Raw genomic sequence first — 144179 nt, forward strand, 5'->3', positions numbered from 1 at the left:
TGAAGAGGCTTACAGCATCTGTTTTTACAAGAATGAAGTTCAACATAAGCATATATTATTTAAATACCAATGTTGTGGGGTATACGTTTTTTATCCATTTTATTTTGATGAAGATGACACAATATAACATCGCGACTACATGAAAAGAGCTTTAACTGTTATAAAAATACAGATTTGTGAGCATTTGTGGAACTGAGGGCGTGAAAATACACACGAAACACACATGATTGTTGTCATGTGGTGAATCCGAACAATCTTGAAACAGCTGTGTCGTCATTACAGCCCGTGCAGCTCCTCTTCGCGAACTGCGCTGGCTAACTCAGGCGGCTGATCTCGAATCGCTCTCGCGGTACTTAAAAACCACATGACACTGTAACTGTTAGTAACTGCAGGCACGTGACTAAGTTACTAACCGGAATGCACTGCTTCAAGTCAGCCGCCGATTGGTCTGCGCAGCGCCGCATGAAGTCGAACACACCTTTTTACTTCAGTACATATTTTCGATGAGTTTAATACTTTTACTCCGATAAATTTTTTATGTGCTGTATCGTTACTCGTTACACTTAAATGTTACAAATCATTCTAAACCACATTATCACTGCAAGAGCAGTGATACACATTAGAAACACACACACACACACACACACACACACACACACACACACACACACACACACACACACACACACATCGTGGTCTAAACCAATCAAAGATAGTGAAGGGCGGACCCCTCCCTCCCTCTCACTCACAAATATGAGCCGCGCTTGTAAACAAATGTGAAGCGAAGAGAGAGCCAAAGTGCGCAACAGAGAAAAAAAAAAGGGTTAAAGAGGCCATTCCATTACATCGACTAATATTTCATTTATACTGAATTCTCTATTGTCATATCAGTTAAATTAATCTAAATTAATCCGAACATTCCTGTCCTTGTATTGCTGCTTCAGCCAAAGGAATTGTGAGTGTCCTTTAGCTTAAATATATGAAGTAATATAAACAATATTATATTCAAACTTTTGACTGTTTTCTTTAATAACTACATTACACAATACTAGCATATTTTAAAATAAACTACTTGCAGTACTTAAGTACAAAACATGTTTAATACTTTATTACTTCCACTTAAGTGCTGTGCTTAAAGAGCACTTAAACTTCTACTCAAGTCACTTTTTTGATAAAGCACTTGTACTTTTACTCAAGTCTGGGTCCCTAGTACTTTATACATGTCTGCTGCTGTTTGAGCATGTCACTGGTTCAGTTTAAACAAACAGTATGTCTGTTCAAGTGCCACACACAAGTACAGCTGGTGTGCAATGTTTTGCTACGGTTTCTGGGTTAAACGACATGTTTCCTCGAAACCGTGTGCACCGATGTGCAACAGGGTTTGAGATACTTTTTCTCTTGTTTTGTGGGTGCCTCCGAACTGCAATCCAATCAGCAGCAACATGTAAATAAACCACGTGGTACTTAAGAGACAGCTCGCACATTAGGTTCAAGTGTGAATGTTGCCTTTCATTCTGGACGACAAGGGCAGTGACTGTAGCATTGAGCGTATTTAACAGTATTGAACACGTTTTTATAACCGGCTCCGTAAACATTTAAAAAGGACCCAAAGAATGGCCTTCTCAGCTACCGTAGTTGCAACTCTTGCGTCACAGAACAGTGTGTTCAACGCATCACTGTTTCTTTTAAAAAAAAACCTGTTGTGCACCGTTTTGTCTGGGCTGAACGCAGCCCAAGTGTACTTGTGGCATATATACACTGTAAAGTTATACACTGTAAAGTTAGGATTGTAAATTTAGAATCATTTTTAGAATCAATAGTTGTGTTGTGCACTGTTTGAAACTATTCATTTTCGAGTGAAAATATTGTAAATTGTATGAATTTGTTTAGCATTTTAGTTATGATACGTCACAATAATATTGTGTTTCATAAGAATTGGAAGAAACTCACAGTTTACTTGCTCAGTACTTTTTATTGGTAATTAAATATTTTGTTTATATTTACAAATTGCACTGTAGATCTACAAAACTGAATTATATTTTTTTATTTTTAGATTGTAACATGTTTTAAAATGCATTTGTTGGGACTTTAAACTTTGTCATCTAAAAATAAATAATTATTTTACAAATGTTAGACGCAGCTTTTTTTAAATGAGAAAATTTGAGCATATTGTTTTGTATCTTGACGTCACCCACCTATCGGTTTTTTTTGTGCCACTGCGGCGCTGCGCAGACCGATCGGCGGCTGACTTAAAGCAGTGCATTCCGGTTAGTAATTTTGTCCGACTTCAGCTGGCGCTGCAGGCACGTGACTGTGTCATATGGTTTTTAAGTACCGCGAGAGCGATTCGAGAGTAGCCGGATAGCTCAGCCGGTGCAGCTTCTCCAGAGCGGCTGCACGGAGTTGTGATGACGTACCAGCTTAACGTGATTGGCTGCCTCACTGATGACAACGATCACGATCAAGTTTAATCCAACCTTTAGTTCCACTAATAAACATTATAAATTCATGTTTTAAAACAGGAAAAAACACTTTAATATGCTTAAATATGTTATATTGTGTCGTGTAATAAAATAAAAATGAAAATTCCAAACTCTATTGGTATTTTAATAATATAGACTTGTTTCCCGTTATTTTCGGGTAAACAGTATAAGCAGCAATTAAAATAATCGATATAAAATGTTTCTGGTTGCAACTTTTTATTAAAAGGTTTGTTTTTATCAAATTCAGCATCTAATTCACTTCATTTGCGATTAAAAACAAGGAAACACGGCGCACACGTCACTACGGCAAGCAGCAGTTGTCCGGCTTGACGGCTCCGTCTTCAGTTCCTCCCTCGACTGCAAGCGGCAAACCTCGCCGATCGGTCTGCGCAGCGCCGGATGATCTCGAACACACCTAATGTCTTTTATTTTGCTTGGTATGCCTGTCATGTGAGGGGTCACATGATATGGAAATTTGTATAAAAAGAAGAAGCAGGAGCACATGGTTAGCTGATGCTCTAGCTAAAACAAGCAGTTGCTGGTCTGTGGAGTTTGTGTATTTGGTCTTACAAAGATTTTAATCCCACAGTCAAATCTGACCCCATTGAAATAGTTAATAATAATAAAAATAATAATTCCTTACATTTATATAGCGCTTTTCTCAGTACTCAAAGCGCTTTACATATGAACGGGGGAATCTCCTCAACCACCACCAATGTGCAGCATCCACCTGGATGATGCGACGGCAGCCATATTGCGCCAGAACGCTCACCACACACCAGCTTATTAGTGGAGAGGAGACAGAGTGATATAGCCAATTAGTATGAGGGATGATTAGTAGGACAATGGGCAAGTTTTGGGCAGGATGCCAGGGCACACCCCTACTCTTTTTCGAAGGACATTCTGGGATTTTTAATGACCACAGAGAGTCAGGTCCTCGATTTAACATCTCATCTGAAGGACGGTGCTTTTTTGACAGTATAGTGTCCCCATCACTATACTGGGGTGTTAGGACCCACACAGACCACAGGGCGAGCACCCCCTGCTGGTCTCACTAACACCACTACCAGCAGCAACCTGGTTTTTCCCAAGTGGTCTCCCATCCAAGTACTGACCAGGCTCAGCCCTGCTTAGCTTCAGTGGGCAAGTTGTAACTCAACCGTTAAGGCTGACTGTTACAACTTTATTTTAACAGTGATTTGAATGTTTACAGAAAATAACTAACCAATCAAATGCTGTAGGGAAAACCACAATAAATTATATAATAAAAATATTTAATCTCTGGTTAGTTACTTGTCAATGACAGCCAGTAAATTACTTTGGAAAAGATTCACCGTAGTTAACTGCCCGTCATTGACAAGTAATTTAATGTGGAAAAGAAATCACAGTAGTTAACTGGTAGCCATTGACTAGTAACTTATGCCGAGTTCAGACTCCACGATTACTTTCTTACCTAGTGTTTTTGTCTTGTTTACAGTAAAATATCAAAAAATTCTTAAATTAAGATGTATTTTCTTGATGAGCAAAATGACCTAATCTGCCAATGGGATAAGAAAATTTTTTTTTTATTAAACACTTAATTCAAGAAAAATTTTCTTATTCCATTGGCAGATTTTTTGCTTGTTTTAAGCAGAAATTTGCTTACATTTTGTAATTTTTGTCTAAAAACTACACTTATTTTCCTAGGTCATTTTGCCCATAGAGACAATACATCTTATTTTAAGAATTTTTAGATTTTTTTTACTGAAAATAAGACAAAAACACTAATTAAGAAAGTCATTTTTTGCAGTGTGGTAGCACGTCAGGGGTGCTCCTATCGCAAAAAAAAAAAAAATGTGTGTGGATTTCCTTTGGTTTCCTGCTCTGCCCTGGTCTCTTGTTCCAGCTGAATCTCAGAGAGATTTTCCTGATTAAATAAAGGTCAAATAAAACCATTATAAATAACAATAGCATTTTAATAAAGTTCTATTCTCATAAATACTATAGTTGTGTGTGATGTTGTTGTTGTTGTTATTATTTATTAACTAAAGGGGGCACCACCGTAAAAGTCCACTTACGGCACCCATTTGGCCAGCTTCAAATGCCCTGATGACATTTTTTACGTCCCCACCAATGTCAAAATCAAAACTATGCCCTTGATCCTGGCCTTAGGTCAGTGTCTGACAAAAAATGCTTAGTTACATAAAAACATTTCCGATGTACTTATAGGGTTTTACATCTAAGCTCTTCATATAAAGCTTTATACATTCATTTTTTTTCTGGACAGTATCACAGTAATAAACTGTAAAAAGGTCAATGATTTACATGTCATCAAATACAGTATAAGAGAATTTGAAGAATTCTGCTGTAACAGCTCTGCACAGGACAATTTTATTCACCTTAAGTAAGTGCAGTGTTGATTCAGAACATGCACAGTTTTATGCCATTATTCTACAACCATGAAAATTTTACTTCAAATAACAATTTGTGTTACAAAGTAAATTTAATGTAAACTTTTTATTTTAATTTGAGTACTTACCTTCTATTTTCAACACATTCAGGAAGGAAATTGCAGCAGCATATTACCACTCCTTTTGCAGCATACCTCAGGAGCTACATGGCATTTGCTGTCTCCTCTTCCACTTGATATAGTTGTCTCGTAGGGATTTCCATCTTATTCTGCACAAATTTTCTGCAAAGAAGGAAATACTAATATTAATATTTGGCCACAGGAAACTTACTCAGAACAATAGGCCCTTTTCACATGACGTCACTCACCCGCCATCTTGAATCAAAGCAGGGTATTTCTACTTCCGGCAGCAGCCCGCCTGTACAGTGGAACGCTATGATGGAGTTTACTCAGTCCCTATTACATCTGCCAAAAATACGTTTGGATGATGTGCAGCGACTTGCAGACATATTTTCACTTACGACACGTTCTAAACTTGATAAAGGATACAAATTCTTTATTGAGCAGTACCTGTTTGATTATGAAGGTAAGCATTTTTGTATTGTCCATCCTGGCTTACGTTAGCGGAGGCTAACGTTAGCTTTGTCTTATTAGTTGTACGTCCCGTAAACTATTGTTGCTCTCGTGTTTACATTACACTGATGTTAGTTAAAGATTGTTAATTGTTAAGTAAACGTCAGTAACTTGCTCCTGGTTAATGTTGTGCGCTTTCAAATAACATTGCATTGGAATAGTTTCGAATGTAGTTGTTGATGAGGTGACAGTGAGAGGACGTGGGATTTTTATGTTGTTTTATTAATCAGTATGTCATGTTATGATTGATATGTGCTATAATGCTTTCTGTGCTGAGATATGTGAGTAAATGTATGTGTGTAAAGTTGAAAGGCTGTTTCAGTTGGGGGTAGGAACAAAGCCCTGAAGAGAAAACACGCAGAACAGATGGTTTCAATAAACAAGTTGTTTGCTTTATAACTATGTTATATTTAGAGAAAGTGAAAATTAGTATGTTTAACTAATGAATGCATTTAACCAATTCATGAACAATGGAGTACTGTTGTGTTGTTGAATAATTATGTTTTACATATTTACTGCCTACATTTCATGCTGATTGCTAAAAGTGTTAAAGTTACAAAGATGTCCAAATAAGGACTGTGGAAATTGATTTTGTTCCATTTTTATATTTCTTTAATTGATCATTTTATTCTATAAACATTGTGTGTTTCATATATGCACTGAGCTATTATGTAGAAATGAGGTGTTTGTGTTTGAGAGTGGAGAGTTACCAGTTTTTGTGTGTGTGCTGTAAGGAGAAGCAGCATATGCTGAGGAATTTACGACTGGTATCGATCAAGATAAGAGAGAGGCCTGAGGGGGAAAGCAAACAGGCGACTATGTCATTAACTAATGCCTTAATGTTCACAGGATAAAATATGCAATGTATTTCTTACTTAATCAGTATTAATCATTGAATAATTGATGTAATAAATATAAGATGTTGTCTTTGATAAATTTGTATTAACCAATGAAATGAAGGTTGCATACAGAATAACTTAATGGGGGCAGGGCAGCTCAACCTTGAAGAACAGAATCTCCTGTATGTATGTATGTATGTATGTGTGTGTGTGTGTGTGTGTGTGTGTGTGTGTATGTGTGTGTGTGTGTGTGTTTTCTTTCCTAAACAGATGGTTTTTAATAATGATTAAAGTGTTTGCTTAGAAGTAGTATTGCAGTAAAAGATTTAATATGTGTTTATCTATCTAAAGAAGTTAATGTGTGCCTTATTCATATAACCAATTTTACAAATAATAAAATGATGTCATGATATTGAAATATGTTTTACATAATAATCACTTTCATCTTACAGCTTATGTTTTTTATAAATGAATGTTTTATTAATGATTTGTTTCTAAGAAAGCATTATAACATGCTATTCAAAGTGGAGGAGTACTGGAGAGGAACTGCAGGGCTCCCAGGGATGAGAGGAGAACAGTTTGTTTTTCTTTGTCTATGTGTGTCCATCTTTGCCTACAGGCTAAAATTGGGTGTGGTGATGGAGTCAGATGGACGAGGGGAACGGCCTTTGTGGGTGGAGATTTTCTGAAGAAACATCGACGTCACATATTTTATAAATAAGCATGTTACTTCCTGAGCTGGTTGTTCGCTACTTGAGAGGACCCAGCGCTGTTAAACTTTTTCAATCTGATCAATAAATATTTGAACTTAGATATTTGTATCTTGTGCCTTTCCTCTAAATTATGAACATGCAAATGGACGCCTTAAAGTCCAACAATTGGTGACCACCGACGTTTTGTGGAGGGAAAGGAGAGAGTGAGAGGAAGGAGGGTTTCACATTGAAGAAACCAGAGTAAGGGAGGGCTCCATTTCAACACAAAGAGCGCTCTAATAAACAAGGTAAGCAGAAACCTGTTGTATCGAATTCTGCTATTTGGATATATCAAATTAATTGTGTTGATAAGGAGCTCCGAACTGAAATTGATTATTTAAACAATAAGAATTGATCAGAGTGAAAAACTTTTTGAAATTTTTGAATTTTTTTTTTTTTTTTTTTTTTGTTAAATAAAAGGTTGAGGATTCCTTTAACGCATTAGGCGTTATAAAATACCGACTCGGTTGTAGCCGTAAGGAGTGAAAGGCTCTTGGATGAAAGGTCCATAGATACTGTTAATGGCGGTGTAAGTTAACAGAATTAAATATAAGGTTGAGGATTCCTTTAATACATTAGGTGTTATAAAATACCGACTCGGTTGTAGCCGTAGGGGGTGTACAGCAGCCCGTGAGGTGTAAGGCCTACGAATACTGGAAAAGAAAATTGACGTCTTACTGTTATTGTTGTGGTTTTGTCTGAGAAATTGTATTGTAATAGTATTTGTACCGTGTATTGTACGTTGATATATATTATGGCTGAATTTCAGAAAGAGTGTGATGAATATGTGTGTTCACCGGTGTATGTGCCATGGCAAAAAATATTTCAATTCATGATGGCCCAAACTGATCCTAAAGATGTTAAGAAAAGACAGAAAGAGGTTGCATTAGTTAGGGGAAGTTGACAGTGGTGCAGCTGCAAAGCCAAAGGAAGTTAAACAAGGAAACAGTCAGCCAGACTCAAGTATGACACCTACGGCTCCTCCTGCAGCTCCACCCCCAGTGAAATTGATCTACCCCTCCTTGCACACACCTAATCCTTATGAGAAAGCCAAAGCCCAAATGAAACAGCCTGTTTTTCAAATCAATAGTGGTAAATTAAATGTAGATGCAGATTTTATTTGTGTGAAAATGTAGTGTGTCTGTGATATAATGAGTCTGTTAAAACCATAAATGGGATTAAGCAAAACCTAGCAGAACGACAGAAGCGAAGCTTTGAAAGAAAAAACAACAGATTAGACAAAAAGAGTAGAGACCAAGTTATTAAATGTGGAAATAAAGATGAACAATTGAAATAGGACAGAAAATTGTTAAAAGGTGAATGATACAGATAAATTATACAAAAAAAGATTTAACAAAATGAAGAGGAGTCTTCATCTGATGGTGGAAGGTGGTCACAAGATAAATTTTATTTTAAATTGAAAGGCAATATTTTGCAATGGGTTAAGTTAAACCTTGAAAGGCTGAAAGCTCTCATCCTTTGACATTCAAGAAAGTGAATAAAAGCTGGCAAGAAACAGACAATGAAAAACTGTGTGTGACATCAAAGTGTTGGAGTTGCAAAGAGAGGAGTAACTCATAAACTGGACTGAGAGCACATTCTATTTGAATGGGACTATACTTGAACTCAAGCAGTGAAGGGGGCACTGCATATGGTCAGAGACATTTACAAGGATGAAACACCAAAAAGACTGAGTGGAATCCAGAAAGAGACTCACAAAGACAATATTGTTCTTGGAGGCAAGAGAAACTGGACAATATTTCACTGGACACTGAACTTTTTCATCTTCATACGAGCCTTTGAGTGAAAAAGGGGAAAGAGTAAACAGCCGTTCAATGTTTAGTAAAGACCTTGTTATTATAGGGACACAGACAATCTTTATGAGAAAATCAGCTAGACAAATTTAAAGGCTGATTAAGAACTTTGTTGTTAGGTGTGACTACCTGTTCTGAAATCAAATCAGACTCCTATTAATCTGACAGGAAGAAATGCATAATTGAATTTGTTATCTAAAGAGGAAGTCAGAACTCCAATGATGGTATTAAGCTAAAAAGCAAATATAGAACAGCTATGGCAGAAAGGAAATTAAAATAGATAAAAGAAATAAATTGAAAAAGAAAAAAGAACACCATAGAACACTATAAAAGGTAAACAAGAAAAGCTGTGAGTATAGAAAATAACTGATTATTGTGACCAACTTTGTATTTAAGGAAATCGCCAGCCCAGACATCATATATGTGCATGAAGGTGTTCACATGGCAGATCTAATCACTGAGGGTGAGCCGCAGGATTGGATACCATTGACTGATATACAAATTATTCTTATTGTAATTAATTATAATTGTTATACCATTGACTGAAAAAGCAAATAAATTGAGAGATGGTTTGTTCGCGGTACCACTGACAACTACCCCACCGTTAATCACACTGTTTACAGATGGTTGTTGTTTCAGAGCAGCAAATGACACATTGAAGGCAGGCTTGGCTGTGGTTGAGCAAGTTGTGGGTGATTTTGTAACACGACTGAGTGGTAGATTGAAAGGTAAACGGTCAGCACAGAGAGCTCAAATGACAGCTGTTATCAAAGCCTTGCACTACACTGGTGAAGAGAGGGTGATTGTTTATAGTGAATCTGCATATGTGATTGGTGCAGTATATATGGAACTGCCATATGGCAAATAGGTGGGTTTGAAACCAGGAAAGGCCGGCCTATAGTAAATGCTAGCAAAGCCTGACACATACTACAGGCTGTGAAGGTACCTAATGAAGTGGCTGTTGTCAACTGCCTAACACACCACTTATATACCCAACCATGGTTTCCCAAGACAAAGTTAGATCTGACAAAACTGACAAACACGCAATGGAATTGACATATAGTTTCGGGGCTGCTTATCACCCCAATGTTAGAGCAAAGATGAAATAATGAACCTGACTTTGACATTAAAACTTGACTTGACAAACTATGTGCACAGACAAAAATAACATGGCTTGAGGCATTACCAATTGCATTAATGTCTATTCGCTCTTCTGTTAACAGGATCACTGGTTTCACAACCTTTGAATTGCTTACAGGTCGACAGTTTCCAGGTCCAAGGCATGACGTGGTGCAGGATCCCATCCTGCCTATAACACATGACGTTTCATCTGACAAACTAACTGCTATGATTGAACATTTTTCTTGCCAGGCTACCAAACAACGAAATTGTGAGAACGACCCAGCTGTTAAAACTGATGATTGGGTTTCTAACAGACACAGGTGTGGACCTGAGGACTCAGGTCCAAGAGAGGGAGAGTGTTGAAAGTGAAAGTGAATCAGCTGGAATACAGAGAGAACAAACAGGAAGTGAAACATCAGTGGTAACACTCACACAACACCAACAACAAAGTCAACAAACACTCTGTAAAATTGTGCATAAAAAAGGTGACATTTTTTCCAGCCCAGTAACAGAACCCCTAGCACACTATGTGAGCACAGATTGTGCCTACGGAGCAGGTATAGCCGTACAGTTCAAAGCAAAGTACGGTACACAAAAGGTTGTAAGTCAAAACAAACACACAGGTGAATGTGCAGTTACCCATGAGGACGACGGCAGATTGATTTTTCATTTAATAATAAAACAAAATTGTACTGATTTACCAACATATGAGAATTTTACCTACAGCCTCAGATGTATGAGAGAGTGGTGTGAGAAAGAAAACATAACAAGTGTATGCACTCCCCGGCTGGGGTGTGGCTTAGATAAATTGGATTTCCACAAAGTGCTGGAAATCCTGACAGAAGGGTTTAGAGACCTGAATATCACAATTACCATATATTCATTATAACCTACATACCATATTGACCTTTGAATTTTGATCTTTGAATTTCTTAAGTTTCTTATACAATTCTACAGTATTAATTTCATATTTCATTTTTTCTTTTCCTTTTTGAATTTACGATTGTTATTTGAGTATTAGCCAATAGGCATAAGTGTATTTTTTCCACAGAGATGAAGCTATATGGAAATTGGAAGGTTCTTTGGGCCCTAGGAGGTATAACTGCAATTATAGTCACCATAATATTTGGCATAAACAATGGAGATCCCTGTGTAACAGACTGATAGTGTCTGCAATAGAGAAAAAAGAAAATCCACCCAAATACAACATGCCGCTATTAGGCCTACAGAACCTGGAGGATGATGAGGAGAAAATGTGTGACCTCTTTCAGAGGTCAAGAGAGGGAATTGTGGGATTTTTATGTTGTTTTATTAATCAGTATGTCATGTTATGATTGATATGTGCTATAATGCTTTCTGTGCTGAGATATGTGAGTAAATGTATGTGTGTAAAGTTGAAAGGCTGTTTCAGTTGGGGGTAGGAACAAAGCCCTGAAGAGAAAACACGCAGAACAGATGGTTTCAATAAACAAGTTGTTTGCTTTATAACTATGTTATATTTAGAGAAAGTGAAAATTAGTATGTTTAACTAATGAATGCATTTAACCAATTCATGAACAATGGAGTACTGTTGTGTTGTTGAATAATTATGTTTTACATATTTACTGCCTACATTTCATGCTGATTGCTAAAAGTGTTAAAGTTACAAAGATGTCCAAATAAGGACTGTGGAAATTGATTTTGTTCCATTTTTATATTTCTTTAATTGATCATTTTATTCTATAAACATTGTGTGTTTCATATATGCACTGAGCTATTATGTAGAAATGAGGTGTTTGTGTTTGAGAGTGGAGAGTTACCAGTTTTTGTGTGTGTGCTGTAAGGAGAAGCAGCATATGCTGAGGAATTTACGACTGGTATCGATCAAGATAAGAGAGAGGCCTGAGGGGGAAAGCAAACAGGCGACTATGTCATTAACTAATGCCTTAATGTTCACAGGATAAAATATGCAATGTATTTCTTACTTAATCAGTATTAATCATTGAATAATTGATGTAATAAATATAAGATGTTGTCTTTGATAAATTTGTATTAACCAATGAAATGAAGGTTGCATACAGAATAACTTAATGGGGGCAGGGCAGCTCAACCTTGAAGAACAGAATCTCCTGTATGTATGTATGTATGTATGTGTGTGTGTGTGTGTGTGTGTGTGTGTGTATGTGTGTGTGTGTGTTTTCTTTCCTAAACAGATGGTTTTTAATAATGATTAAAGTGTTTGCTTAGAAGTAGTATTGCAGTAAAAGATTTAATATGTGTTTATCTATCTAAAGAAGTTAATGTGTGCCTTATTCATATAACCAATTTTACAAATAATAAAATGATGTCATGATATTGAAATATGTTTTACATAATAATCACTTTCATCTTACAGCTTATGTTTTTTATAAATGAATGTTTTATTAATGATTTGTTTCTAAGAAAGCATTATAACATGCTATTCAAAGTGGAGGAGTACTGGAGAGGAACTGCAGGGCTCCCAGGGATGAGAGGAGAACAGTTTGTTTTTCTTTGTCTATGTGTGTCCATCTTTGCCTACAGGCTAAAATTGGGTGTGGTGATGGAGTCAGATGGACGAGGGGAACGGCCTTTGTGGGTGGAGATTTTCTGAAGAAACATCGACGTCACATATTTTATAAATAAGCATGTTACTTCCTGAGCTGGTTGTTCGCTACTTGAGAGGACCCAGCGCTGTTAAACTTTTTCAATCTGATCAATAAATATTTGAACTTAGATATTTGTATCTTGTGCCTTTCCTCTAAATTATGAACATGCAAATGGACGCCTTAAAGTCCAACAGTCCATGAGGAAAAATGAGGAGGCTCATCACCTTCAGGTTTTTCTGATGTTCATGTTGTGCTGCGGTTGCAGAGCCTTTTGCAGTATTCCACAACGTTCCATTGTGGTGTGTTTTTCAGTCTGATGTCAATAACTTTGTAGCTCCATAAGAAACAGAATAGGGTTGTTTGAGGAAAGTAAATACAGAAATACTTTGTGTGATAAGTCAAAAGAAAGTTTGTGTTCAAAGCTTATCCACTTACTTTAATCCTTCAGTTTGTTCAATTATTACAATGAAATGTAAAATTGTGTGCAGCAAAAACTTATTTCATGTTTCTATAATCAGGTTACATTTCACGCTAGAGAGGTTCCTGTGGTACTGAACGGCATGTCATGTACCTGTTGTGCTGGGAAAGCACTGTGCAACCACATCGTAGCACTACTGTTTCAAAGTGCTCATTACAGTACCATGGGGTTCAAGACAGTGCCATTGCCACTGTCATGCACTAGCTCACTGCAGACATGGCACCGTCCTAGGACACAGGTAAATCATTAATATTCATTACATGTAATGAATGATGTTGGTCTAGCAGCTTGTAATGACTTTTATCAGTTAATAGTTAATCATCAGTATATTATTACAGGGAATTGCACCTGAGTCAACAAACTGCATGGTAGTGTGTAAACCAGTACCAAAATCCCAGGATCGTGCCCGAACTGGTGTGAAATGTACACTGTACAGAGCATATAGTGGTAAGTCTGAATAAACACCTGTCCAAATACTTTAATGTATAATTAGTAACAAAGCAATCATTAGTATATTTACTTTTTATGCAAGCCTTTAGTTGATGTATTCTACAAATTGTAAAAATTAATATAAAGGTTTGCAGAAGCTTAAAACGCTTTAATGTGTATTTACAGAGAGGTGACAAGTATTGGTGTCTGCTAAAAAATGAAAGGATGGTTGACATAAGTAAATTAAACTTGACATATCTCACCTTTTTATCAGGACCTCTTCCAGATCCTAACATCATGGCCAGTGTTGAGAAGCTGCAAGAAAAACGCCCACAACCAGGCATTTGCAAAATACTGCATGGACTTCAGGGGCCGTATTCACAAAGAATTTTAAGGCTAAAAGTAGCTCCTAACTGGCGAATTTAGGAGCAACTCCTAAAAATAATGGGCGTGTCACTCCTAAATTTAGGACTCCTAAATTTTTTCACTAAGAGCAATTCACAAAGCATTTTAGCCCTAAAAGTAGCACCTAAGTCTGGGACAGCTTAAAAGAAGTCGAGAGGACTCCTAACTCACTAAGACCTATTCACAAAAGATCTTAAAATGCCTTAGGTGCTGATCCTACTTTACATGGACAGTTTCACCAACTCAAAAGCATTGCAAGTACTTAAAAGCACACTTTAATGTAAGCATATTGTTTATGACATTTGTTTCATAATTCATTACATTCATGACAAGCAGGAAGTTTTTTAGAATTACATGAAACAATAATGATATTAAATATTTAATATTATAGGCATACCTGTTGCCATGCTAGTCTGTTTAAAGGCTGCAATCTCAACCCTCTACTGCGATTGTAATGCATATACCACCGCCTCTCACATTCGTCCGGGGTCCGCGACATAAGTGGGAATGTTGCATTGATCTGCAACAAATCCTCTCCCATCAGTAATGCGCGGGTTGATCCGAAATGAGCGGATGCATGCGGTCACCCGCGGTTACGAGTCATCCAAAAATATTTTTAATGATATTCGGGTCGCGTTCGGTCGGGTCGTTTGAAATAAAGATGGCAATTAACTATTAAACAATTACTACTTTAAAAAAATGCTGGCCAGGGAGCGGGTCGGGTACACTATTTATTTTTTATTTTTTGCGGTCCGAGTTGCGGGCGGGTTAGTTGAAAACGTTGGTCGGGTGCCAGTTGTTTTGTACATTGACCCGCGCATCACTTTCTCGCATGTCTCACGCTTAGTTTTGCTTGATATCTCAGTGCCAAATTTCCCTTTTATTAGCCTACGTTTCTTTTTTCCAGCACCAACTGGGCCAGCAGCAGTAACTGATCCTGCATCCATTTGGGCTTTCTTTTTCGTTTTGGCGAGTTCCACCATCATTTATTTATTACATTAGGCAGGCTTCTTTAATATGGGCAACATTTCCTTGCTTTAAGTAGTCTATTTAGGCTAATAGGATGTACATTAATTAAGCAAGTGTTAATGCAATGTCGTTTTTTATTATTAGGCAATTGGCGGTTTTCATTTGTATTAGGCTTGATTTAATTTAATTTAATTCACGACTTTTCTTTAATATATGCATTTCGATGGCATTACTATTATTATTATTTTGTATAGGACACAGACATATTTCGATATTGTAATTCCATGATTTGGTGCGTCTGTGTTATGTTCCGCATGACAGCCCTGTCATCTAACAACCAATCACCGTGGTCATTGCGAGGCAGCTCGTGCATGAGAATTGACGTCATCCGTAGCAACGAAGACTCACTCTTAGTTTAGGAGTTATCATTTTTCCTTACTAAAAGTAGGTCTGAAAGGCGTTGTGAATAACTTTTAAGAGAAAACTCCTAGCTAAAATCTTTTAGTGCGATTTAGGAGTACTCTTAGTGATAAGATAAAATGCTTTGTGAATACGGCCCCAGGACCTTAATCTTGTGGACTCTAAGTTTGGCCCTGTGCCATTTGGGTCTGTGCTCTCCTACCAGTGCCCTCTTGAAATCAGTAGAGACATTATAAAACATGCTCCTGCCCCTGAATTTCCTCAACTGCCTGTTGAAGGTTACAATTTTAAATTTCATTACAATTTTCAGTCCAACTATAAGCAACAATGCCACTTAGAAAGCCTTAAGGTGTCGAGGGAAATCTCTGCTGCTATTGAGGCAGAAACCCGAAAGCAGTCTGAATGCCAGTTGTGGACCAAGGTCCGGAAACCCCGACTGACAGCCAGTAGATTTGGTGAAATCTACCATGTCCGCGGGGAGTCTACTGCCAAATCCTTAGCTGCTCGCATTCTTAGAGGAAGTCCCCAAACAGCTGCTATGAAAAGAGGGCTGGACTTGGAACCTGAAATACTGAGGCAATACTCAGATTATTGTAATATCTCTGTGATGCAGTGTGGAATAATCATCCACCCAGATGCACCTCACCTTGCAGCTAGCCCTGATGCTAAAGTCTTCGACCCAAGAGAAACAATGCCATTTGGATTGGCAGAGGTAAAGAGTTGCGATGTTGACAATGTTTCTCAAGTAAAACACCTCTTCAAAGTTCACGGCCAGGCCTGCCTTAAGAAAAATCATAAGTACTACTATCAGGTTCAAGGCCAGCTGGCATTAAGTGGACTAATGTGGTGTGATTTCATAACAGATACCAACACTGATTTTACAGTTGAAAGAATCTTTAGAGATGAGGAGGTTATAAACTCATTGCGAAATAAACTGGATTATTTTTATTACAGCATCTACATGGATGTATTATTACGTTGAGGCATAATTTTAAAAAGTAAGTAGTTTGTAAAAAATATGTAAATAGTGTGTGTAAATAATGTAAATAGATGTAAACATCTGTGATTCCTGTTGTAAAGACTTTTTCAATTTGCAATTTTGCATTTTAGGTAAATATAAATAGGGACCACTGACAAAAAAGCCTATATGCTTCTCTTATGTTCCATGGTTGCATAAAACAACTGTAACCTTGTTGTTGTTTGTATATTGTGTTTGTATATTAGCTGCTGTGTAAGCTTTTGATTTGTTTCTTTACCTCACTTATAGACTATTACCAAATGTCTAAATTAAAGTCAAGTTTCAAAAATATTCTTGTTCTTTTAATGTGTAAGGGGAAAAGCATTTTACTCAGGATAAACTTTTTACATAATGTCTCACAACATTGTTTATTAGAAAACACTGAAACATTCAACAAATATTCTGAGGACTAACGTAATACAAAATTAACAAATGTAAAAATATTATACACAGCCCTTGTATATACAGTTCATCTGCACAGTGTGAAATACTAACTCTTTAAAGCAGTGTTCTTCACATCTAACCCTGGAGAGCTGGTGCTCTGCAAAGTTTAGCTCCAACCTTAATCAAGCTAAACTCTGCAGGGCAACAGCTCCCCAGGGTTGGATGTGAAGAACACTGCTTTAAAGCGATAGTTCTGTCATTTACTCACGCTCATGTTGTTGCAAACCTCTATTCTTTGTTCTGATGAACACAAAGATATTTTCAGAAATGTTTGTAATCAAACCGTTTATAGACCCCATTTACTTCCATAGTAGGAAAAAGAATGCTATGGAAAAAAATGGGGTCCACAAATAGTTTGGTTACAAACATTTCTCTAAAATATCTCCCTTTGTGTTCATCAGAACAAAGAAATTTATACAGGTTTGTAACAACATGAGAGTGAATAAATGACAAAATTTTAATTTCTGGCCAATTCTGGGTGAACCATCCCTTTAGAAAAGGAACCTTTTCAGATGGGTTTGTCCCCTTTGATATCAAGAGGTCCCTGATAGTTGCACAACATGCAACAGATGGCCCACAGCTGATTGACTGAGCCTACCATAGAAAGAGGAACATGTCCATCCCAAATATGATACTCCTTCACCCTACGTATGGCCCTCTCAACTAAAATTCTAAGACGGGCAATAGCCTGGGTCTTCTGGGTATCCTCCATGCTGAGCTGGTTAGATTTCTTCAGTGGAGGGATGATTAGTGTTGCCCCCACCTCTGACAGCATCTTCTCAATTTGGAACCCCTTGTCAGCCATTACTCCATCTCCTGGTTGAAGTAACTGTAAGATCTGTGACTGCCGAGTTATTTCTATATCCGAGATGGAGCCTGTGTACAATTTTGATATAAATGTGATAACCCCACATGGTGCAATGCCAATTAGACCTTTAAAGGTGGTGTGATTTTTGTAGTTGGAAAAAGTTTCTGACTGTAGCAAAAGAGAAGATGCTGTTTCACAACGAATCTCGGTGCAGTCGATTATCACTCTCACCTGAGGGCAGTAGAGCTTGAACTTGTCAGGCATTGTGGCCTGCACTTGCTCTCTTGTCATCCACAATGGTAGCGAGCCAAGAACCTGGTAAAGGTAGCTTGCCCATGTTAAGATGATGCGGCTAACTGTAGACAAGCTGACCTCGAAGATGGACGACAAGGTTTTCTCCTGAAGCCCGGCTGCAACACGACAGAGAAACATGAACAGTTCATCAATGAGCTGAAGTTTTCGCTGAGGGCTAGGTGTCTCTTGTGCTGTTCGTTGTGCCTTGGACCAGTTCAAAAGGCGTGAAGCAGAGGGGTAAACTGACTCCCAAAACACAGTGAAAACCTCCTTTGAGCTGAACCTAGTGTAGTAACGAAAGTCTTCATCTGTGACGCAGAACTTGAAAATCAGAGGCTGCTGCTTCTTAACGGTCAGCTGCTGGATTTCAAGCTCTAGTGACAAAACCTGAAGCTCCAACTCTTGGATTCTCTGTGCAGCGCCATCCAGTTTACCTTAAAAGAAAGCAAAAGTTTACAATGTAATATCTGTAGTCGTTCTCAATCATCATCATATATTGGGGTTCTGTTCAGAGTAATTGAGCTTCCAGTAATACTTGAGGTTTTCATAAATAAGCATCAAAACTTTTAACATTAAGCACAGCTGCTCTGAATCCTACAAACCCTATAGTTAAAAAAATTATTGCCACAAAGAAAAACCTGTTACTCTGTTTTTTTGTAGTACTAACCAGGAGAAGGATGGTAGGCATAGTCATGATCTTTTGTCACTCCACCCACAGGCAGGGCCTCTTCTGTGATGTCTCCTGGAACAAGCATCTCCTGAGATTCATCAAGGACAGCAGGCCTTAAACGTTTCCTTGCTCTCTGGTAAACTGACTGCCGAGCTTGTGACCCTTTTCCTGAAGATGTGAAAGATAGACACACATGAATGTCATTCTTAATATATGGTAATCAATTATCAGAACCTCAAAGAGTAAACAAAATGTATAATACCACCACAAATGCAATAATAATTTGCAATGTGAATGGCAACAGGATGATGTATTATTTCTTTTTCAACCTGATCTCACGAATTTCCGTGGCATAGTCACGGAATTTTGTGCTCATTTTTCCGTGGCATTCTCACGGATCTCCGCATTTTTCCGTGGCCCTGCTACGGACTGTCTTTTTCCGTGGCATTCTCACGGATTGGTTACTCAACTGTTTTGTCCTATTTTCTTACCATTTTCGCTTCGGTTTAGGGTTAGATTTACATGAAATGACATCCCTACCCAAACCCAACTCTAACCCCAACACCAGGCGACAATTGTTTAAAGTTTAGAAAATATAAAAGAATAAATCAGAAAAAATTATATAAACCAATAGTTAAAGTGACATACTAATGCAAACACCAAATCTAACCCTAAACCGAAGCGAAAATGGTTTGAAAATAGGAAAAAGCAGTTGAGTAACCAATCCGTGAGAATGCCACGGAAAAAGACAGTCCGTAGCAGGGCCACGGAAAAATGCGGAGATCCGTGAGAATGCCACGGAAAAATGAGCACAAAATTCCGTGACTATCCCACGGAACTTTGTGAGATCATGTTGTTCTTTTTATATGGACTAATAAGCTGTAAAACAGGTTCAGTACTATTATCATGTATTTTATTTATACAAGCATAATTAACTGTAAAGCATGGCAATTTTACATTGTAATAACTTATGATTTTTTGTTAATGTACTACCAAACTTAATACTGTCATACCTTTACCCCAGTCATTCCAGGGAAATCTAGATGGCACTGCTCCCTTTTTTATCCTGGTTCGTCCACTGCTGGGTGTTGTGTATGTATCCTCTGGGGCAAAGTGTTGGCTACATACATAGGTGCTCCCTCGAAGTATTTTAAAACCAAGTCCCTCATCTCTTCTTATCGCCCTAACCCAACGGGAACGTATTTCTTCGTCCACTGGAAAGTCGTGGAAACTCTGTAATGGAAATTTATTCTTTATGCATTTATATTATTTTTGTATTCTTCAGTGTATGATTTATGTCAGTCATGACATTTTAATCTGCGTGGGGTGAAGTCTAGGACAGGAAGTCTAGCTCGATAGAGCTCGGGATAGGAAGTATGGCATGGTGCAAGTGTGGTTTTTGTTTGTGTGATGATGTGCTTAAAGAACCTATGTATCGTCTGCCTGGATACAAGTAGAGTAAATATAACCACCCAGAAGTGTCTAAACTACACCTAATAAGGAGTTGTTTTGATCGAATAGCATGGGGGGGTGGTACAAACTCAATGTCAGTATATAATGAAGGAAGGATTTGAGATTCTTCACTTCTTCACATATCGTTTCACTGTCGTTATGTGTTGAGTCCTTGTACAAGTAAATAAATCATCTCTGATGGACAGATCCTACGTATTAGTATTATTTTTCCACGACAACTCAGATAAGGAAACTTCTTTTTGTTGTTTGAACAACAGGGAACACTACAATAACATTTACATGATGACTGTGCCATGCGTGTTATGATACTGTTGAAAGATGGAGACAGGAAGAAAGTAATGATGAATCACATCTGCTGAAATGGTCATTAACATTATTAAAAGAATCAATTTAACCTGTAAATACGTAAATATTATTATTTTAAACTTTACGATTTCACGTTCATAGTTAACATGTTTTCCGCCTTTTCCTTTAGCATGCAACCCAGGTAATTTTAACTTCTGTCAAATTCAAATTTTACCTTATTTTAATCTTTTAATATAAAGACATAATATTTACACAATGAACATAGCATCTAAGGAACACTACGACAGCATCTTAATGACTAGGACATGCGTGTGTACTGCTGCTGTTTACAGATGGACACAGAAAGGTAAGGGCAATAGCATCAATATATAACTTAGAATTGTTGTAGCACTTTAAGTGACTGAATCTATCAAGCTATTATAAACAACATTATTTAAAAAAGAAAGTAATCACATTTCAATATAAAAGGCAACGAGTTAAGTAATGTTAAGACGTTACGATGCATTCATATAACTTTTCCGTGTTGCTTGTTATTGCAAACGTTACCCATTTACCTACTTTTCCAACTGTTAAACGTAGTTATGTATTGATAACTTACAAAATAACTTATACAGTTACCACAAGAACACGATAATAAATACATAAGGATGAATAAACGTACCTTTTTTGTCGATATTTCGAGCTGTTAGTAGACTCTCCCCCAATGTCGTCTAACACGGAAGTTACATTACCCGGCTGCGCTGAAAAGCGGAAGTTAAGTGACGGTAGTTGTGAAAAGGGCCTATTGCCCTCAACTATTGTATGAGGGAGACTACAGTGGCTAACCCCATCAAGGACACGTGTAGGATACGCTCAGGCATAGGATAGGCACTTCATGCTAAAAAGTTAAATGTGCCAGATGATCAGCCACTACCAGGAGCACAACATCTAGGGAACATGCCATTCACCATTGAAAACCTACCTGATGCAGGAAAACCCTGGCCGGGATTTATCTACAGAACATTGCATATTCAACTACAGGTTGTCTCATGCACGCAATGTGGTGGAGAATGTGTTTGGCGTTTCATCATATCGCTGGAGGATCCGGCATAGCAGGATCAACCTACACCCTGACAAAATAAACAGCCTTATTATGTCAACATGTATTCCACTATTGATTTAAACCTATGAAAGCAGAGAGGTGGCTGGACACCAGTGCTTCAAAAGGATAGGATGGAGAGACGAATCGGGAGCATCTCTACAGATGGTGTAAATCGTGCTGCAAGGGGTCTGAGAGAAATTCTGCTCTTTGCAACTCTGAAAGACGTGTATTTTGACAAGATGATATGGTGTAACAGTAACCATTTCCTCTAATTATTTTCAATTTTTAAAGCTGCCATAACAAACACTGTTTCTGCATTTCTGGTGTTAATCTGGAGTATCTATAGAGTAGTATAACATCCTTTATATCTCCGAAGAGTCTTCAATTTAATCAGATTTATAAAAGACAGATTAGCTTTACCGATTCTTTCCAATAAACAAACAGACACGCAAAACTGCTGCTGCCCCGGATAAACGGCCAATTATTACAATTGGTGTACAGGTGCTGGCCATACAATTAGAATATCATCAAAAAATTATTTATTTTACTAATTCCATTTAAAAAGTTAATCTTGTATATTATAATCATTCATTACACATAGACTGATAATATTTCAAATGTTTATTTCTTTTAATTTTGATGATTATAACTGACAACTAAGGAGAAACCCAAATTCAGTATCTCAGAAAATTAGAATATTGTGAAAAGGTTAAACATTAAAGACACCTGGTGCCACACTCTAACCTTCCAAGACAGGCTTCACTGGTCTTCACATAGGCTGTTTTGGTCTGTTCCTGCATAGTGTTGATATTGTCTGTTTTTGGGTCTGCATGATTCAACATATCTGCTAATGCCTGGAATCTGTTCTTTAGTTGTAGCACAAAATAACCTTTGACCTTGGTGTCGTAGCTTTCTGACATCGAACGGTTTTCTGGCTGATTTTCTGCTTCCTGTGTTCATAAGCTTTATTCTCAGCACAGCTGTGACTAGGTGGTGATTCGCTACCAACATCTGCTCCTAGTTTGACCTTAACATCAAGTAGAGAGCTTCTCCATGTGCCATGTCACATGAGATGATCTATTTGATTTTGATCCTTTTCATTTGAAGAGTGCCATGTTAGTTTGTGGATGACCCTGTGTTCGAACAAGGTTCCCCCAATGACGAGGTCATGCATGGTGCAAAACTCTGTTAACCTCTCCCCATTCTCATTCATGACACCGCAACCTTCCCATCACCCTGTCGTGTTCTGTGTTGTTTTTTCCCATCTTGGCATTTAGGTCCCCCATCACTATCTTCATGTCGTGTCTGAATGTAGTTTCCAGTACAGCCTGCAGTTATTCATAAAATTCATTCTTCCAGGTGTCATCGCTGTCATTTGTTGGAGCATAGCACTGGATGATAGTTGTGTTGATTTGCTTCCCCCTCAGCCTAATCTTCATGAGCCTAGTGTTGACAGGTTTCCACTCTATCAAGCTTTTCTTTACTCCTTTCTTCAGAATGATGGCTACTCCTTCCCCATGTTGGTGGTCATCTCTTCCTGAGTACAGCACAGTTTCACCTGTGCTTGTTGTGAGTTTCCCTTCTCCTGTCCATCTGCTTTCACTTACTCTGAGTATATCTATCGACATTGATAGCATATGAATTATTAGCTTTTTATGATTACATCATTGTTCATGGTGTTCAATTGTGGTATGGTTAACCATGATTTTTGTTAGTAATTATGTTTTTGTGTGACATATTGATTACTGTTGGCAAAACCATAGTACAGCTAGACAAACATGATGTTATTAAACTATGTTGTGCTATGTGGCATGGCAGGAATTCTATTTTTTAGATACATGGCGTGATACGGTGCTTCTTGTCCAGTGTGCAACCACCTTTAGAATGATAATTTGTTTCTGAGGAATGTCAAGCAAGAGAATCAAAATCCGAAAATCCAAAGGGGCTTTACTGCCAAGTGTACTTACAAAATGATTTTTTACTTTTTTTATTTCCAGCTTCCAGTGTAGACATTCTAGTACAATAGCAAGCACATACATGCACGCACACACACACACACACACACACACACACGCACGCGCGCGCGCGCACACACACACACGCACAAACACACACAGATTCTGTTTTCCATGTTTTGTAAGGACATTCCATAGGCATAATGGTTTTTCTACTGTACAAACTGTTTATACTATTCCCTTCCCCAAACCCCAACCATTACAGAAAACTTTCTGATACTTTACATTTTCAATAAACATCATTCTGTTTGATTTATAAGCTTGTTTCCTCATGGGGACCTCAAAATGTCCCCACAAGGTCACAAAAATTACTGGTATTCCTATATTCCCACAACGTGATAATTACCAGGTACACACACACACACACACACACACACACACACACACACACACACACACACACATTCTGGTTTCCATGTTTTGTGGGGACAATCTATAAACGTAATGCATTTTATACTGTTCAAACTGTATATTCTATTCCCTTCCCAGTACCCAAACCCCAACCATCACAGAAAACTTAGACCTTAAAAATGTCCCCACAAGGTCACAAAAATACTGTTATTCCTATCTTTGTGGGGACAATTGGTCCCCACAACTGATAATTACCAGGTACACACACATAAATATAATACATTTAATGCTGCAACCATAAAGAGTTTTCCACCCCATTTACTTACCCACCTAATCTACAATCCCATGCCACTCTGACATGCCACTGTAATGTAACTCTGACAGTTGCATCATAACAAATCTTTTTGTCTTAGTCCCAGCCCGCCTTACCACCCCATTAACCTCTCCTGCAGTCTACCAGCTGTCCCTCAATGTTGTGATTGGGGCAAGACATGTGGTAGCATAAAAGTGAAGGACGGTGTTTGGGTGTCTGTGTTCATACTGTATGGTCACTGTAGGGAGAGAGGAATAAGGGTGTGTCATCTAAAGTCAATGTTATAATGACAGTAGGAGATGGCGTGGGTGAGTAATGTTTTCATATAACACACATATAAAGTATATAATCACATGCTCGCCTAGACACAAACCAAAATGCCTCACTTCTCCATGTGGCTCCCTGGGTGGGGCCGGTACATGTCATGGCCTTGCTCAACTATGGTAGAAAGCATGTGGGCCAGGACTTCCTCTGATGTAGCCTGGGAGGGGAGGAACAGCCAGCTAATTACACCCTCTGTTTGAGTGAAAGGCATTTCTGAGGTCTGGAATCAGTGCCACTACACTCCACCCCAACCCACCTCCATCCAGGGCTCACCACCCATACCCTCCCCCACCTCGATCAGCTCCCCACCAACCCCCACGCCCCATCCCTGAGATGGCCACTAATTGGCATATTCTCCTGCCAGTGTGGGAATGTCAGTTTGCCACATGTCCCTGTTGCAGGAAGCAGGTGAAAATTTCTGCTTTTTGTTGCTGAGAAGGGCTTGTCCGCAGCAGATATGGTTTCCTGAACACTGCTTCACCCTCCCACCCTAACGAAATAGAGAGAATCGCATCTCGAGAAGACAATGACATGCTAATTCATCAAAGGCTGCTGCTGCTGGTGCTATTTCTACAGGGAAATGAATTCATTTATACATGTATAATATCATATGCAGAACATCTCAATAGTGTGAGCCACGTGAATTTACATCAAAGCTCAATGACATAGATATAACCCGTAATTTAAATTTGACCTGAATTACAGTACTAACGGTGCAATCTACTTACATTCCATGCATGATCAGCTACAGTAATGTTTCTTTTCAGCTCTGAACTATTTTATTAATACAATCTTGGCTTGGTTACCAGTGCCACAATATAAATACAATTCTACAGTAATGTAAAAATGTCTCCATCCACCAATAACTTTATATTGAGGAAGAATACATTTAAGCCTTGCGGGCTTAAATTGTACACCCGTGTCTGCTTGTCAGACAGATAAATAACTGCCTTGTTAAAGTTTTTCTGCTCAGTTTTTTATGATGGTGAGTTTTATGTTTGATGTCATTTTATGGGTCTTTTGTCCCCTTTTTATGAACTGCTCTTGCCATCTGGAAAGTTCCAGCTGTGAACTTCCATGTCTCATTTATGGCCTTTTGTGTTAATCTCAAGAGCCAGTACTTGTCAGACTACTGCCCTCAACAGGAATACACAAGGATAACGTACATATGGAGGGAGAGAATGGAGTGACGTGTGCCATGCTTCAGTGAGAATTATGTATTTTTTACATGATTGCTACTTTGATACTAATCTCCATTAGACATGCAGTCCTCATAGAATAAACCAATTTTTTTTGTTAAGAAGCAATACACTGTAAAAAGTGTTAAAAGTTGAATCAACTTAAAAAAATAGTTCAATTGGTAATACCTAAAAATATGGGGTTTTTTCTACTTTAAATTTCCATTTAAAGTGTTATTATCCTATAGTATCCTATAGTATCCTATCTGAAAAGGAACCACGAGAATAACTTAAAAATACTGTTTTCATTTAGTTGAACAAATGGTAAGTTTTCCTTACAAAAAACCTTTAGTACAGTAACATTTATAGCGATGAGTATAGATAGCACTTCAAAGTTTTTACAACTTTCAACAGCTTTAAAAAGCAGCCCACCTCAGAAATATATCCCTCTGTGCGCAAGATGTAGAGAATTTGCTTTACAGTCTGTCTGAAAAGAAAGATAAATGTTTTTATATAATTTGTCATTAATTTACTAATTAATTTAATCTACCTAAACTTATGTGCAAAACCTGCAACAAAATGAACATATTGTATGATACTTATTAGGGCCCGAGCACACCAGGGTGTGAGGACCCTATTGTTTTTGCTCCGTTTATTATTAGGGCTCGAGCACCGAGGAGAAGGCCAGAATGGCCTGCACAGTAGGTGCGAAGCCCTATTGTTTTTGCTCGGATTATTATTAGGGCTCGAGCACCGAGGAGCAGGCCAGAATGGCCTGCACCGAAAGGTGCGAAGCCCTATTGGTTTTGCTAGAATTATTATTTTTATTTTTTTTATTTTTTTTATTTTTTTCAACACTTTTGGACATTTTGGGTGCCTTAACATTCTCGAAAACTCTTGAAATTTGGCACAGACGTCAGAGTCATCCGTGATCGCAGAAAACCAAAGACTGGAACACGGGCGTGGCAAGGGGGCTCTGTAGCGCCCCCTGTAATGCAAAAACAAACAGGAGTGCGCAGATCGGGCAAACATGTACGCACATGTACGAGAGTTGGTACGCATATAGATCTCATCGACCCGAACAACTTTCGCCCTCTAACATTTTAGCTCCGCCCAACAGGAAGTCGGCCATTTTGGATTGTTTAAAAAATGCATGCGGTGAACTTTTTAATACTCCTCCTAGAGGATTCATGCGATTGACACCAAACGTGGTGAACATGATGTCGAGACATTGTACTTGCTAAATTGCGAAGGGATTTTTGATATCTCGAACGGTTCTGACATGGTGAGGCGACAAAGTTGTGGCGAAATCAGAGAAACAGGAAGTGTCTAATATCTAAGGTAAAAAATGTCTTATTGTAATGCCATGCGGGGCGTTTGTTCGTCTGAAGATTCCGATCGCATCAATGTGCCTATTGTGACTCCCGGGTATAGCGCCACCACCAGGCGCCAGGAAGTGTGTCAGTCATGAACTTTTAAATACTTCTCCTAGGGAATTCATACGATTGACACCAAACGTGGTGAACATGATGCTGAGACATTGGACTTGCTAAATTGCGAAGGGATTTTTGATATTTCAAACGGTGTTGCCATGACGAGGCGACAAATTTATGGCAAATTCAATGAAACAGGAAGTGTCTAATATCTAAAGCAAAAAATTTCTTATTGGGATGAAGCGCAGTGTGTATGTTCGGCCAAGGATTCCGATCGCATCGATGTGCCTATTTTGAGTCTCGGGTATAGCGCCACCAACAGGCACCAGGAAGTGTGGCAGTCACAAAAGGTGGATTTCTTGACAGTTGCATATGGTGAACTTTTAAATACTCCTCCTAGGATTTTCATGCGATTGACACCAAAAGCGGTCAACACGATGCTGAGACATTGTAGATGATAAATTGCGAAGGGATTTTTGATATCTCGAACGCTGTTCCCATGGCAACACGTCAAACTTTACTTTCATTTTCAGGCATATTTAAACTCTTGGCGTGCGCTTTGGGTGCCTTAACATGCTCGAAAACAACGGAAATTTGGCACAGATGTCAAAGTCACGTGCCACTAGGCTCATGCAAAGGCTGGAATATGGGCGTGGCAAGGGAGCTCTGTAGCGCCCCCTGTAATGCAAAAAAATAACATTGATGCACAGATCGGGCAAAAATGTACGCACATGTACGGGAGTTGGTATGCATATAGATCTCATCGACCCGAACAACTTTCCCACTCAAACATTTTAGCTCCGCCCAACAGGAAGTCGGCTATTTTGGATTGTTTAAAAAATGAATGTGTTGAACTTTTAAATACTCCTCCTAGTGGATTCATGGGATTGACACCAAACGTGGTGAACATGATGTCGAGACATTGGACTTGCTAAATTGCGAAGGGATTTTTGATATCTCGAACGGTTCTGCCATGGCGATGCAACAAATTTGTGGCGAAATCAGAGAAACAGGAAGTGTCTAATATCTAAGGCAAAAAAATTCTTATTGTGATGCCAAGCGGGGTGTTTGTTCGCCTGAAGATTCCGATCGCAACGATGTGCCTATTGTGAGTCTCGGGTATAGCGCCACCACCAGGCGCCAGGAAGTCTGTCAGTCACAAAGGTGGATTTTTTTGACAGTTCCATCCGATTTTCTTTTAAATACTCCTTCTAGAATATTCATGAGATTGACACCAGAAGTGGTCATCATGATGCCGAGACATAGTAGATGATAAATTGCGAAGGGATTTTTGATATCTCGAACGCTGTTCCCATGGCAACGCGTCAAACTTTACTTTCATTTTAAAGGCTTATTTAAGCCTTTAAGTTGACGCCGATGTTCTTTTAAATACTCCTTCTAGAATATTCATGAGATTGACACCAGAAGTGGTCAACATAATGTCGAGACATTGTAGATGAGAAATTGTGAAGGGATTTTTTATATCTTGAACGCTGTTCCCATGGCAACGCCCCAAACTTTACTTTTATTTCAGGCATATTTAGGACTCTTGGCGTGCGTAGATTAACCTTAAAGTTGGCACACACATCAGAGTTGTCGGCTGTTCAGAGTGGACAAATAGGTCAGACAAAGGCGTGTCTCTTTAGTGGCTCACTAGCGCCCCCGTTTGTCTAAAATGTGAGGTTTTTCTTTTACCTACAGTCCCCAAATGGCTCAGTAACAACATTAAATAGCCCACTGATGTTTACCCAATTGATGCCCTTGCCCACCGTGCATCGTTTTCTCGGACGCATCGTGTAGCGGTAAAAAAACGTGCGAGGGCCCGCCATTGCTGCTTGCAGCTATATTTAGGGCTCGAGCACCGAGGAGCAGGCCAGAATGGCCTGCACCGAAAGGTGCGAAGCCCTATTGTTTTTGCTCGGATTTATTATTATTATTTTTTTTTTTTTTTTTTTTTTTTTACGTTTCAGGGCAATTTGGGGGCCTTAACATACTCAAAAACTCTTGAAAATTGGCAGAGATGTCAGAGTCGTCGGCCATTAGGACCCGGCAAAGGCTGGAATTCGGGCGTGGTAAGGGAGCTCTGTAGCGCCCCCTGTAATGCAAAAACAAACATTGGGGCACAGATCGGGCAAAAATTTACGCACATGTACGAGACTTGGTACGCATATAGATCTCATCGACCCGAACAACTTTCACCCTCTAACATTTAAGCTCCGCCCAACAGGAAGTCGGCTATTTTGGATTGTTTAAAAAATGCATGCATTGAACTTTTAAATACTCCTCCTAGAGGAGGCATGCGATTGACACCAAACGTGGTAAACATGATGCTGAGACATTGTACTTGCTAAATTGCGAAGGGATTTTTGATATCTCGAACGGTTCTGCCATGGCGAGGCGACGAATTTATGGCGAATTCAGAGAAACAGGAAGTGTCTAATATCTAAGGCAAAAAATATCTTATTGTGATGCCATGCAGGGTGTTTGTTCGTCTGAAGATTCCGATCGCATCGATGTGCCTAATGTGACTCCCGGGTATAGCGCCACCACCAGGCGCCAGGAAGTGTGTCAGTCACAAAGCTGGATTTTTTTGACAGTTCCATGCGATGTTCTTTTAAATACTCCTTCTAGGATTTTCATGCGATTGACACAAGAAGTGGTCAACATGATGCCGAGACATTGTAGATGATAAATTGCGAAGGGATTTTTGATATCTCGAACGTTGTTTCTATGGCAACGCGTCAAATTTTACTTTCATTTTAAAGGCTTATTTAAACCTGACAGTTGCATGCGATGTTCTTTTATATACTCCTTCTAGGGAAATAATGTGATTCACCCCAGAAGTGGTCAACATGATGCCGAGATATTGTAGATGATAAATTGCGAAGGGATTTTTGATATCTCAGACGCTGTTCCCATGGCAACGCGTCAAACTTTACTTTCATTTTAAAGGCATATTTAAGCCTTTCTGTTGACGCCGATGCTCTTTTAAATACTCCTCCTAGGATTTTCATGCGATTGACACAAGAAGTGGTCAACATGATGCCGAGACATTGTAGATGATAAATTGCGAAGGGATTTTTGATATCTCGAACGCTGTTCCCATGGTAACCTGTCAAACTTTACTTTCATTTTAAAGGCATATTTAAGCCTTACAGTTCCATGCGATGTTCTTTTAAATACTCCTTCTAGGATTTTCATGCGATTGACTCCAGAAGTTGTCAACATGATGCTGAGACATTGTAGATGATAAATTGTGAAGGGATTTTTGATATCTCAAACGTTGTTCCCATGGCAATGCGTCAGACTTTACTTTCATTTTAAAGGCATATTTAAGCCTTTCAGTTGACGCCGATGTTCTTTTAAATACTCCTTCCAGAATATTCATGCGATTGACTCCAGAAGTGGTCAACATGATGCCGAGACATTGTAGATGATAAATTGCGAAGGGATTTTTTATATCTCAAACGCTGTTCCCATGGCAACGCATCAAACTTTGCTTTCATTTTAAAGGCTTATTTAAGCCTTTAAGTTGACGCCGATGTTCTTTTAAATACTCCTTTTAGAATATTCATGAGATTGACACCAAAAGTGGTCAACATAATGCCGAGACATAGTAGATGATAAATTGCGAAGGGATTTTTGATATCTCGAACGGTTCTGCCATGGCGAGGCGACAAATTTATGGCGAAATCAGAGAAACAGGAAGTGTCTAATATCTAAGGCAAAAAAATTCTTATTGCGATGCCAAGCGGGGTGTTTGTTCGCCTGAAGATTCCGATCGCATCGATGTGCCTATTGTGAGTCTCAGGTATAGTGCCACCACGAGGCGCCAGGAAGTTGTCAGTCACAAAGGTGGATTTTTTTGACAGTTCCATCCGATGTTCTTTTAAATACTCCTTCTAGGATATTCATGCGATTGACACCAAAAGTGGTCAACATGATGCTGAGACATGGTAGATGATAAATTGCGAAGGGATTTTTGATATCTCGAACGTTGTTCCTATGGCAACGCGTCAAAGTTTACTTTCATTTTAAAGGCTTATTTAATCCTGACAGTTGCATCCGATGTTCTTTTAAATACTCCTTCTAGGATATTGATGCGATTGACACCAAAAGTGGTCAACATGATGCCGAGACATTGTAGATGATAAATTGCGAAGGGATTTTTCATATCTCGAACGCTGTTCCCATGGCAACGCCGCAAACTTTACTTTTATTTCAGGCATATTTAAGGCTCTTGGCGTGCTTAGATTAACCTTAAAGTTGGCACACACATCAGAGTTGTCGGCTGTTAAGTGTGCACAAACAGGTCACACATAGGCGTGTCTCTTAAGTGGCTCACTAGCGCCCCTGTTTGTCTAAAATGTGGGGTTTCTTTTACCTACAGTCCCCAAATGGCTCAGTAACAACATTAAATTACCCACTGATATTTACCCACTTGATGCCCTTGCCCACCGTGCATCGTTTTCTCGGACGCACCGTGTAGCGGTAAAAAAACGTGCGAGGGCCCGCCATTGCTGCTTGCAGCTATATTTTTAGGGCTCGAGCACCGAGGAGCAGGCCAGAATGGCCTGCACCGAAAGGTGCGAAGCCCCAATTGGTTTTGTTAGAATTTATTTTTTTATTAGGGCTCGAGCACCGAGGAGCAGGCCAGAATGGCCTGCACCGAAAGGTGCGAAGCCCTATTGTTTTTGCTCGGATTTATTATTTTTATTTTATTTTTTATTTTTTTTATTTTTTTTTACGTTTCAGGGCAATTTGGGGGCCTTAACATACTCAAAAACTCTTGAAAATTGGCAGAGATGTCAGAGTCGTCGGCCATTAGGATCCGGCAAAGGCTGTAATTCGGGCGTGGTAAGGGAGCTCTGTAGCGCCCCCTGTAATGCAAAAACAAACATTGGGGCACAGATCGGGCAAAAATGTATGCACATGTACGAGAGTTGGTACGCATATAGATCTCATCGACCCGAACAACTTTCGCCCTCTAACATTTAAGCTCCGCCCAACAGGAAGTCGGCTATTTTGGATTGTTTAAAAAATGCATGCATTGAACTTTTAAATACTCCTCCTAGAGGATGCATGCGATTGACACCAAACGTGGTGAACATGATGTCGAGACATTGGACTTGCTAAATTGCGAAGGGATTTTTGATATCTCGAACGGTGTTGCCATGGCGAGGCGACAAATTTATGGCGAATTCAGAGAAACAGGAAGTGTCTAATATCTAAGGCAAAAAATGTCTTATTGTGATGACACGCGGGGTGTTTGTTCGTCTGAAGATTCCGATCGCATCAATGTGCCTATTGTGACTCCCGGGTATAGCGCCACCACCAGGCGCCAGGAAGTGTGTCAGTCATAAAGCTGGATTTTTTTGACAGTTCCATGCGATGTTCTTTTAAATACTCCTCCTAGGATTTTCATGCGATTGACACGAGAATTGGTCAACATGATGCCAAGACATTGTAGATGATAAATTGCGAAGGGATTTTTGATATCTCAAACGCTGTTCCCATGGCAACCTGTCAAACTTTACTTTCATTTTGAAGGCATATTTAAACCTTACATCTGCGTGTGGTAAACTTTTAAATACTCCTCCTGAGGAAATAATGTGATTGACTCCAGAAGTGGTCAACATAATGCCGAGACATAGTAGATGATAAATTGCGAAGGGATTTTTGATATCTCGAACGGTTCTGCCAAGGCGAGCTGACAAATTTATGGCGAAATCAGAGAAACAGGAAGTGTCTAATATCTAAGGCAAAAAATATCTTATTGTGATGCCATGCGGGGTGTTTGTTCGTCTGAAGATTCCGATCGCATCGATGTGCCTATTGTGACGCCCGGGTATAGCGCCACCACCAGGCGCCAGGAAGTGTGTCAGTCACAAAGCTGGATTTTTTTGACAGTTCCATGCAATGTTCTTTTAAATACTCCTTCTAGGATTTTCATGCGATTGACACAAGAAGTGGTCAACATGATGGAGAGACATTGTAGATGATAAATTGCGAAGGGATTTTTGATATCTCGAATGCTGTTCCCATGGCAACCTGTCAAACTTTACTTTCATTTTAAAGGCATATTTAAGCCTTACAGTTCCATGCGATGCTCTTTTAAATACTCCTTCTAGGATTTTCATGCAATTGACTCCAGAAGTTGTCAACATGATGGTGAGACATTGTAGATGATAAATTGCGAAGGGATTTTTGATATCTCAAACGCTGTTCCCATGGCAACCTGTCAAACTTTACTTTCATTTTGAAGGCATATTTAAACCTTACATCTGCGTGTGGTAAACTTTTAAATACTCCTCCTGAGGAAATAATGTGATTGACTCCAGAAGTGGTCAACATAATGCGGAGACATTGTAGATGATGAATTGTGAAGGGATTTTTGATATCTCAAACGCTGTTCCCATGGCAATGCGTCAAACTTTACTTTCATTTTAAAGGCATATTTAAGCCTTTCAGTTGATGCCGATGTTCTTTTAAATACTCCTTCTAGAATAATCATGCAATTGACACCAAAAGTGGTCAACATAATGCCGAGACATAGTAGATGATAAATTGCGAAGGGATTTTTGATATCTCGAACGGTTCTGCCAAGGCGAGCTGACAAATTTATGGCGAAATCAGAGAAACAGGAAGTGTCTAATATCTAAGGCAAAAAATATCTTATTGTGATGCCATGCGGGGTGTTTGTTCGTCTGAAGATTCCGATCGCATCGATGTGCCTATTGTGACTCCCGGGTATAGCGCCACCACCAGGCGCCAGGAAGTGTGTCAGTCACAAAGCTGGATTTTTTTGACAGTTCCATGCAATGTTCTTTTAAATACTCCTTCTAGGATTTTCATGCGATTGACACAAGAAGTGGTCAACATGATGCAGAGACATTGTAGATGATAAATTGCGAAAGGATTTTTGATATCTCGAACGCTGTTCCCATGGCAACCTGTCAAACTTTACTTTCATTTTAAAGGCATATTTAAGCCTTACAGTTCCATGCGATGCTCTTTTAAATACTCCTTCTAGGATTTTCATGCAATTGACTCCAGAAGTTGTCAACATGATGCTGAGACATTGAAGATGTTAAATTGCAAAGGAATTTTTGACACATCGAACGCTGTTCCCATGGCAACGCGTCAAACTTACTTTTATTTCAGGCTCTTGGCAGCGTAGATTAAGTTTAAATTTGGCACACACATCTGATTTGTCGGCTGTTAAGTGTTGACAAAAACGTCAGATAAAGGCGTGTCTATTTAGTGACTGACTAGCGCCCCCGTTTGCTTAAAAATTGGTTTTTTTTTTTAACCTACTGTACCTAAATGGGTCAGTAGCAACATGAAATAGTACACTGATATATACCCACTTGATGCCCTTTCCCACCGTGCATCGTTTTCTCGGACGCACCGTGTAGCGGTAAAAAAACGTGCGAGGGCCCGCCATTGCTGCTTGTTTTTATTATTTTTTTTTTATTTTTTTTTTTTTTTATTTTTTTTTTTAACACTTTTGGACTTTTTGGGTGCCTTAACATACTCGAAAACTCTTGAAAATTGGCACAGACATCAGAGTCGTCCGTCATCGCAGAAATCCAAAGGCTGGAACACGGGCGTGCCAAGGGGGCTCTATAGCGCCCCCTGTAATGCAAAAAAAAAAAATTGATGCACAGATCGGGGAAAAATGTACGCACATGTACGAGAGTTGGTACGCATATAGATCTCATCGACCCGAACAACTTTCGCACTCTAAACATTAAGCTCCGCCCAACAGGAAGTTGGCTATTTTGGATTGTTTAAAAAATGAATGCGTTGAACTTTTAAATACTCCTCCTAGTGGATTCATGGGATTGACACCAAACGTGGTAAACATGATGTCGAGACATTGTACTTGTTAAATTGCGAAGGGATTTTTGATATCTCGAACGGTTCTGCCATGGCGAGGCGACGAATTTATGGCGAAATCAGAGAAACAGGAAGTGTCTAATATCTAAGGCAAAAAATGTCTTATTGTGAAGCCACGCGGGGTGTTTGTTCGTCTGAAGATTCCGATCGCATCGATGTGCCTTTTGTGACTACCGGGTATAGCGCCACCACCAGGCGCCAGGAAGTGTGTCAATCACAAAGGTGGATTTTTTTTGACAGTTCCATGCTATGTTCTTTTAAATACTCCTTCTAGGATTTTCATGCGATTGACACAAGAAGTGGTCCACATGATGCCGAGACATTGTAGATGATAAATTGCGAAGGGATTTTTGATATCTCGAACGCTGTTCCCATGGCAACGCGTCAAACTTTACTTTCATTTTAAAGGCATATTTAAGCCTTACAGTTCCATGCTATGTTCTTTTAAATACTCCTTCTAGGATTTTCATGCGATTGACACAAGAAGTGGTCAACATGATGCTGAGACATTGTAGATGATAAATTGCGAAGGGATTTTTGATATCTCAAACGTTCCCATGGCAACGAGTCAAACTTTGCTTTCATTTTCCAGCATATTTAAGGCTGACAGTTACATGCTGTGAACTTTTGAATACTCCTCGTATGGGATTCATGCGATTGACACCAGAAGTGGTCAACATGATGTTGAGACATTGAAGACGTTAAATTGCAAAGGAATTTTTGACACATCGAAAGCTGTTCCCATGGCAACGCGTCAAACTTACTTTTATTTCAGGCATATTTCAGGCTCTTGGCAGCGTAGATTAAGTTTAAATTTGGCACACACATCTGATTTGTCGGCTGTTAAGTGTTGACAAAAACGTCAGATAAAGGCGTGTCTATTTAGTGACTGACTAGCGCCCCCGTTTGTCTAAAATATGGGGTTTCTTTTACCTACTGTACCTAAATGGGTCAGTAGCAACATGAAATAGTACACTGATATATACCCACTTGATGCACATGCCCACCGTGCATCGTTTTCTCGGAGGCAACGTGTAGCGGTAAACAAACGTGCGAGGGCCCGCCATCGCTGCTTGCAGCTATATTTTTTTTTTATTTTTATTTTTTTTATTTTTTTTAACACTTTTGGACTTTTTGGGGGCCTTAACATACTCGAAAACTCTTGAAATTTGGCACAGACGTCAGAGTCGTCCGTCATCGCAGAAATCCAAAGGCTGGAACACGGGCGTGGCACGGGGGCTCTGTAGCGCCCCCTGTAATGCAAAAAAAAACATTGATGCACAGATCGGGCAAAAATGTACGCACATGTACGAGAATTGGTACGCTTATAGATCTCATCGACCCGAACAACTTTCGCCCTCTAACATTTAAGCTCCGCCCAACAGGAAGTCGGCTATTTTGGACTGTTTAAAAAATGCATGCGTTGAACTTTTAAATACTCCTCCTAGGGGATTCATGCGAATGACACCAAATGTGGTGATCATGATGTCGAGACATTGTACTTGCTAAATTGCGAAGGGATTTTTGATATCTCGAACGGTTCTGCCATGGCGAGGCGACAAAGTTGTGTCGAAATCAGAGAAACAGGAAGTGTTTAATATCTAAGGTAAAAAATGTCTTATTGTGATGCCATGCGAGGTGTTTGTTCGTCTGAAGATTCCGATCGCATCGATGTGCCTATTGTGACTCCCGGGTATAGCGCCACCACCAGGCGCCAGGAAGTGTGTCAGTCATGAACTTTTAAATACTTCTCCTAGGGCATTCATACGATTGACACCAAACGTGGTGAACATGATACTGAGACATTGGACTTGCTAAATTGCGAAAGGATTTTTGATATCTCAAACGGTGTTGCCATGACGAGGCGACAAATTTATGGCGAATTCAATGAAACAGGAAGTGTCTAATATCTAAAGCAAAAAATGTCTTATTGGGATGAAATGCAGTGTGTATGTTCGGCCAAGGATTCCGATCGCATCGATGTGCCTATTTTGAGTCTCGGGTATAGCGCCACCAACAGGCACCAGGAAGTGTGGCAGTCACAAAAGGTGGATTTCTTGAAAGTTGCATATGGTGAACTTTTAAATACTCCTCCTAGGATTTTCATGCGATTGACACCAAAAGCGGTCAACACGATGCTGAGACATTGTAGATGATAAATTGCGAAGGGATTTTTGATATCTCGAACGCTGTTCCCATGGCAACACGTCAAACTTTACTTTCATTTTCAGGCATATTTAAGCTCTTGGCGTGCACTTTGGGTGCCTTAACATGCTCGAAAACAACGGAAATTTGGCACAGATGTCAAAGTCACGTGCCACTAGGCTCATGCAAAGGCTGGAATATGGGCGTGGCAAGGGAGCTCTGTAGCGCCCCCTGTAATGCAAAAAAATAACATTGATGCACAGATCGGGCAAAATGTACGCACATGTACGGGAGTTGGTACGCATATAGATCTCATCGACCCGAACAACTTTCGCACTCTAAGATTTAAGCTCCGCCCAACAGGAAGTCGGCTATTTTGGATTTTTTTTAAAAATGAATGCGTTTAACTTTTAAATACTCCTCCTAGTGGATTCATGGGATTGACACCAAACGTGGTGAACATGAGGTCGAGACATTGTACTTGCTAAATTGCGAAGGGATTTTTGATATCTCGAACGGTTCTGCCATGGCGAGGCAACAAATTTATGGCGAAATCAGAGAAACAGGAAGTGTCTAATATCTAAGGCAAAAAATTTCTTATTGTGATGCCAAGCGGGGTGTTTGTTCGCTTGAAGATTCCGATCGCATCGATGTGCCTATTGTGAGTCTCGGGTATAGCGCCACCACGAGGCGCCAGGAAGTTTGTCAGTCACAAAGGTGGATTTTTTTGACAGTTCCATCCGATGTTCTTTTAAATACTCCTTCTAGGATATTCATGCGATTGACACCAAAAGTGGTCAACATGATGCTGAGACATTGTTGATGATAAATTGCGAAGGGATTTTTGATATCTCGAACGTTGTTCCTATGGCAACGCGTCAAATTTTACTTTCATTTTAAAGGCTTATTTAATCCTGACAGTTGCATGCGATGTTCTTTTAAATACTCCTTCTAGGGAAATAATATGATTAACACCAGAAGTGGTCAACATGATGCCGAGACATTGTAGATGATAAATTGTGAAGGAATTTTTGATATCTCAAACGCTGTTCCCATGGCAATGCGTCAGACTTTACTTTCAATTTAAAGGCTTATTTAAGCCTGACAGTTGCATGCAATGTTCTTTTAAATACTCCTTCTAGGGAAATAATGCGATTCACACCAGAAGTTGTCAACATGATGCAGAGACATTGTAGATGATAAATTGCAAAGGAATTTTTGATATCTCAAACGCTGTTCCCATGGCAACGCGTCAAACTTTACTTTCATTTTAAAGGCATATTTAAGCCTTTCAGTTGACGCCGATGTTCTTTTAAATACTCCTTCTAGAATAATCATGCAATTGACACCAAAAGTGGTCAACATGATGCCAAGACATTGTAGATGAGAAATTGTGAAGGGATTTTTTATATCTTGAACGCTGTTCCCATGGCAACGCCCCAAACTTTACTTTTATTTCAGGCATATTTAGGAATTCTTGGCGTGCTTAGATTAACCTAAACATTGGCACACACATCAGAGTTGTCGGCTGTTCAGAGTGGACAAATAGGTCAGACAAAGGCGTGTCTCTTTAGTGGCTCACTAGCGCCCCCGTTTGTCTAAAATGTGGGGTTTGTCTTTTACCTACAGTCCCCAAATGGCTCAGTAACAACATTAAATAGCCCACTGATGTTTACCCACTTGATGCCCTTGCCCACCGTGCATCGTTTTCTCGGACGCATCGTGTAGCGGTAAAAAAACGTGCGAGGGCCTGCCATTGCTGCTTGCAGCTATATTTAGGGCTCGAGCACCGAGGAGCAGGCCAGAATGGCCTGCACCGAAAGGTGCGAAGCCCTATTGTTTTTGCTCGGATTATTATTTTTATTATTATTATTTTTTTTTTATTTTTTTTTTTTATTTTTTTTAACACTTTTGGACTTTTTGGGGGCCTTAACATACTCGAAAACTCTTGAAAATTGGCACAGACGTCAGAGTCGTCCGTCATCGCAGAAATCCAAAGGCTGGAACACGGGCGTGGCACAGGGGCTCTGTAGCGCCCCCTGTAATGCAAAAAAAAACATTGATGCACAGATCGGGCAAAAATGTACGCACATGTACGGGACTTGGTACGCTTATAGATCTCATCGACCCGAACAACTTTCGCCCTCTAACATTTAAGCTCCGCCCAACAGGAAGTCGGCTATTTTGGATTGTTTAAAAAATGCATGCGTTGAACTTTTATATACTCCTCCCAGGGGATTCATGCGATTGACACCAAACGTGGTGAACATGATGTCGAGACATTGGACTTGCTAAATTGCGAAGGGATTTTTGATATCTCGAACGGTTCTGCCATGGCGAGGCGACAAAGTTGTGGCGAAATCAGAGAAACAGGAAGTGTCTAATATCTAGGGCAAAAAATGTCTTATTGTGATGACACACGGGGTGTTTGTTCGTCTGAAGATTCTGATCGCATCGATGTGCCTATTGTGACTCCCGGGTATAGCGCCACCAACAGGCGCCAGGAAGTGTGTCAGTCACAAAGCTGGATTTTTTTGACAGTTCCATGCAATGTTCTTTTAAATACTCCTTCTAGGATTTTCATGAGATTGACACCAGAAGTGGTCAACATGATGCCGAGACATTGTAGATGATAAATTGCGAAGGGATTTTTGATATCTCAAACGCTGTTCCCATGGCAACGCGTCAAACTTTACTTTCATTTTAAAGGCATATTTAAGCCTTTCTGTTGCATGCAGGAAACTTTTAAATACTCCTTCTAGGATTTTCATGAGATTGACACCAGAAGTGGTCAACATGATGCCAAGACATTGTAGATGATAAATTGCGAAGGGATTTTTGATATCTCGAACGCTGTTCCCATGGCAACGCGTCAAACTTTACTTTCATTTTAAAGGCATATTTAAGCCTTTCAGTTGACGCCAATGTATTTTTAAATACTCCTTCTAGAATATTAATGAGATTGACACCAAAAGCGGTCAACATGATGCCGAGACATAGTAGATGATAAATTGCGAAGGGATTTTTGATATCTCGAACGCTGTTCCCATGGCAACGCCCCAAACTTTACATTTATTTCAGGCATATTTAGGACTCTTGGCGTGCTTAGATTAACCTAAAAGTCGGCACAAACATCAGAGTTGTCGGCTGTTCAGAGTGCACAAATAGGTCAGACATAGGCGTGTCTCTTTAGTGGCTCACTAGCGCCCCCGTTTGTCTAAAATGTGGGGTTTTTCTTTTACCTACAGTCCCCAAATGGCTCAGTAACAACATTAAATAGCCCACTGATGTTTACCCACTTGATGCCCTTGCCCGCCGTGCATCGTTTTCTCGGACGCATCGTGTAGCGGTAAAAAAACGTGCGAGGGCCCGCCATTGCTGCTTGCAGCTATATTTTATTATTATTTTTTTTATTTTTATTTTTTTTAACACTTTTGGACTTTTTGGGGGCCTTAACATACTCGAAAACTCTTGAAAATTGGCACAGACGTCAGAGTCGTCCGTCATCGCAGAAATCCAAAGGCTGGAACACGGGCGTGGCACGGGGGCTCTGTAGCGCCCCCTGTAATGCAAAAAAAAACATTGATGCACAGATCGGGCAAAAATGTACGCACATGTACGAGACTTGGTACGCTTATAGATCTCATCGACCCGAACAACTTTCGCCCTCTAACATTTAAGCTCCGCCCAACAGGAAGTCGGCTATTTTGGATTGTTTAAAAAATGCATGCGTTGAACTTTTATATACTCCTCCCAGGGGATTCATGCGATTGACACCAAACGTGGTGAACATGTTGTCGAGACATTGGACTTGCTAAATTGCGAAGGGATTTTTGATATCTCGAACGGTTCTGCCATGGCGAGGCGACAAAGTTGTGGCGAAATCAGAGAAACAGGAAGTGTCTAATATCTAGGGCAAAAAATGTCTTATTGTGATGACACGCGGGGTGTTTGTTCGTCTGAAGATTCCGATCGCATCGATGTGCCTATTGTGACTCCCGGGTATAGCGCCACCACCAGGCGCCAGGAAGTGTGTCAGTCACAAAGCTGGATTTTTTTGACAGTTCCATGCAATGTTCTTTTAAATACTCCTTCTAGGATTTTCATGAGATTGACACCAGAAGTGGTCAACATGATGCCGAGACATTGTAGATGATAAATTGCGAAGGGATTTTTGATATCTCAAACGCTGTTCCCATGGCAACGCGTCAAACTTTACTTTCATTTTAAAGGCATATTTAAGCCTTTCTGTTGCATGCAGGAAACTTTTAAATACTCCTTTTAGGATTTTCATGAGATTGACACCAGAAGTGGTCAACATGATGCCAAGACATTGTAGATGATAAATTGCGAAGGGATTTTTGATATCTCGAACGCTGTTCCCATGGCAACGCGTCAGATTTTACTTTCATTTTAAAGGCATATTTAAGCCTTTCAGTTGACGCCAATGTTCTTTTAAATACTCCTTCTAGAATATTCATGCGATTGACACCAAAAGTGGTCAACATGATGTTGAGACATTGTAGATGATAAATTGTGAAGGGATTTTTGATATCTCAAACGCTGTTCCCATGGCAACGTGTCAAACTTTACTTTCATTTTAAAGGCATATTTAAGCCTTACAGTTGCATGCAGTGAACTTTTATATACTCCTTCTAGGATTTTTATGCGATTGACATGAGAAGTGGTCAACATGATGCCGAGACATTGTAGATGATAAATTGCAAAGGGATTTTTGATATCTCAAACGCTGTTCCCATGGCAACGTGTCAAACTTTTTACTTTCATTTTGAAGCCATATTTAAGCCTTTCAGTTGATGCCGATGTTCTTTAAAATACTCCTTCTATGATATTCATGCGATTGACACCAAACGTGGCGATTATGATTCCAAGACATTGTAGATGATAAATTGCGAAGGGATTTTTGATATCTCAAACGCTGTTCCCATGGCAACGCGTCAAACTTTACTTTCATTTTAAAGGCATTTTTAAGCCTTTCAGTTGATGCCGATGTTCTTTTAAAGACTCCTTCTAGGATTTTCATGCGATTGACACCAAAAGTGGTCAACATGAAGCCGAGAGATTGTAGATGATAAATTGCGGAGGGATTTTTGATATCTCAAACGCTGTTCCCATGGCAACGCGTCAAAGTTTACTTTCATTTTAAAGGCATATTTAAGCCTTTCAGTTGACACCGATGTTCTTTTAAATACTCCTTCTAGGATATTCATGCGGTTAACACCAGAAGTGGTCAACATGATGCTCAGACATTGTAGATGATAAATTGCGAAGGGATTTTCGATATCTCAAACGCTGTTTCCATGGCAATGCGTCAAACTTTACTTTCATTTTGAAGGCATATTTAAGCCTTACAGTTGTATGCAGTTAACTTTTAAATACTCCTTCTAGAATAATCATGCAATTGACACCAAAAGTGGTCAACATGATGCCGAGACATTGTAACTGATAAATTGCGAAGGGATTTTTGATATCTCAAACGCTGTTCCCATGGCAATACCGCAAACTTTAATTTAATTTCTGGCATATTTAAGGCTCTTGACGTGCTTAGATTAACCTAAAAGTTGGCACACACATCAGAGTTGTCGGCTGTTAAGTGTGCACAAACAGGTCACACATAGGCGTGTCTCTTAAGTGGCTCACTAGTGCCCCCGTTTGTTTAAAATGTGGGGTTTCTTTTACCTACAGTCCCCAAATGGGTCAGTAACAACATTAAATAGCCCACTGATATTTACCCACTTGATGCCCTTGCCCACCGTGCATCGTTTTCTCGGACGCACCGTGTAGCGGTAAAAAAACGTGCGAGGGCCCGCCATTGCTGCTTGCAGCTATATTTAGGGCCCGAGCACCGAGGAGCAGGCCAGAATGGCCTGCACCGTGGGTGCAAAGCCCTATTGTTTTTGCTTCGTTTATTATTATTATTATTATTTTCCGAAATGAATCGCATTTTTGAAGGCCTAAACATTCTCAAAAACTCATGAAATTTTGCACACGCGTCAGAAGTGGTGAAAATTTACATGTGGTATAGGCGTCAGAAGTGGGCGTGTAGAAATGGCTCGATAGCGCCACCTGCAAAATTTCAAAAGAACAGCCCCCCCACTACGAAAAACGTACAGATACGAAATTTTGTAGGATCATCTATCACCCCAAGACCTACAAAAAAGTCTCTTGGAGCGAAGCTCTTAACCCCACAGGAAGTCAGCCATTTTGAATTTTCTCTGTTATTTTTTGACATTTCCAAGCGTCGTACTTTAACGAACTCCTCCTAGCGATTTAATCCGATCATTATCATATTTGGTCAGTCTCATCTAAAGGCCTTTGCGATGCTAAATTGCGGAGATCTTGACTTTTCGTGGGAGGGTGTGTCCGTGGCGGCCTGACAAAATTCGACATTTTCGCCATGAAACAGGAAGTTGTTATAACTCAGGCATACAATGTCCAATCTGCTCCACACTTCACATGTTTGATAAGGGTCCAGGCCTGAACACATTTTAATGCCAATATTCAGCTTCAGTCATAGCGCCACCTAGAGGTAGCAGGAAATGCCATGTTTTACGCTGTGATTTACTGCTCTTAGAGATTTAATCAAATCGTCATCATATCTGGTCAGACTGATGTTAAGCCCTTTGCCATGATAAGTTGTGAAGATCTTGACTTTTCGTTGAAGGGCGTGTCCGTGGCAGCCTGGCAAAGTGTGATATTTCGCCATGAAACAGGAAGCTGTTGTAATTCAGGCATACATTATCTGATCTGCCCCCGACTTCACAAGTTTGATAAGGGTCCCGGCCTGAACACGTCAATATAACAATAATCAGGTACAGTCATAGCGCCACCTGCTGCACACAGGCGGTGTGGCACATTTTTTGTTCTTTGAATATCCACCTATATTTACCCACTTTAATTCATATCGCCCTGGTTCACTGCTTAACTAATGCCATAGGGTGGCGGTGCACATGCGTGCGAGGGCCCTTCCATCGCTGCTTGCAGCTTTAATTATTATTCTTATTCTTCTTCTCCGAAATGAATCGCATTTTTGAGGGGCTAAACATACTCGAAAACTCATGAAAATTTGCACACGCGTCAAAAGTGGCGAAAATTTACATGTAGTATAGGCGTCAGAAGTGGGCGTCTAAAAATGGCTCGATAGCGCCACCTGCAAAATTTCAAGAGAACAGCCCCCCCACTACGAAAAACATACAGATACGAAATTTGGTAGGATCATCTATCACCCCAAAACTTACAAAAAAGTCTCTTGAAGCTAAGCTCTAAACCCCACAGGAAGTCGGCCATTTTGAATTTTTGCTGTGATTTCTGTGCAAATTTTGTCATTTCCAGGCTTCGTACTTTAACGAACTCCTCCTACAGATTTTATCAGATCGTCATCATATTTTGTCAATCTCATCTAAAGGCCTTTGCGATGTTAAATTGCGGAGCTTTTGACTTTTCGTTGGAGCGTGTGTCCGTGGCGGCCTGACAAAGTTCAGCATTTTCGCCATGAAACAGGAAGTTGTCATAACTAAGGCATACTATGTCCAATCTGCCCCACACTTCACATGTTTGATAAGAGTCTTGGCCTGAACACATTTCAATGCCAATATTCAGCTTCAGCCATAGCGCCACCTAGAGGTAGCAGGAAATGCCTTGTTTTACGCTGTGATTTACTGCTCTTAGAGATTTAATGAAATCATCATCATATCTGGTCAGACTGATCTTAAGCCCTTTGCGATGATAATTAGCGAAGATCTTGACTTTTCGTGTAAGGGCGTGTCCGTGGCAGCCTGGCAAAGTGTGATGTTTCGCCATGAAACAGGAAGCTGTTGTAATTCAGGCATACATTGTTCGATCTGCCCCAGACTTCACACGTTTGTTAGGGGTCCCGGCCGGAACATGTCAATATAACAATAAACAGGTACATTCATAGCGCCACCTACTGCACACAGGCGTTGTGGCACATAAATTTTCCTTTGAATATCCACCTATATTTACCCACTTTAATTCTTATCCCCCTGGTTCACTGCTTTACTAATGCCATAGGGTAGCGGTGCACATGCGTGCGAGGGCCCTTCCATCGCTGCTTGCAGCTTTAATTCTTCTTCTTCTTCTTCTTCTTCTTCTTCTTCTTCTTCTCCGAAATGGATCGCATTTTTGAGGGCCTAAACATACCCGAAAACTCATGAAAATTTGCACACGCGTCAGAAGTGGCGAAAATTTACATGTAGTATAGGCGTCAGAAGTGGGCGTGTAAAAATGGCTCGATAGCGCCACCTGCAAAATTTCAAGAGAACAGCCCCCCCACTACGAAAAACTTACAGATACGAAATTTGGTAGGATCATCTATTACTCCAAGACCTACAAAAAAGTATCTTGGAGCTAAGCTCTAAACCCCACAGGAAGTCAGCCATTTTGAATTTTCTCTGTCATTTTTTGACATTTCCAAGCGTCGTACTTTAACGAACTCCTCCTAGAGATTTAATCCGATCATCATCATATTTGGTCAGTATCATCTAAAGGCCTTTGCGATGCTAAATTGCGGAGCTTTTGACTTTTCATTGGAGGGCGTGTCCGTGGCGGCCTGGCAAAGTGTAATGTTTCACCATGAAACAGGAAGCTGATGTAATTCAGGCATACATTGTCCGATCTGCCCCTGACTTCACACGTTTGATAAGGGTCCAGGCCTGAACACATCAACATGGCATAATTCAGTAACACTCATAGCGCCACCTAGAGGCAGCAGGAAATACCATGTTTGATGCTGTGACTTACTGCTCCTAGGTATTTAACCATATCAACATCATATTTCACCAGTGTAATCTCAAGACCTTGTGTGATGATAAAAAGCAATGACCTTGACTTTTCATTTAAGGGCGTGTCCGTGGCGGCCTGGCAAAGTATCGCTAATTGAATCGCATTTTGACAGGCTAAACAACCTCAAAAAGTCATAAAACGTTGCACACACGTCAGAAGTGGCAAAAATGTACATGTGGCATAGGCGCCAGAAGAGGGCGTGCAGAAATGGCTCGATAGCGCCACCTGCAAAATTTCAAGAGAACAGCCCCGCCGCTACGAAAATCCTACAGAAACGAAATTTGGTAGGGTCATATATCACCCCAAGACCTCCAAAAAAGTCTCTTGGAGTGAAGCTCTAAACCTCACAGGAAGTCAGCCATTTTGAATTTTTGCTGTGATTTCTGTGCAAATTTTGTCATTTCCAGGCTTCGTACTTTAACGAACTCCTCCTAGAGATTTTGTTAGATCGTCATCATATTTGGTCAATCTCATCTAAAGGCCTTTGCGATGTTAAATTGCGGAGCTTTTGACTTTTCGTTGGAAGGTGTGTCCGTGGCGGCCTGACAAAGTTCAGCGTTTTCGCCATGAAACAGGAAGTTGTTATAACTAAGGCATACAATGTCCAAACTGCCCCACACTTCACATGTTTGATAAGAGTCTTGGCCTGAACACATTTCAATGCCAATATTCAGATTCAGTCCTAGCGCCACCTAGAGGTAGCAGTAAATGCCTTGTTTTACGCTGTGATTCACTGTTCTCAGAGATTTAATCGAATCATTATCATATCAGGTGAGACTGATCTTAAGCCCTTTGCGATGATAAATTGCGAAGATCTTGACTTTTCGTTGAAGGGCGTGTCCGTGGCGGCCTCGCAAAGAGTGATGTTTCTCCATGAGAAAGCTGTTGTAACTCAGGCATGCAATGTCCGACCTGTCACAGACATCATACGTTTGACAAGGGTCCTGGCCTCAACACATCAATGTTACAACAATCAAATACAATCATAGCGCCACCTGCTGCACAAAGGAGGTGTGGCACTTCAAAGTTCCTTTGAATATCCGCTTATATTTACCCACTGAAATTTCAATCCCCCTGGTTCATTGCTTTACTAAGGCCATAGAGTGGCGGTGCACATGCGTGCGAGGGCCCTTCCATCACTGCTTGCAGTTTTAATTTTCATTTATTATTATGCATAAATGCAGATTTATTCATTTTAAAATAAATATAGCAGTTCTAAAAATGTATTATAAAATAGGCTATATACACCGATCAGCCATAAAATTATGACCACCTGCTTTTATAAAGTGTAGGTCACCCTTTTGCCACCCACACAACTCTGTCCCGTCGAGGCATGAACTCCACTAGACCTTTCTATTGGAACCAGCATTCACTTTTTGAACAATTTTAGCTACAGTAGCTCATCAATTGGATCAAACCACGTGCATCGGTGAGCCTTGGCTGCCCATGAGCCAGTTTACAATTTTTACTTTCTTAGACCACTTTTGATAGGTACTGACTGCCCCACAATAGCAGCAGTTTTGGAGATGCTTTGACCCAGTTGTGTAGCCATCACAGTTCGGCCTTGTCAGAGTTGCTCAGATCCTTACGCTTGCCATTTTTCCTGCTTTCAACATATCAACTACACTTGTCCTCAAATATTAGGCAGGTGGTCATGATGTTATAGTTGATCTGTGTATTTGTGTGTGCATGTATGTATGTACCCAGCAAACAATGACCTGGCGGTCCGCCGGCGGTTTTTGGGTGGCACGAAGTCAGCGGCTTGACGCGGTCGGACCACCGTCGAGGCACCTTCGGCAAACCGACCAATGTAAAAAAGCTGTCGGTCTGCCGGCGTTTCTTGGGTGGCAAGCCACCAGCGGCTTGCCGCTGCTGGACCACCGTTGGTACACCAGTGGCAAGCCGCTAGGTTTCTGAAACTAAGAATTATAATAATCTTTAGAAAATAAATGAAAAACAATATTTGACTGCATACAGGGCTTATTTAACGAAATACATACATATTTTTTAATATTTCAGTTTAAAAGAATTTTAAAGTGCCCATCTTATGACTGCTTTTCCACAAGTTATATAGGTGTATGAGTTCCATAAAGCATGTTTCAAAAGTTGTTTGCTCGAAATAGCTTGTAGGAAAAGATTGTTACCCATCTCTAGTAGCCTCTTTTTCAGGGCAGTTCAGATTGTGCCATTTTGAGCTAGTCTTACATATTTATGAGCTGCTGCTCCTTTGATCACGCCCCACTACTAACGTCATGTGCCCGTGCGCATGCTCAGTGGTATCGTGAGCAGTACAGACCATACTGTGTTATTATTTTATATATTATTATTATTATTAACGGTTTATGTTGCCAACAGACAAATCATGCAGAAAAGTTTCACTAATAAGTACAATACAGGAGAAGAAACTCATGACACACAATGATTCCAGAGTAAATTGTGATGTTACGTTAGCAGTCACAACAATAAACTCGTTTTCCCAGGACAATGCTAACATATTCCCATTATAAAACATTTTCAAACGCATTATTTTTGCAAATTACAGAAATTAAGACCCGGCGGGGGATGTATACTGCTTGTGGACTAGAGGCTGACATTTTTCCGGGAATCCCGCGGGTCCCACGGGATTCCCGTGGGATCGGGAACAAAATCACTATTAATCACGGGATTGGGACGGGACAGGAAAAAATGTCAGCGGGAGTGGACGGGACCGGGATCGTAATAAAACTATGATACCCAACTTTATACACAAATATGTAGTTTCTATAAATAAACTTAGTTAATATATTGTGTGCGTGCGTGCCTGTGTGTGTGTGTTTGCATGTGTAAGAAAGGTTGCATGAATGTTCACGAATGCGTCTCCCTGGTGCATAAGCGCTCCAACGCAGCCTGAGCGCTTATGAGAAAAGGGAACAGCAGCAAAGAATATAGCGGCTCTGATCAAACGGAGAGATAAGTGTGTGACAAGAGTTGTGTTGCGAAGAGATTTCCTGCTGTTTGGATAGTTTCTGTGCTTTATTGTGTGCGTCAATGCCGAAGAGTTAGTTTTTTCTAGTTGTCTTTAAATTAGCAGCAAGATTACCGCGTCTTTTATGTTATATTGTCAGTTATCATTCATAATGTAAATGAAGCTGTTAGATAGCGCGAATCTTCTCATTAATAGTCATGGTACCCAGTTTATATTTGTGTTAGTTTATCTTGTACATATTTATTCAGTATTATTTCCTTATATTGGAGATTGTATAGTTCTAATACTTATACAGTTATTTAACAATTCTAACAAATATAGTTATTTACTGTATGTGTTATCTGATACATGTGCTAGTCACATTTTAGAACATATGACACCATTTCGCGGTATCTTGTATATTTTTGCATATTTTGAACTTAATTACAGCTGTTAATGCTGGTTATTTAAACAAATGTATATTAATGTTCTTTCATAAGGCTTTTATTCTTGTTTATTATTTGTTGTTGCAGAACCACACAAACACAGATACTTAAGTGCATATTAATGGAAGGTTTTATGCCCATACTGCAACTGTGAATTAAACACCCATAATCCAATTATTCGTCTGGTTCTTGTGTTCTGGACTCCAGACCTTGGAGTTATTAAACTATTGTAGACATGGAGTGAACTATGTATTGTTTTTCCTTTATTTGCTGTATTCCATTTTCTGGAGAAAATCTAGAAACCGGCTCAGCAGCTGGTCCAAAACAGGATGGAGAGCAGATTAAATCAAATTCTTTGTATGAACTTAACACTAGTTGAAGAAAAAAATATATGGGAGCGATACAGGAGCGGGAGTCAGTTTAAACAGGAGCGGGATGGGAGTGGGAGTCAATTTACCAGGAGCGGGATGGGATGGGATTATTTTTTAAACTTTGGTTTGGGAGTGGGACGGGACAAGATTTATTTCTATGGGAGTGGGACGGGACAGGAGTGAAAATCCACTCCCGTGTCATCCTCTATTGTGGACCGCGTGCTAATTGCTAGAAGCTAGCGGGAGGTCCGGACCGTTCGGGGGTTAGCCTCGTCAGAAAAGCCGGGGCGGTAAGGCCCGGTCTCGGTGTGTCAAACTCATCATGACACAAAAAGATTCCAGCGTAAATTGTGATGTAGCAGTCTGAACAATACACTTGTTTTTCCTTGACAATACTAACATATTCCCGTTATAAACATTTTCAAGCGCATTATTTTCGCAAATTACAGAAAATAAGACCCGGCGGGGGATGTATACTGCTTGTGGACCGCGTGCTAATTGCTAGAAGCTAGCGGTAGGTCCGGACCGTGTAACTTATATATCTATGCGGACCGTAAAGTTATTGGAGGCTCGCCTCGTCAGAAAAGCCGGGGCGTACGGTCTCGGTTAGTTTGACAAAAAGCTTTTAGCTCTAGCATCATAAATGTAGTATTTTGTGACAGAAGATGACAACATGCAAAAGACAACGTGACTTCTTACCTGTGATGAAACAACGCGATCGCGAATCGAATCCAGTCTGTTTCAGATGTGTGAATGATCCATGAAAGTCCAATAAAATACATCCAATTACCATTTTTGTCCACAAATGCTTATAATCCGTGAAATATAGATACATAGTCTGTTGTTTACATCAGATTTCGCATGAAGGTCTTATCGCCTACAATCTGAGGACTGTTTGCGTCGTAACACACTGTATATAAGATTACTCCGGGTTCCAATAACCACGAGTTAAAACTTTGTTTTTAAAAGTAGGCGGGAGTATAATCCATAATATCCAAATAGCGCTGTTATTTCCGTGAGAGATGATAACAGCACAGAGGGTCTCATTTAAGTGACTGCTCTATGCTCTCTAGCTACCTGGTGGGTGGAGACCTGCGAGTGGGGTGGTGGGCGGGAAAATTCAAACTGAATGTGACGAAACTTTTTGTTACGTCACAACGGAGCTGAGTTTTAACTGGCGCAATCTGAGACTCAAGGCAGAGGACATTCAGAAACCTGTATCTCACTCAAAACAGCATGGATGGATTTTTTTCCAAGTTTGTATGCGTGTGGGAGCATCAGAGACACAAAATAACACCCCAAAACCCAGAAAAAGTGAGTTTTTCATAATACGGGCACTTTAAGGATAGAATAAAAAATGACAGAAATTAAGCGCACTATAAGTGTTTAATACAATATAGTCCACATGCAGGCGTGGTAGTTTGGACATATATGAATTAAGACAACAAAACGAGTTTGTGATTTCATTATCATTTGAGGAGTTTTAATTGTTGTAGTGATTATGTCAATGTGTGACTTTGCCATGGCGCGTGAGCTGTGCGCGCTGAACACGTGCCCTTTTTAAAACACTAGAGGTGTGTTCGACTTCATGCGGCGCTGCAAAAACCGACAGCCGGAATGACGTCAAAGTACCGCGAGAACGATTAGAGAAATCAGACGAAGTGTAATTTCGTCTCGCTCTCGCGGCACTTTAACGTCATCCGCCTGTCAGTTCTATCGGGGCAGCAGGAACAGCCCACTTTCTCAAGCACGGATTACCATGAGGCAGGGCAAACAACGAAGCTCTTCTCTCACGGGTTTCTTTACTGTTTTCAGGTAAGTTTAGTCCCTCAAAATACACAAATAATACACACAACTGTTATTGACACGTAACAGAAACGCTTTTGTTGAATATTTACCTTATAGAAATGGTTTGTGTCTTCGAGAAAAGTTTGTAAGCATGTGGACGCTTTTCAAAAGTGATAATGTTAGGCTAACTAAAGCTTTTGCATTGTTTATTAAGTTTTGGCTTTTTAAAAAGCTACTTCATGTGTTGATGAGATGATTTGATAGCTTTGTTCAGGTTGTCAATGCATTATTGGAAGTAAGCTAATTAATTTAGCTTAAATATGCAATGTAATGCACAGGTAAACAGTGAAAATAACTTTCATATAACGTGAATAAACTAGTACAAACACGTTTTATCTTAAACATATATAGACAAAAAGTTGTTCTTTTATTTTAGGAGTGACAAAATAACCTCTATAATAGAAGAAAAGTTGAAGATTTCAACATTTTCTGAAGGGTGCTACAGACAGAGATGTAAACTCAGGCAAGTTGAGAGCATATTAACTCACTTTATATGCACTTTTTTCACAACATATTACCATGCATCTTGTCATTTTTCTGCGTTTATTGCAGTTATTCTAGGAAGGTTTTAACATCCAAACGTGAGTGGCACCATGTGAGCAATATTAAATGAACCAGTAAACCTAAAAACATAGACTCTGTTATATTTTGTATACTACAATTTTCTTTTCAGTGTTTCACATCCTTTTAATCAATATTGATTGCTTTGTGACAAATTGCATGTTATGTTTGTAGATTTTCCATGCTGATATCTGTGCAGCAGAGTTGAAGCAGACCTGTCAGAAAACATCTCTAAGGTGCTATGAATCTCATAACTAGTAAGTACAACCTCAAACTAATACATACAACGTTATTTTGTGTATTTGGTATAATACAAATACAATGTGTGTTTGCATGGTGTATGGTTAAAAACACATACATTTTTATAGCTTTGGATTTCCTCCCTTCCTCAAACGCTTTGATTTTGTACAGAACTCATCGATCTGAAATGCGCTGGTTCCCTGATTGGCCAGCTAATCTGTACGTTGTGATTGGCCTGAATGCCTCTGACGTCAGCCGGAAATGTGACGCTCCTGTTTGAAAGATTTGGTCACAATGCAATGCTGACAGGAGTTAATGTGAAGGCTGTGAGTAAAAGCAGGAGGAATTATAGAGACAGTGCATTATTTGAAAACCACGCCCACCGGAAGAAAAACAATCCAATCTTCTCCATTGACTTTATATTGCATTTCTGGCTTATAACAAAAACACATAAAAATGCCTAAAAGCTGCTGCGTGACAGAGTCTACAGCTAACAAGCTGAAAAACCCAGAAATAAGTTTTTACCACCAAGCCACAAAATTCAGCCTTTAAGGAGACATAAGTGGATCGCTGATTACGTTTCCCTCCAGTGGGCAACTGGGCATAGTTCTAATTAAAGTAGTACTATGACAAGTTGCCTGTATTGTCATGTGTGGGAAGACAGAACCCAAGTGCAGACAGCTCTCAACCAAAAGACTTTTATTATATAACAAAAACACCCTCGAGGGGGTAAAACAAAGACAATAATCCAAATGACTAACATAACACTAAACAGGGCAGGATGAGACAAACAAGAACACACAACATCATCATAGATGAACACAAACACTTTATTAAGATAAACAGAAAACAAAGGCCCACGAGGGAGCAAAACAACATAAACAGGACAACTAACATGACAGAATAAACACTTAACGGGAAACAAGACTAGACTAAGACACTAAACTGGAAAACTTCACAATAAACTGACAGAACACTTAATCTACAAAACACTGGATATGACTAGACTTACTTAGAGTATACACAGGCATGAAGCAACAATGAACAAGCACAGGACAACAAACACAAGGACCTTAAATAGGGGAGAACTAATGATGACAACAGGTGACATGGGTTAAACAATAAGGATGGCAAGGGAGCGGGGTAAAAGAGACAAGACACAGGGAACACGTGGTCTAGTAAAACCAATACTAAGACCACGTGAACCCACACAAAACATGGGTCTGTCATGATTCTGCCACAAGACTAGATTAAACAAAGGACAAGATGGCAGAACCATGACATGTATCCAGTTGTGTGTCTTTGAAACGCTCATTTTTTGGGGTCAACAGCTTATAAAATCTTATTTCTGGGTTTTTGGCTTGTTAGCTCTAGCCCGGTCCAACCAGACTCTCGTACATTCATTTCATTTGTACAGAGAGTCTGTCCACGCTCCATTGCAAAGCGTTACTTCTGTTAAGGAGGGTTCTCTGTTAAAGTTTAAAACTATTGGATCTGCCCAGAGTCACTCAGGATCTACCATAGGCAATCGCTAACGTGTGGTCGTGGCGTTTATTTATCATGCGCCAAAACCGGCCGGAAACAACAAGTCCGAATGTTCAGACCAACAAAACTTAGCAAACATTGTTCTTGCTCCGGCTTTAACTTCTGTATATTCGGCAGTTTTGCAACAACGGACCGAATGGCTTTTCTCACGTCTTTCTCTGCTGCCATTACTGAACTACAACTCAGACTGACGCACGACCTCAACGTCATCATTCTTAGCCCCCCCCCCTCTGTTCGCTGATTGGACCTGCAGATCTTTGCAGGAGAAAATCCTGCAAAACATTGTTCTGGTATTTCTTATAAGCCAGAAATGACATGGAGGCAGCCTCACGCAATACAAAGTCAATGGAGATTTTCCCCCGGTAAGCGTCGTTTTCAAATTATGACCTTGCGCTCTGTCTCTATGATAATGTCGGTCTTGTCTACGTAAACAAGCCCAGACAGTAAACTGTTGCTTACGATCCGTGTGTGTGATGTAGTCCAAGAAGAAAGATTTACATTGGAAACGATAACTCTTTGTTTACTCATTGTTTACGCATATCGTTAACATGTACTAACTAGTACACACTTACACACCAAAGGAAATGTAAAATCGTGAGCCAGACCATAATTGCTCTTTAACAAAAATACAATAAAAAGGCGAGGCTTTTTCACATTTCAAACTCTCTCAGTCTAAGTAAAAAAAACCTTCTTCTAAGACAAGCATTCACATACACCAAAACATCTTATGACCTTGTTCTCCAGTAATGAAATAATAAAAAGTGCAAATGAGCTTTTGCTGGAAATAATATAAACAGCAGCAATTCTAATCCTTCTCATTTTTCTTTTCTGTTTTTGTCCATCAGGATACACATCATAAGATAACTAGAGCTTACGGCTCTGTTTGGATCCAGTCTCACTTTTGAAGACTTCAGATGACGTTAACACTCACAAGGACATTATATGATGGCATCTATAGATGGACATACACAACTGGCAAATGTAATATATTGTAATTACTGCACCAAAGCGCAACTCTGCAGATTTTCAACTCGCTTAATATTGTCACAAATACAATAGATGTTTATATTTAAAAGTGCCCATCTTATGACTGCTTTTCCACAAGTTATATAGGTGTATGAGTTCCATAAAGCATGTTTCAAAAGTTGTTTGCTCGAAATAGCTTGTAGGAAAAGATTGTTACCCATCTCTAGTAGCCTCTGTTTCAGGGCAGTTCAGATTGTGCCGTTTTGAGCTAGTCTTACATATTTATGAGCTGCTGCTCCTTTGATCACGCCCCACTACTAACGTCATGTCCCCGTGCGCGTGCTCAGTGGTATCGTGAGCAGTACAGACCATACGGTGTTATTATTTTATATATTATTATTATTATTAACGGTTTATGTTGCCAACAGACAAATCATGCAGAAAAGTATCACTAATAAGTACACTACAGGTGAAGAAACTCATGACACACAATGAGTAAATTGTGATGTTACGTTAGCAGTCACAACAATAAACTCGTTTTCCCTGGACAATGCTAACATATTCCCATTATAAAACATTTTCAAGCGCATTATTTTCGCAAATTACAGAAATTAAGACCCGGCGATGTATACTGCTTGTGGGCCACGTGCTAATTGCTAGAAGCTAGCGGGAGGTCCGGACCGTAAAGTTATAAGAGGCTCGGGGGTTAGCATCGTCCCCGGTCTCGGTGTGTCAAACTCATCATGACACAAAGATTCCAGCGTAAATTGTGATGTAGCAGTCTGAACAATACACTCGTTTTCCCTGGACAATACTAACATATTCCCGTTATAAACATTTTCAAACGTATTATTTTCGCAAATTACAGAAATTAAAACCCGGCGGGGGATGTATACTGCTTGTGGACCGCGTGCTAATTGCTAGAAGACCGTGTATATATCTATGCGGACCATAAAGTTATTAGAGGCTCGCCTCGTCAGAAAAGCCGGGGCGTACGGTCTCGGTTAGTTTGGCAAAAAGCTTTTAGCTCTAGCATCATAAATGTAGTATTTTGTGACAGAAGATGACAACATGCAAAATATAACGTGACTTCTTACCTTTGTGATGAAACAACGCGATCGCGAATCGAATCCAGTCTGTTTCAGATGTGTGAATGATCCATGAAAGTCCAATAAAATACATCCAATTACCATTTTTGTCCACAAATGCTTATAATCCGTGAAATATAGATACATAGTCTGTTGTTTACATCAGATTTCGCATGAAGGTCTTATCGCCTACAATTTGAGGACTGTTTGCGTCGTAACACACTGTATATAAGATTACTCCGGGTTCCAATAACCACGCGTTAAAACTTTGTTTTTAAAAGTAGGTGGGAGTATAATCCATAATATCCAAATAGCACTGTTATTTCCGTGAGACATGATAACAGCACAGAGGGTCTCATTCAAGTGACTGCTCTATGCTCTTTAGCTACCTGGTGGATGGAGACCTGCGAGTGGGGTGGTGGGCGGGAAAATTCAAACTGAATGTGACGAAACTTTTTGTTACGTCACAACGGAGCTGAGTTTTAACTCGCGCAATCTGAGACTCAAGGCAGAGGACATTCAGAAACCTGTATCTCACTCAAAACAGCATGGATGGATTTTTTTCCAAGTTTGTATGCGTGTGGGAGCATCAGAGACACAAATGAACACCCCAAAACCCAGAAAAAGTGAGTTTTTCATAATACGGGCACTTTAAAAAACATTTTTTTACTCTTTATTCTTTAGATAATTTAAGTGATTTATTTCCATTTATTTGTCCACAATACTCTGCCAAAATGATTTTTTGCATCATCCAAATATTGTTAATTGCATGGGTACAGAAAAGTGTAAAGTGGTTGTTTTAAGTCACGTTGGTTTTAATGCTTCTGATAAATGTATATGCATTTGGATATTTATTATGTTTACTGACTAATAAATTTGCAGTTGCTGATGTAAATTGTTTATTATTCTGTTGAAATACATTTGGTTAGCGTGATTAAACGATTATAAACCACGGACCGACCATGGGCAGCTAGCAAACATAACCGGTATAAACCAGCGGACCTCTGCGGCTGCCGCTGGTGGTCCGCTGGAAAAACGATGGGTAAAACTCCGGTGAGCCGCTGGCGGCATCCGCCGGTGGACCGCCGCTGGTCCGCTGGCCTTATGTTAGCTGGGCCAGCGGTCCGACAGCGGACCTCTGTCGAAAAAGTAGCGGCAGCCGCTGGTGGTCCGCTGGAAAAACGATGGGCAAAACTCCGGCAAGCCGCTGGCGGCTTCCGCCGGTGGACCGCCAACTTTGCCACCGGTGGTCCGCCGTTGGCCCGCTGGTCTTATGTTTGCTGGGTAAGTATGTTTGTATATATAATACACACACACACATACACACACACACACGCATATATTATATGAAGAATACATCCAGAAAATACAGGAAATGTGTATAGTATTAAAAACTGTATACACATGTAAACTTCCACTTGAGCAATAGCAGGAAACTGCAGGATCTCATAAACTTAAATAAAATAAAATTCTAATTTCTTATTTTAATTTCACTTTTTTTTTAATAAAATATGCTCATGTTCCAGCTACCCTAGAATTAAACAAAGAGTTTTGATATTTTTCTTATTTTAAACTTGACTCTTCTTTAGTTACATCATGTACTAAGACTGACTGAAAATTAAAAGTTGAGATTTTCTAGGCAGATATGGCTAGGGACTATACTCTCATTCCAGCATAATAATCAAGGACTTTGCTGCTGTAACATCATTGCGCCTGCTGCAGCCATTACGCAGTGCCCGAAAATAGTCCCCTTCTATTGAAAGTAACCAAGGGGACTATTTTCATCTGCCTTAGTACATGATGTAACTACAGAAGAGTCAAGTTATAAATAAAGTATGGATGGACATTAAAACTTCTAAAACCTAAGAATAAGACTTGGCCTAAGACTTTTGCACTGTACTGTGTGCTGATATATATATATATATATATATATATATATATATATATATATATATATATATATATATATGTATCCAATGAGACATCCTCTGTTTAGTGACAGCTTTCCCTTTCTGCTGACCACCGGAACAGAGAAAGAGCTGTTCTGAGGTCCGAAAGCTTTGAGTGCGATCCACATACACACTTAGTGCACGAACAGGACATAACAAAGCCATGGCTGGGTCTGCCTCCTCCGAAGCGCTCTGAAGGGAGTGGTGGGAACTTTAGGCACGTAGCCCAGCCGGGGTCTCAGTGTAACGCTGGATTCAGCCGGTCCGAACTGAACGCACGAATCGTTGACCGAAAATGCATGAAGATCCCCTATCCTTTTAATAGAAGCCAATGCAAGGAGCGTCAAAGTTTTCATAATGAGAAACTTGAGGCTCACCGTCCGCAGAGGCTCGAAAGGGCAGTCCTGAAGGGCTTTCAACACCATGGACAAGTCCCAAGGAGGAATAGAGGGAGGGCGCGAAGGATTCAGCCTCTGCGCACCTCTTAAAAACCTAATGACCAGATCGTGCTGACCCACAGATCTACCGTCTATGGGTGCGTGCTGCGCGGGTATTGCCGCGATATCTACCTTAATAGTAGATGGTGACAGCCTCTTCTCCAAGCAGTGCTGGAGATATGAAAGCACAATACTGATCGAGCATTCTCAGGAGTCCTCTCGTTGAGAGGTACACCATACAACAAACAGGTTCCATTTCAGCGTATACGCCTGTCTCGTAGACGGCGCTCGCGCTGCAGCGATGGTGTTAGATACCGCCTGGGGTACATCACCTAGAACCTCCGCTCCCCGTCCAGAGACCACACATGGAGGTTCCACAGATCGGGATGGGGGTGCCATAATGTGCCCCCTTCTTGAGACAGAAGGTCCCTCCTCAGGGGAATCCTCCAGGGAGGGGCTGTCGCGAGGAGAGTAAGCTCTGGAAACCAACTCCTGGTAGCCCAATATGGAGCAACTAAAAGAATTTTCTCCTCGTCCTCCCTGACTTTGCACAATGTCTGTGCAATGAGGCTCACTGGGGGAAATGCGTATTTGCGAAGACCTCTCGGCCAGCTGTGTGCCAATGCATCCACACCGAGTGTTCCCTCGTTCAGTGAATAAAATAGGCGACAGTGGGTTGTTTCTGGAGATGCAAACAGATCTATCTGCGCTCTGCCGAAATGTCTCCAAATCAGCTGGACCGACTGAGGGTGGAGTCGCCATTCGCCGCTAAGTTGAGCGACCCCGGGATGTGAATGGTATGAAGAGACCTCAGATTCTTCTGACTCCAAAAGAGGAGATGGCAGGCGAGATGCGACATGTGACGAGAGCGCACTCCGCCTTGGCGATTGATATACGCAACAGTCGCAATGTTGTCTGTGCGATCTAATACATCTTTGCCTCTCAACTCACTGCTGAAGCGGACGAGCGCAAGATATACAGCCCACAGTTCTCGGCAATTTATGTGCCAATGCAGCTGAGGTGATGTCCACACTCCTAAAGCTGGAAGCTCGTCGTACGTGGCTCCCCACCCCATGTTGGAGGCATCTGTGCATACTTTTGCATGTCTGGAGACCTATCTCAGAGGCACCCCCGCCCTGAGAAACGCTGGGTCTGACCACGGGGTGAAAGTGAGACAGCATTTCGGTGTGATCGTGACATGGTGAAAGCCGGTGAGCCACGCTCTCCTCGGGACTCGGTCGTGAAGCCAATGCTGAAGCGGTCTCATATGCAGCAAACCGAGCGGTGTCACAGCCGCGGCTGCTGCCATATGCCCCAGTAGTTTCTGAAATTGTTTCAGAGGGGCCGCAGTCTTGCCCGAGAATGTATTCAAGCAAGCCAGAATCGACTTAACGCGCGCCTCCGTGAGACGTGCTGTAAGATTGACCGAATCCAATTCCATGCCGAGAAAAGAGATCTGTGTAGGGTACAATTTGCTCTTCTCTCGGTTGACCTGAAGACTGAGACGGGTGAGGTGTTTGAGCACCCGATCTAGATGAGTGCAAAGCATTTGACGCGACTGTGCTATAATGAGCCAATCGTCGAGATATGCCAAGATGCGAACACCGCTCTCTCTGAGGGGCTTTAAAGCCCCCTCTGCGACTTTCGTGAAGACGCGGGGAGAGAAAGAGAGCCCGAACGGTAAGACTTTGTACTGATATGCTCGACCCTCGAACGCAAAGCGGAGAAACGGCCTGTGTCGGGGAAGTATTGAGACATGAAAGTACGCGTCCTTCAGGTCGATGGCTGCAAACCAATCCTGTGGGCAAATGCATTGAAATATGCTTTTCTGCGTAAGCATTTTGAATGGCATCTTGTGAAGTACTCAATTCAGAATGCGCAGATCCAGGATCGGTCGCAACCCGCCGCTTTTCTTGGGTACGATAAAGTAAGGGCTGTAAAACCTGACCTCATCTGTGCTGGAGGAACCGGCTCGATCGCGTCTTTCGTCAATAAGACAGCAATCTCTGCACGTAGTACGTGCGTATCGGCGGGTTTCACTATAGTGAAACGAATGCTTGTAAATTTGGGAGGTCGCCGGGCAAATTGTATCGCATAGCCGAGACGGATCGTGCGTAAGCCAGCGCGACGGACTGGGAAGTTGCTGCCAAGGTTCAAGATACCGGGCGAGGGGAATTAACGGCACAATCTTAGTACCCGCGGCGAGCGGAACAGGTGCACTCTCTTGGACTGCGTTGACATGTGTATTGTGTGAATGAGCACTCACCTGAGTCCGCTGATGGATGGCTGCGCGGGGAAGACTCTGATGAAGATGTCTCGGTGCGCTCGACACATCCGCTGGCGAGAGAGGAGAGGGAGGACGTAGGGTTATGAGCCCATCCGTCACACCCGACTGCCTCTGAAGACCTGGAGGAGGAGGAGGAATTCGCTCTTTTTGTGGTTTTGTGGGTGCCGGCTGAAAAGCCGGCGGAACGGAAATTAACGAAAACCAAGGATTCCCCACCCGGTCCTCCTCAGGCTCCGACGTCGACGGGGCAGGTGTTGGTCTCTTTCGACGTGGCATGATGTTGGCAAGAGCCTCAGTCTGCTTCTGGGTGGCAGAGACCTGTTGTGCGAAGTCCTCCACCGCCTCGCCGAACAGGCCGGCCTGGGACACCGGGGCGTTTAGAAGCCGGGATTTGTCGGCATCCCGCATGTCCGCAAGGCACAGCCAGAGGTGGCACTCCTGGACCACCAAGGTGGACATAGCACGACCGACGGCCTGTGCGGTGGTCTTGGTCGCACGTAGCGCCAGATCTGTAGCCGCACGCAGGTCTTTAAAGACCGCCAAATCGTGACCTCCCTCGTGCAGGTCCTTCTTAGCCTTAGCCTGATGAACCTGCAACAAAGCCATGGCATGTAAGGCTGAGGCCGCCTCCCCACAAGCCCAGTACGCAGACTCCGTCAGAGCTGACGAATGTCTGCAGGCCTGTGAGGGAAGAGTAGGATGGTCCTTCCAGTAGGAAACGCCGGCAGGACACAACTGCATCGCTACAGAGCGCTCCACTGTCGGGATACCGGCATACCCTTTAGCGGCCCCGCCATCGAGGGAGGTGAGGGGTGATGGCTGATACAGACCGTTCCGGGAGGAAAACAGGGTTTTCCACGTCCGGGTCAGCTCATCATGCACCTCGGGAAAGAAAGGTACTGGTGGGGAAGACTGTGAAGCCTGTGCAGCCCCAAAGTACCAATCATCTAGGCGGGACGGTATGGGAGGGGGAGGAGCTCTCCACCCCAACCCGACCGCCTCCGCAGCCCGAGCGAGCATGGCCGTCATCTCCAGGTCGAGATCAGGAACCGCAACCCTTCCCGAAGGAGGGAGAGGATCCGGATCAACGTCCGAAAATGACGGCCCCCCCTCCGATGTTACAACCGATACCGAATCCTCGGGAGGCCCGACAGAGGTAGAAAGCGACGCAGAACCAGCTTGCCGATTCAGCACCGTGAGGCGGAGGTCGTCCCTCCGTAGCTTCACAGCCACCTTCTTAGGGGCGATCAGCAACGGAGGGCGGGATTCCCGGAGAAATGCCACACGAGCCTGCAGATCCGCAAGAGTCAGGCTCTCGCAAGCCGAGCATGTCCCTCCCACGAAAGCCGCCTCAGCATGCTGGAGACCCAGACACGAGAGACAACGATCATGTCCATCACGAGGACCCATGTATTTGCCGCATCCAGGAGTCGAACACGGACGAAAAGACATCTTTAAAAAGACGCTTAAAAGCCCGTGAGCAGTGAACGGCTGTCTTTAAAAAGAAGCGGGTTCAACTGCAGCTCTTTTAGGGGAAATCACTCTTTTAGCTGTGTAGTTGATGAAGCACACAGGGAGGAGAACCGCACACACTCAACTAAAAGAGAGTGAAAAAAGGCGATCACAGAGATCAAAGGGTGGAAACACTCGCGAGCAGGCACGTGCACAGATAGGGCTCAACCTGTGCAGAACACATGCCCTTTTTGTCCTTACACTCCGAAGTGCCCTTTTTTGGAGGTGTTTTATTATTATTATTTTATATATATAAATTAATGCTATTGTTAAACATTTACCTCTGTCTGTGTGTTTTACAAATATATTTATCAAATAAAATTATTAAAAAACTAAATATTTTTGGATCCGCTCAAACTGTCTGTCAAACATCTTAACTCCGCCCCCTGAGTGCAGCGAGCTGAAGTTCCACAGCAGTCAGAGGCAGCTGAACGTCTTGCAACGGTAAATAAGTATCTTGTTGTTTGAGTACAATGCTGTCTCATTACGAAAGAAACACTAGTATGTATATAACGGCGCATGTTTTATAAATTTGAGCAGAGCAGAATTATCCATAGACGGGATTGGTCGAGTGGGCAATCAGGGGGCACTAAGAGCTCCAAACTGCGACCAAATTGAGTTTTTGACAAAGCGCGAGCGGTTTTTAAACAAGTGTTCACCCATGTGAAGGGCACCCGTGACAACAATACGGAATGCACGGTCGGGTTTTTACCGCTTTTTTTGCATGACGCGTCTCAATCGTTAAACTAAAGTCAACACATCTCACGCGAGAAGACGCGCCCGCGCGGGTAAATGTCTAGCCTACATTAACACCAAAAACATATCAGATTAAAAAGGTCTTAGACATCAGATGCCCAGTTGGGAAAACTGGATAGAGACGAAAAACGTGTAAAGGATACAAGTATGTACATTATATTGCCCTGTCACTCATTACAGTATGCAATTTGGATATAATTTATTGTATATGCATGTATCTTATGCATTGAATTAGTCAAGGGAGTTGTATGATTGTTGTATGATTATTTGGTTCATAACTTTTTATTCTGAAATCAACTGCATAGAGTTAGAGTCTACTTAGTATTTAGTATATTTTTTAGTAATGCAGTTATTTGCACCTTCAAAAGACCAAGGTTCCTGGTCCTCGGCACAGTTTTTGCCAGGTAGGCAGAGATACATGTTGAATATGCTAATGGTATGGCTATAGTATTAGTATAATCTCCTATTTTGATCTTTAATCTCCTATTTCCCCTCTTCTCAATCACATATCAATCACACAAACATGTTAACCAAATAATAAAAATTAGCTTATAAAACAAACAGAAGACCTTTTTTTCTTCAAACATATTTTAATGTAACTTTATGTAAGCAGAGGAAGAAATTAAAATTAATATATTCTACAATTAAATAAGAGCGAGTTCACAAGAGCACTTCACAAACACATGACTACAAATAGGCCTAATACAGACAAACACCCAGGATGTAAATTGTTAAAGCCAACTTAAAAGGGCAGATATCCTTTGCACTGTATAATGCCAAGCTATCATAAAATGTCATGGTTCCCAATTCGAAGTGACCGACTGAAAGGGAACCATCAGCCATAGTTTTATATATGATTTTTCCTTTAGAAGACATTGTTCTTTTTTTCCATTTCTGTTTGCTGCTGCATCATTTGTGACCTGTGCTGGCAAATTGAGTTGGGATGAGCACATTTTCAAAAATGTGTTATTTATATTTTAAAGGAACACGCCCAGATTTTGGGAATTTAACTTATTCACCGTATCCCCCAGAGTTAGATAAGTCCATACATACCTTTCTCATCTCCGTGCGTGCTGTAACTCTGTCTGACGCAGCCCCCGCTAGCTACACATCTCAGAAAACATAAAAATGAAGATAATTTTAGATGTTTAATTAGAGCATTGGAATTGCTAGATGAGAGCTTAATGTTCTTATTTTTATGAAAACCTCCGACTCATCTAGACAGCGCGGGTCACTCGCTGCATCTCAATTCATCCAGCTGTGGGCTAGACCAAGGGTCAAACAGAAATCGCGTGTTAATAAAACTAGTGGCGTTAAAATGAATTTGCACGTTAATTTTGACAGCCCTAAAAACCTAAAAACAGATCTTATTAATTTTTTCATTGTTTACCCACAGTAAGGAATTGTAAGCAATGGAGTGCCCATATGAAGGTATATTTGGTGCAAAACAACTGCACACCTGTGACAGTGGAATTTGTATTTGTAGAGATTATCCACACATGTGTATCAGTAAACTTGAAGTCGCAGAGGACGAGATGCAAACTTGTAGATTTTTTTTCTTTCCCTCAAATACAACACAACAGTTACACATTCACAAATCCTTCAGTGCAGCTGCACAAATCCCATTTTACAAATCACAGATTAAGAAACTCACAAGTTCACATTTTTTGCTACAATTGATGCAGTAAATATGGTGCATAACCTACTTGAACGCCTGCATCAAATAATGTGAAGTCACACACAATTTTTGTACATTCGCAAAATCAGTTTGTGCATCTGTGCGATGAGACTTGCATGTGTGTACAATTTATTTTTCACAAATATTTTTTTATTTTTTTAATATTTTCTTGCCCAAACACAAGTACATAAATACAACTGCTTGAATCTGCTGCTACGAGTTTCAAACACTCTTTTTCATGTGCTCTCTCTCTTCTGCACCAAATATCTCGAGATAAATGGTGCGAAAGTGATATGTATACCTGTAGCCTTTGGCGAGCACTGTTCAGCACTGCCCACCAGGTGGTGCCCCAGACACTCACTGAAGCAGAGTTTATTAATTACCACCAATGTTTCAGCAAAGTAAATCGCCTTTATCAAGGTATTATTTTCACCAAGTGGAGAACAATATAAATAGGAGTGCTAATTATACACACATAAAGGTAATTACATACAATATTCCAATGATTCATTAGTAAACAAAATATAAGTTCCATAAATTTCAAACCATCAATATAAGTAGATTAAAAAATACAAGCAGCAAATACACACATTTTAACTTTAAATAAAATGATGTAAGTCCCATTCATTTTTAATATCATAATACCTATAAAAACAACCCAAATCAAAATCTACTTTTAAACCATGTGTGCCAATGTTCACATTTAATATACCTAAAAGGCCTCCTGTCTAAGTAAAAATTGGTCAAACTCACCTCACCTTCTAGATGGAAATCCCCTCTCAATTCCTATATACAATAATGAAGTAATAGGATGATTAAGTTCAACAAAATCGAGTGCTAATGGCAGGTTCATATTTCTGCATATTATTGCACTCTGATGTTTTGCGATGTGTGTTTTATACTCTCTATTTGTTTTTCCTACATATGATTTACCACAGTGACATGTTATCAAATAAATAAGCTTGTATTTGTTTGGGGTTGAATCCCAAAGATATTTCCATATCATTAAGATTCTTAATAAAATCATTTGGTCCCTTATATATTATTTTTAGACTTTATATATTACATTTGACCTTAAGGAAGACTTTTCTTCAATGTTAACGGATGATAACTGTCACAGGAAGGCAAGACATGGCAAGATGAGTGGATCCAAATGCAGTTTTTAAGTGTATTAAATCCAAAAAAGGTACAGGAGCACAGGCAAGAACACGAACAGTAACACATGGCAGGAAAGGGTAATTAAACGTGACAAGAACCAATGATAGAACAGAAACAATTAATTACTATGGAAACAGATGGGCAGTGGGTGGAGTATGAATTAATGTCCATGGCAACAAAAAAGGGGGCGGGGCAACAAAGGAACAAGAGGGAAATAGGGCAGACCCAGACAGGACTCATGACCTTGGCTGAACCCACCATTGAGGTCCGGACTGTTTTAGTGAGTATCATAGTAAACTACTGATTATGTCTTAATATGTCTTCCGAATGTAAACATTTTATTACATTCTGTCTAAAAGTCTAAAAAACAGTACCTGTTGAAGTCATTAAAGTTCCTTAAATAACAAAAGAAGAGAAAATCACTCACTGGTCCTGACTGTAACTTCGTAAAAAAAGATTAATTCTTATATAATTTTAAATAAATATCTTCTTTTTGCCAACAATCCTTAATGTTGAGCTCTGCTCTTTGAAGTAAGTTGGTTTATTATTGGTTTATTATACAAGTTCAGCCTTGTATTATGTTTGTATCTTACAGTTAGTATAATGCATGTAATGAATTCAGGGCAAGAAGAATATTTATCTAATATGGGGTAATGTGAAGTATTATAATAATTACATATCGTTTTCTTTCATGGGATATGGACCCCCTAATGTAGCCTTGGCCACCCCATTTATAAAATTCTAGTTCTGCCACTGCATTACTGATGTTGTATTTCAGCATATTAAGTGTATAATAGGCCTAAGTGTGTGCATATTTGCGAATGCATTTAATAAACAAATTTCTTGATAGCCTTTGGTTAATTCACTAAACTGATCCTATATTCAGTTAGCCTATGTTTACTTAACTGACAGTGCCCAGGATGGTAACATAATTATTTCAATGTCTTACTAATAAACAACACTAATAAAGTCTTGCGCATACTGACATGGTTTGAAATCTATAGTTATTCGATTCTTTGGTTTTCTGATGTGTTATAATTCATATATGTAGAGCAGAGAAATAAGATTTTTTTTCCTGGCGTGCATGCCCTAAAAAAATACATATGGACCTCGGTATTTATAAAATCCTGCGTACGGCCCTGCTCACGACAATAAGAATCCACTCTCAATAGTTTATTACGAGCTGTAGGTTTTTTAATCGGATCCCTATATAAACAATTACGAGCTATCCACAAGTCTAAAAAGCTGATTTGATTTGGGTTAGCATCCAAAGTAAATGTTAAGAAATCAGAACAACTGTTTATATAATAATAAAATGAATTTAGTTGTTCAGTAATCCGATTCAAAAAGACAGAAATAATCATCCAAATTAGTATATTAGAACAGGCCAGCTGACAGTCTTGCCTGGGCCCGGGACAAGATAATCTTGGAGGGCCCCTCGGCCCCCCTACTTTTTACTGGTAACAAGACATTTGGCATTATCAGATTCATGACCCACGAATATTGCATTATTATACATTGTATTCAACATTTATATAGTAAATAAATGTAGTACTGACACTATATACTGACACAAAATAACAACTTTTTATACAATTATTTATACAACGTCAACCCGCTCTTTTGAAAACCTCTATTTTCTTCTTCTCTTTTCTTTTCTTTTCTTTTCTTTTCTTTTCTTTTCTTTTCTTTTCTTTTCTTTTCTGAGCACCGGACTTGTGCTGAGTCTGACCAGATATTTTGAGCGTACTGAACTTCAAATCAAATGACATCCTAAAATTTTGATCAGTGGCCAAACCATTTTTGTGTTGGGCGGGGGGTTTCTTGACCACTATTTCAAGTATAGGAAGAAAACAAATAAAACGTTTTTTTTTTTTTTTTATGTATCTCAAATACAGTCACCTCCATAAATATTGGAACAGAAGCACATTTTGTGTTATTTTAGCTGTTTACCAAAATGTATTTCAGTTACAGTCATATTATGAATATTGGCTTACAGTGCACACTCTCAGCTTTATTTTGAGGGTATTCACATCCATAATGGCTGAAGGATTTAGGAATTACAGCCATTTAATATGTACCTCCCCCTTTTCAAAAGTAATGGGACAGTTGACTTAAAAACTTTTATGGACAGGTATTGTCTATTTGTTAAATAATTTCCTCATGAATGACAGATGTTAAAGGTCTGGAGTTGATTTTAAGTGTGGTATTTGCATTTGGAAGCTGTGGCTGTGAACCCAAATCATTCTGTTCAGGGACATCTCCATGCAAGTGATACAGACCATTTCAAAAACACAACAAATCCATCAGAGAGATGGCAGGAACATTAAGAGTGGCCTCATCAACAATTTGACACATCCAGATAAAAAAACAACACAGTGGTGAGCTTAGCAACATTAAAATCCTGTATGTCTAAATGGGATAACAGTGGTGGATGATCGCATTATCCTCTCCATTATAAAGAAAAACCATCATAACTGTAACTGGAATACATTTTGGTAAACAGCTAAAATAACACAAAATGTGCTTCTGTTCCAATATTTATTGAGGTGACTGTATTAGATTTGTTTCCACAAATATGCCTATTTTCTTTATTTTTTAACAATTTCAGTGTTTCCCACAGGATTTTGAGAGACTGTGGCGGCGATGACGTCACACGCCGATTAGCATATACGTGGCGTCATTGCGTCGTGTTTTACTCTTTGATCCGTCACATTATATTGCATTTTAACATAACTGATTTCTATTTTTACATATTATTTGTTCTGGTGTCTATAAAATAGTGACTAAACAGGACCCAGTAACGACCCAGTGACTCATTGTTAATGTATGTTAATGTCAATGTAAATCAGCTCTTTCTTTAAAGCATTGGTTCATAACATGGTTAAATACTTTTCCCCCTCAGGCCTCTCTCTTATCTTGACGTCATCAATTTCCAGACGTAAATTCCTCAGCATATGCTGCTTCTCCCCCACCTGAAACCACAGCCTCTCAACTTTACACACAGACATTTACTCACATATCTCAGCACGAGATCATAATGGCACATATCAATTATAACATAACATACTGATTAATAAAACAACATAAAAATCCCACAATTCCCTCTCTTGACCTCTGAAAGAGGTCACACATTTTCTTCTTCCTCCTCATCCAGGTTCTGTAGGCCTAATAGGGGCATGCTATATGGGGGTGGACTATTCTCTTTTTTCTCTATTGCAGACACTATCAGTCTGTTACACAGGGATCTCCATTGTTTATGCCAAATATTATGGTGATTATAATTGCAGTTATAACTCCTATTGCCCACAGAACCTTCCAATTTCCATATAGCTTCATCTCTGTGGAAAAAATACACTTATGCCTATTGGCTAATACTCAAATAACAATCGTAAATTCAAAAAGGAAAAGAAAAATGAAATATGAAATTAATACTGTAGAATTGTGTAAGAAACTTAAGAAATTCAAAGGTCAAAATTCAAAGGTCAATATGGTATGTAGTTACCCAGGTTATAATGAATATATGGTAATTGTGATATTCAGGTCCCTAAACACTTCTGTCAGGATTTCCAGCACTTTGTGGAAATCCAATTTATCCAGGCCACACCCCAGGCGGGGAGTGGATACACTTGTTATGTTTTCTTTCTCACACCACTCTCTCATACATCTGAGGCTGTAGGTAAAATTCTCATATGTTGGTAAATCAGTACAATTTTGTTTTATTATTAAATGAAAAATCAATCTGCCGTCGTCCTCATGGGTAACTGCACATTCACCTGTGTGTTTGTTTTGTCTTACAACCTTTTGTGTACCGTACTTCACTTTGAATTGTACGGCTATACCTGCTTCGTAGGCACAATCTCTGCTCACACAGTGTGCTAGGGGTTCTGTTACTGGGCTGGAAAAAATGTCACCTTTTTTATGCACAATTTTACAGAGTGTTTGTTGACTTTGTTGTTGGTGTTGTGTGAGTGTTACCACTGATGTGTTACCACTTCCTGTTTGTCCTCTCTGTATTCCAGCTGATTCACTTTCACTTTCAACACTTTCCCTCTCTTGGACCTGAGTCCTCAGGTCCACACCTGTGTCTGTTAGAAACCCAATCATCATTTGTAACAGCTGGGTTGTTCTCACAATTTCGTTGTGTGGTAGCCTGGCAGGAAAAATTTTAATCATAGCAGTTAGTTTGTAGAAATAAACATCATTAGTTAGTGGCAGGATTGGATCCTACACCAAGGCGTTCCTCGGACCCGGAAACTGACGACCTGTAAGCAATTCAAAGGTTGTAAAACCAGAAATCCTGTTAACAGAAAAGTGAATAGACATTAATGCAATTGGTAATGCGTCAAGCCATGTTATTTTTGTCTGTGCACATAGTTTGTCAAGTCAAGTTTTAATGTCAAAGTCAGGTTCATTATTTCAGCTTTGCTCTAACATTGGGGTGATAAGCAGCCCCGAAACTATATGTCAATTCCAGTCCGTTTTTGTCAATTTTTTCAGATCTAACTTTGTCTTGGGAAACCATGGTTGGGGATATAAGTGGTGTGTTAGGTAGTTGACAACAGCCACTTCATTAGGTACCCTCACAGCCTGTAGTATGTGTCAGGCTTTGCTAGCATTTACTATAGGCCGGCCTTTCCTGGTTTCAAACCCACCTATCTGCCATATGGCAGTTCCATATATACTGCACCAATCACATATGCAGAGTCACTATAAATAATCACCCTCTCTTCACCAGTGTAGTGCAAGGCTTTGATAACAGCTGTCATTTCAGCTCTCTGTGCTGACCGTTTACCCTTCAATCTACCACTCAGTCGTGTTACAAAATCACCCACAACTTGCTCAACCACAGCAAAGCCTGCCTTCAATTTGTCATCTGCTGCTCTGAAACAACAACCATCTGTAAACAGTGTGATTAACGGTGGGGTAGTTGTCAGTGGTACCGCGAACAAACCATCTCTCAATTTATTTGCTTTTTCAGTCAATGGTATAACAATTATAATTAATTACAATAATAATTTTTATATCAGTCAATGGTATCCAATCATTTGGCTCACCCTCAGTGATTAGATCTGCCATGTGAACACCTTCATGCACATATATGATGTCTTGGCTGGCGATTTCCTTAAATACAAAGTTTGTTACAATAATCAGTTATATTTCTATTCTCACAGCTTTTCTTGTTTACCTTTTATAGTGTTCTATGGTGTTCTTTTTTTCTTTTTCAATTTATTTCTTTTATCTATTTTAATTTCCTTTCTGCCATAGCTGTTCTATGCCATATATATTTGCTTTTTAGCTTAATACCATCATTGGAGTTCTGACTTCCTCTGTAGATACCAAATTCAATTATGCATTTCTTCCTGTCAGATTAATAGGAGTCTGATTTGATTTCAGAACAGGTAGTCACACCTAACAACAAAGTTCTTGATCAGCCTTTAAATGTGTCTAGCTGATTTTCTCATAAAGATTGTCTGTGTCCCTGTAGTAACAAGGTCTTTACTAAACATTGAACGGCTGTTTACTCTTTCCCCTTTTTCACTCAAAGGCTCGTATGAAGATGAAAAAGTTCAGTGTCCAGTGAAGTATTGTCCAGTTTCTCTTGCCTCCAAGAACATTATTGTCTTTGTTAGTCTCTTTCTGGATTCCACTCAGTCTTTTTGGTGTTTCATCCTTGTAATTGTCTCTGACCATATGCAGTGCCCCCTTCACTGCTTGAGTTCAAGTACAGTCCCATTCAAATAGAATGTGTTCTCAGTCCAGTTTATGAGTTACTCCTCTCTTTGCAACTCCAACACTTTGATGTCACACACAGTTTTTCATTGTCTGTTTCTTGCCAGCTTTTATTCACTTTCTTGAATGTCAAAGGATGAGAGCTTTCAGCCTTTCAAGGTTTACTTAACCCATTGCAAAATATTGCCTTTCAATTTAAAATAAAATTTATTTTGTGACCACCTTCCATCATCAGATGAAGACTCCTCTTCATTTTGTAATAATTTATCTTTGTATAATTTATCTATGTCATTCACCTTTTAATAAGTTTTTTGTCCTTTTTTATTTTTTATCTTTATATCCACCTTTAATAACTTGGTTTCTACTCTTTTCTGTAACTTGTTGTTTTTCTTTCAAAGCTTCGCCTCTGTCTTTCTGCTAAATTTAGCTTAATCCCATTTATGGTTTTAACAGACTCAATATATCACAGACACACTACATTTTCACACAAATAAAATCTACATCTGCATTCAATTCACCGCTATTGATTTGAAAAACAGGCTGTTGCATTGGGGCTTTGGCTTTCTCATAAGGAGGAGGTGTGTGCAAGGAGGGGTAGATCGATTTCACTGGGGGTGGAACTGGAGGAGGAGCCGTAGGTGTCACACTTGAGTCTGGCTGACTGTTTCCTTGTTTAAATTCCTTTGGCTTTGCAGCTGCACCACTGTCAACTTCCCCTAACTAATGCAACCTCTTTCTGTCTTTTCTTAACATCTTTAGGATCAGTTTGGGCCATCATTAATTGAACTATTTTTTGCCATGGCACATACACCGGTGAACACACATATTCATCACACTCTTTCTGAAATTCAGCCACAATATATATCAACGTACAATACACGGTACAAATACTATTACAATTTCTCAGACAAAACCACAACAATAACAGTAAGACGTCAATTTTCTTTTCCAGTATTCGTAGGCCTTACACCTCACGGGCTGCTGTACACCCCCTACGGCTACAACCGAGTCGGTATTTTATAACACCTAATGTATTAAAGGAATCCTCAACCTTATATTTAATTCTGTTAACTTACACCGCCATTAACAGTATTCGTAGGAATTTCACCTAACGGGCCTTTCACCCAAATTGGTACTTTATAGCGCCTAATGCACTAATGGCCTCCAACCATAAATTACAATATATAACCCTTAAATTTAATACTGTACTCAATTAGATGGTTCCTGGGCCCTCCACCCATTGGTTTCTCAACCCCCTACGGGCTTCAACCCGAGTTGGTATTTTATAACGCCTAATGCGTTAAAGGAATCCTCAACCTTTTATTTAATAAAAAAAATTCAAAGATTTCAAAAAGTTTTTCACTCTGATCAATTCTTATTGTGTAAATAATTAATTTCAGTTCGGAGCTCCTTATCAACACAATTAATTTGGTATATCCAAATAGCAGAATTCGATACAACAGGTTTCTGCTTACCTTGTTATAGTAGAGCGCTCTTTTTGTGTTGAAATGGAGCCCTCCCTTACTCTGGTTTCTTCAATGTGAAACCCTCCTTCCTCTCACTCTCTCCTTTCCCTCCACAAAACGTCGGCGGTCACCAATTGTTGGACTTTAAGGCGTCTATTGCATGTTCATAATTTAGAGGAAAGGCAAAAGATACAAATATCTAAGTTCAAATATTTATTGATCAGATTGAAAAAGTTTAACAGCGCTGGGTCCTCTCAAGTAGCGAACAACCAGCTCAGGAAGTAACATGCTTATTTATAAAATATGTGACGTCGATCTTTCTTCAGAAAATCTCCACCCACAAAGGCTGCTCTTCCTCGTGAATCTGACTCCCTTACCACACCCAATTTCAGCCTGTAGGCAAAGATGGACACACATAGACAAAGAAAAAACAATCTGTTCTCCTCTCATCCCTGGGAGCCCTGCAGTTCTTCTCTAGTACTCCTCCACTTGACATAGCATGTTATAATGCTTTCTTAAAAACAAATCATTAATAAAACATTCATTTATAAAAAACATAAGCTGTAAGATGAAAGTGATTATTATGTAAAACATATTTCAATATCATGACATCATTTCATTATTTGTAAAATTGGTTATATGAATAAGGCACACATTAACTTCTTTAGATAGATAAACACATATTAAATCTTTTACTGCAATACTACTTCTAAGCAAACACTTTAATCATTATTAAAAACCATCTGTTAGGAAAGAAAACACACACACACACACACACACACACACACACACACACACACACACACACACACACACACACACACACACACACACACACACACACACACACACACACACAGGAGATTCTGTTTCTTCAAGGTTGAGCTGCCCTGCCCCCATTAAGTTATTCTGTATGCAACCTTCATTTCATTGGTTAATACAAATTTATCAAAGACAACATCTTATATTTATTACATCAATTATTCAATGATTAATACTGATTAAGTAAGAAATATATGGCATATTTTTTCCTGTGAATATTAAAGCATTGGTTCATAACATGGTTAAATACTTTTCCCCCTCAGGCCTCTCTCTTATCTTGATCAATTTCCAGACGTAAATTCCTCAGCATATGCTGCTTCTCCCCCACCTGAAACCACAGCCTCTCAACTTTACACACAGACATTTACTCACATATCTCAGCACGAGATCATAATGGCACATATCAATTATAACATAACATACTGATTAATAAAACAACATAAAAATCCCACAGCCCCCCCTCATCCTGGGCCCGGGACAACAGACCCGTTTGTCCCCCCCTGTCGGCGGGCGTGTATTAGAAGAAAAAGCATGATTTAAATACACATATTTTTCTTCAAAAAAAGGTTATTTTGCAAAAGAAATCACAAACGTTCTTTCCATGGCCCGACCTCCTGTTTGAATTAAAAATTAGTCTGAAAAATAAAATAATTTGATTTATGATATTAACCCTCTGGGGTCTAAGGGGTTTTTAGGGGCCTGGGGAAGTTTTGACATGCACTGACATTTGTGCTTTTTTCAGTTGCTTAAAAACATATTAATGGCAAAAGTCTCATAACACTGTGTTCATCACAAACTGGGCTACGATATCATATAATCAACATGTATGTACATGTTTGTATTTTTGAGAGAAAAATGTTTATGCGTGGTTTTTGAAAAAGCAAAATTTTTAAGTCACTGATATAACTCCACAAAACTCATTCTAAACATGTTTTCCCAAGACTTTCCAAACTGGATCTAGTAGTCTAGAGTTTTTTCTTCAAAATGATGTGAAAATCATATGGCCTACTCAATCACATAAAGCAAGATATTGATTTACAATTTCTAAGACACTTTTGCTTGGGAAAGGCTGTATGCGTGGAGGCGGGAAAGCTCCTGAATAATCAGTGATTGACAGCTGAGAGACAAAAGAGTTGAATAATGAGCCACATAATGAGCCTTGTGGGGATGTTCAACAGGAATGTAACTTTATCTGTAGTAAAACCATGATAAGGTTTACTTTTCAATATAATGTAAATACACACACACATTATATATATATATATATTTATATATATTTCTATTGAAATATTTTCTATTAATTTCACAAGTATAAGTTACCTTTTAAAAACCATAGTAGCTTAATCATGGTAAAGATACTGTTTGGCCATTGTAAAATGATCACACTTCAACACAGGGTTAGTGTTTGGTTGGCCAGCGAGAGGTTTACTTTTGTGCAGTAAAAAGTTCAAAAGAACAACTGCCTATCGTTGTCTGGACTCTTATTTGTGTTTTTGTAATCATTATAGTAGAAACACAACAAGGGACACGCGTGGTAAACGTATCAATGTTTGTTTACAACCGCCGCCATTACCTCACGTGTTGATCATGAAAGCAGTGAATGTGTGCACACGTGCGAGTGATCCTGTGTTTAATAAAGTTGCTGTGCGGAGATATGCGCTTAGACGCAACTAAATAAGGATTGTACTGTTTGCAATAGCGTATTTTATAAGAATACCAAAAAGCGCGTCGAGTTTCCTGACTCGCGTGTTTGTGTATGTGCGTTCCAATCTCGTGAACTGTTTGACGGAAGAACAAAGAAAACACTCGCGTCTGGAGATACTGACACACATACGCAAGTAAATAAGGATTTAGATGTCATGTTTGGTGCAATCGGATGGAACAACAAGGTGTCAGGATCCTGAATGTCATTATATGTGTTTTGTCTTGTTTCTAGTACCAGGATCCTGACACCCTCATATAAGTATTTGTGTGGAGAGTCACGTGACCTATTTGTTATGTGTGGCACGTGCTCTCCTGTCTTTAGTCTTAACCTTACCCTCCTGTTTCCTGATTATGTATGATTAGTTTCCTCACCTGTTGGTTATTGTCCCCTAATTAGTTCCCCTATTTTAATGCCATTGTGTCTCTTGTCTTTGTGGTATCATTGTATGTACGTGTGTTATGGTCAGGAGTCTGTCTCGTTTTGCCCTGTTTGTTATTATTTTATTCTTGCCTTGTTTACCCCCTCGAGGGTGTTTTTGTTATAAAATAAAAGTCTTTTGAGTTGAGCGCTGTCTGCACTTGGGTTCATCCACCCCCATTCCTGACACAAGGAATGGAGAGACTGGATTGTGGATTGCATATCCATTGACTGCAGGAGGCACGAGTCATGCATATGGATGTTTCTGCTCATTCACTTCAATGGCGCGGGGGTGTGGCGATCCAATCTCATTACAGATAATGAGGTAACTGGCGAAATACGGTACTTCTCCTCCTTCTCATACAGTTTACACCGAATGACAATATCTGTTTTCAATATCACTGACATCATTTAAAAGGAGACATTCCAAGCATTATGAAGACATTTATCTTTTGTTTCTACGACAAGTATTCGTTAAATTGAAGTTTATTTTTCTGACGCGTTTCTGAAAGGACTTCACTGAGGGAGAGAGAACAGAACGTGCATCATGTTTATTTTCTTAATTTTGCGAAAAGCACAACATTCTGTTTTTATTGGGAGTGGACAGAAAAAAAACTAGACACTTTAACGTTTTAAATGATGTATAAATCATATCTGTATGTCAAAAATCAGCAGAGTAATTTAAGTCTCTTTGTGGAGTGATTGAAAAATATAAAGAGTTTGCGGCGCCCGCGCCACCGTCGACCCCAGAGTGTTAAAAATGAATGGGACTTACATCATTTGGTATCTTATTTAAATGTAGGCCTATGTGTGTATTTGCTGCTTGTATTTTTTAATCTACTTATATTGATGGTTTGAAATTTATGAAACTTATATTTTGTTTACTAATGAATCATTGGAGTATTGTATGTAATTACCTTCATGTGTGTATAATTAGCACTCCCATTTATATTGTTCTCAACTTGGTGAAAATAATACCTTGATAAAGGCGATTTACTTTGCTGAAACATTGGTGGTAATTAATAAACTCTGCTTCAGTGAGTGTCTGGGGCGCCACCTGGTGGGCAGTGCTGAACAGTGCTCGCCAAAGCCTACAGGTTTACAAATCACTTTCGCACCATTTATCTCGAGATATTTGGTGCAGAAGAGAGAGAGCACATGAAAAAGAGTGTTTAAAACTCGTAGCAGCAGATTCAAGCAGTTGTATTTATGTACTTGTGTTTGGGCTAGAAAATATTCAAAAAATAAAAAAATATTTGTGAAAAATAAATTGTACACACATGCAAGTCTCATCGCACAGATGCACAAACTGATTTTGCGAATGTACAAAATTTGTGTGTGACTTCACATTATTTGATGCAGGCTTTCAAGTAGGTTATGCACCATATTTACTGCATCAATTGTAGCAAAAAATGTGAACTTGTGAGTTTCTTAATCTGTGATTTGTAAAATGGGATTTGTGCAGCTGCACTGAAGGATTTGTGAATGTGTTACTGTTGTGTTGTATTTGAGGGAAAGAAAAAAAATCTACAAGTTTGCATCTCGTCATCTGCGACTTCAAGTTTACTGATACACATGTGTGGATAATCTCTACAAATACAAATTCCACTGTCACAGGTGTGGAGTTGTTTTGCACCAAATATACCTTCATATGCCCATCAACAGTTGTTGGTATGTGGTCTGAATGTGTCCTCCAAATGGCCAACCCTCTCCCTCCCTTTCCCTCCCCATGTGGAAATTCTTACTGCAGCTTCTGGCATACAAACAAGTATGACAGCTGTCAGTTGTTGAGCTGTAAAATAAATAGTAAAAGCAGTACTTGCGGGTTTTGACAGAACACCAAGAGGTATAAGTGGTCAGAGGTCAACAAACTGGAAAATAAGTCCTTCCTTTTTAAGTTTTTTTTCTCCAGAAAATAGGAGGAACGTAGGGAGGCCTAGTGGACAGTTGCAAGGAGGGTGGCGAGGCACTCAGCTGGATATCTTCTGTGAGGATGGTAGGGATTTCGACAAGCTTTGTTAGCTGTCAAGTGTCATCTTTATTAGTCAGCTGGGTGAGTCAGAGCTAGGATAAGGGTTAGCGGAGCCACCTGCGGGAGCTGCCGTTCATTACCGCTGGCCGCTGAGGTGTCACACTCTCCATCTATTATTTATGCTCTTTGCATTTGCACTGCCACATTTCAGAACCTTCAGACTGAGGACATACTGCATATATTTAAAGCAAAAAAAACCCATCTAGGTTCAGGAATACAGCATTGTTTTGGCTGTACTACTGTTCTTATTCTTAAAAAAAACACAAATAAATTATTTTTTAACATAAAAATACACAAAACATAAAAACAAGTTGTAATGACTACTTTATGATTTCGTGGTCTTTTGTGTTTTTCACAACTGAAGCCTCATTTATTGTTTTGCAATTGCTGTAATGGTAACAATTCTTCAAAATGTCTCCTCTTGTGTTCCACAGAAAAATGGTGACAGTTGAAAACAGGATTTTTGGGTACACAAATAATTTGAACTGTAATACAACTTATCCCAACTCTCTTTTTAAAATGGGTATACAGCTTATTTTGGTGATGTAATTGTGCATATGAGCACACATTAATGATATACAGTTATTACTTTTCCAAGACCTGTTGATATATGCAGAATCATGTATAATTAATCACTATAGCAATTAGGGATGCACCGAATATTCGGCCACCGAAAATTTTCGGCCGAAAGACTTTTATCACCGAAACAATACGGCCGAAATGTTGTGATGACGCAAACAGAAACCGCGACCTGCACGTGCTTGTCTGAAGCAACATATATGCGGTGTGGATGTATTAATAACCACAAAAAGGCGCTAAAGAGAGCAGTTGTCTGTACGCACAGAGGCACATGCGGTCCGCCTGTCCAGACGTGATCATCACAGTGAGTACGCCCTTCAAAGATCAGAACTCTTGGTGTGTAAACTTTAGAGAAAGTCGCGCAAATGTGTCTCATACTGTAGTCCATTAACATACATTGGCCGAATAAAGCAATGAAAAACAACGTAACGTTTTTATGCTGCGCTGTTTAGGATTTGCCCTCGGTCTCTGTGTGCGCGTGCGTTTAAGTGCCCTCAATAATGCACACACGAGTGAGACGCAAACAAGCGAATGTAAAATCTTTCTGTTATTGACAGGGTACATATAAACAAAATTATCTCAAAAGTATTATGTTTCTTATAAGAGACAGTAACATCAATTAACCTACTTAAGTCTGTGTCAGTAATGTTGATCAAACAACCCAAGACAAAGAAAAAATCACTTCTGTTGCTCTAAAAAAATATATATTTAATTGATACAATAAAGACAATGTTATAACTCATTTAATTGGATTTCTGTATACCTAATGCTAATGTTAGCCATTATTAATGTGTAACTTTTTTCTTTTTTATAAATGTTTTCAATTTCTTTATTTGCTATTAGATTTTCCTCACCCCTGAAAAATAATCCGATCCGTGCCTCAAAAACTGTAATGTGATCCGAACTGTGAGTTTTGTGATCCGTCACACAGCCCTAGTAAAGTTAGTACACAGTGATAGCCATAAATGCATTTGTACTAATAACCCAACAAACATGAGACGTCCAAAGGACGTTCAGATTATGTCCATATCGGGTCGGTCGGTCCAGAACCTAATCTGCACGTCTAAACGACGTGCAGATCCAGTACAGTATTTGGACGTCTGACTACGACGTCTTTTGGACGTTGATATGCAGTTCAATATTTGAGGGTCCGTTCTTGGACGTCATTTAGACGTTCAAAACAGGTTCAGAAAAAAAATATAAAAACTTATGCAATAAAAACGACAAATGAGTTCTGATTCAAAACAATGTAACATGACGTTTTTTTTTTTTTGTGAAAATTCTTTAAGGTGATAAAATATGTTATATTTTTATGAATGAATGTTCACAACGCGTGCCAAAATCTACTGCATTTCTTTTGTGTAATTTGCAAATTAAACCAAATTCAAGTGTGATTTACAAAAATAATCAACATTGCAATTTTAAGTTTAACCACAAGGGTGTGTAAAAGCTTAGGTGGCGAGGCGGCGCGTGATCTTTTTTTGCACGTGATCAACAGACGTAATTAAGCATCGCCAGCGTAAACATACTCAACGGACACAACCTGCTGTGAACAGGTAAGTTATGTTTATCCATTCCAAACAGTGTGTGTTTATTTTGTTTTATGTACTTATTTTATTGTCAAAAATATTTTTGTTAGAAAACGTCAAGTTTTTCGAGAATTGTTTTCGATAAACTGATGACAGAATTTGACACCGCGGAGGATAACGTTCCGTAGGCTATTTTTAGACTTGGTTAGTTGTTATTAACGAACTGATGCCTTGGTTAGTTGTTATTAACTGACTGTTAATATGTTCGCGTATTAAATATTTTTCAGTGAGTTATTTTAGACCGTCTTGGGGAACTCTATTATCTCTTTCAGTCCGAGGGGGACTCGTTCCTTAATAACAGCCATGTGAAACTAAATACACGGTCGTAAAATTGACTTTTTCTTCCCACACAAAAAATGACATCCGTCCTTTTATAATATTAACCATTTGAATGCATTTTTAATGATTTTGTCTAAGTGACATGCTTGAAAGTGGGCTTCTATGGTAAAAGTTCACCTGTCAATCAAAGAGCTCCGTTCAATACAAGCGCACAGGCACTGTAGTAGACAGCCAGACAAAGAAGTGATTAAGTAAGGAAACTAACATGATGATAACTTGATAATGACCCCCTTTGCCTTGCAATCTATTCATAAAATTAAGAGCCTTTATTAACCTTTGGAATTTAAACAAAATAGAATAATTGTCTTTTCTGTCATGTTCTTAACATACTGTTTAGTCAATAAAGATGAATGAATACTGAATGCATATTAATTTACAAAGGCATTTGCAATATATTTGACTTCTTTTTCTCCTTTCTGTTTTTGTAAACAGGACCTACATACACCCCAAAGGCTCTTTTCAGAGCCATTTGACCAAGCATCTTTGTACTGTAAGTATTTGTTTTGATTAACCTCAAAGAAAACAAAATACATTTTAATATATGCTGACGTTTGTAATATCTTGCTCTTTTTCAATTATGTTTCAATAGTGCCGGTTTTCCTTCAGTAGTGCCAGATTTCCTAAGGTAATTTAAGATCTTTTTAATTAACCATTTTGTTCCATTTCATGTAAAGGTCCCGTTTTCCGGATCCCATATTCCAAACTTTAGTTAGCATTTAATGTTGCTGTTAGAGCATAAATAATACCTGCAAAATGATAAAGGTATATTTTCTCTAATACAATTCACCTTTCAAAGCCTTCAGTGACCTGCCGGTTTGTACTACAGTCCTCTACTTCCTGGTTGAATGATGTCAATATTAGAGGTGTTTTTTCCTAACCTCTACCCACAGGAATATATCAGTCACCAGCTTAGCTCAAATGCAGTGTTGCCAGATAGAATTGATGGTTTCTACCCCAAAAACTGTCCAAAACCCACCCAAAGGCACAAAAAATGCCCAAAACATTTAATCAACATTTTGATTCAATTTGATCAGCATTTAGTTCTTTAACTACCACAGTTATTGCACTATAGCCTACTATAGCTAGCAATTAAACCCCAGAAGTTACAGAATCACAATAGTAAAATGACAACATAACTCGTTTACATATACAGCTATGCCCCTCACCACATGCAAAATGCACATTTACAGTGTATATTTAGATAGTTTTGGGATAATACAAATATCTAATTCGTTATTAATAAATTCAACAATGTCTGATTTTATCTATTTATATTATTAATAATAATATACCTGTATTATACTCCTTATAAACAGGTGTGTGAGTAAGAGCTAGAGATCGTATAGGCTAACTTTTAACGTTAAATGCACAACAATAATTGGCTGTATGTTAACATGCAAGGATGCTGAAAAGCACTATGAACATCTGAACCTTTCAGAATTATGTAGCCTACGAATCATTTTGATTGGTTGATTCTTTGTTATTTATAGGGGCGGTTTCCCGAACAGGGATTAGACAGAGCTGTCCAAACTGAAAACAACTTGCAGTGACATCTTAAAACACATCAGTGCTCTTTGTTTTGGTTCAAAATGCACACAAGTAGGGGTGGTTTCCCGAACGGGTATTATTTTATGCCGGGATTAGGCCTTAGTATAATTAGGAATTATAACTAGTTTTCAACAAACATGCCTTACTAAAAACATTACTGGTGTCCATTTTGAGGCTAAACAAAGGACACTAATGTATTTTAAGATATATCAGTGCAAGTTGTTTTCAGTTTGGACAGCTCTTATATTTATTTTAGTCTAGGTCGGAGGACTAATCTAATCCCTGTCCGGGAAACCACGCCGTAATGTTTTTAGAAAGGAATGTTTGTTGAAACTAGTTATATTTCCTAATTAAACTAAGGCCTAGTCTTAGCTTAAGCTAATCCCTGTCTGGGAAACCACCCCATAATGTCCCATGTTTAAGACTGCATATCTATACACACGCATGTAATAACTTTTAATTTGCTTGTCTTGATTATTGGCATCCTAAGATATTATATAACTGCCTGTGACATTCTTGGAGTTTGACTTTAATAATAACATAATTCTCAACACTTGGTAATGACTGTACTGTAATATTGTGTGTCAACAATTGCAAATAACATATTAATGTTCTTTCTTTAATATATTAGATTTTACCTCGTCCTCCACTGCCTCCAGTAATTCCTGGTTTTAAGGTTAGTCATTTTTTTGTTTGTTTTCAGTGCCATTCGTCTCAACCCTGACTTCCTAAATAGTCTAAATTTGAATACAAAAATCTGGGCTTGATTTGGTTTTTCTGAAGGTGTTTAAAAGATTTACTGTTTTTGATCCTCTGGGTCTAAATGACCCTACAATGTGAATAAGACAAGTTACAATTTTTTAATAGTTTAATTTGTCGAAAAAAGAAATGCATCCAATATTAATGTGAAAATAATATACATGTACAAATCCCCGGTTCTAGAGAACAAACATACATACTTTCTTAAGCACACACAAACACACAAGTAGAGTTTTTTTACAGATGTTATATATACATCAGGGTTCCCCAAATCTTACCCTGGAGGGCCGGAGGACTGCAGAGTTTAGCTCCAACGCTGATCAAACACGCCTGAGCAAGCTAATCAAGGTCTTCATGATCACTAGAAAATCACAGGTGGGTAAGTTTGATTAGGGTTGGACGTAAACTCTGTAGTGTTCCTTAACTCCAGGATAAGATTTGGGGAACCCTGATATACATAGTCATCATTCAGTTATTATTGAAGAGCCACACAGATCCAAAATCGAAACTGACCTGTATTGCAGTGTGTCATGTAGCTGCCCATCAATGTAAACAATGTGCAAATTAGTTGAACCAAAAACTTTAATACAAGTTATTGGCTTCTAAAGTAGGTCGACTCTTACTCACTGAAACAGTCGTTATATGGACTGATTCTCCTGCCTGACATTTTCCACGTCACAGGAACACTTCCACGTCACACGAGATACTAATCTCCGCCTACAGCCTTGCCTGCGGGAGAAACGAAAACTATGACCTGCCCAAAGCTAGTTAGTGTGTAAACATCATGCTGTGTTTTCAGTTTGTGCTGTTTTCACTACCAAAGGAGACATTTTCAAGGAGGGTATACTAAATGTTTGGGTGTGAAGAATCTGTGGTTAAAATTAGGGGTCGATCGATTATCAATCTGGCCGATTATAGACGTCGATATTAAGCATTTTGCCGACTATCAACATCGGACATTTTAAAAGCCTATTTGCCGATAATGTAATTTGATTTTAAATGCACTATTTCGGCTCTGACGCAGCCATGGATTTAGTGAGAGCCGTCGGAACACGGAACAGGGCACTCTATTCAGTTGCCTACAGCAATGCCTGCCCCTCGCCCATCTGATTTGTTGGGAGTCATGAGTCCGGCCAATCAGCGCAGGAGGCTGAAGACACCGCAGAAAGCGCTTGCTAACTCGAGCTGCTTTGCAATGATTTCGCTCTGTGAGTTGACACTGCAATACAAGAGTTTAGCACGCGTTTCAGGCAGTTGACCGAGCTGGCATTTGCACGTCAATGTAAGTCATGTCATTTTAAAAATACTAGCCACTTTAAAGCATAAAGAACTTGACCACTTTGGTCTTCACTCAGTGTGCTCTTATGCACGCGCACACAGCCGCCTGCTTGCAACAAGTTACAGATCAAGTTATTTTTTGCGACTTATTTATTACACAGAAATGTTCATATACACACGGGTATGCTTAAATGCCTGTTTTGAGGACATACAGTTGCAATCAGAAATATTCAACCCCCTCACCTCAAAAAACATTATAGTGATGTTGATAAAAAAATAATAAAAATCTCTTGGAATGTTAAATATTTTGGAAATCTTCTTATACCCAAGGCCCTTCAGATGTGATGAAATAATCTCCTCTCTTAGCTTTTGTGGAAGCTCCTTTGTCTTTCCCATGATTGCAACTCACCTTGAAGACCTTGATGGTTGGAGTTTATATATGCATCACAGCTGAAGCAAAATGGATCGTTATAGAGTTCCTAAAGGCTTAATGAGGTTTCAGCTGCACTTCAGGCCATAAAAACTGTCAGAAAGCTTTAAAAAAAACAATATTATAAAGGGGTTGAATAATTGTGACATGGCTATCTTAACAAAATATACTATTACACACAAATACTACATCAAACATTTTCTGTTTTGATTTTATGCCTCACTTAACTCATAAAAACTCATCCAAAGCAGAATCCCGCACTTTGAAAAGATTTTTTATTTATAAATCCTTAAAACTCTTTGGGGGTTGAATATTTCTGATTGCAACTGTATAGGAATAGGCTGTTGAACCAACTAATTGTGCCTATGATATGGTATTAATGTTATAGTTTTATGAAAACATTTGTAGTCTTTTTAAAAACATACAGAATGAAGCTATGAAGGCAATTAAATTAATTACACCTATTACATAATACAAATTGTTTAGTTAATCATTATATCCATATGATTAGGGATGCTCCGATCAGGATTTTTGCAGCCAATACAAATTACCGATCTTTTATCTTCACAATCGGCCGATACCAATTCCAATTTTTTTAGCTGATATGCAAGCTATTTGATGACTGTAACTGTTACATTTTTTCTAGATAACGTAATACCACAGATGTTGCCTTTGTTATATTACTTACAATAATTGGGTATATTATTGTTTTAATAGAGAATCAAATAAATTAGCCCTCTTCTCCAAAGAGTTATTTAATATCTCTTTAAAAACGTTTGTCTCCTAAGAGTACTGAAAATAAAACACTTCACAGTCTTTACTGTATGTATTAAATATACACACATTCGTATGAAGTATAACAGTTCCTTAGTCAAGAGCAGAGAGTGATTGTATTGAGAGATGAATTATGATACTGTAGCTTTAAGACGTGAGAGAGATCGCTCTGTTCACTTGCACTGATGACAGGCTGCTGTGTGTGCGTGCGGCGGCTGAACGCAGACAAGAGCAGCTGTGAGGAAAATCAACGTTTAAACGCTCAAATGTTGTTATTATTAATATGATTGTTATAATTAACATTTCTTAGAGTCAGAAGAATTAAAAATGTTTCAAAGCATTGAGAGTTTTTGTCAGACCCTGAGTCTTAATTTTGACATTAATTTTCATTTTTACACCAGCCATATCAGTTCAGAATATCAGTTGTCGGTCTACTTGATCAGTAATAATCGGTATCGGCATTGGCTCTGAAAAACACATATCGGTTGACCTCTAGTTAAAATTAATTTTTCACAGAGGGATTTATTAACTATGCGTTTGGCAATGAAAGATTGTTCAGTACCCACTTTATTTGAAACAACATGCGTCTCCTAACCACAACCTGTAAGTATGAGTATAGCTACATCCTTGCTTAAATGAGTGTAAAATGTCTATCATCGTTTTTATTGCTTCGTTGTTTAAACTCGGAGAGTCACGTTAGCAAGCAGTTAACGCATGCTCACTTATTGTTTTGCTATGACCCGGTTAGTTTACATAAATGCTTAAATGAGTGTAAAATTGTTAGTTTCTATCGTCGTTTTTACTGCTTGGATTAATGATGAATGATGGAGTTGTTTAAACTCTTAATATACTGTCAGAGAGTCACGTTAGCAAGCAGTTAACGCATGCTCACTTATTGTTTTGCTATGACACGGTTAGTTTACATAAATGCTTAAATGAGTGTAAAATTGTTAGTTTCTATCGTCGTTTTTACTGCTTGGATTAATGATGAATGATGGAGTTGTTTAAACTCTATGGGGCGGTTTTCCGGACAGGGATTAGACTAGTCCTAGACTTAAACACTTTTAAGAGCTCTCCAAACTGAAAACATCTTGCACTGACGTATCTTAAAATACATCAGTGCCCTTTGTTTTACCTCAAAATGCACACAGGTAATGTTTTTATTAAGGCATGTTTGTTAAAACTAGTTATATTTCCAAATTAAACTAAGGCCTAGTCCTGGATTAAGCCAACCCTGGTCCGGGAAACTGCCCATATATACTGTCAGAGAGTCACGTTAGCAAGCGGCTAGCGCATGCTCACTTAGGTTTTGATATGACCCGGTTAGCTAACATAAATGCTTTAATGGGTGTAAAATGTTAGTTTTTGTTGTCTTTTTTATTGCTTGGATTAATGATGAATGATGTGTATTAATGTCGATTAGGGATGCAGCGATTAACCGGTTTCACTATTAACCGCACTTTAAAATGTCAGGGTTAAGTAACCGTAAAGTTTTCACTACACTGCGTGTTTTTGTTTCACGCACGCACAGACAAACCAGATCCACGAACCACCAAGAGGCGCATGCATCATGATGCACTGTATGACAAAGCTCCGCGTTCAAAAGAATATGTGGCCGCGTGACGTGTCTCTTGGTTGTTCGTGCATCTGGTTTGTGTGTGTGTGTGTGTGTGTGTGTATGTATGTGTGTGTGTGTGTGCGTGCGTGCGTGTGTGTGTGTGTGTGCGCGCACCTACATGAGTACGTGAAAGAGCCACACTCCATGTCTGTACAGCATTAAAAACCTCCTGCTCGTGGATCAAACCTGGGCGGGGCTCCTGGTGGTCTGACTGCATTTCCTTAGGTTGAATTCTTTTAACGCGTTTATGATTAATTAATGAATAGCTTGAGTTAACATGTTAATCTTGCCACCCCTAATATTTATATTTTATTTTTGTGTAATTTAAAGCTACACCTGTCAAAATGACTCGCAGTACCTGGTCCAGGATGACCCTGTGTTATTATTCGTTTTGAGAACGACTTAATGAATTCGTTTTACTTCAAACAAACCAAAATAATATACATTTATTCAGTCCAAATGTAAAATTACATTTATTCAAAAGATCATTAAAATGAATAGCCTATAGGTTTCAAAAGACACCTATAATGTTTAAGTCAAAGCCAGCTAAGTTATTATTATTATCATTTGTCCAAGAATTGTAGAAAAATACACAAACTGAAAATACAGAAGAATTTAGCAATTGTTAAAAAATTTATTCATGTGATTTTATACATTAATGTTGTAAAAGAAATGAATTCTTAATAACCGTAAAACCGTGATTATTTATCAGACTATAACCGCACCACCAAAATCTATAATCGCTGCATCCCTAATGTCGATAATGTCTTCTCAGTAAATCATGTTAGCACTAGGTCACTACATGTTGCACTATTGTTGGTCTGTGCCACTGATCTGTGGTCTGCGCGGAGACTCTGTCAGTTGTCCAATCAAAGCAGTGTAGGCTACTGAAATGTGGGGTGTAAGCAGACTAAGTCGTTGAATGGCTTCACACGAATAGTTGGGGGATCTCTGAGAAATGGGTTAATTTTAAATGTATATTTTGAGAAAATTACAGTGTGTTTTGACCTTGCATGCGTGTAAACCTGTTGTCCGGGACAAATAAACAGTGATAGGACGCTTAAAATTGTCATCTTACTGGCTCTTTACTTAATGTTTAAAATGTTTTAAATATTTTTTGTTTCAATGAAATGATTCAAAAAAATATTTTTAATACAAACATGGCTTGAATTGCCTTTTAATTCATAATGTCATGTCAAGAATAGCGTTTTACAATATTAATAACTATAGATTTATATCTAAATTAGCTATATAGTATGTAATATTATTTGTAATTACTGTAATAAGTAAAAAATTAATCTGTCAATATAGGTATTACAGTAAAATACACTAAAAATAAACAAGAAATAGACGTGCTGCCAGTACTGTAAAAATACAGGGAAATTGTTAACAGATGATAAATCATGAGGTGAAAATTTACACCTAGAGGACAGTTGGTACAGTGCTGCAAAAGCTATGAAGTAAGGGTGTACAAAGGATTTAAACCTTGCTGTTTTCTTATAACATGTATGTGTACTTGGTGTATGACTACAGGCTGCTTTTGCATATTTATATTTTTTGTCTTTCCATTTTTACAGGTGGAGTAATGGAGTAAAGATGCAATGGAGCAGCTGATAAGAAAACATGCTTAAGACCATCTTAAACGTGCACCATCAAGAAAGGGTGGGGTACACAATAAACATTTTTTTTAACATTACTTTTTGAATAGATGCACTTTTTAAATTTTTTTTAAAAGTATATATATATTGTTTATTTATGTTGTTTTTAAATGTTATAATTGTATTGTTTTTATTTGTTGTATTTAGCTTTTATGCAAATAAGAAAACAGCAAGGTTTAAATCCTTTGTACACCCTTACTTCATAGCTTTTGCAGCACTGTACCAACTGTCCTCTAGGTTTCAATTTTCACCTCATGATTTATCATCTGTTAACAATTTCCCTGTATTTTTACAGTACTGGCAGCACGTCTATTTCTAGTTTATTTTTAGTGTATTTTACTGTTATACCTATATTGACAGATTAATTTTTTTACTTACTACAGTAATTACAAATAATATTACATACTATATAGCTAATTTAGATATAAATCTATAGTTATTAATATTGTAAAAACGCTATTCTTGACATGACATTATGAATTAAAAGGCAATTCAAGCCATGTTTGTATCAAAAATATATTTTTTTAACCATTTCATTGAAACAAAAAATATTTAAAACATTTTAAACATAAAGTATTATAGTAAAGAGCCAGTAATATGACAATTTTAAGCGTCCTATCACTGTTTATTAGTCCCGGACAACAGGTTTAAATGCATGCAAGGTCAAAAAACACTGTAATTTTCCCAAAATATACATTTAAAATTAACCCATTTCTCAGAGATCCCCAAACTATTCGTGTGAAGCCATTCAACGACTCAGTCTGCCTAAACCCCACCTTTCAGTAGCCTACACTTTGATTGGACAACTGAAAGAGTCTCCGCGCAGAACACAGATCAGTGGCACAGACCAACAATAGTGCAACATGTATTGACCTAGTGCTAACATGATTTACTGAGAAGACATTATCGACATTAGGGATGCAGCTATTATAGATTTTGATTGTACGGTTATAGTCTGATAAATAATCACGGTTGTACGTTATTAAGGATTCATTTATTTTACAACATTAATGTATAAAATCACATTAACTCTTTCACCGCCAGCGTTTTTAAAAAAAGTTGCCAGCCAGCGCCAGCGTTTTTCATGATTTTCAGTTTAATGCCTTCCAGAAAATGTTCTTCTTTAAATATATAAACATACAATATACCAAATGAAAGAACAGACCCTCTGCTTTCAAACAAAAAAAACCGTTTCATCCTACCTTGAGTGGTTCTTTTGTAATCAGCTTTTGAATATAGGTAGGTTTCTGCAAAAACACCACATTTTGAGCAAAAAGCAGAGATAATTCCATTTTTGTGACAGACTTTTCATAGAGATCCCATTCAGAGCGATCTTTAAAACAGACACGGACATGCAGCTGCTTGCCATAGGGCAATACTTCCGGGTTTAAAAAGTTGCGGAAGGGCCACCTGGTGGATAATAGCGGTATTGCGGAAAGGCGGAAAATCTCGTCATTGGCGGGGAAGCGTTTTCTCTTAATTGACGAGATATCTCGTCAATGGCGGGGAAAGAGTTAATAAATTTTTTAACAATTGCCAAATTCTTCTGTATTTTCAGTTTGTGTATTTTTCTACAATTCTTGGACAAATGATAATAATAATAACTTAGCTGGCTTTGACTTAAACATTATAGGTGTCTTTTGAAACCTGTAGGCTATTCATTTTAATGATCTTTTGAATAAATGTAATTTTACATTTGGACTGAATAAATGTATATTGTTTTGGTTTGTTTGAAGTAAAACGAATTCATTAATTCGTTCTCAAAACGAATAATAACACAGGGTCATCCTGGACAAGGTACTGCAAGTCATTTTGACCGGTGTAGCTTAATATTACACAAAAATCAAATATAAATAGTAGGGATGGCAAGATTAACATGTTAACTCAAGCTATTCATTCATTAATCATAAACGCGTTAAAAGAATTCAACCTAAGGAAATGCAGTCAGACCACCAGGAGCCTCGCCCGGGTTTGATCCGCGAGCAAGAGGTTTTTAATGCTGTACAGACATGGAGTGTGGCTCTTTCACGTACTCATGTAGGTGCGCACGCGCACACACACACACACACACACATACATTCATACATACACACACACACACAAACCAGATGCACGAACAACCAAGAGACACGTCACGCGGCCACATATTCTTTTGAACGCGGAGCTTTGTCATACAGTGCATCATGACGCACGCGCCTCTTGGTGGTTCGTGGATCTGGTTTGTGTGTGTGTGTGCGTGCGTGAAACAAAAACACGCGGTGTAGCGAATGCTTTATGGTTACTTAACTGTGACATTTTAAAGCGCGGTTAATAGTGAAACCGGTTAATCGCTGCATCCCTAATCGACAGTAATACACATCATTCATCATTAATCCAAGCAATAAAAACGACAACAGAAACTAACAATTTTACACTCATTTAAGCATTTATGTAAACTAACTGGGTCATAGCAAAACAATAAGTGAGCATGCGTTAACCGCTTGCTAACGTGACTCTCCGAGTTTAAACAACGATATAATTAATCATTAATCCAAGCAATAAAAACGATGATAGACATTTTACACTCATTTAAGCAAGTATGTAGCTATACTCATACTTACCCCGGATTTCCACCGACTGCGGAGCGGCTGCAGATCAGCTCCGCTGCGTTACGGCTCCGCACTCCACCGTCCGTCAATACCCACCAGAACCGTATTTGTTGCAGAGCGGCTGCGTGCTGAAGTGACGAGGACCCATGAGGTCTCGCAAATTCACGTGAAGATCGCGCGATACCTAGTTCGGTCTCTGCCCATTATTCCGTTGAATTATGACGTTTTTACAAACCAGCCCAGATCACAACACGAGAACTCACGTAGACAGAGCAGTACATCATATCCATCCAAAATTCAAAAAATAAGAAGGCTGCTAAAACATTTATTTATGCTCTATCTTTAATGTATTTATTTGAAACTCCCACTGGCTCTGTTCTATTCTATTATTTGTTGTTTCTGTATTAATGACTTTATTTGTGTGTGTTTGTAATGTTTGTATTGCAAATATTTAATTTAAAAAAACACGAGTTCTCGCGTATTCAGGTATGATCACGCGATAAAGTCATGGCTCCGCCCTGCGGAGCTGTCCGGCATCCGTCAAAAATAGAAGCTCTGCGTATTTGTGCCGGAGGCTGCGGATGGCCGGAGCTGTGACGGATTCGGAGCGCAGTCAGTGGAAATACACACATTGACTTGAATGGAAACCGATTGACTCCGCCGCCGTTCCGCAACGGATCCGCAGCCGTTCCGCAGTCAGTGGAAATCCGGGGTTACAGGTTGTGGTTAGGAGACGCATGTTGTTTCAAATAAAGTGGGTACTGAACCATCTTTCATTGCCAAATGTCTAAGTTAATAAATCCCTCTGTTAAAAATTAATTTTAACTAGAGGTCGACCAATATGTGTTTTTCAGAGCCAATGCCGATTATTACTAATCAAGTAGACTGACAACTGATATTCTGAACTGATATGGCTGGTGTAAAAAAGAATATTAATGTCAAAATTAAGACTCAGGGTCTGACAAAAACTCTCAATGCTTTGAAACATTTTTAATTCTTCTGACTCTAAGAAATGTTAATTATAACAATCATATTAATAATAACAAAAAAGAGCAGGAAGCACCAATAAACTATATATACATAAAAATGTATTGAATTAAATATATTAATTATTTTCTGATGATTTTATCATTGCATACAATAGTAGAACTATTTAGTTAATCATGTTGCACATCAATGGATGAACTATCATATGTAGAGATGCTCCGATCAATATGCCAACAATGGCATTAAATGACTCGAGTTTTGAGCGTTTAAACGTTCATTTTCCTCACAGCTGCTCTTGTCTGCGTTCAGCCGCCGCACGCACACACAGCAGCCTGTCATCAGTGCACGTGAACAGAGCGATCTCTCTCACTTCTTAAAGCTACAGTATCATAATTCATCTCTCAATACAATCACTCTCTGCTCTTGACTAAGGAACTGTTATACTTCATACGAATGCGTGTATATTTAATACATACAGTAAAGACTGTGAAGTGTTTTATTTTCAGTACTCTTAGGAGACAAACGTTTTTAAAGAGATATTGGTAACACTTTAGTATATGGACCAATTCTCACTTTTAACTAGTGTCTTATTAGCTTACATATTGGCTGTTTATTAGTGCTTATAAAGGACATATTAATGCCTTGTTCTGCATGACCATATTTTACATCCCTTAACCCAATACAATACCTAAACCTAACGGCTACAACAACTACCTTATTACCTGTTAATTAGAAGTAAATTGTGAGTTTGAGTTAAAAGTCATAATTAATAATCAATAAGTGTTCCCCATACTAAAGTGTTACCGAGAAATGAAATATCTCTTTGGAGAAGAGTGCTAATTTATTTGATTCTCTATTAAACCAATAATATACCCAAATACTGTAAGTAATATAACAAAGGCAACATCTGTGGTATTACTTTATCTAGAAAAAATGTAATAGTTACAGTCATCAAATAGCTTGCATATCAGCTAAAAAAATTGGAATTGGTATCGGCCGATCGCGAAGATAACAGATCGGTAATTTGTATCAGCTGCAAAAATCCAGATCGGAGCATCCCTAATCATATGGATATAATGATTAACTAAACAATTTGTATTATGTAATAGGTGTGATTAATGTAATTGCCTTCATAACTTCATTCTGTATGTTTTTAAAAAGACTACAAATGTTTTCATAAAACTATAACATTAATACCATATCATAGGCACAATTAGTTGGTTCAACAGCCTATTCCTTAAGTATATATGTTCTCAAGACAGGCATTTAAGCATACCCGTGTGTATATGAAAATTTCTGTGTAATAAATAAGTCGCAAAAAATAACTTGATCTGTTACTTGTTCCAAGCAGGCGGTTGTGTGCGCGTGCATAAGAGCACACTGAGTGAAGACCAAAGTGGTCAAGTTCTTTATGCTTTAAAGTGGCTTGTATTTTTAAAATGACATGACTTACAATGACGTGCAAATGCCAGCTCGGTCAACTGCCTGAAACGCGTGCTAAACTCTTGTATTGCAGTGTCAACTCACAGAGCGAAATCATTGCAAAGCAGCTCAAGTTAGCAAGCGCTTTCTGCGGTGTCTTCAGCCTCCTGCGCTGATTGGCCGGACTCATGACTCCCAACAAATCAGATGGGCGGTGGGCGGGCATTGCTGTAGGCAACTGAATAGAGTGCCCTGTTCCGGGTTCCGACGGCTCTCACTAAATCCATGGCTGCGTCAGAGCCGAAATAGTGCATTTCAAAATCAAATTACATTATCGTCAAATAGGCTTTTAAAATGTCCGATGTCGATAGTCTGCAAAATGCTTAATATCGACGTCTACAATCGGCCAGATTGATAATCGGTCGACCCCTAATTTTAACCACAGATTCTTCACAGCCAAACATTTAATATACCCTCCTTGAAAATGTCTCCTTTGGTAGTGAAAACAGCACAAACTGAAAACACAGCATGATTTTTACACACTAACTAGCTGTGGGATGGTCATAGTTTTCGTTTCTCCCGCAGGCAAGGCTGTAGGCGGAGATTAGTATCTCGGAAGTGTTCGTGTGACGTGGAAAATGTCAGGCAGGAGAATCAGTCCATATAACGACTCGTTTCAGTGAGTCAGAGTGGACTCCCTACTTTAGAAGCCAATAACTTTATTAATCGTGCACTTTTTGGTTCAACTAATTTGCACATTGTTTACATTGATGGACAGCTACATGACACACTGCAATAAAGGTCAGTTTTGATTTTGGATCTGTGTGGCTCTTCAATAATAACTGAATGATGACTATGTATATCAGGGTTCCCCAAATCTTATCCTGGAGGTAAGGAACACTACAGAGTTTACGTCCAACCCTAATCAAACTTACCCACCTGTGATTTTCTAGTGATCATGAAGACCTTGATTAGCTTGCTAAGGTGTGTTTGATCAGCGTTGGAGCTAAAGTCTGCAGTGCTCCGGCCCTCCAGGGTAAGATTTGGGGAACCCTGATGTATATATAACATCTGTAAAAAAAACTCTACGTTACAATCACACTTGTGTGTTTGTGTGTGCTTAAGAAAGTATGTACGTTTGTTCTCTAGAACCGCTGATTTGTACATGTATATTATTTTCACATTAATATTGGATGCATTTCTTTTTTGACAAATTAAACTATTAAAAAATTGTAACTTGTCTTATTCACATTGTAGGGTCGTTTAGACCCAGAGGATCAAAAACAGTAAATCTTTTAAACACCTTCAGAAAAACCAAATCAAGCCCAGATTTTTGTATTCAAATTTAGACTATTTAGGAAGTCAGGGTTGAGACGAATGGCACTGAAAACTAAAAAAAAATGACTAACCTTAAAACCAGGAATTACTGGAGGCAGTGGAGGATGAGGTAAAATCTAATTAATTAAAGAAAGAACATTAATATGTTATTTGCAATTGTTGACACACAATATTACAGTACAGTCATTACCAAATGTTGAGAATTATGTTATTATTAAAGCCAATCTCCAAGAATGTGCCAGGCAGTTATAAAATATCTTAGGATGCCAATAATCAAGACAAGCAAATAGGTGAAAGTTATTACATGCGTGTGTATAGATATGCAGTCTTAAACATGGGACATTATGGGGTGGTTTCCCAGACAGGGATTAGCTTAAGCTAAGACTAGGCCTTAGTTTAATTAGGAAATATAACTAGTTTCAACAAACATTCCTTACTAAAACATTACGGGGCGGTTTCCCGGACAGGGATTAGATTAGTCCTAGACTAAAATAAATGTAAGCGCTGTCCAAACTGAAAACAACATGCACTGGTATATCTTAAAATACATTAGTGGCCTTTGTTTAGCCTCAAAATGGACTCCAGTAATGTTTTTAGTAAGGCATGTTTGTTGAAAACTAGTTATAATTCCTAATTATACTAAGGCGTAATCCCGGCATAAAATAATACCCGTTCGGGAAACCACCCCTACTTGTGTGCATTTTGAGCCACAACAAAGAGCACTGATGTGTTTTAAGATGTCACTGCAAGTTGTTTTCAGTTTGGACAGCTCTGTCTAATCCCTGTTCGGGAAACTGCCCCTATAAATAACAAAGAATCAACAAATCAAAATGATTCGTAGGCTACATAGTTCTGAAAGGTTCAGATGTTCATAGTGCTTTTCAGCATCCTTGCATGTTAACATACAGCCAATTATTGTTGTGCATTTAACGTTAAAAGTTAGCCTATACAATCTCTAGCTCTCACTCACACACCTGTTTATAAGGAGTAAAATACAGGTATATTATTATTAATAATATAAATAGATAAAATCAGACATTGTTGAATTTATTAATAACGAATTAGATATTTGTATTATCCCAAAACAATTTAAAAATACACTGTAAATGTGCATTTTGCATGCGGTGAGGGGCATAGCTGTATATGTAAACGAGTTATGTTGTCATTTTACTATTGTGATTCTGTAGCTGCTGGTGTTTAATTGCTAGCTAGAGTATAATGTATTAACTGTGGCAGTTAAAGAACTAAATGCTGATCAAATTGAATCAAAATGTTGATTAAATGTTTTGGGCATTTTTTGTGCCTTTGGGCGGGTTTTGGACAGTTTTTGGGGTAGAAACCATCAACTCTGGCAACACTGCATTTGAGCTTACCTGGCGACTGATATATTCCTGTGGGTGGAGGTTAAGAAAAAAACACCTCTAATATTGACATCATTAAACCAGGAAGTAGGGGGCTGTAATACAAACCGGCAGGTCACTGAAGGCTTTGAATGGTGAATTGTTTAGAGAAAATATACCTTTATCATTTTGCAGGTATTATTTATGCTCTAACAGCAACATTACATGCTAACTAAAGTTTGGAATATGGGATCCGGAAAACGGGACCTTTACATGAAATTAAACAAAATGGTTAAAGGAATAGTCTACTCATTTTCAATATTAAAATATGTTATTACCTTAACTAAGAATTGTTGATACATCCCTCTATCATCTGTGTGCGTGCACATAAGCGCTGGAGCGCGCTGCGACGCTTCGATAGCATTTAGCTTAGCCCCATTCATTCAATGGTACCATTTATAGATTAAGTTAGAAGTGACCAAACACATCAACGTTTTTCCTATTTAAGACGAGTAGTTATACGAAAAAGTTTGGTGGTACAAAATAAAACGTAGCGCTTTTCTAAGCGGATTTAAAAGAGGAAATTGTATGGCGTAATAGCACTTTTGGGAGTACTTCAACTCGCCTGAAAAACTCGCCGCTCCCTTTCTCCCTCTCATAATGGGAGAGGGAGGGTGTTACTGCGCCGAGTCGAAGTACTCCCAAAAGTGCTGTTCCGCCATACAATATAGTTCCTCTTTTAAATTCGCTTAGAAAAGCGCAACGTTTTATTTTGTACCACCAAACTTTTTCGTATAACTACTCGTCTTAAATAGGAAAAACGTTGATGTGTTTGGTCACTTCTAACTTTATCTCTGAGTGGTACCATTGAATGAATGGGGCTAAGCTAAATGCTATCGAAGTGTAGCAGCGCTCTCCAGCGCTTACGTGCACGCACTAAGATGATAGAGGGATGTATCAACTCTTCTTAGTTAAGGTAATAACATATTTTAATATTGAAAATGAGTAGACTATTCCTTTAATTAAAAAGATCTTAAATTACCTCAGGAAAACTGGCACTACTGAAGGAAAACCGGCACTACTGAAACATAATTGAAAAAGAGCAAGATATTACAAACGTCAGCATATATTTAAATTTATTTTGTTTTTTTTAGGTTAATCAAAACAAATACTTACTGTACAAAGATGCTTGGTAAAATGGCTCTGAAAACAGCCTTTGGGGTGTATGTAGGTCCTGTTTACAAAAACAGAAAGGAGAAATAAGTCAAAAAGTCAAATATTGCAAATGCCTTCATAAATTAAAGGTGGAGTCCACGATGTTTGAAAAATGGTTTGGAGAAGGAAACGGGCCGACTACCAAAACACACTTATAGCCAATCAAATCAAATCAAATGCCGGGTTGCGTATGTGTGGGGCGGGTCTATCAACAGAAGGTCCAGATTCTATTGGGGTAGGGGCGTGTTTGTTTGGGTGATTTCAAATATCAACATTGGCTTTCAAACATCATGGACTCCGCCTTTAATATGCATTCAGTTTTCATTGATCTTTATTGACTAAAGAACATGACAGAAAAGACAATTATTCTATTTTGTTTAAATTCCAAAGGTTAATAAAGGCTCTTAATTTTATGAATAGTTTGCTAGGCAAAGGGGGTCATTATCAAGTTATCATCATGTTAGTTTCCTTACTTAATCACTTCTTTGTCTGACTGTCTACTACAGTGCCTGTGCGCTTGTATTGAACTGAGCTCTTTGATTGACAGGTGAACCTTTACCATAGAAGCCCACTTTTAAGCATGTCACTTAGACAAAATCATTAAAAATGCATTCAAATGGTTAATATTATAAAAGGACGGATGTCATTTTTTGTGTGAGAAGAAAAAGTCAACTTTACGACCGTGTATTTAGTTTCACATGGCTGTTATTAAGGAACGAGTCCCCCTCGGACTGAAAGAGATAATAGAGTTCCCCAAGATGGTCTAAAATAACTCACTGAAAAATATTTAATACGCGAACATATTAACAGTCAGTTAATAACAACTAACCAAGGCATCAGTTCGTTAATAACAACTAACCAAGTCTGAAAATAGCTTACGGAACGTTATCCTCCACGGTGTCAAATTCTGTCATCCGTTTATCGAAAACAATTCTCGAAAAACTCGACGTTTTCTAACAAAAATATTTTTGACAATAAAATAAGTACACAAAACAAAATAAACACACACTGTTTGGAATGGATAAACATAACTTACCTGTTCACAGCAGGTTGAATCCGTTGAGTACGTTTACGCTGGGGCTCACTTAATTACGTCTGTTGATCACGTGCAAAAAAGATCACGCGCCACCTCGTCACCTAAGCTTTTACACACCCTTGTGGTTAAACTTAAAATTGCAATGTTGATTATGTTTGTAAATCACACTTGAATTTGGTTTAATTTGCAAATTACACAAAAGAAATGCAGTAGATTTTGGCACGCGTTGTGAACATTCATTCATAAAAATATAACATATTTTAACACCTAAAAGAATTTTCATAAAACAAAAACGTAATGTTACAATGTTTTGAATCAGAACTCATTTGTCGTTTTAATTGCATAAGTTTTTATATATTTTTTTCTGAACCTGTTTTGAACGTCTAAATGACGTCCAAGAACGGACCCTCACATATTGAACTGCATATCAACGTCCTAAAGACGTCGTAGTCAGACGTCCAAATACTGTACTGGATCTGCACGTCGTTTAGACGTGCAGTTTAGGTGCAGATTAGGTTCTGGACCGACCGACCCACCCGATATGGACATAATCTGAACGTCCTTTGGACGTCTCATGTTTGTTGGGGAGTAGCAAAATAAGTTTAGCTTTTTGCAAGCACATGGCTGAATGAGGAAGAAACAAAGATCAAACATGCATTACAAACATCCAAACCAAACAAGCACACATTCCCAAACACAGATGCGAATATGTACACACATACACATGTATCCAGTATTCCACATGCCTGTTTCCAGCAGTTTTCTGCTTTGAGTTATAAAAACAGGAGCAAAGACAACAAGAAGACCAGGGATGAGATATAAGGGTGTCCCCTTGACTTGAATTACAGTGAGAATATTTGAACTTGAATGCAATGCTGGTTTCCACACAAACAAAAAGAACTTCTCGCTTTTCCCCTGAGATCTTGCCACGTCAGAAGAACATAATTGACGAGTTCCCTGATGTGAAGGCAATCTCAGTCAGAAAACAAAAATAGAGTGCCCGGGAGCTACGGGAGTGTTGTAAAAAAGAGCTCAGAGCACCACAGAGCATTTTAATAATGAGTCTTTTCTTAATGAGTAATCAGTTTTCCTTGTAGACGGGTCTCTTTCTTATCACCTTATCAATTTTTTTAAGTTAGGATACACATTATTAACATATTTTTTTACTTGCAGTCTGTCCATACTTAAAATTGTCTTCAGTTAAATATTATGGAAGGTATTTTTGGCCTTTTTTTAAATTAATTAACCCTCTGGGGTCTAAGGGGTTTTTAGGGCCCTGGGGAAGTTTTGACATGCACTGACATTTGTGCTATTTTCAGTTGCTTAAAAACATATTAATGGCAAAAGTCTCATAACACTGTGTTCATCACAAACTGGGCTACAATATCATATAATCAACATGTATGTACATGTTTGTATTTTTGAGAGAAAAATGTTTATGCGTGGTTTTTGAAAAAGCAAAATTTTTAAGTCACTGATATAACTCCACAAAACTCATTCTAAACATGTGTTCCCAAGACTTTTCAAAACAGGATCTAGTAGTCTAGAGTTTTTTATTCAAAATGATGTGAAAATCATATGGCCTACTCATTCACATAAAGCAAGATATTGATTTACAATTTCTAAGACACTTTTGCTTGGGAAAGGCTGTATGCGTGGAGGCGGGAAAGCTCCTGAATAATCAGTGATTGACAGCTGAGAGACAAAAGAGTTGAATAATGACCCACATAATGAGCCTTGTGGGGATGTTCAACAGGAATGTAACTTTCTCTGTAGTAAAACCATGATAAGGTTTACTTTTCAATATAATGTAAATACACACACACACATTATATATATATATATATTTCTATTGAAATATTTTATATTAATTTCACAAGTATAAGTTAACTTTTAAAAACCATAGTAGCCTAATCTTGGTAAAGGTACTGTTTGGCCATCGTAAAGTGAACACAGGGTTTGTGATTGGTTGGCCAGCGAGAGGTTTACTTTTGTGCAGTAAAAAGCTCAAAAGAACAACTGCCTATCGTTGTCTGGACTCTTATTTGTGTTTTTGTATAGTAGAAACACAACAAGGGACACCCATGATAAACTTATCAATGTTTGTTTACAGCCGCCGCCATTACCTCACGTGTTGATCATGAATGCAGAAAACGTGTGCACATGCGAGTGATCCTGTGTTTAATAAACTTGCTGTGCGGAGATATGCGCTTAGACGCAACTAAATAAGGATTGTACTGTTTGCAATCGCGTATTTAATAAGAATACTAAAAAGCACGTCGAGTTTCCTGACTTGCGTGTTTGTGTATGTGCGTTTCCGTCGCGTCAACTGTTTGACGGAAGACAAAGAAAACACTCGCGTCTGGAGATACTGACACACATACGCAAGTAAATAAGGATTAGATGTCATGTTTGGTGCAATTGGATGGAACAACAAGGAATGGAGAGACTGGATTGTGGATTGCGTATCCATTGACTGCAGGAGGCACGAGTCATGCATATGGATGTTTCTGCTCGTTCACTTCAATGGCGCAGGGGTGTGGCGATCTCATCTCTTTATAGATAATGAGGTAACTGGAGAAATACAGTACTTCTCCTTCTTCTCATACAGTTTACACCAAATGACAATATCTGTTTTCAATCTCACTTACATCATTTAAAAGGAGACATTCCAAGCATTATGTAGACATTTTATCTTTTGTTTCTACGACAAGTATTCGTTAAGTTACAGTTTATTTTTCTGACGCGTTTCTGAAAGGACTTCACTGAGGGAGAGAGAACAAAACGCGCATCATGTTTATTTTCTTAATTTTGCGAAAAGCACAACGTTCTGTTTTTATTGGGAGTGGACAGAAAAAAAACTAGACACTTTAACGTTTTAAATGATGTATAAATCATATCTGTATGTCAAAAATCAGCAGAGTAATTTAAGTCTCTTTGCAGAGTGATTGGAAAAAAAGAGTTTACGGTGCCCGCGCCGCCGTCGACCCCAGGGTGTTAATTAAATGATTAAAAAAAATCTGTAAATATGTCGGTAAATATAAACATTCATTTAAATTATTTGATTTTCAAAGCGATGAAGCATCATTCCTGCCAAATTGAAAAATAAAATTGATGATTTGACATTTCATTTTCAATACCATCTAGATTTAAGACTATATTAAAATGATTAAAAATTATAAAAATTAAAAGCAAACATGAAAAAAGAAAACATTCATTTTATTGATGCTCACGCAATAATAGTCACAAAAACAAAATGTAAAGTTCAATTTTAATTTTATGTTAAATCTTATTTGTTGGTTTTCGTTTTCTTTTTACATTTTTGTTTTGATTTTCAACTTGCAAATTCAATGTTAAACTCATACTATGGTCACATTGTGAGGTTATGGTACTCAGGGTGCAATTTTTGTGAAAAAAACAGAGAGGGGGATGTTTTCATATAGGCACCGATTTCAGTGACGTGTACCCACCATATATTGTAATTTTGTACCCACCAATTTTAACTTCTGTCCATAATAACTTGACTTTTGGTTTGACTGGTTTCAGTGGTTATGAGGAGCAATACGAGAGAGAAATTTGGTAATTATTGTCCGACCTAACAAAAATCCATTATAATATTTTTTTTTAAATATTTATAATTAAAATATTTCTAATAGGCTATTCAAAAATGCGCTCTCCGCTCACAAGCTCTGATCGGAACAAACCCGAATCTCACTGTCTGCTGAACTTGCACAGAAACATATAATATAACCAGCTTTTTAAAATGGTTTTAAAAATGAACATGTAGACTAATTTAGCAAAAAATAAGCTTATTGACATTTTTTTATAATTCTTGACAAAATTAGAATATAGTAAAAGTATTTTTTTTTATAGTTTTAGGTGGGCCTGTTGAAAAGTGGGGCCGTGCCTGAGCTACAGGACATCGTCTTTCAAAACATAACCTGCGCGAAAGAGAAAAAATGAATGCGTCTCTGTCCACAGCACATTTCAAAACATTTTAATTCATAAAAATAAATCATGAGAACATGAACTTCATCACTGGGAATTGCAGGAATTGAAAAATCGTTTTTCTTTTGAACTCATGAAGCACCTAACGCAATATTTTTACTCTAAAAGCTTTTCTTTCCGCACACATATGAACTGTGATCATGCACAACGAGAAAACACGCAAGAATTAAATCATCCTCCCAGTACCATGGATAATGCCATTGCCACTTATGTCAAAAACTTTTTTATGAATGGCAAAACTATTTATATCAGAAGGCTAGTGATGACAGTCACGTCTGGAGACGGTCCATTTCGGATTTTATTGTTCTATCGCATTGACAGTTACATTACAGCACTTTACTTCGGTTAATAGGCTACTTCTCTAGGCTAGCCTTTGCTGAACAACTGATTGATTGCAAAGTTAAACCATTACAGTAGAAACAGTTTTACTGCTGCTTTTAAAGTAATAACGTTAAGTTTAAGTTACACTGTGATACTGTGCGACAGTGAAATGATAGAAAAGACAGATGCATTACGCTAGTCACGAACTGGACGCGCCCGCGCCTCGCTAAACGCCTCATTGGCGTTTATCATATGTGTAACTTCGGCCATTCTCCGTGGTGTGACTGGGACACTAACTCTCCTTGTCATCATAAACAGATAATCAGATTGTGATGTTTATTCCCGCTTTATTAATATGCTGAATAATATGCTGCTGAATATGCTGCCTTCCTTCGTTTAGACAAATACAGCTCCTCAACCATCTCGCAAGTGTTGATAGGCTGTTACTTGTGAGGTGTAACCGGGTGTGTAACCAATCAGATAGCGCTGTGGGCGGGACATTGAGCAAGTCTGCAGAGTGGTGAATACAGAGAGGCTACGCGGCTATATAAGCTATATCAGAGCAAGCCAAAGTAGTGCATTTTAAAATAAAATTGACATTAATCAAACCACGGATCCGTGATAAGTTTTGTGATCCATCTTGCCACTAGTGTAGTAGCACTGATCACTTTAAGGGGGGGATAAATTTATCCCCACCGGGGATAAAAATAATTAAGCAGAGGCAGGGAAACATTGACCAGAAAGGGGGAAATCCCACGCATCCCCCCCAGCAAATCGCACCCTGATGGTACTTATTGTGCACTCATACCATGAACACAGCATTCTGAATTCACAATGACCTCAATATAGCTCACACTGTGCCTATCACAGTATGAGAACGATGTGACGTCACTGTTATCCAACAGTATCCACCTTTCGTAGTGAGATATAGGAAGTAGAATGCCCTACTTGTGTTGTATTGCCTCCTTTTAAAGCAATACCATGTAAGTCTAGCTCGCGGGGTCCCCCTAGAGTTGGGAAACAGTATTGTCTTCTACAGATGTGGCCTTTAAAAACGCGCGTTTTCTCCCGCGGCATTCGCCAAATCGTCTCGCGGAGTCACGCAGAATTCTGCAAGTGTTTTCGGGGGGGCTACTTTCCCTTTTCCCTTAATGTGTTTCGCTTCACAGAAAATCCACCAGGTGGCGCATAAAAAACTAAATTTTTATATGCGTTGTCATTGCGGTTGTTTCCAGAAGTTAATAAGGGCATTGCTGAATATTTAACATTTCTATTAAAACAGCAAAGTGACGTCAACCCCTTCTTGCCAGCATAACACCGCATACATATAATAAGATGACTGTACGTGCAATGGGCATTTATACTAAGTGTAACAAAGAATTTAGTGTGAGCCTAATACACTTAACTCTATTTACAATGAATATCTTAATAATTTGTGTTGTCGAATTTTGACACAGTTTCATTGTTTGTTCATAATATTAATAATTATGTCAGTTTTTCTAAAAGTATTAATATTTTAAAGAGATTCATGTGGTATAAAAATACATGTTTTAAAGTTATAAATGTTGTAAAAATATATAAGTATTATTGTTCTTAATGTATTAAGAACAATAATATGACACATGTATATTGCGCTAAATTGCTTTACATATGGAAAGAGGAATTGTTCTCAACCACCACCAATAAAGTTTAAAAAATATTCTTTAGAAAAAACGGCGTTTAAACCCACGCAGAGCGAACAAGAAAACATGGGCCTATGCTTACATACTGTACAGTGGGCATATGATATCTTTATTTAGTTTTACATATTTAAAACTTGAATAATACCTTTCTTGCGCATATAGGCAGTCAGTGTTATGATTTTTTTTAATCCTTTCAGCCGTTATTCATAACAGTAAAAATATTCAGTGGCTTTGTAAATATACTACTAAAATAATGGATTAAAGTAACTTTATAAAATCTCTTAATGTCACTTATGTATTTTTTTGTTGGTCAAAACAAAATAAATGGCTAGAAATAGAACAGACATTTTAATTTAAAATGTACATATATTATAGGCGTATATTATAGGTCCTTCCAGATATCTTATCTCAGACGTTCGCAGTCAACACTTTTAAAACTTATTTATATAAAATCTAATTTATAAATTAAGAAACAAAGTTTTAAGTTAAGACAATAATAAATATGTTTATTTTTATTGAAAGAAAAACATAGAAAATGTTATTATGGGTATAGTTGATGCAAATAAAGTGTGCAGTATACAAAAAATGCAAACAAATTATTTCTAAAAGTGGCAAGATTTAAAAAAAAATAAATAAAGGTGGTATAAAGAAAGACATGAGAAAAGTAGAGGTATGCAAAAGAGCACAGTTTAGTTATTGTTAATTAAAGCGGTTTTATACACCTTTGTTTGAATTGACAAGCATTTTATTCGCCACTTTCAACACATTTTGTGATTGATTTACTGATTTATTACAGAAAATTGTTGTCAGAAGCAAAGCTATTGTACAAAGCATCTTTATATGTATGTTTTAAAGTTAAAAATGTTGTAAAAATATATTAGTATTCTTTTATATTAAGAATATAAAATTATTCTGCAATATAAATTATTTTCAACCACCACCAATAAAGTTTAAACATTATTCTTTAGAAAAAAAAACGCGTTTAAACCCGTATTGCGTGGAGCGAACAAGAAAACATATGCTTACATGCTCATTCGGCATATAATATCTTTTTCATTTAGTTTTACAGTTTTAAAAGTGGCAAAAAAGTTCTTAAAATCTAATGAATACTGGTTTTGTAAAATGTATATAACTGCAGATGCGTGCGTGGGATCCGGGCAGGTATCCTTTTCCTCCAGACCTTGACGCATGGTTGCGGGAAGGCGAGAAATATATTTTTTTTAAGTAAAAATATTTTGCACAATTGATATATTACTTATGAATATTTTAGGAAATTATTTTTGACACACGTAGGTTATTACGTCTATTTTGGATTTTAATTTTTATTACTGTCTGTGCCTATCCGTGGCCTCATCCGAGCGCACTTTCTTTGCCTTGCGTCTTTTGAAGACATTGGTACGCAGCACCATGACCCAGAAAAGACTCACACACCTTTCCCTGATGCATGCCCACACAGAAATACTGAACTCCCTGGACATTCGTCCCCTAGCTCATGAGAGACTTTGGAATCTCTATTATACAACCGGCGCAATGCGCGACGCGAGTTTTTTCTGCTCGAGTAAAGAGCGTGTTGATAATATGCGTATTAACGGAAACAAACCCGCGTTGTCATTATTATATACATGGATGCGCAGCAGCACAAAAACGCTTTTTAATATGAAAAAAGGATTAAAATGTAACAGATTATTATTGAGTCTCTTGGACATAAATGATGACCAATTATGAGACGTTAGAAGGCTTAAAGAGCTGCTTCATCTGTAGCTAAGTAAATAAATGCTTTGCTTTAAACAAATGCATCTACTTTTAAATGTTTTTTTTTTTTTAAATGCTACCCAACGGATTTATTGTATATAATGACTCTGCACCTGTAGATATGGTGAGATGAGAAAACATTTTAAGTAATGCTTTTAAAAAAAAACATTTTGCTGTCCAAGTGCTGAAATGGCTCTCCACACGTTTGTAAATTCTTTATCTTTTGTTTGTAACAAATAAAGTATTTTTACAGCACAAACCTTATATAAAGCCTATTCTAAAAATGTAATTATACACCATGTATTTCTTTATAAAAGTATACAATATCAGAACTAAACCCATCATTATTTTTGTTCAAATTATGAATTATTAATAAGTTTAAAAAAGACAGTAATAGTACTATTTAGTAAAAAAAAGATCTATATAAAAATATACTAGGTATGTTAATGTGAGAATATTTTACATCTGTTAATCGACGTGTGATCCTAACTTAAAAACGAAAGTAAAATATGTTCGTCCGCATGGACATTGAAAATTGTGAAGTTTAATTAATATTATATGTTGTTATAATATTATATGTTGTATGTAAATTGTAACGAAAGTAATTCCCCCTGGTATAAGTATTTTTGCTTCTGATTAATAGCGCATATTCATCTCAGAACTGATGATGTCTGTGTGTTTCAGACCCTGGCTGTGTGCCCTGAAGTGTATATGACAATAAAGTAGTAAATCTCAATGTATTTATTTTTATTATTGTATTTTAAATAGGCCTATAGGCTCATAGTTTTTTTGGTTAAAAAAATTCACAGCACCCCCTGTTCAAAATGACTTCCAGCGGCCCTGCCTTGACGCTTTGTGTGTTCGACTTTAAATGGTGCGGCGCTGACTGGTCGGCGTATGACATCAGAGTACCGCGAGAGCAAAGGTAAAGTCGGACCATTTGTAACATTTCGACTTGCTCTCGCGGGTACTTTGATGTCTTCGTTGCCGTACTGTCTGCACAGCGCCACATAGAAACGCCCTTTGACTCTTTAAGGCAAAGTACCAGCAACATGAGAAGTGGTGGCACGCAAAAGAAAGTGAAGGTACACAGTACGCTAAAATATAAAGTGTCTGTACTGCGAGCACTGGTTTAGTTATTTACATCGTGAGTTGCTCTTTCACCATTGTGCACCCGCGCACTCGCTCTGTAGTTTGTAGCTCGCGCTCCGGCTTCGATAAACAATGCCCGTTTCTCAATACCAAGTAGGGGAGAGTGGGGCAAAGTGAGCCAGTGGGTAAGTTGACCCACCCCCTTAATCTAGGCAACCAAGATTTGTAGCCGTGTGACCACAAATACAGGTAGCAACCATAATTTATATTTGGCTATGTTAAAGAGAAGGACAAATAAAAAGAGTTATGATTAAAGTATGATTTAAAAAAAAAAAAAAGTTTTTATCCTATCAAAGTAAAATTTATACATACCAGGTATAAAGGCTGTTATGTTAAAGTAGATTTATCCAGGTCTAAATATTCATACCATAAATATTGGTGATAGGCTAATGTATAAAACCATGTGAATGATTTAGCTAAAGATTAGCCTGAATTACTAAGCTAGGCAGTTTCCCAGAACGGTGGCTGTGGGGCAAAGTGAACCAGATGGGGTAAACTGAACCAGGGGTTCAACCCCACCATGAGGCACTGTAACCATTGAATATGTTTCATTAAAAAAAAATTCTGTGTAGTTTCGCACAACTGATTTGTTCATTTTTAAACATTTTAGAAAACATATCATGCTAAGACATTACAATATTAATTAATTTTTATGCATTTGGCGTTTTGCAGGTCCACACTGAAAAAACAAACATACCACTCAGAAACGTCCATTGACAATCTCCAAACAATAAGTTGCTCCTCAAAATCTGTATTTTCATCTGATACAGACTCAAACATGAGTGGATGACATCAGAGTACCGCGAGAGCGATTTAAAACCAACCTCCTCCGCTTTATTTCTCGCGGTACTCTGATGTCATCTGCTTGTCGGTTCTTGTGGCGCTGCATAAAGTTGACCACACCTAAAAATGTACTGCTAAACTCGACAGAAATGCTCTGTATACCAGCACCTCCTTTATTAATTGTATAGCAGGAAAAGTTCTATTTTACTTCTCAGCGTGATAAATAGCTAAGGTTTGGTGTGTGAGCGTGTGAACTGACAGAAATGCGTGTGTCTCATGGTGGGACTTGAGAGCCTAGGTTATATCAACATATGTCAAATTAAGTTACCTGATATCCACTTAATTTTATAAGTTATAAACATTCATTTAAAATAATATACAGCGTATGTATTAGGCCTATTTGCTTAAATTGCATTTTAACAAAGAAACTGCAAGGGTTGGAATTAAAACCCAACACGCTGGTGAAAACTGGATTAACCGGTTTTCTTTTGATTCACTGATGATGAGGTGATCGATTAGCATTGGGGGTTGGCAAAGAATTGGCAGACCTGGGGGTGGGTGGTTTTTAATTTCTTGACTCTGTGTCACTGGTAGCTGCTAAAACAAGTAGCTAAACTGTAAGGGGGTGAAATTTATATTTATCCCCCATCCATCTGTTTGGCCCAAATGGCGAAGTCCAAACCGCATGGGAAGGATTGATAGCGCGTTCGGTCTTTTCCGGAGCTTTGCAGATGACGTTTTGGCATTTATGTAATTTTGTATTATTATCTGACTCCAAGATAATGTTAATATAAATCGGATTGATAATTACTTTTAACAGTTACAGAATTTGGGTGGATGTTTGGTTATTCTTGTTTAGCCCTACTTGTTATTGCATCCGTTCATTCGGCTACTCATGTCGCTTTGGACTCACGCACCGGCCGTTTATTAATATTTAATAATCATGCGGGCCCACGATCACAACCGAATCAGGCTTGGTCGCTGCTAGAGGTTTGACCATATGTTCAGAAGGCCGCCTTTTACGCGTGCTCATCTCTGAACATACTTTATTTAGTCCCCATAGAGGTGCAACTTAATTATTACAATATTTATTTCTAACCAGAGGCTCACGACCACTATCATAAAACAAACTGACCGTCTTCTCCAATGATAGCTTTGTATAATCGTGTCATAATTTAATATGCAACTTAGATAGATTAATATTGAAATAACCAGAGGCTGAGGCTCATCTGATTTAGAGTGGTCAGACAACATTTACTTGTTACTCTAAACAGGAAATTAGCCTCCACGCATCTAATTTAACTTAAACTAACGCCAAGTGCTAGTCGGATCTCCAAAATCCTCCGCTGATGTACTACTATGCCATCTAGTCTGGGATTTTGGTCCGTAATACTAGCCTGATTTTCAGACATTGCGGTAACAAGGATACATCGTAATTTACTAATCATGTCAATAACTTTCGTAGCAACACAGAATAATCCAAACACAATTTATTAACCAGGTAGGTAGCACATAATTCAGAAGCCAATTTACATTCCAATTCAAATACGAAACAAACGAAAAACCATTGCATACCTGGTAAGGAGATGAAGATCTGGTTACAGATTCCTCAAAGTAAAATAAAAATACATGATGCTGTGCCAGGACAGCATCATGGGGGTGCATTTCTCGATATTGAAAGTCCCGCCTAAATCTTCTACACATCTCCTTAAATAACCAGAGAACAAAGCATATAGGAATTTGATACTGATTGGTTGTTGGTAAAACTAAGGGCTGTCCTTAATCTGTATACAGTGGGTGATTGGTTTATGCTTAGAAAGGGAGGTGTCTATCAACATTGAATGAAGTTTCACATATACTTTAACATTGAATTATGTTGTTATATGAGTGAGACCTGTAACCACTTGCAATGAGACATTCCAATAGAAAACAAATAAGATACAGATTTTAGATTCTTTGTGCATGTAGCATTTCATATACAGTTTGCTTTTAGAGAAAAGAATACAAATGTATGACACCCTAAAGGTGTGTCTTTGAAACCCAAATGTGTCTCAGTGGGAAGTCCACTGTGAATCGTGGAGAGAGGCTTTTCTCGCACACTCACTTTGCCCCCATACAGTGTCCTTTGGGGAGGTGCTATCTTATTTAGGAAATTATCTTACAGCTCCGCCGCTTGATCATATCGGAGAACATAACAGTCCCGATGAGATCAACATACAGTAAGATGTTAGCTCTTGGTGGTGTCCAATCTCTGTAGTGTTCGTAGTGTTCAAGTTCAGTGTGTCAACCAAGGCCTGCGTGCTTTGTTCAATGAATGTCCCATTCTTTTGCGAAAAAAAACACCTGTTTTTAGACGTTCTGTCCCTTTGAAGAAAGTTGTCACCTCTGAACGGTGATCTCCTCTGATTTCAGACATCGTCAGGTGGGGATCATGTCATTGACAATACATCACTGTGTGAAACACCTGCACATCTTAAGGACCATTCATTGATTGAACATTGATCAATACTGATAGACTCAGCAACATTATCAAGAGATTCATAGGGTAAACCATAAATAAAATAAATAAAAAACATAGCACATGATACCTTGATGTGGAAAGTGCAAGTGGTACGGTCTCACCAGGTCAAATATATCTGATCTATAAAATTACCAATGTTCTTTCCCACTGTTGTATTTGGAGTTTAGTTGAATTTAAATGTACTTGGTCTCTGGATATTGAAGAAGAAGATGCAAAAGATCAGGTTAAAACAACAATGCATAGCATTGAGGTATGCATATTATAAAAATAAAACCCAGAAAATAAAATGTTAAAATAACCTTGAGATATGCATGTTACAGATTGTATGAAAATAAAACCCAGGAATGGTTAAAATAACCTTCTTCAGGTATGCATATAATAGATTGTATGAAAATAAAACCCAGAAAATGTAAAAATACCCTTCTTCAGGTATGCATATTGGGTCATGTGAAAATAAAAGAAAATAAAAACCAGAAAGTGTTAAATAACATTCAGGTATGCATATATTGGGTCATGTAAAAAAAATAACGGAACATGTTAAAGTAAAATTTGGTAATGCATCTCATAGGGTGTATCAATAAACGTGATAGTAAAATATTGCTACAATAGATTTAGATATGGGCATGGTAGACCATATATAATAATAATAATAATAATAATAATAAGCACATGATGTTGTAATTATACCATGCACACATCTATCATGAATGTTGAGGGAACTCTGAATTTTCTAATATAAGCACCTTGTAGGCCTAAGATTAACTTAGTATATGTTCAGAACATGTTGAGTCCAGGAGCACAATTGAAGATTCAGAATCTCATGTTAGATTTCTATGTGTGCAGGTATGTGCCTATGTGTATATGTATCTGTATGTGAATGTGTATGTATAGTCCATACATTTGAAGATTTAGAATCTCAGATTTCAATGTGTTTGCGTGTATAAGTAGGTGTATGAGTGTAGAGATATGTGAATACTTATATAGGTGTGTATCTGATATGTCGGCTAAGTCACATTTGATATTAGGAGTTGAGATGTAAATGGTTTGATTGATTCTTCAAAATTGTTTGTGCTGTTGTTTAGTGATAAGTTGAGGATCAGGGCGCCAACTGGTCCTCACTTATGACAACAACAGTCAGATTATTGATTTGAGATTAAGACAGTAAGTTTGTTATTGCAATCAGAAACATAATCATCAAAGTGTGACTTTGCCATGTAAGTTTCTTATGAATGTTGTAGTTTTGCTAATATGGGTGTGAATGATATCACTTTAGCATATGTGTTAGATTAGATGTCCCTGTTTGTGTAACAGGAGAATGTTGATTTTAAATGTAATGTTAAGTTTGGAATATGTTGTGTGGTGTGTAGTGTTTATGTCTGGATAGTCTTTACGTCTATACCAGATGTGTTACGAGATTGTTTTAGTCATTGTGTGTGCTGTACAGTCAGTGTTTGTCTGAAAGATGGGTGGATTTTATCTCTAACAATTAGGGTTGCAAATTTTGAGGCCATGTCTATTCATGATGGTATAGTGTAGTGAGGTGTAAAATGGCCTTTGAATGTCTTCGCACCCATCCTCAGTTTTCTAGATTGTTTTTTCTGCAGGGTTCGCTGTCTTTGATGTGGCCAGACATCTCTGGCCAGGATTTACAGCTTTCAACCTGATAAAAAGACAAACAGAGAAGCAATTTAGTTTTTAACCCTTTATGCAATTTGCATTAAGACATGCGGTACAATTTCTCCTTTTGGTGATCAGTCATTAGGGAATAGATGTACCATTGTCATATTATTTTGCAAATTTATTTTCAGAGATTAAATTAGCTTTACATCCTTTGGTCAGAGTTTTTTTTTTTTTTTTTTTTTTTTGACTACTGCTATTGCAGTGTAGTCCGACAGCATATTACTTTAAGCTGTGAAAGCATCTAAACCCTTGCTGTCTGCTGTGAGCATTCAAACTCCATTTCTGCTGGAGAACTTTTCCATAAGCTCAAATGGCTTCATTTTAAGTTGCTCAGTTCAGTCAGACCTGTGGGCAATTCATCAGCTCATCACACCTTTGACTGCTTCAGATCTCTGACCCAAAAGGACTCTTTTGTTTGATGTGTTCAGCATTTATCATAGGTTTAGTTACCAAATGATTAAAATAGACCTCTGTATTGGATTAAAAAATGGGTTAGGGATTTCCAATGAAGGAGATTTGGTTCACTATCATCACGAGTGTCATGTAATTTTTCAGTGTTAAAACATGGCAACACGTGACAGCGTGCTCCGCTCCTTGACACACTGTGTAGTGAACCAATTCTGTGAGTTTGGCCTGTGTAAGTTATTTCATATAGTATACATACATGTAATACACCACAATATTTACCATCTGAGGCCTGTTTGGCCATTTATAATATAATGTATAATACAACTTGATCACAATATAGATTATATTACATTAAAATAGTATAAATTAAAAATACTTTCATTACTGATCTCTTTTAAGGAACACCAGGCTGGTGTTTGTAATTTGCAAGATGTTACTGTATCAATGTATTTGAATGTGAAAAGGTGTCAGCCCTGGACAGACTGGTGTGAGGCACAGACGTTTATTGGTTCATGCTAATGTATTCCTACAACAGTTTCAAGACTAAGAATTGTGTGGCCTTTCACATCTCTATAAAGCTGTATAAAACTGTCTTTAAACAATATTCACAGACTCATAGGGAAAGACTAAGCCAAGAACTTTTAACAGTCCTGGTGTTTATCAAGTTCTTAAAGAACACTGAGATTGATTAACAGAAGGAAAAATATGGTTACAGACAATGTCTCTCTTAAAAAAATGTTCTCTCTTGGGAACAATGGATAGCCCGTTATCTGAGTGGGGGGTAAGCCCTTTCATCTCAGTTGGGTGTCTCACAGTAAGAGATAAGACTATTTGTGTTGGCCTGGGACAACATTATATTTTCCTGCAACAATTTTAGGTTTTGCTTAATTGTATCTCATCAATGGAGAAATACTACATTGAATTAGAAGTTTGTAATTGTAATATGACTTACTGATTCCATTCTATCCTCATTCAATCCAGGGTGATCTTTTAGAAGACTCACTCACAACAAGCAATCTTTACTAGTTTTAATTCATCTCCCTTCTTGCTTAATGTCCACCATTCAGTTACATTTCTCTGTGCGTTGGGGATTTTTAAATCCAACAACGCTGCCTTCAATCATTCATACATTTCCTTCATTCTCCAGCTTGATTACAATATTACCTTAATTCATCAAATATAGATTGTACACTGGTGTTTGCAGCATTTAAAAACCTTACTATCTGTGTGCTTCTCACATTTCAATTGTCCAAGTCCTCCCTTCACATGCAAACACATTAATTGCATTAGTTTAAATCATCCAACATCATTTTTCAATTGTTAAAAGTTATTTTGGCACTCTTTCCAGGTTGTGCATTTACTGTCACAACATAAACAATTGTGTAGAATTTGGTGATTTAAATTTAGATTCTAGATGTTTTCCTTGTTTGAGGATCAGAGCAAATTTTGGATGATTTAACTCCAATTTAAGACAATCTTTTGTTTTCCGTAGGCATGTTAACAAAAGATCTTAACAGAGCAAAGCAATTCATTCTTCATTTAACATCACACAGCATTTCCTAATAATGTGGTTTCATTTCATTCTTAAAGGCCCCACCGGATTTGATTTCCAGTCTAACATTAGGTATATTTACAACCTATTTCATAAATGTGGGATGTTTAAAACATTCCCTTAAACATTTTTAAAAGGCAAGGAAAAGATTGACTTACCACATCAGCTGAAGAAATAAGATGATCAAACCTTTAGCTCCATGAAAAGACTCTTATTCTCCAGGGATCGAATCAGTCGTACTTTGTACATTTTGATAAGATTTCCACTGGTTGAATATCACGTCCCGGGAATCACCACTTTGTAAGGGGGTGAAATTTATATTTATCCCCCATCCATCTGTTTGGCCCAAATGGCGAAGTCCAAACCGCATGGGAAGGATTGATAGCGCGTTCGGTCTTTTCCGGAGCTTTGCAGATGACGTTTTGGCATTTATGTAATTTTGTATTATTATCTGACTCCAAGATAATGTTAATATAAATCGGATTGATAATTACTTTTAACAGTTACAGAATTTGGGTGGATGTTTGGTTATTCTTGTTTAGCCCTACTTGTTATTGCATCCGTTCATTCGGCTACTCATGTCGCTTTGGACTCACGCACCGGCCGTTTATTAATATTTAATAATCATGCGGGCCCACGATCACAACCGAATCAGGCTTGGTCGCTGCTAGAGGTTTGACCATATGTTCAGAAGGCCGCCTTTTACGCGTGCTCATCTCTGAACATACTTTATTTAGTCCCCATAGAGGTGCAACTTAATTATTACAATATTTATTTCTAACCAGAGGCTCACGACCACTATCATAAAACAAACTGACCGTCTTCTCCAATGATAGCTTTGTATAATCGTGTCATAATTTAATATGCAACTTAGATAGATTAATATTGAAATAACCAGAGGCTGAGGCTCATCTGATTTAGAGTGGTCAGACAACATTTACTTGTTACTCTAAACAGGAAATTAGCCTCCACGCATCTAATTTAACTTAAACTAACGCCAAGTGCTAGTCGGATCTCCAAAATCCTCCGCTGATGTACTACTATGCCATCTAGTCTGGGATTTTGGTCCGTAATACTAGCCTGATTTTCAGACATTGCGGTAACAAGGATACATCGTAATTTACTAATCATGTCAATAACTTTCGTAGCAACACAGAATAATCCAAACACAATTTATTAACCAGGTAGGTAGCACATAATTCAGAAGCCAATTTACATTCCAATTCAAATACGAAACAAACGAAAAACCATTGCATACCTGGTAAGGAGATGAAGATCTGGTTACAGATTCCTCAAAGTAAAATAAAAATACATGATGCTGTGCCAGGACAGCATCATGGGGGTGCATTTCTCGATATTGAAAGTCCCGCCTAAATCTTCTACACATCTCCTTAAATAACCAGAGAACAAAGCATATAGGAATTTGATACTGATTGGTTGTTGGTAAAACTAAGGGCTGTCCTTAATCTGTATACAGTGGGTGATTGGTTTATGCTTAGAAAGGGAGGTGTCTATCAACATTGAATGAAGTTTCACATATACTTTAACATTGAATTATGTTGTTATATGAGTGAGACCTGTAACCACTTGCAATGAGACATTCCAATAGAAAACAAATAAGATACAGATTTTAGATTCTTTGTGCATGTAGCATTTCATATACAGTTTGCTTTTAGAGAAAAGAATACAAATGTATGACACCCTAAAGGTGTGTCTTTGAAACCCAAATGTGTCTCAGTGGGAAGTCCACTGTGAATCGTGGAGAGAGGCTTTTCTCGCACACTCACTTTGCCCCCATACAGTGTCCTTTGGGGAGGTGCTATCTTATTTAGGAAATTATCTTACAAAACCATGTACAATTAATTACATTTTGGAATTAACTTCCTTCATGTCTTTTTATTTATACACTGTAAAAAATATTTTCTGAATTTTTAAGTAAAGTTAGCATTAAATATGTTTTACAAACAATTGGTTTACAAACTCTGGGATGTTTGTGATTATCATCATTCAGAAAAGTGGTGCTTGTGTTTAGACTTGTGTTTTACGTGATTAAATCAGGAAGATTACATTAGTTTCTTTTCGGTGTAGAACAGTTTGTAATCAAAATGCAGAAATATAGTAGGCTATATTTATAAACATCGCTGAAACAAAGAGTGAATTAAAATTGAAAAAGTAATAAAGTTAAAGCTGCTGATAATTTTGTTTATATTTACTAGCATTTTCTGAGTGAAAAATGTTTAGATTTTGTTAAGTAGCCTAAATCCTACTCCAATTTATTTCAGTGTAGGTTTCTCATTTTTATCAGCTTTCTTTTGCTTTTTAAAGGGCCGTCTACCTTTGCTACCAACAGTGCTTTAATGTGGGCCGGTAGGCGCCAGTACTCAGTACCGCCACTTCCAAATATAGCTCTTGAGGGCAGAGATGGGACCAAGTCACACATGTGCAAGTCTCAAGTAAGTCTCAAGTCTGAACCTTCAAGTCTCAAGTAAGTCCCAAGTATTTTTTTTCTTGGGCAAGTCAAGTCAAGTCGAGTCACAGGCTATGTCAAGTCAAGTCAAGTTCTGTAGTAGGTCAAGTCCAAGTCAAGTCACCTTATTATTGTAATTTTACCTGCAGAATCTGATCTTAATAAAGTGACAAGATATACAGTAAGTAACTATCAGTAAATTACAATAATTTGGATTTGCATTGTAAATACTCATGTTCAGTAAAATACATCTTGGAATCAAACAAAATTGTAACTTCATAAATTATTTAACAAATAAAACAAATAACAGCTTAACATCCAACAGACCCCTCTCTGAACACCTCCATCTCTCTCAAACACAGTTCACGTACAACATTAAACTTTGTTACATTTCTCCCCTCTCTCTCTCTCTCTCTCTCTCTCTCTCTCTCTCTCTCTCTCTCTCTCTCTCTCTCTTTCTCTCTCTCAAACATGTGCCCAGAAAAAAACGAGCGCGTCGCACCTCTTCCGTTCGCACGACTAAATTTGAAATAACGAACTTGAGCGCGCAAAAGACGCGACATGTGAACCGCCCCTAACATTGTAGAATCAAGTAATTTTTCTCTGTGTGTGTGTTCAGGTGGCAAACTTGAAAAAGAAGTATTCAAAAATAAATCAAAATTATTTTTCCCACATTTGTCCCCAACACAGTATGCTACGTTACACAGGGCTACATTAGCTATTATTACCAGTGTTGGGAAAGTTACTTCCAAAGTGTAATACATTATATATTACAAATTACTGTCATTTGAAAGTAATTAGTTACATTACAATATTACTGACTCTGAACTGTAATGAGTTACACTACTTTTGCGTTACTTTTGAGTTACTTTCATCAAAATAACAGAAGTATGACTAGGCATTATAAAATGTTAAAATGTAGTTTATTGATGCTTATAAATCTAGAAGTAATGTGTTGGCCCTCGAGCTTTGAATAGGCACTGTGAAGACTTATGGCAAAAAAACAGTAACAATGACTGTCAGAGTCATAAACATAGACAAATGATCTGGTAAAAGTCTGGTAAATTATGGTACACATTCCAAACACAATAAAGCTAGAGCCCTCTATAATGCAACCTATAGACTAATAACATGGCAAGACACGCAACGTCTTTTCATTTCTATTTTTTAATTCACTTTTAATTCAGATTCACAGCACAAACCTGGCATGCATTGGGTTGACACAACTTATCAAAAAGTGCTATTGGAGGATCAGGCCTCAAGGAAAACAGCTCATTTCAGTACAATATAAGGATTACATGTAGACTAACATATAAAACATAGACAAACAGTGGAACACTGCTTTTTGCCAAACATTGCATATAGGCTCCCATACAAAGGCTTGTAAAAACTTTAAACAGTGATGTTTAAATGTACTATTTAAATAACCATGTTTAAGTCTACATTAATGTTATGTTGAGGTTTAGGTTGCTGTTTGTAATAAAACTGTAGATAGCATAGGAATAGCCTAGCAATCTATTATGTATATGGACTGTAACCATAGCAACGTTAGCTTACCTTGTCATTGCTGGTGTGGTGAAATGGATTTTAATGGCAAGATTTTTAAAAGTCTCTTTACTTCTGAGGTTCAAGCAGCACAGGAGACCGATAGAAACTTTCTGTTGCTTTTACTTAGTGCTCTCATTCGCAGAATTTTGCGTGTGCGGCGCTACCGGACCTGATTGCGACCACTTTAGTCAATGCTTATACAGCCGCGGACTTCCCAGATTCGGCTCTTTAAGAAACGCGTCAAATACAAAATTAAAGTAAAAATGAACATGCTGCATACAGCACCTGGAAACAGACATACGCTGCGTCCCAAACCGCCTACTTCCATACTATATAGTAGGCAAAGAGTACGAGAAGTAGGGCTTTTCGCCTACTATATAGTATGGAAGTATGCTGTTTGGGACGCAGCCATTACTATTTTACCCGCAGCTTTCTCCTGTGTGGATGCTGGTCACGCGCATTGGTCAAAAATAAAAAAATTAAAATAACACGTCTATTTTTGAAATGCATTGTTTTAACGCGCTCGTTACTAAGACTGTAACGAGTAAAATACTACCAAAATTTTATTAGCGTTATGCGGGCACCTTGACGTCAATTTGACATCAACAAATAGTCAAGATTTTGACCACCATGTATAACGTGCATGAATATGCATATTTTCATTATATTTTGTAATTATTTCCTTGTGGTTGTAAAGAGGCCCAACAAAGGTATCGATCTGACATGTTTTTTCTGGTCCCTATATCTCAGGTCAATATCATTGACATTAAATCGATGTTGATTTGATGTCAGGAAATAAGATGTCAAATTGATGTTAAATTTATGTCAAAACAATGTCTGTAAAAGTATATTTATTACTCATTGTAAATCAATGAGACTCATTTTTAACATCTTGAAAGTTGTAGGTCTATGTATTTTGCATGTGTTTTTTTATTTATTTAAATCCTAGCATGTTTACAAGTAGTTCACATTTAAAATGACACTATAATTGCATATACTATAAAAGGTCAATTTAATCTGATATCGAAGCTTGATATTGAATGATCCAAGCAGTCATATGACCGACCTTCAACGTTGAAATTTGGTTGAAAAAGCTTAGTTGTTTGTTCAACGTTGACACAACGTTTAAACAACAGTGAATGGTAAACAGTTGCAAAGGGTCAATAAAATAAATGTTTAATGACATTGTAATTTGTGAATCATTCAGTAAAAAGCTGTAAAAACTTGTTTTATGAAACTGATAAAAATACTATTTAAAAATTTACCAAAAGTAATTGGGAGAGTTAAAAATGTAATAGACACATGCAAATAAACTATTATTATTGTTGTTTTATTGTTATTATATTTTCATCACAGTGTCTTAAATATAACATGTTAAATATAAATTTTAAGAATACCATTAATAATAAAATACATCAAGACTTTTATCGGTTTAATTCATACAAGTCAGTTTGGAATGTTTGATCCTGACTAAAAAAGTAGCGAGGTAATCTCGCGAGATTACAGCCTCCCCATATAGAGATTACACGAGACTGGAGAGTTTAACGGCTGTCTGCGTGATCATCGAGAAAGTGCATTGAGGTAAGGAAATATCAAGTCAATAAGTCAATGTTTAAAACGCGTAACATTATTTTATTCACACATAAAATGTTTTTTGTTTAATATGCATCGTGCTTTTTCTGTTATTTGTGAACGTATCCGTTATAATGGTTGATTCGCTATTCCACGGCATGTTCCCGCCGAAATTGGACTACGGTTACATTAATATGATTGTAATATGAATATTAATCAATTAATATGATATCTGGTCTTATCAACTTAACCACTTGGTTGTTTATTGCTTCAGAAAAGCACTTAAATGTAAGGGCTTTTTGGACAACTGTTCGGTAGAAAAGCGTTGATATCGTAGTTCAGTCAGTGAATATCTGATAGGTCTTACAGGCGCCACAGACACCTCTGTCAGTCATTTGTAAAGAGGAGCACCACGGCAGCTGGATGAGTGCGGTCAGTTAATTAATGCTGCTTGCTTAATTTCATGTTACTGATTAAGTGTTTATACTTAACGTTAGATGAGATATTGGTGTTTTATTGCTCGCGAATTTGCAATAACTGCATTTATCAGGCATCACACGTTACGTCACACGCTTATGCTTGTATCTGCGGTCCCTCGCGCTGTATCCATGATTTAAAGCGGAATAAAACTCTTAACTCCTTTGTAAGTCAAACAGTGTAAGTTGTTGGCATGTGCTATTTGAATTGAAATGAAGTGTAATGGTATTATTTTGCTTACTTTTCTTGATGAATAATTAGCAAGTTTAATGGAACTTGAAAATATTAGTTATCCAGACAAATGTGCTCTTGTTTTCAGTGTATTTTTATAACTCTTTTGTAATGTCTTTGTTATCAGAGCCCTTCAAATTAAAAATAGTGATGGTGATCTTGTCAATGCTGAGATTTTAATGCATCAACAGCCATTACATCTGGCTGGATCAGGTAATGTTGTGACATGTTAACCCTGATATTTCACAGTATATACTTAAATGCATTAATGCAAGTGTATGCATTACATTCTGATGAAGGTCATCATTTATAGAATTCTCTTTTACTATTGCACTAATTTTACTTTTTTTATATGTTGTCAGGATTGAACAAGAATCAGACAGCAAGGGTTGTCACATCAGAAACGTAATAACACAAACATAAGAAACTTCACAGGTAAGCTTTTTAAAACCACCTACTACTTGTTTCTCAGTACTGGTTTATCATTGTCATTAGGAAAATATAAGAAAATAATTCAGGATGCAATGGTCTCTGTTCAGCACAGCACTTAATTTCTTCTGTATGTCACTATTCCCTCTATATTATATACATGTTTCACACCCTTTGTTTTCAATAGACAGAGCCAGAATTTAATTCATAGTTCAGAGCAGATGTTGATGGAAGTTTTGAAAAGGGTTCATATTGACAGACAAAATGGATCTTTGTGGTTGTGTACATAACAGCTTTCTTTCCTTCTTATCTTTATTAGGGCTGTGACAGTGACAGTATTTTACCACCGCGATGGTAATGCACCAATTCACCACTGTGGTGCGGTGGTTATAGAATGTGTTTGTGTGAGGGGGGAGGTATATATCTTTTATATATATAAATATATATATAATGCATACATATATTTTGAAATATAAAAATGTAAACAAAGATCAGATATGATGTTTCTTAACAAATGTGTGTGTTCATAGGCGGCAATTTCTTTTTCCGCCGGTGGGTGCTCATCACAACCTCAAGCTTTACTTCGCAATGCCAGGTGCTCTAGAGTCTGGAGCGCTCAAAGGCTTTGAAGAGGTGGAAAGTGGCGCAGTCACGTTTTCGTGTGAATTGTGAAGTTAAAGGTAATGTTTTTCCTGTGTTTTTGATTGTGTTCATGTTTTGTGTGAAAAAACAGTATTTTTCACACAATTTACTGTATAGTGCTGTTTTCACTGTCCTCAAAACGGGCTGATGTCTTCCTTGTTCTATGAAGTCCCTCCTTCAGAAATATGTAACGAGTTCTGATTGTGTAGTTTGTTTAGTGTGTTGTGATTCAACAGCAGCTTAGCTTAGTCAGAGCTAGGGCTGCACGATTAATCAAACACGATTGTCACACACATCTCGTCAGTAAAGCTGGTTCCTTGATAAGTAATAAATCACCATCAGCTGCTTTCAGATGGAGCACCATTTACTACACAGACCCGACAAAAGGATAAATCATTGCCGATTATGAATGCGATATTTTCCCTTTTGTCAGTGAACTACGGCTCTGTGTAGTAAATGGCGCTCCATCTGAAAGCAGCTGATGGTGATTTATTACTAATCAAGGAACCAGCTTTACTGACGAGATGTCCGTGACAATCGTGTGTGATTAATTGTGCAGCCAGAGCCATTTGAGCTTAGCTGGCGACTGACGTGTTCCTGTGGGCGGAGGTTAGTCAATGCTCGTCATTCAACCAGGAATTAGAGGGCTATAGTACAAACTGGCCGTTCACTGTATGGTTTGAAAGGGGAATATATCGCTTGGCAGTAGGCTTGTTGCGATAGTCGGTGAAATGGTGATTACCGGTGCTTCAGCCTCTCACCGTTTAGATCACCACCGCGACACCGTCTTTCACCATCGTTTTGATATTTTCTTGTAATTAAATCATTTAGTTTCGTTAGAGAGAGCAAACACTTACAACTGAATGTGTCTGCTGTTTGAATTCAGCGGAGCTGAACACGCATCATCACAGAGCAGCGGCTGCGGGTGTCAGATTTCATTTATTCCTGTCAGACTGCGGCGAGCAGATGATGGCAGAAGCCGCGTGCTTACTCGTTTTTGTTATAATATACATATATGATGTTTAATATAGGTCAGATCGTTTTGTTGTTGTGTTTTTCATTAAGAATAATAATAAACCCACCATTCAAGCAGCGCTTTATGAAGGAATAGCCGGTTGCTCTGCCTGGGACTGGCGGGTTCTGTCAGAAGTACCTGCGCACATTGACTCAAGCACTTAAACCAGCTGTTGTACTCGCATTTGCACGCAAATTCATACGCAATTTAACGCAGCGTGCGCAAGCGCTGGATTTAAACAACAGTTGCATCTAATTCAAAAGTGAAAGTAAAATGCCCCTATATAATGCATTTATAAGCCCCTTCCACCCGGTGAAACCGGTATCACCGGGTTTGTCACACGCTGATTTACCGGTGGGAAAATTCTGTCACCGCAACAACCCTACTTGGCAGTGAACTTAGAGCATAAATAATACCTTAGCTCAAACAGCAACATTACACACATTACACACGAACTAAATTTGCGATCAGGAAAAACAGTACCTTTAATGTGAATAAACTGAACATATGTGCTTTGCCATTTCGCTGGGTGCTTGAGCCGAGCTTCTGAGCACCCACGGGATTGGCGCCGATGTGTGTTTATTGTAGCACTTCAATACATGAAACAAAAAGTGAGAAACCTTATTGGGGTTACAATGTTTCCAGCAGCACTAAAAACATGTGCTGATGGTGTACGGGTAGCGCAGATTGATACTTTTTCGCAACCTTGAGTGACCAAGAAAGAATATTTTGCCTCTGTTCTGCTCCCAAGCCACCGTGTCATCACTGATATCAGTTGCAAATAGCGCTCTAACTCTGAATCTGCTGGCTGTTTGCGTTCACACAAACTTGAAGATATCTCGCTGGGGGAGATTGTACTTTATATTTTTTCATAGTTTGTGACGTGCACGCAACCGCAGGCCGCACTTTACCACCACGGTGGTTATGAGAACTGTCACAGCCCTAATCTTTATGTATTATGGCTCTAATCATCACTTTTAAAATTATGGCTATGCCCATGAGTTATAAAATTCAAGTTATCACCAACCATTATAATCCACCACCAAGCTACCATGTAGTAATGGAACCTTACAATAGATTTTTTTACTTGTTTTGGATTGTATTCCGATCAAATTCTAGTAATCCTAATAATTAAGATGCAGTGTTTTGTATTTCACAATTTATGTTTTCTTTTTAAAAGGGGCTTTTTATTTTTTTATGTGTTTTATATTGTAGGCAGATCACCGTGCAACTTGGTGAAGTCATGTGTCTTTCCAGATGGCCAAATCTGTACCCCTCAAAAAGTAAGGAAATAATAGTGTCCCATGACAAAAAATGGAAACATTCTTAATTTTTTTTAATAGTTGTGCTTGGGCCACAGTTTTTTATGTTTTTGTACAAATGAAATATGTTTTTTTTTTCAGAACTTTATTAAATGCCATGATAGACAAGATGAGCCTTAAGAGGAGATTTGGGAAGATGCTGTTTCATAAGTCTTTGCTTTGCCAGATTATTTGTGGTAAGTTTGTAAAATCTATATTAAAAATAGGACAAGAATATCTCCTAATCAAAATTTTTTGATCAGGTTGGGGTGTCTGCCAACGTGATGCCTTGCTGGTCTGGATTGAGTTTGAAGTCTCTCACAGACAGTCCAGAAGGTCTGGAGTCCATCTTAGCTTTCATTGGTAAGTGACTGCACAAGAGGCTGTTTGACCCACACGTAAGGTGGGTCAATGTTTGCTTTGTTTAGCATCTCAATTTGGGGGGGTTATAGAGTCAATATCACCCAAGTATTCAGACCCTTTACTCTGTATTTAGTTAACGCACCTTTTGAAGCAGCAGTTACAGCCTCAGGTCTTTTTGGGGAGGATGCATTAAACCTTGCAACACCTGGATTTGTTTTTAAAAAAACAGTTAGAAGCACCATTCACTTCCATTGTATTCTTTTATCCTGCTATGGAAGTCAGTGGTGCTTCTGGTCAGTTTGGTTACAGACATTCCTCAAAATATCTTTGTGTTCATCAGAACCCTTTAAAGGACAAGTTCGGTATTTTAGACTTAAAGCCCTGTTTTCAGATTGTTTATGGTCAAATAGAATGGTTTTGACTGAAATTTCGACATTTTCGGCTGCCCTGAGAATTTTCGCGTGTTTGTGTTTCAGCTCAGACCTCTACAATGGGTTTAATGGTGCACTGGAACAATCCTTCCTAAAATGCATTAAACTTTCGTTTACAAAGACGTGAAACTCACAGAGTGGTCAGGGGTGTTCACTGGTATGCTCACACAAAAATCGCTCCAAAAGACGCATTCCAACAGGTTTTATCGTAGTTTTTACCAACTCCATTGACTGTATTAGACGTCCTGTGAGGTACGGTATTACTCCGCGCCGGGAACTTTGTTTCTATTCTTGCAATTGGCAAAGGCGGATTAGCGCCACCACCTGGGCTGGAGTGTTTATTATTCAAGCTCTAAGCGGAAGAATGTACGGGTGTGAGGCGTTTGGGGAAATAGGTCCACAAGTTAACAACGAATGCTAAAACAGCTGTTGGAAAGCATCTTTTGCAGCGATTTTTGTGTGAGCATATCAGTGAACACCCCTGACCACTCGGTGAGTTTCACGTCTTTGTAAACGAAAGTTTAATGCATTTTAGGAAGGATTGTTCCAGTGCACCATTAAACCCATTGTAGAGGTCTGAGCTGAAACACAAACACGCGAAAATTCTCAGGGCAGCCGAAAATGTCGAAATTTCAGTCAAAACCATTCTATTTCACCATAAACAATCTGAAAACAGGGCTTTAAGTCTAAAATACCGAACTTGTCCTTTAAGGTGTAGAAACATCAAGACCAATAGGAGACACCTGAGCTAAATTCCAGGTATTGTTGGAAAGGGTCTGAATATGTATAATGTAAAAAATTATACATTTGCAAATGTTTCAAAAAACGTTTGCAAATGTAAAAAAATGTATGAGGAAAAATGTAAACAATTGCAGTATCATGAAAGAACATAACAAAATTGAAAAGTGAAGAGGGTCTTAATACTTTCTGAATGCACTGTAGATGATCTTAATTGAAGCTCATTGTCACATTTGTAAACACAACAGCTTTCTTCCTTCATCAGCTATGCTATGTTTCTAGTCAGACCATTAAAGAACACACATCTTGCCTTCATGTGCAATAACTTTTTTTATACATGGGCTAAAAAACATAGCATTTTTGACAATGAAATAACATGCGGTTTGTTTTTCCTCTTTAGATGCTGTCATAATTTTTTAAGTGCATGAGCCAGAATGGACGGGTGGTGGTGGCCATAAGAAGACTGTCAACTAAACTAGGGTGACCATACGTGCCATTCTTCCCGGACCCGTCCTGTCCAGTCTTTTGGAACTCGTATTTGTCGACCGCATACGTCACAGAGGATTATTATTATTATTACAGAAAAGCAACCGTTACATTTTAAGGTAAGAAGAATGAAACTACGATTGTATATCTTATGTTTTTAACTGAATGGCGTATGCGGTCAACAAATACGACTTCCGGAAGACGCACCGAAATCCTGGACGGGATGCGTCCGGGAAGAATGGCACGTATGGTCACCCTAACTAAACCAACAACAAAATTTATATTTGCAGTTATAAATAAAATGACTTTTAAACCTGATTTTGTTTTCTTATTTTATGATTTCATTCTATATTTGGAATATTCAATTTTTGCACTACTAACTGGAAACTGTTTGAAAGAATGTGTTTTTATTAAAAGACAAATTTCAAAGGTGAATCATATGCCGGCTGGGATATCAAAATAGCATTAAAATGACATCAACATCATAACATCCTGATATCAAATAGATGTAGAATTGACATCAAAATGACATCAGCAGGGGTCAAAATCTTGACATCAAATTGACATTAACACTTTGACGTCAAAATGACTTTCATTTTTGACCTATTCTGTGACGTAATTTTGACGTCGATGTTTGATGTCAAATTGATGTTAAATTGACATCAAATGCCCGCTGGATATTGCGTTACAGCAAAAACTAATATATTACTGTAATATATTATATTTTGTAATGCGTTCCTCCCAACACTGATTATTACATTAGCTAACTACCAACTAACCAGATATTAACAAATTGACAAGCACTAACTGGGCATAATGGCTCTTTAAATGACGACCAAAATTGGAGGTTGCCTTCTGGCTGCTTGTGATTTTAATGTTGCATGTCTTGCAAAGCACTGTTCGTCTTTTGCAATCTTGTTGAAGCCAAAAGCGATGACCCTCCGTACCCCTCCGGCTGACATGTTGATATCTGATCTAAGTGGGCGTGGTGTGCGTAAGGTACGAGAGGGCATGACGAATGATAGTGTCGTGATTCAGTCATGACAACGCCATTCTCAGCCTGCGCTCCAGCTGGGTCGACTTTATTTTTTAAAATAATTTATATATTTTATATTTAAACTGAAAACATACTGTGATTAACACTCAAGTCATTCAAGTCATCGTGTCTCAAGTCAAGTCAAGTCCCGAGTCTTTAACTTCCAAGTCCGAGTCGAGTCTCAAGTATTTTATTTTTTGTCAAGTCAAGTCACCAAGTCCCCATGTCTGCTTGAGGGTACCACCATCTCTCCCTGCGCCCAGAACGTACTGTTAGCGTACCAGTCCAGAACGCTCATTTGCAAATCTGTTTAAATCAGAGGCTTAATTTAATCCTTTGGCTGCGCTGCCGCTTTTCAAAGCGCCCTTCACAATGCAAGCTACCTAATTCGTCCCACCGAGAGCAGAGACTACATTACCCATACACCTTTGAGTTTTACAAGTTAAAAGCGCATGCGTAGCTTTTGCTGCTGTCAATAGGCTAGTTCGACTTCATGTGGCGCCCCGACAGCCGCAAGACGTCACAGTATCGCGAGAGCGAGGCGAAATATGATTTCTTGAATCATTCTCGCGGTACTCTGACGTCATCCGGCTGTCGGTTCTTGCGGCGCCGCATGAAGTCGAACAAGCATAGTGTTAACAACGTGGTTCGGAGAGGTGTGTGAAACGCGCAACCATAGCTGCTCTGTTAAAATGAAAATACAATGAATACTTAATATGCCCTCCTGGTTTTAGACTCTGAGGAGTAAAAGAACAAGGTCAGAATCAGAGGACTCTCGCTGGCTGACATACCACCAAGCCAGAATAATAGCTGCAGGTCAGATGCAAGCTTTTTCCAATACCCTTTGTAGGCACGTGACAATCTTTGCTGTCGCGGCTGTCAGCTTGGTTCCCCTCGACGCAACTTCGGATTTCCTCAGACGATGTGCAGTGTAAAAACATTATTGAAAATGTATTATACATACTTGCTAAACTACAAGTGAACGAAATTTCAATGAATTTGAACGACGCGCACAGGAGTTTTATCACCCGCAAAATGGAAAACAATGGGACAAAATAAAGTGATGACTTTCGAGTTTCAAATGGCCAATATTTTGTTATTCTTGAACCCATAGACATTGTCTTGGTGTCCAGAGAGTATCTTTGCCCGACAGCGACAATATGTTATTAAAAAATAAATTACATCATTATGGATAAATGAGTGATTGCAGAATATATATATATATTTGAGAATGCTTATCAGTACTTTTTTGTTTCTTAAACTTTAAAGATGAATATTCTCCTTCAGAGATGGGCAATTTTCAGCAATAGCACATTATATTCAAAATTTTGAGCTCATAAAAAAGATTTTTCGCTTATTTAAATGACTTTTTTATGTTTTTATGCACGTTTAGTTTTGGTGCAATTTCATCAAAAGCTTGTAATTAAGAAATACACACAACATGCTTAACGTATATTTTCTATATGTTAAAAATGTTGTAAAAATTGCGTATTCTTATATAATGAGAATAACAATATGATATATTTATATTGCGCTCAAAATTATTTAAAAATGGAAAAAGGAATTCTTCTCAACTACCACCATTAAAGTTTTAAAATTCTTCTTTAGAAAAACGGCGTTTAAACCCACGTGCACCGAACAAGAAAACGTATGCTTACATACAGTCCGTGTATGATATCTTTTTTATTTAGTTTTACATATTTTTATTTATATGCATTTAATAATAGTCTACCGTAAGGTCATAATGTACACACTGTTAAAAATTAACAGTGGCTTTGTAAATATCTCTAAAATAAATGATTAAAGTAACTTAATAAAATCTCTTAATGCAGTTATGCGATTTTTTTAGTTGGAAAATAAATTACTAAAAATAGAACAGATATTTTGTGTAAAATGTACATATATTATTTGATGTATATAAGTATTACATTTACAGATTATTTTAGTCAATATATTTAAAAAGGTCAGAGTAATATATTTAAGTTTTTAAAACTGTAATAATTGCATATTTCAAATTATTATTATTTCTATTTGACATCAAAAATGTGTACGTTTTACGCCTAACTTGAAGTATGATTTACTTATATTTTCACATTGATATTATTTGAGTAAATGTAGGCAAAAAATAAATTAATAATAAGTAGAAAAAATGTCAATTTTATACAATCACATAGCCAACGGTTTTTAATTAGCAACAAAGAAACTGCGCATTTTGCCGATGAAAAACACCTCAGAAACTCAGAATATTTACACTCACAATATGATTTTATTTCCTTAGTACAAAAGTATAACACATTATACAAATTCTCAGTGAAATGTATTAAACACCATTGCATACTTTTTATCGTGTTTCATACCATGTAAAGGGAAACATGATAATATAAAAAGTAGCCTACTGTTCAGTAATGCAGAAAAGCGCAACATGTTAAAGCTATTAAAACGTTCAGATGCAAAAATGAACTAAATGTAAAATTAGATAAACTAGTTAATGATATTGCGTAAATGCGCTCGGTCTCTTAAAAGGTCTTCGCGAATTATTTTGTTATAAGACTCGATTATCATACATCACGTCTCTTCTACTGTTAGTACACGGAAAAAATAAGACAAATGATGCGCGTTTGAGTCGGATTTTTATGAAGAATATGTGACTGTTTATGTAACTGGCAAAAGAAAACTTCGCCAACAAAATGTTTGCCAAAAAGCATGCATTTGTAAGACATCAAAGTCTATCGCCTATACATCGATAATCCGTGTCATGTTACTTCAATATCATACAGTTTACGCTCAGCATGAAGTCGAGCACACACATTGTCGTCAGTATGGCCTACATGAAACACGCCTGCCCTCTACAGGTTTTTATATTTCCTGCGTCCCCCACCGACCCCCCTTCTGCGGGATCTCGCAGAATTTCGGAAGTCTCCGCGGCATTCTGCTCTCAGAGACGCGCATTTTTAAAGGCCACATCTGTACTACTGTCGTAAAATCTGTCATGGTTACACCAGGGGATACAAGTGCAAAACCCACAAACTCTGCATATATTTCAGCATATTATATATTAAATTATATGACATCATTATACAATATACAATATATACAAACTATATACAATATAATTTTCATGGGTTTTATTTTTTTTCCCAAATGCCAAAAGATCACGTAGCTCACGTTTACAAGACAGCATTATTATAGTAGCCTATTGTCTACTGTTTTACAGAATGCATATGCCAATTAAATTTTTGTGTTGTAAATCAATGTTTGTGTGGTAGGTAATAGCCATATATCATCAATATTATAATATCAAGCTACCATAGATGAATCTGCAAAGTTGAAAAATCGATTGAGGCAAGACACTTTCACCAGAAAAATAAATAAACAAACATGATTATCAGCCTGCAGTCATCAGGCTAGTTAGCCTAAAAGATTAATTTGTCAGTCTAATAATGTATTATTTACTTGCAAGAATGTAGCCCCTACCAAACTTGTACACGTGATTTAGACATAGGCTAATAATAATAGTAATTATAATAATAATAATAATAATTCAATCCTCTACTAGCATTACTTTATTTATAAAGTTAAATCGTGGACCAGATAGCTTCCATAACATAGTCAGGCAGACAACAAATTACTTCAATACTTACTAGTCTAACAGAATGACGGCTACAGCATAGGTCGGGCAGCCCTCCGCCTCCTTTAGCTCACGTCAGCGAGCAAACGCTGTACCAATGTTTATCCTTGTATCCTTGCCTTTAATTTTGTCACTCGCTTCCTAGACTCCTCAGACAAAACCTTTGCCTTCTTGGGTTTCGTTGCTGCTTCAGCGGCCATGATAACAACATACACCCGCGCGACAGCACAAACAAACGCTAGTTAGGCTCTTACGTCTGAACTTGACAAAATGGGGGTGGGGGGGCGGAAGTGAGGTATGCCGTAAAGCAGTCAGATTTTGTAGTTCTTTTTGTGCTCGGGTTACTACCCGCACCCCGAAGTTCCGTAGTGCCAGTAATAGTGATACAGACCCCGTCAGGCTATGGCATACGTGTCATTCAACCTATTGTAAGTCAATGTACCATCACAAGGGTCTTGGAAATATATTGAGAAGGTTGAAAAACTACTTGTTGTTGCTTTAACCTGCTCAACATTTTAAATCACAATGAACTCACATATAGCTCACACTGTGAATTATCACGGTATTTCATACAAATAACACGCAGTGTGATTATCGTGCTATACACGCCAAATTCCAATTTTGCGAGCATATGCCACGACAGTCCTTCCTGGAATATGGCACATGTATTGCATGATAATTACACTGTGTGGTGTGTATGCATTTAATGAGATTGACAGACAACTCACCGGATCAGATGTGTAAAAATATGCACATGCATAACAGCGGACCAGACAATTTTTGGTGTTTGTTCCTCCTTTGAAATGTAAACAATGCATGCAAATCTCATCCACGCTTAAGCTAGTACAGTCTAAATTGCTCACTGCTCAGCTCCATGCACAAAGGGTAGATGCCAGATGGACATTTCACCAGGACAGCAAGACCCGGCACTCGTGGGCCAGTTCAAGCGACACAGTAACATATCTGTACAGATGTGAAGCTAAGATTCATCCAAACAGTTGCTAAGTTTTTCTGAATTGGTCTAAAAAAAAATTTGTATATTTTTTTGTATATTTTTTTGTCGCCAAGTTGGCAACACAGTCGCTAAGTTGGCAACACTGCTTTAGCCAATCCACTTTTTTGAGCAAGTAAACCCCACCCACTGATTAACATTTAATTTGCATACAAATTGAAAATGTAAATGAAAACGAAAACAAATAAATGAAAGTGAACATAGAATTAAAATTGAACTTCGCATTTTAATTTTATTTATGTCACTATTATTGCATGAGCATTTATAAAATGCCTTGTTAAAATGTATGTTTTTATTTGTTTTTTCACGTTTACATTTTTTTACCTTGAGATTGTATTGAAATGTCAAATCATCAATTTTACTTTTCAATTTGGCAGGAATGATGCTTCATCAAATCGAAAATTAAAATTAAATAATTTAAATTAATGTTTAAATTTTTATTTTACCATTTAATTTTCAAATTTGGGACTTATTTTGCGATTTTATTTTTTATTTTATCATTTAACTAATTAATTAAAAAAAGGCCAAAAATACCTTCCATAGACTATGGGCCCTATCTTGCACCCAGCGCAATTGACTTTGTCAGTGACGCATGTATCATTCGTATTTTGCAACGGCGCACAGCGGGTTTTTCCCTCCACAGACGCACGTCGACAAACTAGGGAATGAACTTGCGCTCCCTGGGCGTTTCAGCGCAAAAAAAGAGGCGTGTTCCGGCGCAAACCATCCCTGATGCTATTTTGCAGTTTCAAAAAACAATTGCGCCACTGACCAGAAAAAAAAAGTTTAAAGTCAGTGGCGCGTTGCGCGTTGTTCATTATGCTATTTTAAGGGCGCATGCTTGACCATAATGTATAGCGTGCACAACGCGCATACACTTTGCATCTAATCTACACAGATGCAACAGTTATTTTTGCAAATCATAAATTGTTACACTAACAAATATTAATACACGAGATAAGGGGAATCATAGTGATGAGCATTGTGGTGATAGTTTTTATTTATTGTGTGGCTGCGTTAAAAAATTCTCATGCAAATAACGATTAAAATATTTTCATAAGTTTGTTGTGTGGCTGTATTACGTTTATTTTATGTAAATAATAATTAAAATGTTTTCACAAGAAACCTTAATGTATGTGAACTTGATTTGTAAGAGTACTTTGGGGTTGGACCTTGCTTGCGTTTCTTGGGTCCGATTTCAAAGCCCCCAAACCCTTTCAGCGGTGAGGGTGGACGCAGCGATGTCCTCTGCTGGCGTCAGGTCCTGAGGCAGATCCACCTCCCGTTACACGGCGTGCCTGATTTATGCTGACAAGCTTGGGATTCCCCCGTCTCCTGACATCATTGTAGCGCTTGGCGCAACGATATGCCAGCTGATGAGACTGTGGCTATTTCCTCTCACGCCTGTTTAATCTACGCTGATTTGGGTGGGTTTCTCCTATCCCCATACAAAATAACTTCTCTGTCTTTGACTGCTCTTACAAGAACGTGGGTCTCCTCGGCTGTGAACCGCTCCTGGCTTACGCCTGGTAAATCCGTCATAATAATAGCAACCCGCCATGGAACTTGCGCCCTTGCGTTTAAAGGGAATGTTGGATAGCGTTCTGATTGGTTTATTTGACGTTACACCCAAACCACACCTATGAATAATGAACCTACTTCAGACCAACCTCTTATTGATTTGCGCCCGGCGCAAGAGTTATTTCTCACGCCGGGAAAATAGCAACAGCGCCCAAGATCCGCCCACAAACTCACTTGCGCGTTGCGCTTCGCACTTGCGTTTCAGATCGTTAAAATAGGGCCCTCTAACTTAAAGTATAACAATAAAAACTTGTATTTTATATTGTATGTTAATAAGATTAAAATTACAAGTATGATAAATTATTATAATAAGTCAAGTGTCAAATCTTTCTTTGGCCATTGTTTACTTAAACGTGGAGTGCACAATGTTTGAAAACAAATGTTGATATCTGAAATCACCTAACAAACACGCTCCTACCCCAATAGAATCTGGACCTTCTTTTGATAGGCCCTTCCCACAACCTCGGCAAGGATGTTGGTTAGTAGACACACCCCTTACTGCTGATTGGCTACAAGTGACCGACTCCATTTTCCAAAGCGTTTTTCAAACATTGTGCACTCCGCATTTAATAATTTAAGTGAGACACAAATTTAATTTCAACTTCTCATTATGTTTCTCCTAACTGCATTTTCCAATGCTGACATACTTATCACTGATTAGATTAGATTCACCTTAATTGTCATGGCACATGTGAGGTAGCCTGGCTCCGCCCTCCTACGTGCTTCCGCTTAAGTTTCATTTCTCTTCAGCAGTACGTCTGGGATGGCTCTATAGAGTTTCGTTTTCTCCTGCAAAAATCTGCAGGACCAATCAGCGAACAGATGGGGGTGGCTAAGAACGATGACGTTAAGGTCGCGCGTCAGTTTGAGTTGTAGTTCAGTAATGGCAGCGGAGAAAGACGTGAGAAAAGCTATTCGGTCCGTTGTTGCAAAACTGCCGAATATACAGAAGTAAAAGCCGGAGCAAGAACCAGGTTTGCTAAGTTTTGTTTGTCTGATTATTCTGACTTGTTGTTTCCGTCCGGTTTCGGTGCATGATATACGTCACGACCACACGTTAGCGAGTGACTCTGGGCAGATCCAATAGTTTTAAACTTCAACAATGGACCCTCCTTAACGGAAGTAACGCTTTCCAATGGAGCGTGGCCAGACTCTCTGTACAAATGAAATGAATGTACGAGAGTCTGGTTGGACCAGGCTACATGTGAGGTACAGGTCAACAAAATGCAGTTAGCGTCTAACCAGAAGTGCAATAAACAGTAAGTACAGGATATATTAAGGCCTTCAATATGTTACAAATGTACAATAAATATACAAATAAGGCAGTATTATGGACATAAATAACAGATTTTAAATACTATCAGCATGATATACAGATAAGTGTACTATGAACATACTATACAGATGGATTAAGTAAAAGTGTGTATGTATTCTATAGGCATATGAACATCATTTACACTAGTGCAATGGACAGTAAAGTGCATAGAAAATATCTCAGTGTGCAAATGGATTACTCAGTAACCTGGATGAACAGACAGTAGTGCAAGTAATAACAAGTTTACTGTTTTTGCTTGTTTGTAAATAAATAAATATATAAATCAATCTGATGTAGTGATGAGGAGGGGTGAGGAGTCTATAGCTGTGTCTGAAACCACTCCCTATCCACTATATAGTGCACTATATCGGGTGTCGGCCATTTTGTAGTGGTGTCCGAAACCTGAGTGAACAACTCAATTCCCTACATTAATTCACTACTTTTTACCCACAATGCACTCTGATTTTGAGGGTACATTCGATGTACACTCGCTCACTCATATTTCCCATGATGCAATGGGAGACGAACACGTAAATTGAATCAGCTGAAGGATACTGACAAGTAAACACCAAACATTTAGGTTTATACACTTTTGTTACTTCTTGTTGTCACTTATTTTCTACTTTTTGAAAAGAAACAAATGAAAAATAATTGCGATATCTTTTATTTAAAATCTAGTACACCTTTTTTATTAAACAATAAATAAACAGCAGTAAATAAATATAAGCAGTTGTTTTGCTCTCTTTATTATCAACTATTACAATAAACATGACAAATGTGAAAAACAGGAAGTAAACTTTACCATTTCACAGTACAATCAATAAAGCCACACAGGTGAAAGGATTTATGACGAACTTCTGCGACATCTCTCAGGAAGTGGTGTCCCTATGATGCGTTGGGTGGTTTTCACCACCCTCTGCAGTGCCCTGTGGTCAGCCACTGGGACGGTACCCTTAAAAAAGGTCCTAATATGTATCATTTAGAAACATATATGTACCTTTGAGGTACCAATATGTACCTTTTAGGGACAGAAGTGTACTTTTTGAAAAGGTACCACCACAGTGACAACATTTGTACATTGAACTTTTGTGGGTGGGTGTTAAAACTTTTTAAACTTTACAAACGTTTTAACAGGTATTCATAGATGCATGTGTCACACCCAGGGGCTGGCTGTTACTTTGCTAAAGCCACGCCCCTTCTCAACTTCCACCGAGGAGGTCCCCAAAGCCAACCCAATGACCAGACAACAACGAGGACAGGTAAGTATAAAACAAACTTTATTTAAATATTTAAAAGAATGGGGAAAGGGCAATTAAAACTAAAGGATCTCTGACTCCTCCCTCCAGGGAGACTGCAGCCACGGGCAGGCAGGGACAAAGGGCAACGGGGGTCCAGACCACCGTAAGCCGGGGGGAGGGAAACGTCAGGCTCCGGCCTGGTCCCTGCTATCCGTGGCGCCCTCCTTCTTCCTTCCTGGAGCCAGAGTAAAATCAGTGTGACTGGTAAATGGACTTTCCGCTATCTGCGTACCTTTCTCTGTTCGGCAGGGGGTCTTCGCCCCGCGTGCCTTCACGTTTCTCCGTCGTACGTTCACTCTCTTTCTCCTTTTTCTCCACAGATGGCAGCAGGGACACAAAAGCACTGTTGACTTGGACTTTGGATGCTTCTCTCCTGCTCTGCTGTTGACAGCTCTTAGTAGGTATAGCTTTCCACAGTCTGTTCTCCTAATGTTCACTCTCGTTCTCCTTTTTCTCCACAGGTGGCCGCTGGGACACAAAAGCACTGTTAACTGAGACTTTGGATGCTTCTCACCTGCTCTGCTGTTTACAGCTCTTGGTAGGTATAGCTTTCCACAGTCTGTTCTCCTAATGTTCACTCTCGTTCTCCTTTTTCTCCACAGGTGGCCGCTGGGACACGAAAGCACTGTTACTTGGACTTTGGATGCTTCTCACCTGCTCTGCTGTCTACAGCTCTCGGTAGGTATAGCTCTCCACAATTGGTTCTCCTGAGGTTCACTCTCGTTCTCCTTTTTCTCCACAGGTGGCCGCTGGGACACGAAAGCACTGTTACTTGGACTTTGGATGCTTCTCACCTGTTCTGCTGTTTACAGCTCTTGGTAGGTATAACTCTCCACAGTTTGTTCTCCTAATGTTCACTCTCGTTCTCCTGTTTCTCCACAGGTGGCGGCTGGGGCACACAAGCACCGTTATCTTGGGCTTTAGATGCTTCTCACTTTCTCTGCTGTTTACAGCTCTTGGTAGGTACAGCTTTCCACAGTTTGTCCGCCTAATGCTCACTCCACAGGTGGCAGCTGGGACACAAAAGCACTGTTAACTTGGACTTTGGATGCTTCTCACCTGGTCTGCTGTTTACAGCTCTCGGTAGGTATAGCTTCCCACAATTGGTTCTCCTAATGTTCACTCTCGTTCTCCTTTTTCTCCACAGGTCAAGCAGAGGGGCGAAGATGACACACCGTCTCACCGGGTCGAGCGCTGCCCTATCCTCACTACCCGTAGGGCGATCGAATACCGGACAGGGGCGCCCCTTTGTAGAGACCACGGGGCGGGGGAACTCTCTTTCGCCTCTGACTCTGCGACAAGGGCATACACAGGTAAGTTTTCAATGCAAATATTCCAATTTCGTACTCACTCACTGACAGCTCCTAATCTGCGTCACTTCACACTCCAAACAGCACACTGCGTATAATAGCTGGTTATTCCTAGGATCGTTAGCCTCTTCGTCCCTTGCTCAGTGAAAATGGATGATGCGGGGTTTCGTCTGACAAGACTCACAGCAACCCACAGCAAATACACAGCACCACTTCAACGTGAAAAGTTTGCTAATTACAAGGACTCACTCACCACACTATCGGTGTACACAACAAGGGACGCCCGGTGTCCTCCACTTCACTTGGGCTGGATGAGGGCGATGGAAATACGACCTGGATAATAGTCCGTTGCTGTGGCTGCTCGGATGAACGCTTCTGCAGCTCACCCACCACGCTGTTTCAGGGGTAGGGCCGCCCTCCTTCTCCTGGAGGTATCCAACAAATGCACAGGTTAGTTTTACACATTGCTCAACACAAAAGTTGATACTCACAGCGGTCTGCCTTTGTTTACGTTGCAAAACAAAGTCCGTTTCCTTCCTGCTTTACTCCTTTAAATGTGCCACTTAGACCAATGTTTCTTCTACCTGTAGGATTTTCCTTTAACTCCAGCGTTCTCACCGCAGACTGCAAACGAGAGAGAGAATAAATGTAGACAGCCACCAATGTCTATCAAGTGAGCACAGCTCCGCACCTGAGCACACACTAACTTCTCCAACTGTGATTTAACTGCTCTTAAGTACTCCTCCGTGTACTCCAGTCGTCCAATCACCCGGCGATCTCCTTAACGACACACAGCTGTGCTTAATCTACTGATTACAGCCCTTCTCGATGCTGCCGGATGTCCGGTGTTTCCTCTCCCCGGTCTGGGCGGAAACATCCGGGCGGAACCAAACTTTCCCAACTTTTGGTTCCGCCCAAAAAAGATCGTCACCTTGTGACACATGAAGCACCCCAAAATGTTTTCATCAATTAATCAAGATTTTGTTGCACAATTCACAATATTACAATGCATATGTTTTTAAGTGCACTTCGATGCAAGCATTCAGTGCTCTAATAAAAACAGTAAGAAAACATAAGAACTGAATGCCTATCTCTGAGCAGTTACTAGTGTTCCTATTATAGGAACATTCAATTAGGAGCATTGGACTGCCTTCAAATGTGGACAAGCATAAATACCAAAAATAAACAGATCTGGTTGTCTGTGTGAATCTTTGAACACATTTTAGAGTTGCTAACTGCTGTACATACAGAATGTGGCTTGTTTCACAAATGGATGGAGCATCTTTGCCATATGAGAAAACTGTTCCCAACAGCCCTCCTGAGAAAGAATTTGATTATACCATTAATCACTTTAATTACACAGTTCTGTGGAATACCTGAATCTGTTTGGTCAGTTCTGGCAGTCTACAATGAAAAATGAAGTGGTCTTGAACATAAACCCAACGGATGGGTTGGGATTTATTTTGTGACAGACTGACTGTACATTATCCAAATTTATTGTTGTGAGGAAACTGCATTTAAAAAAATGTTGCTAAAAATACTATTCCACTGTTTATTACACAAAAACTCTTAGTTTGGGGCAATACAAATTAAAACTGTAAAATGTGCGTTGTTTACACGTTAAAAAAGTAAATTACATAAAATAGGATTAAAATTATATTACATATTTGTTTTAATTATAAAAGATTATAAAATAATATATACATTTCTAATGTATAAGGTATCAATATGTGAAAAAATTTGCCCCATAATGCTCCCTTATAGTGGATTTTAGACATTCTTAGTTTTACGAAATGCAACATTAGCATGTCATCTTCTCTTTGGCACAAACTGTCAAAGTTTCTGGGAGAAATGTTACACAACGTTTGGAACTTGGTAAAAGATAAAAACCAAAGATGGGAGGTGGAAAGGAGACACTGATAAAGAAAAGTGTGAAGAAAGATGGAGAGTTGGAGAAAAAAACAAGAAAGAACAACTGTGCCAAACAAGGAGTGACTGAACATTTTCCAATGTCCCAAGAAGAAAAGACCAACATTATCTGAGTTTTACATCAAGCAAAATATTTAGTTTTATCAAATTGCTACCTGTTTTTTTTTACCTGTTTTTGAAATGAAGGTGGGAGCATCTGTGAGGAGAGAAGAAGGGTATGGAAAGTTACTGGCCTAATAATAGCTGCTCATTTACAATTAGGAGAGCAGTGGTCAGTGGGTCTGCAGATGGTTTTTAACCAGATGTATTTATGACTTGTGGCTAGAGGCCTCAATGTGTGCACATATACCTTCAAACTCACACATTCACATGCCATAAACACTCATCTTTATTATCAGATCCTGCACAGAATCACATGACCCACTTTTTGCCCAAGGTGGGCCTTTCAGGTTAGCAGTCACTGCTCTTACTGAGTACACCAGTGTTAGCACAATGACGACATGGTCCAATCAGGACAGGATGACCAGGAAAGCAGTTGTGCGCTCAGAATGGTCCAGTTTTCTGGTATTGGGCAGCAGCGGGGCACCTGCGGGGCATATTAAGGCGGTTTTGTGTATTTTCAGTATGTATAAATTACAGAGTCAAAGGGTTGCAGTTGGGCTATGTGATTGTGGCGCCAGCATGCGATTGTGGCAAGACAGCCTGACCACTCTGAAATCGCTGAGTTAACAGGCAGTGGGGCGGTGGCGCGGCAGACGGAGCAGACCAAGTTTACACTAACCACTGAGCTCACACACCTTATAATGATAGATCATTGCAGGCAAAAAAACCAAACAACCCACCCACAGCAAATGTTTGCAAGGAAAGAAGTGAGAGCATGTGTCAAGCTGCCAAAAGAGTAGGCTGCTATGTTCTAGCACAAACTGACAAACTTCAAAACAAGACAAGCCACCTCGCCATTTTCAGAACAAACCTCCTACACAGATTGAGTGGGGAGCTTGAGGGAGAAAGCGAGAGACACATACACACACACACATGGAAGCAAAAGATCTGGAAAAAAATGGCTTTGTAAGTTTCTCCAACATGCAAGAGAGTGTGTTCTTTGATGGCTGAGGGTGTCTGATACCAGATAAACTTTGCACCTCTTCAACCTTTGGCTCCATTAAGCTTCTGTCATACTACCGAGTTTTTGCCATTCCATACCAGAAAAATCAGCACATAAGTTTATCCCCTGCCTAGAACATACTGAAAATGCCCTGAAGGTAAGGTAAACGACTTGTAGGGTTCAGCAATGAACAAAAACCTTTCTCATCTTTAAGCTGGAAACAAAAATCAATGCAGAGATGGTTTGTCAAGTTTTGCAAGAGAAACACTCATAAGAAACCCCCTGATAATAGGCAACACTGTTGCGCTTTGGCAAACGTCATGTAATTTTGCTCCAGCCATAAAATCTACTCAAGGTGCAGGCATGTTTCTCTCAAAACACTATACGCTTGGTTGCCTCACTGTGTCTTTGCTAAAAGTTGCCTTTCGAAGGCCAGTTGTTGTTTTATTTTTTTAAGATAATTGGGCTTCTTAGGAAAAATTGCCTGCAGCGGTGCTACCTCAGAGAGGGAACTTGGTCATGTCTCATTGGTTTCTTGGTACAGAGTGGGTCACAGCAGCAAGGAGAGGGTGAGTGCACACAGGGTGAGGGAAAGAAGGAATGAGGAAGCCAAGGGCAATGCCCTGGATCCTCTGTAGGGGGCAGTCTTTCCTTTAATCATCTGTGCAGGGAGGCCCTTAGGGTTTGCACTGGTGCTCAACAGGCCAGGAATACTGGAGGCAATAAAGAGGGTAAAACAATAGGAAATAAAAATGAGCCATCTTATTCAATGAATAAGTATTGCACTATGTTTAGGGTAACTCCAGCTAAGACTAAAGTTTTTGTGTGTCTTTGTCATGGCAGTGCATTGTATGACATTCATTTATTAATTAATTTATTCGTTAATTCCTGGAAGAACATTCAATTGTTAATTTTTAATCAATTTAAGTTTAAATAAATTTTATATACATTTCATTTAACTTTTCAGGGGGCGATTTACAGCTTTTGCATCAGAACTCCTCAATTGTATTATTTTTATCTAGGTCATTCTTGTACTTAACACAAATGTTTTCACTAGTTACACTTACTAATTATACTAACTAACTTACTCACTCATCATTCATGTATCACATACTACATCTGTTTAAAGCAGCATTCACAATGAATGTATATTGCATGCATTTAATACAACCGAAAGGTTTTTTTCATAATATGAGAATAAAAAATTATTTGACATGGCCTATGTTTCAGACCTGCCCTGCGAAGGGAGGGAGTTGCCACACCTGCTCCCCAAAAGATCAATCTATCAGGGGAAGAACAACATTCTATCCTTGACTCAGGGCCCCAGAGCATCTTCCTCACTCTGACATGCAGATTAAAACAGAGAAACCAAGTGTCTGCTAATCTAGTGCTGTTAAAAGCCTCATTCTGACGCATTTTTGTGTTTGTGTTGCTGAAGTCACAGCTCAGAGGCTGTCATGATGTTGCTGCCAAGTTTTGTGAGGGGAATAACACTTGCTGGCTTGCCTTTTTAAAACTCTGAAACACCTGTTATTTTGTAAACCTGAAACAGAGAACATTTGGTTGGTCACATAGTTCATGTGGAATGTGGGTGTTAGATGCCAAAACTTAATGCCATGAAAAAGAAAAAAGACTTATAAGCAAGCAAATTGTAGAGACTGCACAGAACAGAATCATACAATTAGGCAGGCGAAATGACTACTACACAAATAAGACAGTTACGAAAAAAGATAATCAGCATTATTACACTGTAAATTCTAACAAGTTCAGTTTACTTAAAAAAACTAAGGAAACCGATTGCCTCATTTTTCCAAAGCAAACTTAAAAGCAAAATCAAGGTTAACTTAGTAATTAGCTATTAGTAATTATAACAAACATTTTCTGAGTAAATTTACTAATACATATCAATTTAGTTTAATATGTAATTTTAAGTTAATATACTTATCAATGGTTACTAATGTTACATAAAAATTTCTATTAAGATTACCGTATTAATTCAATTAAACTAACAAGGTTTTATTTAGTACTGCTAACATTCTAAATACTAGTGCTCTGAACATGGATTTAATTAACAATTTTAAGCTATGTCAACTTAAAAAACTATGTGCAATCGGTTTCCAAAGTTTTTTAAGTAAAATGAACATATTTTTTTAAGTACAACTGATAGAGAAAACACTCAACACACATATGAAATTCTGAACTGTTTATTTTTGTAATAAACAGCTGAAAAGCTTTTTAAAACATAATTCCGTGAACATATGGACACTTCTGTTCAAACAGTATCAGTCTTTCTGACTAACTTGCCTTTTTCTGTCATTCACAACAAATTCTAAAAAGCTTTTCTGTAAGAAAAGGAACTTTAGAGACCAAAATAGGCATGTATCTGCAGAAATTTGGCTTTGTAAACAACAATTTGGAATTTTGTGTAATTACAAATATTCCTTAAATACTGACTGGCTTTGGAAATGGTATGTTACTTAAAAAAAAAAAAAAAAGATTGTTACAAATGGTGAAACCAAGGCACACTTAGTGCAATACAAAACATGTCTAATGTTTTTTGAGTAACAGACCCTTTCAAAAGCAACACTAAAACCAAGGCACACTAAGTGCAATACAAAACATGCCTAAAATACATGAGAGCTAACTTTGGAAAGGGTCTGCTACTTATAAACAACAACAAAAAACATAACTGATCCCCTTGTTACAAGAGGGCGAAACCAAGGTACACTTAGTGCAATTACAAAACATGCCTGAAATACAGACAACTGACTTAGGAAAGGGTGTTACTTAAAGAAAAAACTCTTCCCCTTGTTACAAGAGGGCGAAACCAAGGTACACTAAGTGCAATTACAAAACATGCCTGAAATAAAGAAAAAACTGTTCCCCAAGTCAGTTAAGTAACACCCTTTCCTTTGTTACAAGAGGTAAAACCAAGGCACACTAAGTCCAAGTACAAAACATGAAAGGAAAGGGACAGTTAATTAAAAAACACAACTGATCCCTTTTTAACAAGTGAAGTCAAGGCACATGTGAAAAAAGTGCCATTACTAAACATGCCTAAACACATTTAAAGAGTTAACATTCTTAATTTTTTCATCAACCAGTTAAAGTGATATTCACCCAAAAAATTTGAAAATTCTGTCATCATTTACTCACTTTCATGTTGTTACAAACCCACCTAAATTTCTTTGTTTTGATGAACACAAATGAAGATATTTTGAGAAGTGATTGTAACCAAACCATTCATGGACCCTGTTTACTTCCATAGTATTCTTTTATCCTACTATGGAAGTCAATGGGGTCCATGAACAGTTTGGTTGCAAACATTTCTCAAAATATCTTCATTTACTCACTTTCATGTTGTTACAAACCCGCCTAAATTGATGACAGAATTTTCATTTTTGGTTGAATTATACCTTTAACGGTTAGCACCCAAGGCCAAAAGAAAATACATTAGGTTAAAAGCTGATTTTTTAGAGTTTGGAGTTTGGGTTTCAGGTTCTTACCTCCTAAAGATAGAAATACCCTCTGAATAAATTCAAATGTATTCCTCATTGTCTTTGGGTAGTCTAAATTTAGAGCATAGATTAAAGCAAAAAGGAGACATACAGCATGTGGCAAGCTTCGGACATCGTCCATGACAAATTTTCCCTCCAGAATGATTTTCCTTATTGCGTTAACGTTCAGTGCATGTCTTCAGGTAGAACTGTAAGCAGGCCAACATCAATTTGGCTGAAGTCTGCATCTACATCAGAATCCTAAATAGAGAAAATAATAAGAATGAATGTCTTTAACTTAAAACATTGATTGTATAGAATTCATATTCAGCAAAATATAGACGGTTTCAGAGGTGACAACATAAACAAGCAGCTTTCGTGGTCAATGCGTAACTTCTGATAAACTTCGGTAACAATAAATAACAACAAAGTCCTTTAATGTAGTTTATTTATATAATAAGCAAAATAAACAACACGTAGATTACATAGGACACCAAAACATTGGTTATTATCATTTTCGACAAGGTATTTGT

General features: G+C 38.5%; 1 protein-coding gene and 2 long non-coding RNA genes across 5 annotated transcripts; 2 read left to right on the forward strand and 1 right to left on the reverse strand.

The window, feature by feature from the left end:
• The first annotated feature begins 12848 nt into the window (after positions 1-12848).
• LOC135744744 (uncharacterized) lies at positions 12849-16587 on the forward strand. Its single transcript, XR_010530833.2, has 3 exons — positions 12849-13354; positions 13455-13563; positions 13820-16587. It is a non-coding gene; the product is annotated as an uncharacterized lncRNA (long non-coding RNA).
• Positions 16588-16783: 196 nt separating this feature from the next.
• On the reverse strand, positions 16784-97021 carry LOC135748751 (uncharacterized). 2 transcript variants are annotated; one of them, XM_073814834.1, is made up of 4 exons: positions 96925-97021; positions 19587-20264; positions 18571-18741; positions 16784-18337 (listed from the first exon to the last, which is right to left on the reverse strand). In XM_073814834.1, the coding sequence occupies exons 3-4, from the start codon at positions 18656-18658 to the stop codon at positions 17310-17312; spliced, it is 1116 nt and encodes a 371-aa protein (XP_073670935.1). In that variant the 5' UTR covers positions 18659-18741; positions 19587-20264; positions 96925-97021; the 3' UTR covers positions 16784-17309. The 2 variants fall into 2 exon arrangements, with proteins under 2 accessions (XP_073670935.1, XP_073670934.1); XM_073814833.1 differs by lacking the exon at positions 96925-97021 and adding an exon at positions 21014-21373 and having other exon boundaries at positions 19587-19806.
• Positions 97022-119505: 22484 nt separating this feature from the next.
• On the forward strand, positions 119506-126200 carry LOC135744722 (uncharacterized). Of its 2 annotated transcripts, none has more exons than XR_010530825.2 (9): positions 119506-119831; positions 120658-120743; positions 120893-120965; positions 121279-121375; positions 121490-121639; positions 123832-123899; positions 124020-124114; positions 124181-124280; positions 125850-126200. It is a non-coding gene; the product is annotated as an uncharacterized lncRNA (long non-coding RNA). The 2 variants fall into 2 exon arrangements; XR_012336737.1 differs by lacking the exon at positions 119506-119831 and adding an exon at positions 119914-120254.
• Positions 126201-144179: the final 17979 nt, after the last annotated feature.

The sequence above is a fragment of the Paramisgurnus dabryanus genome, chromosome 5, assembly GCF_030506205.2.
Source record: "Paramisgurnus dabryanus chromosome 5, PD_genome_1.1, whole genome shotgun sequence".
In the NCBI taxonomy this organism is placed as follows: Eukaryota; Metazoa; Chordata; class Actinopteri; order Cypriniformes; family Cobitidae; genus Paramisgurnus; species Paramisgurnus dabryanus.

Bases quoted from the DNA above. Each gene is read 5' to 3' on its own strand.
- LOC135748751 (XM_073814834.1), bottom strand. From the start codon at position 18,658: ATGCTTGTTCCAGGAGACATCACAGAAGAGGCCCTGCCTGTGGGTGGA. The intron at 18,338-18,570 runs GTTAGTACTACA...CTTTCTTTTAAG, and splicing joins TGCCTACCATCCTTCTCCTG to GTAAACTGGATGGCGCTGCA.